Source organism: Mangifera indica, chromosome 3 (assembly GCF_011075055.1).
Source record: "Mangifera indica cultivar Alphonso chromosome 3, CATAS_Mindica_2.1, whole genome shotgun sequence".
In the NCBI taxonomy this organism is placed as follows: domain Eukaryota; kingdom Viridiplantae; phylum Streptophyta; class Magnoliopsida; order Sapindales; family Anacardiaceae; genus Mangifera; species Mangifera indica.
This window is the reverse complement of record NC_058139.1, coordinates 19,802,309-19,935,565: the sequence shown is the minus strand read 5'-3', so window position 1 is coordinate 19,935,565 and position 133,257 is coordinate 19,802,309. Positions and strand designations below refer to the sequence as shown.

The 133,257-nt window shown below is 31.4% G+C and overlaps 11 protein-coding genes and 2 pseudogenes across 14 annotated transcripts; 7 read left to right on the top strand and 6 right to left on the bottom strand.

Annotated features, from left to right (window-relative positions):
* Positions 1-11,689: 11,689 nt before the first annotated feature.
* LOC123211618 (deacetoxyvindoline 4-hydroxylase-like) lies at positions 11,690-12,159 on the top strand. The gene is made up of 2 exons (XM_044630414.1): positions 11,690-11,842; positions 11,908-12,159. The coding sequence occupies exons 1-2, from the start codon at positions 11,690-11,692 to the stop codon at positions 12,157-12,159; spliced, it is 405 nt and encodes a 134-aa protein (XP_044486349.1).
* An 8,978-nt stretch (positions 12,160-21,137) lies between these two features.
* On the top strand, positions 21,138-22,856 carry LOC123209951 (1-aminocyclopropane-1-carboxylate oxidase homolog 1-like). Its single transcript, XM_044628063.1, has 2 exons — positions 21,138-21,777; positions 22,191-22,856. Exons 1-2 carry the CDS (start codon positions 21,251-21,253, stop codon positions 22,762-22,764), a joined length of 1,101 nt encoding a protein of 366 aa, XP_044483998.1. The 5' UTR covers positions 21,138-21,250; the 3' UTR covers positions 22,765-22,856.
* Positions 22,857-24,870: 2,014 nt separating this feature from the next.
* LOC123211617 lies at positions 24,871-25,734 on the top strand (annotated as a pseudogene).
* A 10,974-nt stretch (positions 25,735-36,708) lies between these two features.
* Positions 36,709-38,670, top strand: LOC123212280 (1-aminocyclopropane-1-carboxylate oxidase homolog 1-like). Its single transcript, XM_044631373.1, has 2 exons — positions 36,709-37,307; positions 38,008-38,670. The coding sequence occupies exons 1-2, from the start codon at positions 36,769-36,771 to the stop codon at positions 38,579-38,581; spliced, it is 1,113 nt and encodes a 370-aa protein (XP_044487308.1). The 5' UTR covers positions 36,709-36,768; the 3' UTR covers positions 38,582-38,670.
* A 4,053-nt stretch (positions 38,671-42,723) lies between these two features.
* Positions 42,724-45,502, top strand: LOC123212052 (CASP-like protein 5B3). 2 transcript variants are annotated; one of them, XM_044631079.1, is made up of 4 exons: positions 42,724-42,942; positions 43,112-43,249; positions 44,912-45,044; positions 45,150-45,502. In XM_044631079.1, the coding sequence occupies exons 2-4, from the start codon at positions 43,119-43,121 to the stop codon at positions 45,342-45,344; spliced, it is 459 nt and encodes a 152-aa protein (XP_044487014.1). In that variant the 5' UTR covers positions 42,724-42,942; positions 43,112-43,118; the 3' UTR covers positions 45,345-45,502. The 2 variants fall into 2 exon arrangements, with proteins under 2 accessions (XP_044487014.1, XP_044487015.1); XM_044631080.1 differs by lacking the exon at positions 42,724-42,942 and having other exon boundaries at positions 42,949-43,249.
* A 296-nt stretch (positions 45,503-45,798) lies between these two features.
* LOC123212051 (electron transfer flavoprotein subunit beta, mitochondrial-like) lies at positions 45,799-49,525 on the bottom strand. Its single transcript, XM_044631078.1, has 5 exons — positions 49,353-49,525; positions 48,997-49,281; positions 48,820-48,900; positions 48,272-48,366; positions 45,799-46,124 (listed from the first exon to the last, which is right to left on the bottom strand). Exons 1-5 carry the CDS (start codon positions 49,419-49,421, stop codon positions 45,899-45,901), a joined length of 756 nt encoding a protein of 251 aa, XP_044487013.1. The 5' UTR covers positions 49,422-49,525; the 3' UTR covers positions 45,799-45,898.
* A 12,928-nt stretch (positions 49,526-62,453) lies between these two features.
* LOC123212053 (electron transfer flavoprotein subunit beta, mitochondrial-like) lies at positions 62,454-64,097 on the bottom strand. 3 transcript variants are annotated; one of them, XR_006501495.1, is made up of 3 exons: positions 63,534-64,097; positions 63,357-63,449; positions 62,454-62,900 (listed from the first exon to the last, which is right to left on the bottom strand). XR_006501495.1 is itself a non-coding variant. In XM_044631082.1 (2 exons), the coding sequence occupies exons 1-2, from the start codon at positions 63,789-63,791 to the stop codon at positions 63,395-63,397; spliced, it is 273 nt and encodes a 90-aa protein (XP_044487017.1). In that variant the 5' UTR covers positions 63,792-64,092; the 3' UTR covers positions 62,966-63,394. The 3 variants fall into 3 exon arrangements, 2 of the variants coding, with proteins under 2 accessions (XP_044487017.1, XP_044487018.1); XM_044631082.1 differs by lacking the exon at positions 62,454-62,900 and having other exon boundaries at positions 62,966-63,409; positions 63,534-64,092; XM_044631083.1 differs by lacking the exon at positions 62,454-62,900 and having other exon boundaries at positions 62,969-63,449; positions 63,534-64,073.
* A 4,123-nt stretch (positions 64,098-68,220) lies between these two features.
* On the bottom strand, positions 68,221-74,347 carry LOC123210448 (annotated as a pseudogene).
* A 1,523-nt stretch (positions 74,348-75,870) lies between these two features.
* Positions 75,871-78,801, bottom strand: LOC123211616 (disease resistance protein RGA2-like). Its single transcript, XM_044630412.1, has one exon. It carries the CDS (start codon positions 78,799-78,801, stop codon positions 75,871-75,873), a length of 2,931 nt encoding a protein of 976 aa, XP_044486347.1.
* Positions 78,802-88,389: 9,588 nt separating this feature from the next.
* LOC123212560 (RING-H2 finger protein ATL16-like) lies at positions 88,390-89,839 on the bottom strand. The gene has a single exon (XM_044631739.1). The coding sequence runs from the start codon at positions 89,633-89,635 to the stop codon at positions 88,616-88,618; it is 1,020 nt and encodes a 339-aa protein (XP_044487674.1). The 5' UTR covers positions 89,636-89,839; the 3' UTR covers positions 88,390-88,615.
* Positions 89,840-101,038: 11,199 nt separating this feature from the next.
* On the top strand, positions 101,039-101,793 carry LOC123212311 (ethylene-responsive transcription factor ERF096-like). Its single transcript, XM_044631399.1, has one exon. It carries the CDS (start codon positions 101,056-101,058, stop codon positions 101,500-101,502), a length of 447 nt encoding a protein of 148 aa, XP_044487334.1. The 5' UTR covers positions 101,039-101,055; the 3' UTR covers positions 101,503-101,793.
* A 5,996-nt stretch (positions 101,794-107,789) lies between these two features.
* LOC123212310 (ethylene-responsive transcription factor ERF098-like) lies at positions 107,790-108,441 on the bottom strand. The gene has a single exon (XM_044631398.1). It carries the CDS (start codon positions 108,439-108,441, stop codon positions 107,968-107,970), a length of 474 nt encoding a protein of 157 aa, XP_044487333.1. The 3' UTR covers positions 107,790-107,967.
* A 13,520-nt stretch (positions 108,442-121,961) lies between these two features.
* On the top strand, positions 121,962-122,877 carry LOC123210933 (ethylene-responsive transcription factor 1B-like). Its single transcript, XM_044629432.1, has one exon. It carries the CDS (start codon positions 122,031-122,033, stop codon positions 122,691-122,693), a length of 663 nt encoding a protein of 220 aa, XP_044485367.1. The 5' UTR covers positions 121,962-122,030; the 3' UTR covers positions 122,694-122,877.
* The last annotated feature ends 10,380 nt before the right edge of the window (positions 122,878-133,257 follow it).

Sequence of the window (133,257 nt, the reverse complement as noted above, 5' to 3'; positions counted from 1 at the left end):
ATTTTTTTTTTCTTTATTTTGAATGAGTTTTTTTTTTATCTTAGCAAAGCTTTATTTTAAATGCCATATAACTAATGCAGATTATTATAATTTCTATTTAAAACATTTATAGGGGATATTAATTAAAATAGGCAGCCGCTTTCCCGCGTAAACCTTTTTCGACAATAAATTTTACATTTTATCTTTTTAATCAAATTGTATTTTTCAATCCGAAAATACCCTCATTTAATTTCTCAACCTTAACGTAGCATTTCGCCCATTAATTGTATGCCTTCCGCAAAAAACATTAAAATTAAATTATCTGCATGAATAAAATTTATACATTGAAAAACAAAATAATTTTTTATAAAATAACTGATTGTTATATATCCAAAATAATAGATATATATAGGTTTTTTTTTTAAACGGTGCGTTTTCTTCTCAAACAAGTTGTCGGAATTTGGAAAGGGGTGCGGGAAGGGATTGGTGCGTTAAGAGATGCGAAAATTTGAAAAAGGGTACAAAAATGGTGCGAAAATTTGGAAAGGGGTGCGGGAATAGGGGTGTGAGAATTTGGTAAGGGGTGCGAGAAGGGATTGGTGCATTAAGAGATGCAAAAATTTGAAAAAGGGTGCAAAAATTTGGAAAGGGGTGCGAAAATCTTGCAAAGGGTATGGAAGCGGGTGCGGGAATAGGGGTGCGACACTTTGATAAGGGGTGCAGGAAGGGATTGGTGCGTTAAGAGATGCGAAAATGGTGCGAAAATTTGGAAAGGGGCACAAAAATCTTGCAAAGGGGTGCAGAAGCGAGTGCGGGAATAGGGGTGCTGGAATTTGGTAAGGGGTGCAGGTGCGGGCGCTCACGCTCTAGTGCATGCGCGCTGGTGCGTGCGTGCAGGCGCCCTTGCGCTAGTGCGTGGGTGTGAGCGCCTGCGCATTAGGACTGCGGCGCACGTACCCGCACCCTTTCACGCACTCTTTAAGCAATTCCCGCACCCGTTCAGCAATTCCCGTACCCCTAGCTAATTGTCACACCCTTTCGACAATTCCCACACCCTTACCTAATTGTCGCACCCTTTTGGCAATTCCCGTACCCGTTTAGCAATTCCTGCACCCTTTACCCAATTGTTGCACCCTTTCAACAATTCCTGCACCCTTTAGCCAATTGTCACACCCTTTCAGCAATTCCCGTACCCTTTAGCCAATTGTCGCACCCTTTCAGCAATTCCCGCACCCTTCCACGCACTTTTTCAGTAATTGGATGGAAGGGTGCGGGAATTGTCAAAAGGGTGCGGCAAGGGTGCGGGACACGTGGCGTAGTACAACAATTGTCGAACGGGTGTGGCAACGGGTGCGGCGGTGCGTGGATGGGTGCATTGCATTATAATCTAACGGGTGCGTGAAAACCCTAATGTTCAGACGTGTGCATGCATGCACAACTTATCATCTTTAATGAAAACCCTTTATTAAGAAAATTTAAAAGAAGTTAATAATTATTTTTAATAAGAAGAGAATTCAATTCTTCATTAATATTTAGTTAGGGTAGATTTGTGACAGATGAAAGTATTTACTGCAATATTAATAAAACTACAATTATTTACTTCCTCCAGAAAGAAATTATTGTTATTTCACAAAGATCTCTTTGTTTCTTCACTTAGTTTTAATATTCCAAATCTGCATTATAACTTCAATCTCACCTTTTTGTTCTTGAATCCATCCATTAGAAAGAATGGTAAGAGTGATGTTTATGTTTGGATTTGGAGGAGAATGGCGCAACGATGAAGGTAATAACCTCAAATATATCAATGGATTTCAGAAATTATTTTTGGCCAATAGAAGAATCAATTACGAAGGATTTAAGGAAGGAGTATGTTCTCGTTTAGGTATCAATCAAAGTTTTAATGAAATTAAAATTTATATGCCAAATCCAACAAAGTTTAGCAATTCACCTTATTTATTGAAAGATGATTATGATATCTGAATGATGATGCAGTTATGTAAGTCTCGCAAAAAGTTTCCTTTTTTTCTTGAAGTGGTTTTACAGCAAAATGAATTTCAAGATAATTATCAGCAATATTCACAACCAAATCGAGAGATTCATCAAGGGATTCAACAAAATTCATCAACCAAAGTTCATTCCATGGATAACATATATACACAACCGAAAAATGTACCAAGAAGTAGTAGGATAAATATAGATGGTATTGAGAATGATATTGGTTGGAATCCTTTTTCTCAAGACTTGGCATATGGTAAACGAGACCCAGAACCAATATGGGGTACATCTGAAGGTTGTTATCAAACAGATGATTTACCAAGAAATGATATTAACCTTTAAGAAGAAGATGAATATTGTGGTTATGATAATGAGAGCGATAGAGATTATAATGGTATGGAAATGTGTAATGATGTAGGGGTTGATACATCAGTGACAACACCTAAAAGTTTAGTTGGTTGCAATCCATTTTTTAGTGGTTCAGAACCCTATAGAGATTTTGAAAATAAAGGAATTGCAGTTCATACTATTGCACCATCAGACGGCAAATTCAAAGTGACAGACCAATTTGCATCTAAATAAGTTTTAAAAGATACATTATATAGAGATATAATAGAAAATAGTTATCAATTCAAGGTCTCGAGCTCAAATAAGAAGAGATGGGATATAAAGTGTTTATATCAACAATGCAAATGGAAAGCGGAAGGGGTCAAGTTAAGTAGTAGCAATATATTTGTGTTATATAAATTAGAAACATATACTTGTCCTCACGATATCATAAGGTCTCGCCACAAGCAAGTAGGTAAAAGGGCACTTAGAAAAATCTTGCAAACCTTATTTACTAATGGGGATTGTGTGTATAGGCCGAAAGAAATTATAACAGATATGGCAAATAGGTTTCAAATTGATATATCTTATGCATAAGCTTGGCATGCAAAGAATTGGGCATTGAACGAAATTAGAGGTTCACCGGAAGAGTCATTTAGATTATTATCAATATTTTGTTATAACCTTCAACAACGAAACCCTGGTACTATTACACAAATTCAAACTGATTCGGATAATCGATTTCAATTTATTTTTATATCTTTAAGATGCTCTATTAGAGCATTCCGTGAGTATTGTTATCCTGTTATTTGTATTGATAGAGCATTCCTAAAAGGTCAATATTGGGGTACACTTTTTATTGTTGTGGGCAAGGACCGAAACAATCAAATTTATCCAATTGCTTTCGGAGTTGGTGGAAGGAAGGAACTGATGACTTGGACCTTGTTTCTCTTAGTGTTATACAGATGTATCGGCGATCTCACAAATCTAGAAATCATCTCAGACAGGCACCATGCCATCGCTCGTTCTGTGAGAGAGGTGTTTCTGAATGCACATTATAGCTGGTGTAACCATCATATAAAAGGAAATATGCGTGCTCGGTACAAGCAAACAAAACATATAGAGGGATGATTTTGGAGAACGACGAAGGCTTATCGAACAGAGGATTTTGAGGAGGCTTTGCATATGATTAAAGCTAAAAACCCTATTGTAGCTGCTTATTTGGAAGGAATCGACTATGTACAGTGGGCTCGTGCTCACTTTTTCGGTATCCGATATAACATTATGACCACAAATATTGTTGAATCGTTTAATGCTTTGGCACGACATGCATGTAAATTGCCAGTGGTTATGCTCATTGAATTCCTACATTCAACCTTACAAAAATGGTTTTATACTCGTCACAATATGGCAGGTACAAACCACCATACATTTGTTACTTTTCACAATATGACAAGTACAAACCATCAATGTCTGTATTTTCTAATTTTTCAAATGTTATAATATCTTTCAGATACTTGCACTCATCCTCTGACTCCATGGGCTGAAGAAAAGTTAGCCAATCATATTCACAAATCAGCTAATATGATTGTCAAATCAATAACCATTGATAGATATGAAGTGCATAGTTCTGGTAGATTTGTCGCAATAGTTAATCTTGCAACAAAAGAATACAGTTGTAAAAAATTTCAACTATCACAAATAGCATGCACACATGTTGCAGCAATTGCCAGATTTCAAAACCTCTCAAATTGTTATCCTTGGGTAAATAAATATTACTCAATTGAATACTGGAAAGCTGTTTACCGGGAGGCTGTTAAACCTTTGGGTGATCCTTCCGAATGGGTGTAACCTGAAGATATCCGTATAGTTAATCCACCACAAATACAACAGTGACATTCTGGTCATCCCTCAGAACATAATAGAAGACCGTCAGAAGGAGAAGAAATACGTCAAGTTTAATGTAGCAGATGTCATCAAAAAGGGCACACACGTTTAGTTTGTACAAATCCCTTATCTGAGGCTACAACATCTTCAGCAGGTATGGGTTTGTTAGAAAGAATATAAATTCATATAATGTTGAATGGGTATATTAAATTGCTTTTGCGCATATGATATATATGTTTTTGTGAGAATAATTGCAAATTCTATTTCTTCAGTGGAAAATAAACCGCATTGTGTGGCCTGTTATTTTTTTCCCTTTTGTTATTCTCATCCTGGAAATAATTCATTATGTTGTCATTTAGAATAGGAATACAAATTAACAGAATCATTTAGGCAATCATTTACAGTATTACATAAAAATTTTGGCAGCATCCCCTCTATAATTTCAACAATTCCTAAGATATATCCAAATCTAAAGAAACTACACTCCAATATATATATCCGTCAACCCAAACTCCAGCCACATCAACATATCAATCAAAATATGCAATATCAAATACCTGAAATGCAATTAATCAATCCATGCATACGACTAAAACTTAATACATCTTAACCAATCAATAGAAAATAAATATATTAAATTTACATACTATACAAAAAAAATAAATATTTATAAGTTAATATTTAATATGAAAAATCAGGAAAAGAGTGAATTCCCGCCATGCTTCCATATTTTGGATGCAAGAACGCAACGCATATAGGAAGCATTTTTTGCCCTAAAAGATAATCTCTTGCTAATGGCGAGATACTCTAAAATATATAATGAGAATATCCCGCAATCACTGGAGGCAATGCCTTGTTGTGGTACATCCACGCAACTCGTAATGGTCAATGGTTCTAACTTTGGCTCAAGACCCCGTGACTCCCAATAGTTGGTCGTACTAATAATAGCCGAAAGATAAGAATAACATTTCATAGCCTCCAGGAATCTTTCTGTAGAGTCAAAAAATGCCTTCAATGAGTCATACACCGTCAAAGTCCACACATTTAGGTCCAATTCACCACATGCCCAGTGTTGACATTCATAATTAATCGGAATATAAACCTGTAATGCAATAAATTCATTCCCATCAGTAAAATTTTTTCTTTCTAATATACTTATCAAAATAATATATTTGGAAAAATTTAAATGATACAAACCCGATCAACGTTAGCCCATGAGATATAACCTCTATATAAGTCTGGATCATTTATCCCTTCGATCGAATTTAATAATAATCGTGGCCATTGATAATTATCTAATCCATAATCTTCTCATTCTTTTATTATATGCGGTAACCACCTATCAAAAGAAGTTTCCACACAAATCCATTTAGCTGACGAAAATGTATGTCATAATACCACTAAATAACTATCAATATGCTGAAAAGTAAAATAATATTACAAGTGAGCAAACATTATAAAATAAAAATATAATGTAAAAATAATCTAACTTTTGCTTTTAAAGATTGATATACCTGATCCAATAGCCATTGGTTATCTTCATATAATAGCTTCCACCACTTAATTTTATCACATGGTCTATATAAATAAGTGTTGCCCAAACCCGGTTCTGGAGGGTCCCCGTACCATTGCAAATATTCATACATATTATTTTCTACTTCCTCCAAACATGATGGTTGATACACCTCTCGTGCACGACGATGTTTGAAAGGATTAGTGTATGGGTTCTGAAGTGTTTTACCTTTCTTCATTATCCTTCTGCATAATGTCCTCCGAGTAATGGAACGGTGCTCTGATGGAGTTTCATTCGTGACATCCATTGTTTACTAGATAGTCGTATCAAATTAGTCAATATACTCAAACAATACTTCGGTTGGTTCATCCTGAAAATAACAAACAAAACACTTGTCAATTTTCAAAATAATAAGTGCATTGCATTATTCAAAAATATATTACGTCAGAATATAGTTTAAAGACATACCACTTCTGTTGGGCTTATTGGGTTTGGATGGTACGTATGTTGAAACTCTGTTAACTTAGCTTCCATGGAGGCTTGACGTGTTTCAAGTAATGTTTGCCACTCGTCGATGTTTCCAAGTCGTTTATCAACTTTTTGCATGAACTCTTGTAGAAGCTCTTGAAGTCTATCAAATTTATCATCATCTATCCCGGTAGATTCACCCATTGGCATGCAAGTATATGTTTCTTTGGGCGACTGAGGCGATGATATAAAAGCACTACGCTTAGGTGGTTGCATAGCTGATGTCACAGGACTACTAACAAATGAACTCCGTCGCTTACGAACAAGAGTATTCCAACTTACAGGTGTAGGTAGGATATCTGGAGAGAATGCTACACCAGGTCAGATGTCTAGAGGGGATGTTATAATGACAGGAGTAGTATCGGATTCTTTCGGATCATCAATGTAATCCATAACATCTTCGTAATATGGTGATTGCCTCTCAACTCTGGATGTAATCATACGAGAGGTGACAACATCCTAAAGATATTCAAATTAGGTTTATTAAGAGAGAGTTATGATAAACTACCAATAAATACTATTGAAAAACATAATATCTTACTTCAGAAGAGTTCAAAATACGATCCATTTCCTCCTAGCTTAGACCATTTAAACTTCCCCACCTCAACATTTGAGGAATTCTCTTCACCAATTTACAAATCACAAAACTTTCTAAATTATTAAGTGTCTTGTATATCCAAACCTGTCATTTAAAAATGCATATAATGTAAATAAACAAAATGATAAAAAGTATATACTTATGAAATATTAAAAAAAAGTTAATATTACCTAAAATGCTAAAGTACATCCTTTTATCCCGTAAGTTAATGTTAGGATATCTTCTGAGTACAGTGGATATAATTTAGAAACTTCATTATACTGTTTTAGTAAAGCCTCACCTAAAGATTTAACAGTCATCCTCCAAACAAGAGTACCCCAAGGATACGAGTTAAAAGTATCACAATCATCCACAATACATAAAATATGCTCTGAAATAGTTTTTCTATTGTCTGATCCCAATAATGCAAAATGAAGCAGATAGAGGTCAGATATTTTAATGGCATCCTCATCATTGTTTACTCATGCTCTTTCTTTAAATACTGCTACTAGATCACCATATGTAACAGCTTTTTTACCTGCAAAATACTTAGATTTCAATTGTGATTGTCCGATAACCTTGTTCTTTCCTATTTCTCTACTGAATTTTAATCCTGTAACTAGAGCAAATTCAATAGGGCCAAATCTGTAGTCCACCCTATTAAGCCGAAACCATAATTCCTTTCCTACCATTCCTTTGTTGATTTGTCGAAATAACACATAATGCAATAAACTGGAGCTATGCTTCAAAGTCTCCATATTTAAAAATCGTCCGAAACAACATGTTTTGAACATTCTTTTCTGGGCATGAGTAAGAGAATTTATGATTGTTTGGACAGTATCCACATGACCTCTAACTTTTAACTTCATGGAAAAATAATGACCGTCGTTATACCTCCTTTCACTAGGACGTTCGTTAACTCCAGTTTCCTAAAAAACCATAAACATATTTGAAAAATCAAAAAAATGTTAAAAAGGTTTTATACTAGTCAAATTACAATAATCAATATTATCGATCAAACTACAAACAGGTCAGATAAAATGTGAAAAGCGTGGGGAAAGTGTTAAGGGGTGCGTGGAATTGCAAAGGGGTATGGGACAATGCTAAAGGGTGCGGCAAAATGTAAAAAGGTTCGTGGAAGTATAAAGGGGTGCGACAAAATGTTAAGACGTGTGTGGAAGTGCAAATGGGTGCGACAAAATGTTAAGGGGTGCATGAAAGTGCAAAAGGGTACGACAAAATGTTAAGTGGTACGGGAAAATGTGAAACGGGTGTGTGGAAATGCAAAGGGGTGCGACAAAGTGTTAAAGGGTGCGGGAAATTGTGAAAGGGTGCGGGAAAGTGTGAAAGGGTACGACAAAGTGTGAAAGGGTACGACAAAGTGTTAAGGGGTGCATGGACATGTGAAAGGGCGCAGCAAAGTGTGAAGGGGTGCGGCAAAATGCTTAAAGGGTGCATGGATACATTGAGGGTACGTACAAGTGTAAGGGGTGCGTGGATATGTGAAAGGGTGCCGAAAAGTGTAAACGGGTGTGGGAGAAGGGGAGTGGTCGGGAAGGTGTTAACGGTGGTCTGTAGGCGTGAATGTGTGTGTTAATGGTGTGAAAAATGAAAATCGACACCGGGAAGGTGTCAATGGTGGTCTGTAGGTGTGAATGTGTGTGTTAACGGTGTGAACATGCAAATTGACACTGGGAAGGTGTTAATGGTGGTCTATAAGTGTGAATGTGTGTGTTAACAGTGTGAACATGCAAATCGGCACTCCAAAATAACATCTCCTCCTCCCATAACTACGAACCAACACAATCAATCGGCAAAATCGCATATTTTAAACCAACACAGTCAAACCGGCAAAATCAATCGCATAATCAAAACTGTAATCAACTAACTAATCGACATCCATGCATCAAACGAAAGACGAAATGAAAACCTAAATCTCATCCAATGTCTCAAAGTCGAATCAATGTTAGCAGTAAATATATACCTGAGACAACTCAGATGACTCGGACGACAATAACGTGATGTTTTTCCACGACAATTTCCTGACGGTGAATGGTGTGTGGGTAAATTTTGGTTTTGGCGAGAATGTCGATCTTCCTGGCTTGGTTGACGTTTTGAATTGCATGTCTGACATTTCTTAATAATTTTATAATTTCATCACTCAGCGTACCACGCCATGCACACCATACCCTTTCAACAATTCTTGCACCTTTTTACGTAATTGCTGAAAAAGTGCGTGAAAGAGTGCGAGAATTGTTGAACGGGTGTGGGAATTGTTGAAAGGGTGTGGCAATTGGCTAAAAGGTGCAACAATTATTGAACGGGTACGGGAATTGTTGAAAGGGTGCGGTAATTAGCTAAAGGGTGCGGGAATTGCTAAACGGGTGCAAGAATTGCTGAAAGGGTGCGGCAATTGGCTAAGGGTGTAGGAATTGTTGAACGGGTGCGGGAATTGCCAAAATGGTGCGGCAATTGGCTAAGGGTGTGGGAATTGCTTAAAGGGTGTGTGGAAAGGTGCAGGTGCCCGCACGCACGCACGTACCAGCACGCGCACGCCCGAATGCACGCACCAACGTGCTTGCGCTCGCACCTACACCTGCACCCCTTTCCAAATTTCCACAACTCTTAACGCACCAATCCCTTCCCGCACCCTTTACCAAATTCCCGCACCCCTATTGCCACACCCGCTTCTGCACCCTTTTTCAAATTTTCGCATCTGTTAACGCACCAATCCCTTCTCGCACCCCTTTCCAAATTCCGACAACCTGTTTGAGAAAAAAACGTACTGTTTCAAAAAAAAACCTATATATATCCATTATTTTGGATATATAACAATTAATTATTTTATAAAAAATTATTTTGTTTTTCAATTTATAAAATTTATTCATGCAGATAATTTAATTTTAATGTTTTTTGCGGAAGGCATACAATTAATCAACGAAATGCTACGGTAAGGTTGAGAAATTAAATGAGGGTATTTTCGAATTGAAAAATACAATTTGCTTAAAAAGGTAAAATGTAAAATTTGTTACCAAAAAAGGTTTATGCGGGAAAACGATTGCTTATTTTAATTAATATCCCCATTTATAGCATTATTGTCTAAATAATTAATTAGAAAAAAGTTATTGTTTCAAGATAAAACTTTCCTTTTCATTTATGCATTAACACCTAACCCATTTTTGAACCGATATGGAATAACCCAAAAATCTCTCATTGGTTTGACAATTCTCACAACCATTCATCTAGAAGAGCAACGAGCTTTACTTGGACATTTACATCAATTGATCATTACTGTTTCTAAAGAATGAAACTTTTCTTCACACTTATATACTAATACCTATTCTTTTTTCCAATCGATATGAGACAATCCAACAATCTCTCTTTCCCTCACACATTGAACCATTAGTTAAACACATTTTACAATTAGCCATTCGGAGTGGCAATGTGTTACTAGTTAGTTGACTTTGATATTAACTAGAGATGACAATTTGGGCCCGACTTTAGAGGCCCCAACCCTCCCCGACCCTAATGGGGAGGGGATTCCCCTATAAAAACGGGGAAAGGGGCGGGGATGGGAATGAAAATAATCCCCGTAATCGGGGACGGGGAGGGGACGGGGATACATATGTCCCCGCCCCGCCCCGTCCCTCCCCTCCCCTCCCCTCCCCTCCCCGCCCCGCCCCGCCCCGCCCCTCCCCTCCCCACCCCACCCCACCCCACCCCCTAAATCTAATATATTAATATAATAATTTATAAACTATTAAGTTATAGAAATTTTTACATTATGATTTATTAAAACTATAATTTTAATTTTACTAATTTTTGAATTATCAATTATTAGCTTTTACTAATTTCTAAACTATTAATCTAATATATTAAAAAAACCCCAGAATCTCATTATCATAAAATACAAATGTACAAAATTAATTCTATTTCAACTTCAGTTAGTCAATCCACCAGGTTTTACACAAAAAAAAAAAACAAATTATAACTTGATAAAATCAATTAAAGTGAATAAAAAGTATTAAATTTAATGTTATTATAAAATTACCCTAAATCACATACATGAAGAGCTACTAATGAAGAGATTGATTATTGCATATTGTTAGATTTTATGAAAACTTTGTATTTGAACTAAAATAACAATGAATATTTTGTAGCTCTTGTAACAAGTGATATTTTTGGAGAATATAATTTATTTTATTTATTGAAATACATAACGGAATTAAAATTTATATTTACGGGTATGGGGAGGGGATTTTTCCCCGCGGGGACGGGACGGGGATGGGGAGGGGATTTTTCCCAACGGGGACGGGGCGGGGATGGGGAGGGGATTTTTCCCCGCGGGGACGGGGAGGGGATGGGGAGGGGATGGGGATTTTTTTTTATCCCCGTAGCGGGGACGGGGCGGGGACGGGGATTGAAATCCCCTACGGGGACGGGGACGGGGATTGACATCCCCTCCCCGCCCCTCCCCATTGCCATCCCTAATATTAACTAGTTACTCCCGTGGACTCTTGGGCTGATTGTTGTAACCGGCTCTTTCACCACTGGTAGCTACAATTGGGCATCTCTCACCCCAAAAGCTAGCTCAACGGTGAAGTTTTTCTCCATGCTTATACACTAGCTGCTATCCCTTATCCCAACCAATAAATGTCAACCCAACAAGTTGCAAGAAATTTACCAAAGTTAATTTATTAACTGTTGTGCTTTTAGCGAGTAGATACAATAGAAGTAAAATGAAAAATGATTTTTTCTTTTTAATTGAGCAAGTATGGTTGTTTTTCCTTTCAACATGTATGAAATTGTTTTGCAGAGACAGTTCAATGGTGTACATAGAAAATGTTTCCAGGCTGAGGAAAACTCTATTTGAACTGTTATCGATGGCTTTAGCGCTGAAACCTGAACATTTAAAAGAGATGGGATGCACTGAAGGATTTAGCATCGCTTGCCACTACTATGCATCGTGCCCCCAGGCAGAGCTCACCTTGGGAGCTACCAAACACTCTGATCCTTCTTTCATGACCAAATCGTTGGTCTTCAAGTTGATGTTGAAGCCGTTGCTGGAGGTTTGGTGGTAAATATAGGGGACTTTCTCCAGGTTATATCGAACAACAAGTTTAAAAGTTTTGACCACAGAATCGTCGCCAATGGATTTGTTCCGAGGATTTTTGTGGCATGCTTTTTCACTGGACATGCTACTGGAACCCCAAAGCTCTATGGACCAATTAAAGAGTTGACATCAGAAGAAAAACCACCTGTTTACAGGGATTTTCTTATTTATGAATATTTGAACTCATATTTTGCTAGGAAAGTTGGTGATAAGTCTCAGCTTTATCAGTTCAAGCTGTGAGGACGGAGAATACTTGAATAAAGTTTGCAACTTTTATACAAACCATTAATATATTGAGGACTGCTATTCTCAAGTGTTTCCAAATAGAGTTAAATATTTCAACAATTTGTAAGTTCTTCACTTCTTCCTGCAGCAGCCCTTTTGTTAACAACAGAAGTATTGGGTACTCTTGATCTTGGTTCCTCTTGATGCTTCCAAATACAAATTCAGATTTGATATCCTTCCTGCAACTATTTTCTATCAGAAAACACATTCAATTCATTTTATCTCCTCAATGAGATACAGAAAAGAGAAAGTTTTGGTTGAGACAATACATCTACTTGACACTTAATTCTTAACTTGGAACCAATAGAGGTACATATGATTTAAAAAGGCATTTGCAATAAATCATATAGTAAAAAATGTATCATATATAGTAAAATATTAAAGTAGTTTTGGCTAGGGATATGGTTAGATGCAGCAGTGGGTCAAGCCAGGCTCAAAGCCCACACAATTGAGAGCTTTTTGGTTGGGTCGACTCAAGAAAATTATTTTCAAAAGATGTAAAATTATTTTTTATTATTAATTGTCTTATCTAATTAAAAAAAATTCTTTATTTTATCGATAGTGTTGTAATAGATTTAATTTCTCTAACTGCGTCTTTCTTGACTTACCCAATATTTGAGCCAAGACAATTATTTTTCATGTGCTTAACCACTAAAAAGAACTTAATAACTTGTGCAAGTGGTCATCCGACATTATCTCTCGCATTTTTTCTATATCTGTTATTACCACCATTCTGTTAATGTTTATTAACAATTTAGTTTCTATTTTGCTTTTAAAATTTTGTTAATTATTAATTATTTAAATTTTTTTAATATGTTATAAACATAAAATGTGTTTAAATAATTAGAACGACATTACTTTTGTAGAATCAATTAATTAAGAATGAGTGTAATGTAAACATTGTAACAAATATCGTGTATGATTTATGTTACAGTATTTACATTACACCAATTATTGATCAATTAAATCTACAAACGTTAAGTCATTCCAATCACTTGCACATCTTATTTGCTTAGAATATATTAAGTTTTTTCATTGCAAAAATATTTTAAAGAAAAATAATAATAAATAAAATTATAAAAACAGGAAAGAAATTATGTTGTTAATAGATATTAAAGGAATTGTGGGAGTAACAAACATAACAAAAATTACAAGTGACACTGTTTGAAGGTTAAACGTGTGAGTTAGCCAGTTCTTTTTGTTGGCAGAACATATAAAATATAGTTGTTTCGGCTTAAGAGTAAAGTAAGCCACAAAGACGTAGTTACAAAAAATAAGTCTGTTATGACGACATTGATAAATTAAAAAGTTTTCTTTAATTGGATACGATAATTAGTAATATAAAATAATTTTATATCATTTAAAATTATATAAGATCTGATTTAGGGGATTGACTTATAATTTACGCTCCTCGATTTTATTTATTTTGAAAGAAATTTATATTAACAAATTTAAATAATTATTTTATTAAAAAAATTTTAAACCAAAGAAAAAAAATAATATAAAAATTGAATGAAGACTGTATAGAGAGAAATTGAAATATTAAAATTGAATAAAAAAATGTTAAATGTGAAAGGGATTAAAAGAAGAGAATGTAAAAAGAGAATGAGATAGTAAGAAATTAGTTTAGATGTGTGTGCCTGCTACTGGCTACAGCCTTAAAAACAAAGGAAAAAAGTTTATTTAATTTGTTCCTCGGCCTAGCTCGCTGGCCTGATGCCCAAGCTAAAGGGCCGGCTCTAAAGGCCTACAGGTCTGGTATGGGCTACTATAGTACCAACCATACCCTTTCAAACCGGACCATTTTTTTGTACTTCAAGTTGGGCCTATGTCTGGATACAGCTTAGAATATGGCGATGAGGACGCATGACAGCAAACTCACAATTAAATATTGCAACTTGTCACGTTAAACTATATATAATGGCCGATATTTTACCTTTTTTATGACTTTTTTTTTTTGGCTTAAACTTATCAGTGAGTTGGTTGAAAATATGATTGGATTCGAATTGACTCTGTTCAAGTTTGAGTTCGAGCTTGATTCAAACAAGCATGAAACAAGCTAGTCTTAGATGAGTTTGAGCTCAAGCTTGCTCATCAAAGTTTGTAAATTAAAAATTTTGATACAAAATAACGTCGTTTTAACCAATATGTATTAAAATGATATCATTTTAATAATAAATTAATTAAAAGCTTGAACTCAAAACGAGCCGAGTCAAACTCGAGTCGAGTTCGAGTTCAAGCATAACGAGCTCAACAAGCTCGAGTTCGAGCTCTGTTATATGTAAGTCGAGTCGAGCTCGAGTTCAGTTCGATTCGAATCCAACCCTAGCTGAAAGAGATATTAAACTAAATTATTACTAAAATATAATATTAACAAGAGAAATCACCATGTCATAACAATAAATGTATTATTAACTATTATTATAGCACATTATTAAATATTATAATGAGACATAAATTTAAATAATTGTGTTACCTATCCCTCAGCTAAAGATGACAATGAGCTAGATAAGATTGTGTTGGGTTGAGTCATGTTGGACTGAGTAGTATTGAGTCGTCTTATAAGACCTGGATTGTGTTGGTCATAGATAAAGCTACATTTATGATTTGGTTTATAGAATAATAGATTACTGAAGATGACAATGTTATAAGATATGTTAGTGAAGACTTAAGAATGATTTGCATTAACACAAGAGCTAATTTTGAAGGATTCGTTGTGAAAATCTATTATCGTTTTAAAATCAATCAAAGTTGATCATATGTCCACATGTTTATGCCCAATGAAGCATTGTTGAGTGAAATGCCCTATGAGATTCAAGATAATGATGATATTGAGTTTATAATGATGGTAACAAGAAGAAAAAAGAAGACTAACATAACTTTATATTATGGAAAGTCGTATCTAAGTAAGAGACAATCTTAAAGAAAAATAGATTAATGAAGAACAAAAGAATGATTATTCAGCATATGATGACGTGAATGATGATAATCACACAGTTTTAAGAAGATGACGTGAATGATGATAATGATGATGATGATACTGAAGATTATTTTGATGATGATCAATTCACTGAGGATTTAGGGGATAATTTGTTTTTACATATATACTTTTTTGTAGTTTACTTACAAGTTAGGAGTTATCAGAAACTTGGGTAAGAAGATATCTTTTCTCATGTCAATGCTTGTGTTGTTTGAGAATAAGCTCGTGTTTATGTTGGATTTGTGGATGTTGGAAACCTATGTTTTCGGAACCATATGGAACGTCAACCTGGCGGAGGGGGTTTGAGAATAAGCTATATTTTCTTATTTTGAGAAACCTATGCGGAAATACTGTAGTCCACTAAACTAGTCCTGATTTTCTCACCATCCTACTTCAGGTAGCTTGGTGGCTCTAGTAATAAACATTGGAGATCTTTTACAGGCAAGTCAAATGGAAGTTTCCCAACAATTAATTTGCCTCTAATTAATCTGTCATGGATTGATCTGAAATTCTCTAGCCACTCCCATTTCAATAAAAGATCATAAGGGATTTGCATCATTGGCGGAAGTAGGGAGATCAAGGGGGGTACCCCTTTGACTTAAAAAAAAAAGGGAGAAGGACTATTTCCCACCCATTTTTTAGCCCTATCTCTAACGTATACCCACACTTGATGAAAAACCCAAACACCTATCTAAAGTTTAATTTGTTTGGACCTACCCACATATTTTCTGTTAGGGTTAAGGGGCAAATTCGTTATTTTATCAATAATATTAAATAATAAAAATTTTATCTCATTTTTTCCCCTTTAATTTGAAAAATTAATATTTGTCCCCTAAATTATATTTTAAAAAATTCACTTTTTCCGACGATGACAGAGAAGTTTTCGTCCAGAGGTTAACCACCTCTGGACGATGATGACCTCTGGATAACAATCATCCTCCAAGAAGGACAAGCGTCGTCCAGATCTAAACGACACTTGGTCGTCCAGATTTTTGGACGACGAAGCGTCATCTAGTCTAGATGACGTTTTGTCGTCCATTCTGGATTACAAGCGTCATCCAGAGAATGGATGACGTTCCGTCATCCAATGAAGCTCAACGAGTGTCATCCAGATCTAGATCACGCTCGTCACTCTTTCTCCAGCCACGTTGTCATCGATGGCCAGAGGGAAAGTGAAAAAAAAATTAGGGATTTGGGGCGGGGGGGGGGGGGGGGGAAGTCACTTTTCAAAGTTCAGGGATGGGGGAAAAGTTAATTTTTAAAATCGGAGGGGAAAAATTCGATAAAATTATATAATTGGAATATAAACAGTAAAATAACGATTTTACCCCTCTATTTAACGGAGAATTTAATGACAGTTTAAAGATGGATGGGTGTTTAAGTTTTTCATCAAGTGTAGGTATACTTTTGAGATAGCGCTTAATATGGGTGGGACATAGTCCTTTTCCCTTAAAAAAATCTTAAAGTGTATCCAATATTTCCATTGTGTAATATTAGTTGCAATTGTATTAGTTTCAAGTTCCAAAAAAGTTAAAATTTACTCTTACCATTAGTTTTAAGCATAGAAAAGTTAAATTTACCCCTTATATTAGTTTCAATTTTCAATTGTATCACATAACATGTCCTCTTTCCATTTTGAAAAAAGGTACTCTACTCTCACTCCCTCCGTTCAAAATGAAAGTGTTAAAAATTTCAATATATCTCTATAAAAAATTCTAATAGAACAACTTTTATAATATACCATAAAAATAAAATCACATTGAGGTTATTTTTAGGGATGTGCACAAATGAGTTTAGTAAATTTTAAGAGTTTTTTTAAACCAAACTGAAAAAATATATTTTAGTTCAATTTGGATTAAGATTTGAACGTATTAAAATCATTTATTTCTAAATAAATTTAAATCGAACCGACTTTTGAGATCGAATCAAGTTTATTCGAGTTCAACCGTAATTGATTATATAAAGAATGATATATTGATAGTACTTGATAATGAAGTTATTTTACAATACTTTAAAAAAATGAAATTATATTGATTGACAATTATAAATATATTAGTTAATGAATTTTTATTAAAACAAATATCTGTATTTATTTTTATTTAAAATTTATTTATACCTCTCTAAATTTTATTTCTGTGTCTACCACTGTTTTGCATATCAATGGTTTTCTATGAAAGCCTTGTTTATAAGATGGAATAAGGGCTAAAATTGCATGTCTTCTGTAGTTAGTTGAACTGACTTGGGTTTTGAGCATTAGCTTTCTGCATTAAGAAGTTTTATAATCTTGATGCATGAAGAAAAATTAATTTCTTTATTCAAAATGCTATTGCTTTTCCACAGCAACAGCTGACTAGTTCCTGCTGTGACCCACGGTTCTATATTACAATCCCAATGAATTTAAAAACCATTGAATTATCTCATTTTCTGGATTTTGTCATCTGAATTTATCCCAAATGTTTCCAAGGTTTCTTAAAAATAGATTCAGGTTATATGAAACAGGAAGTTTTCAAGTGTGGACGACAAAGTCGTGGCAAGAACCAAGAGGTGCTGGCAAGGTTTCTGCGGCATGCTACCGCAAAAAGCCAAAGCTCTATAGAGCCTTCAAAGAATTGAAATCACATGAAATCCGCCTATTTACTGAGATTTTCTCGTAAATTTATATATAAACATTATGTGTTATTATATAAATAAATATTATTTTATTTTTAATTATTTAATTATATAATAATAAATTATTATTTATACATTAAATTTTATATATAATATTACTTATAAATATTATAACCCATATTTTTTCAAAGGTATTCAATGATAAGTCTGCACTTTGTCAATTCAAGCTGTCAAGATTGAGTAATTGAATGAAATTTTGTTTTATTAGAAGGAAGAAAATCAGCACATTAAACGTGGGATTAATTTCTTAATCAAACCTTTTATAAACTTATGAATCGTGAAATTAATTTATTTTTTCCATCAATCTCTCAATCAAAACATGAATCATGAGACTAATTACTCTATTTCCCTTATGGTACCGGAGCAGAGATCTTTTTGAAATTTAGAATAGAAAATCCAGAACCGATTGAATTTCATGGTGGAATAAACCGAAATAGTGGAACACCCCAAGAATAGTGAAAAATCCACTGTTGATTGTCCTAGAAGACCAGATAACAGGTATTGATAGAAAATTTATATACTAGGATAAAAATATTTAATTGAATACTCTAATAATAGTTTATAAATAGACTTAAGTCACCTATAAATATAAATTGAATACATTTAAAAATTATGATATAAATAGATAATATTTGTACGAATCTTAAAGTTTATTAGGTTATTTATAAGATTCACTCTATGAACCTTAGGTTTTTTGATAGGAAGACTTGTCGTTCCTATACAGGTAATTTCAAAAAATCTACATATACATATTACATGATGTTTTGAGTATTGTTATAACCTTCAATTTTTCAATTTAGTATTTTATAGTCTTTACAATGATATTGCAAATTAGGTATGACTCAATTTCTAGTCAAAATCAGACACAAACCCAGAACCCATCGACCAACTATGATAATCATACTGCACACATTGGTATGAAACTCATCAGTACCAACTACGGTCTGTTGCCTCACGAATCAGGTTGTCCAAATATTTATCCTTAGGAAGGACAAGTTGGGATAGTGGAGAATCCAGAATGCAGTAGTAAAAAGGTGGCTGATAAATTTCATGGACTCGTCACTGATTGGAAATACACTTCCCAAACGTGTCTTCTAAGTTGATGAAGACATATGGGACACAATTCTGGGTATTTGCCCATCAATTACTACGAATGTGACATAATTCTGAAACGAACTTTACTAGATTTTTCTTTATTAATAACATGTGATAAATATTCGAATAATAGCCTTGTCCCTATTAATAGCATGTGATAAATATGCTTTAATTATTTGTTCATTCCATGACTTTAGAAGATAACGTGAAGTAACAAACAATGTCCATATACAATTATTTTCTATTATTAATGGTCCTATTTAGAGCTTATTAAGTTTTTTTCATTGTTTATGTAAAAAAAAGTTTTTTCAGTGTGAAAATATTTTAAAGAAAAATAATAATTGATAAAATTATGAAAATAAAAAAGAAATTATGTTGTTAACAAATATTAAGGGAATTGTGGTAGTAAAAAGTATAACAAAAATTACAAGTAACACTGTTTAAAGGTCAAATGTGTGAGTTAATCGATTTTTCTTGTTGACAGAACGTATGAAGTATATTTGTCTGAACTCAAGTGTAAGGTAAACTATAAAGATGTAGTTATAAAAAGCAAATCTATCGTGGTGACATCGATAAATTAAAGAGATTTTTTTATTAGATACGACAATTAATAATATAAAATTATTTAACATCATTTGAAAATATATATAAAATATCATTTGAATGATTGATTTATAATTTACGATTTTCGGTTATATTAATTTTAAATAAAATTTATATCAACAAATTTAAATAATTATTTTATTTAATAAATTTTTAATCAAAGATAAAAAAAATTTATACAAAAATTGAATGTAAAAAAAATTGAAATATTAAAATTTAATAAAAAAATGTTAAACCTGAAAGGAATTGAAAGAAGATAATGTCAAAAGAGAAGGGTATAGTGAGAAATTAGATTATATATGTGTGATTTAAAAAGTGAGAGAGGGCGGGTTCCATAAAAATATTAAAAATTCACAGCTTAACAGCTATTGGTCAACTGTTGAGGCCTGGCCTTAAGCTTGAAGCTACAGCCTACATGGTTGCCTGCTACAGGCTGCAGCCTTGAAAACAAAAAAATTATTTAATTTGTGCACCGGCCTAGGTTGCTGGCCTAATGCCCCGGCTCAAGGCCTGACCCTAAAGGCCCACAGGTCTGGTATGGGTTGCTATAGTACTGGACCATACCCTTTCGAACTGGATCATTTTCTTGTGCCTCAAGTCAGGCCTATGTCTAGATGTAGCTTAAAATCTTGCGGTGAGGACGCGTGGCAGCAAACTCTCAATTAAATATTGCAACTTGTCATGTTAAAGTGTATATGATTGCCGATATTTTACGTTTTTTATGACATTTTATTTTTTTGGCATAAACTTATCAATGAGTTGGCTGAAAGAGATGTTAAACTAAATCTTTACTAAAATATAATATTAACTAGAGAAATCACTATATCATAAGAAAAAATATATTATTAAATATTATTATAGTATATTATTAAATATTATAATGAGACATAAACTCAAATAATTACGTTATCTATTCCTGAGCTAAAGATGGCAAGGACTTAGATTATATTGTGTTGGGTTGAATCATATTAGATTGAACAGTATTGGATCATTTCATAAGATCTGGATAGTATTAGTTATTAATAAAACTATATTTATGATTTGGTTTATAAAACAATATATTATGAAGATGATAATTTTATGAGATATGTTGATGGAAACTTAAGAATAATTTACATTGACGCAAGGGTTAATTTTAAAGGATGTCCAAATATAACAAACTATGATAATCATGCTGCACACATTGTTAAAAAATTCATCAGCACCAACTACGGTCTGTTGCCTTACGAATCAGGTTGTCCAAATATTTATCCTTAGGAAGGACAAGTTGGGATAGTGGAGAATCCAGAATGCAGTGGTAAATGGGTGGCTGATAAATTCCGTGGACTCGTCGCTGATTGGAAATACATTACCCAAGCGTGCCTTCTAAGTTGATGAAGACGTATGGGACACAATTGTCGGTATTTGCCCATAAATTAATACGAGTGTGACATAATTCTGAATAATCAAAAAATTTTACTGGACTTTTCTCTATTAATAGCATGTGATAAATATTCCAATAATAGACTTGTCACTATTAATAGCATGTGATAAATATGCAAACAATTTAAATCTCTTTTAAATTATTTGTTCATTACTTGACTTTGGAAGATAAAGTGAAGTAACAAACAGTGTCGGCATAAATCTCAACGATTGTCAATAAACTTCACCATTATTATCTTCCTTCTTATCATTTTTCTTGTACCAGTGAACCAGAATATGGACATTTCAAATGCCAGTAAAGCGTCAGATTATGACAGAGCCGAAGAGCTTAAGATCTTTGATGCCACAAAAGCTGGAGTTAAAGGATTAGTAGACTCTGGGATTGTGAAAATTCCCAGGATATTCATTCGACCAGCGGATGAACTAGCCCAGGAGAAGTTGACCAGTCATCAACACAACTTTCAAGTACCGGTCGTAGATCTTGATGGCATCAAAGACGACAGGCTCAAGGAGATTGTTGATGAGGTCCGGGTTGCATCCGAGACATGGGGATTCTTTCAAGTTGTGAATCATGGGATCCCCTTAACTGTGTTAGAAGAAGTGCTTCATGGGGCACGAAAATTCCATGAACAAGACCTTGAGTTGAAGAAAGAGTTATATTCTCGTGATCCAAAGAGAGGCGTCATATTCTTCAGCAATCCAGATCTGTATCGATCTCCAACTGCTAATTGGAGGGATACTTTGGTTATTTCTACTTTAGCTTCGAAGCAATTTGATCCAAGTAAGATACCAGAAGTCTGCAGGTATAGCATCTATTTCCAAACGAATTTTAATACAACAAATTGTTGACTGCACTATAATCCGGTAAGGAAAGAAGACAGAAAAATTCAGAGGATATAAGGGTTTTATTTATTTATTTAATTTTTTTTTTTTGAGTGAGTATTTTTTGGCATCACATCTTAGAAAAATTCTATTTCAACAGCCATATAACTGATGCATATTATTATAATTTCTATTTTAATCATTTATGACACCTAGCCAGTTTCCTAAACTATATGTGTCAACCCACCAAGTTAGAAGATGTTTATTAAAGTTAATTTATTAATTGTTCTGCTTTTAGCGAGTAGAAATAATAGAAGTAAAATGAATGAAAAATGTTATTTTTTTTTTTAATTGAGCAAGTATGGTTTTTTTCATGTATGAAAATGTTTTGCAGAGACAGTTTAATGGCGTATATAAGAACTATTTCAAAGCTGGGGAACACTCTATTTGAACTGTTATCGATGGCTTTAGCGCTGAAACCTGAACATTTAAAAGAGATGGGATGCACTGAAGGATTTAATATATCTTGCCTCTACTATCCATCGTGCCCCCAGCCAGATCTCACCTTGGGAGCTACCAAACACACTGATCCTTCATTCTTTACTATAGTTTTGCAAGACCAAATCGGTGGTCTTCAAGTCTTCCATGAAAATCAGTGGGTTAATGTTGAACCCATTGCTGGAAGCTTGGTGGTAAATATAGGGGACTTTCTCCAGGTTATATCGAACAACAAGTTTAAAAGTGTTGACCACAGAGTCCTCGCCAGTGGATTTGTTCCAAGGATTTCTGTAGCATGCTTTTTTACTGGACATGCTACTGGAACCCCAAAGCTCTATGGACCAATTAAAGAGTTAACATCAGATGAAAATCCACCTGTTTACAGGGAATTTCTTGTTTCTGAATATTTCAACTTATATTTTGCTAAGGTAGTTGGTGATAAGTCTGTTCTTTGTCAATTCAAGCTGTGAAGAGGGAGAATACTTGAATAAAGTTTGTAAATCTTGTACGAATTATTAATAGGATCATATTTGAATAATGTTTGCAACTTTAATACAAACAATTAATATATTGAGGACTGCTATTCTCAAGTGTTTCCAAATAAAGCTAAATATTTCAACAATTTGTGAGTCCTTAATTTCTTCCTGCAGTAGCCCTTCTGTTAACAGGAGTACTGGGTACCCTTGATCATGGTTCTTCTTGATGCTTCCAAATACAAATTAAGATTTGACATCCTTCTTGCAACAATCTTCTATCAGAAAACATATTAAATTCATTTTATCTTTTCAATAACGTACAGGAAAGAGAAAGTTTTGGTTGAGACAATACATCTACTGGTCAATTAATCTTCGCTTGGAACCAATGGAGGTGCATATGGCTTAAAAAAACACTTGCAATAATGGTATCAAATACATTTACTTGCTCCCATCATTACAACATAATCATTCAATTGTTTAGTTATATACTTTTAAAGAGATTGGCCCAGATATATTAAATATATTTATTAAATAACATTCAGCAAAAAAGATTTCATTTTTAATCTAGTAGTATTTCCACATGGTTACAATCTCAAAACTTAAATTTGATTTCCATTTTTGTAAATATGAATACAAAAATAAGATTTTTCAGATAATCTGTTAGTGTGTGAAATTTCATATTTTTCAGCATTTAATTTTCTTGATTTGTGATATTTAATTCGTTAATTATTTGATTAATTGCTTGTTTTAGGAAATTGGGCGTTAATTGCATTATTCTGAGAAAAGATACAAAATAAAACGAATTTAGAGTTGTCACGTATCAAGACAAAATGACAGCAAAATATATAGGAGATGACTGATTGTGGAAAGGAGAGAATCGCGCTATTTACTGAAAAATTCACAGTTGAAGACTTAATTAACAATTGGAGGAAGTTCAGGTCCTTTGGATGATATTTGGCACAAAAATATCTTTCAATGACTGAAGCAGACTTGACACTATAAAAAGGACAATTGCTTTCTGTTTTAGGGTTTTTTAGTTTTTGAGCATCCTTTTCTTTCAGAAAGAAACAGAGCCGCAACCCTTCGCTGGTTCTTCTTCAATTAGTATAGGATTTTTATTTTAATTTTCTATGAAGCCATGAACATAAACATGAGTGGCTAACTCTTTTCTTTAGTCAAGTAATCAGGATCATGGTTCTACGACGATTGTGAGATCTTCTTTACCCGTTCTTTTCTTTTAAATATTTAATTTATTCCTAATTTTATTTATTGTTGTCTTGTTCAATTAAATAGGAGACGTCTTATTTATTTTGGATTAAAAACAACTTTGTTAGATTAAATTATTGAATCCGTATTTGTTTGATGGTTTAATCATAAGTGGCTGACTAGCATGCTTGATGAAGTAGAATAATTATTGTATGTTAGTGGAATAGGTTAATCTAATTTAAACAAAAACAGCGTCTGTGTTTTGTTGATTAGAATCGGTGGCTTTTCTAATTTTTAATTTTGTTTTCAATTTAAATTCTAAGATCGTATCTAGAACTGATTGAAAAACAAGAGAAGTAATTAAAGAACGTTTCTTAATTACCAACACCTAAGGAAAAGCAGAACAACGAGCGTCTCGATGTTTCATAACTGGTTTATTTAAAAGGAAAAATTAATCTTTTTATCGATGATCAATTGAATTGAACCATACCTGAATTACTTGGCTAGAACTCGTTTTTTTATTGTTTCAATCTAGTTTTCTGATTACTTTGATTATTTAATTCTGAATTAATTTATTTTTGTTTATCCGTACGATTCGAAACAACAAAATCCCTCTTGCTTTATTTTGTTATATTTCAGATAAATAACCCAATCTCTGTGGATACGACTCTACTTGCCCTATCTACAAGTTTTCATTGAGAGAGTAGAAAATTTTATTTTTGGTGGATTCGACACCCACCATAATCAATTAATTTTAAATTAATTACAATAATCAAAGAATATTAATAAACTATGATAATCAAACAATATTAATTGTCCAATAGCTAGCATAATGGTTACTATTGATACAAAATACAATCTAATAACATATAGCACTTATTATTAATTATTGAAATGGGAAGCCCTTACGAATGCGATGTCAGTGAACTGAAAGCTTCTGATGACTACAAAGCTGGAGTAAAGGGACTTGTAGATGCTGGGGTGGCAAAAATCCCCAGGATATTCATAACGGTTTTCTCTTCTGTATTAAGAATATTGTAACAATCATATATTAACTAAAAGGGAGTTACAAAACACGGTCTATAACTCCACACATTGCCGTTATATTCTTGATGGGAGAATGCTTATTTAAGTTTGTAAAAAGGATCCCTGGGTGAGCTTTTTCTGAAAAAACACATACATCATTCTGTGTAAAAAAGAAATCACTTGAAAGACGAAAGCTTACAAATAATTTTCAGAGGATTATTCTACATCTAATCGTCAAGCAATGGCCGGAGGTTAATGTTTAATATTCCTCAAATTTTAATTTTGGTTTATATCTTGCATACTCAGTATATATATGTTTAGATAGAGACCACATACATGTCTTACAATTCATTCATGAGATACAAAAGCTCGGTACTGAGACACGTTCCTCTGATTCAAACATCAATATTCCAGTCATAAATCTTCAACTTCAAGGAGTTAAAGCTGATGAAAGTTCACACGATGAGATAGTTGAGAAAGTTAAAAACGCTTGCCAGAAGTTTTGTTTCTTCCAGGTGGTCAATCACGGAATTCCATTTAGCCTCTTGGATCAAGTGATTGATGGGATCCGTAAATTTCATGCAAGAGGTTGATATCAAGAAAGATTACTACTCACGCGATTACTCCAATAAAAGGTTACTCTATAATTCCAATTTTAATCTGTTTGAAGCCCCTACTGCTTGCTGGAGGGACACTTTAGTTATGGCGGCAGATTTTTCCAATCCTCTATGAAAATCGATGGATTGAAGTTGTCCCAACTCCCTGAGCTCTAGTCGTCAACATAGGAGATTTAGTTCAGGCAAGTCCATCTCATTATATTTAAACTAGTTTGGCTGAAAAATCAAAGGAAAAAGTTATTAATTTTAAGTTCTTTTGTCATAATTTTTAAAAATAACTATCTTTTGATATTAGTACAATATTTAAATTTAATTCAACTAAAAATTCAATTATTTAAAAAAAAATAGATGCTAATCTACTTGAAAATAATTAAATTTTAATGGCATCAATTATAATTTATCTAATTGAATATTATTAAATTAAAAATCTTATTATCTTTAAATAATATTTAAAATTGAGTTTTGAGTGCCACTCTAAATTTATAAAATTGGGCAATTGGGTTTTATAGAGTCCAAATCGAATGGTTCATTTGGTTGAAGTTACTATCCCTTACTAAACCCATTAAAAGACATGAAAAGTTGGTTAGAACTCGAATTACAACAAAATTAGCTCATTTACTTGTTTCCTTAGCATAACGGTGTGTAAAAACCCAGGTGGAACTGGAACCACCAGTAATCGGCTTCAAAATTACCTCATTTGGGGTTGTTAGGAACTAGAGTTTGAAGATGTCTTTGCTTATGCGTATGCTTGTGTGGTTTGAGAATATAAGCCCGCCTTTTTGTTGGATTTGCGAATGTCAGAAACCTATGTTTCATAACTAAATCGAATGTCAAACCTTATTATGAAATGAGAACTGTATATTTTATTTGTATATGTAATAGTACAAAGGAGTGTCTATTTTTGCAATACAACTAAACTATAAAAAAAGGAAAATCTATACAAATTACTAGTTGTGATTAAGGTCAACCACTTTAATTAGAGTGTCAATCACTAGCTATGATTAAGGGTCAACCATTATAGTAAAATCAATCACCATAGTTAAGGTATTAATCACTATAATTTGGATGCTAATTTCTATGATTTAGAGTCAACCACCATTATAAAATCAATCATCATTATTAAAGTGTTAATCACTATGATTAATGTATCAATCACTACGATTGACGGTCGACTATTATGATCAGATTAATCACCATAATTAAGGTATCAATCACTATGATTAGGGTGTCAATTACTATCAATCATGCAATACTCAAGAATTCCAACAATTACGTTATTACCCGTCCCCCCTTTCAAACTCAAGGGAATATAGTTAATACTAGTTTGAATTTGGTGACTAATTCTTGAAAGCGATCAGGGAGATGAGATTTGTCAAGACATTTGTTGTTTGATTTGCCAAAGGTATTGAATTAAGATTGATAGTACCTTAAAAGACATGATGATGCACAACATGGCAATCAAATTCTAAATATTTAGTGTGTTCATGAAAGATATCGTAGTGAGAAATTTGAATAACGCTCCAATTATCACAATAAAGAATAGTGGTAGAACGATGTTTGACACCTATATCTTCTAATAGCCAACAGAGCCAAAGTAATTCTGATGTAGCATCTGCAAGGGCATGATACTCTGATTTTGTAGTAGAATAGGCTACCACAGTTTGTTTTTTACTTCGTTAAGAAATGAGAAAATCTCCCAAAAAGAAAGAATAACTAGTGGTGGATCAACGATCATTTGAATTACCTACCCAATCAACATCTGAATACCTATACAACACAAAAGAAGAGTGACCAAAAAATATGAAGACCATGACAAAAAATTCCTTTGACATAATGAAGAATTCAGAGAACAACCAAGAAGTGAGATGACCATGTTGTAGCCATACATTGGCTAACTAAGTGAACTAAATATGCATTATCAAGGCAAGTCACTGTGTGATACACTAAACTACCAACAAGTTGTCGATACAATATAGGATCATAAAAAAAAGTGTCATCAATTGGAGCAAGTTTGACATTGAGCTTCAAAGAAGTATATACAATTTTGCTATTAGTGGTACTTTCTCGAGATAAAATATTTGAAGCATATTTGGCCTGTGAAAGACAATATCCATCAAAATTAGAAGATACCTCAAGTCCTAAGAAATAACTGAGGAAACCAAGGTCTTTCATCTCAAAGTATTAACTGAGATACTGTTGTACTTTGGAAATACAAGTTACACCATCTGCAGTGATAATCATGTCATCAACATATAATAAAAGAAGAACAATGCCTTGATTAGTATGACGAATGAACAAAGCTGAATCATAAGTACTATAGACAAAACCAAATTAGGCAATAGTGGAACTAAACTTTGCAAACCAAGCCCTTGCTGCTTTTTTTAATCCATATAAAGCTCGCTAAAGTCGACAAACCTTTCGAGGAGGATTGAAATAACCAGATAGAGGATGCACATAAATCTTTTCCTGTAGGTCTCCATTAAGAAATGCATTTTTCATATTCATTTGAAAAAGGTGCCAATGTTTAATAGTAGTAATGGCTAATATACTTCGGATAGAGGTCAAACAAGCCACAAGAATAAAAGTCTCTTCATATTCAATGCCATATTCTTGAGTATATCCTTTGACTACTAAGTGTGCCTCGTATCACTTGATAAACCCATTTGAACGAGTTTTAATTTTATAAACTCATTTACACCCAATTAGGGTTTTACTGGGGGAGATCAACCAAATCCTAAGTACAAGTTTTCTCTAAAAAATAAAATTATTTTGTCATAGCTTGCTTTAAAATAAAGTCAGTACTAGCTTCACTATGAGAGCGAGGTTCATTTAAAGTGGCAATACCAAAATAAGAATGATAGTAATTAAAGAAAATTAGAGTTTTTCTTACCCGATTAGAGTGACAAAGGGTTGAATCAAGTACAGTATCAATAACTGGAATAGTCTCTTCAGTAATAAATGTAGAAGTAGGAGTATTATTAAGCTCTTTAGAAACAGTTATATCAAAACTAGGAAATAATTCAACAAATGAATCAGTAAAGAATAAGAAAGGTGAAGTGTCAACCTAATGAAATTTTAACAAAGAGGAAAACAATATATATTCCCAAAAAGTGACATATCAAAAGATATATAATATATTAGAAATTGGATCCCAACAATAATAACCTTTGTGTTCTATGTCATAGCCAAGAAAACAACATAATTGAGTTCATGGCTCTAATTTTGTATGTTTATGAGGTTGTAATAAAACAAAACATGCACACCCAAAAGGTTTAAGAATAGAGTAATCTAGAGGCTTACCAAATAATTGCTCAAAAGGAGAAAAACTATTGAGGACATAAGTAGGAATAAGGTTAATTGCATAAACTGTAGTTAGAGTTGTTTCTCCCCAAAATTTTTCAAGATAGGAGGCAGAAAGAAGGATGGCATGAATAGAATAAAAAGGGTGACGATGTTTACGTTAAACCCTTTTGTTGATTTTTAATCATACTAGCAAAGTTAATATAGATTTGTGATATTTTAGACCTTTGTTTTAGGATATAAATCCAAGTAAAACACAAATAATCATCAATGAATAAAATAAAATATTGATAACCATTGATAGATGAAACAAGGGAAGAACCCTATATGTTAGAGTGAACAAACCTAAAAGGAACATCTAAAATAGAATTATTATTATTAAAAGACAAAGTTGGTTGTTTTGCAAGTTGACAATTTAAACAATTAAACTACTTATATTTTATAAATCCTAACAAACTACAAGATACTAAAGGTCGAAGTTTACCAATTGAAGCATGACCTAAATAAAGATGCCATTGGTGTAGAGGAGAGATAGTTGTTGTAATAATAGACACAAGTTTTTGAGAAAGACAAAAAGAGTTAAGCTCAAATAATCTTGCCACTTTGTGACCTATCCTAATAGCTTGGCTTGTTTTTGGATCTTGTAACTAACAACTAGAAGAAGAGAAACTTATAGTGAGGCTTAATTCACATAATCTTAGATAAGATTCAAAGCTAGATTGGGAACAAACTATGTATCGGGTAAATCAATATTAGAAGCGGATGCATGCCTAATATGAGTGGTAGGCATTTTTGTTCCATTTGTAATGTGTATGGGTGGAAGAGAATAGATGGATCTCTTAGTTGTCATAATAAAGAGGTTAGAGGTCATATAATTGCAGCAAGCTGAGTCAAAAAGCCAAAAAGATTTACATGGAATGACAAAGCAAAGGAAGGAGAATTGGAAGGGGCAACCTATTTGCGAAGAGTCTTAAAACCACTCATGGTGATAAAAGTAGATCCCTCAAAGGTAACATCAACAATTTTAGAAGATTTTGACTTAAAGGAATTTTTGGGTTCAGAAGATCCCTTTTTGATTTTGGTGACCGATTAGGATAATTTTCTAGAATATGTCCAATTTCATGACAATATTTGCATTCAACGGTAGGACAACCAGAAAAAAATATGACCAGGTTGGTGACAATTCTTATAATATTTTGCTCTTGATTTTTGGTAAGATAGCTTGGAATGTGTAGTTGCAATGACAACATAATTTTGTGGAGATTTATCAGAGCCAAGACATGTCTCTTCAAAGATAATTTCCTAAGCAGTAATATCTAGAGTTGGAAAAGGATGTCAATCCAATAGAGAAGCCTTAACTACCTCATATTTTAGGACGTAAAGCCATGAGAACCTGAATAAGCTGGAGATGATCCTTACTAATATTAGCTTACGCCAATTGATTCCAAATAGGTTGTACTTGCACAAGAAATTCATTCATTGACTATCTTGGTTCTTATTTGAGATTATGCACAGTGGCCTACAATTGATAATAGTGAGCAAGCCTAGTAGCTCTGAATCAATTAGCTAAAAAATCTCAAATCTCTTTAGTAGTGTCAAAATTAGCAAATTGAATACGAATAGAAGGAATAGAAGTGTTACAAAACCATGTGATAATCTAGTGATTTTTGCTATCTCAATCATCAAGTCGTTTTGTAAACTTAATGTCATTTTTATCTCTCTCACATAGGTTTAATAATATTCCTAGTAATAACATGTTAGAGTTTCCACCCAATTAGAAAACTTATCACACTATGTACCCTTAGGTTGTAATTTGCTCTAGTCAAAATAGTGATAATTGGCTTGGAAACATCAATTCTCTCTATGTTATGGAAGATTTTGTAGAAACAAATATGATGCATAATGATCACGAAAAGTATTGTATTTGAATTGTTATAGGGACAAGTTTGGTATACCAGTAGAAACAGACAAAACAAAGAGAGTTTTAGTAAGCCGATGGAAACAGAAAAGCAAAGGTATTGTGTAACACCCCTCTCTAGAAATACTGCTCTTCAGAAAAAAAAAATGTCACCATATTGGTTATTTGAGCATACATTTATTTCAAAAACATGTAATAAATCTTATAAAACCTTTAAAGAAAAATTTAGTCATTAAAGTTTAAAAAATTATAAAATTGCCCTTTTTTAAATGTGTAACAAAAATGTACAAAAAGGTCTCAAATTGAAACATAAATTGAAAAGTCTTAAATATGTGTAGTCAAATACATAAAAATCAATGGTAATATAAACAACTGATAAAATATGAAATGACGAAATGATGAAAATGCCCTCATAACTCCATGCCCATTAGCCGTCATTCATCCTACAGTTGTCTGGATCACCTACACCTGCACACATAAAAGTAGAGGAGTGAGTGAGAAAACATTTAGTAAGTATGAGACTCTACTGTAACTTTTACATAATCCTTAAACTGCCATTGGTCTCGAACCATACTACTTATGTCATTCTAAGACGACATAAAACTTCCATTAGGATAATGGTAAGTCTTATCAATCATCTCTATGTTCATACTAAACTCTAGGAAATTTCTAAGTTACACATCTTAACTCTCGGGTCAAATTGTGTTACGCTCAATCATTAAAGAACTACTCTTTGGATTCCTATTTGATGTGATCATAACTCTGCTCGATAGAAGTGGCATCATCTGGATGTTATAACTAAAACTATGTATTAGAGTGATTGGATCAGATCGAATACAGAGATTTAACACCTTAGTCATATGAATTATCTCTCGGTTCCATTACACTAACTATGTCTCAATTGGGTTCTCTTATGAGCAAGTACCCTACTGAGGTACACTATCTTATTACAGATAGCGTCTTACTATAAATGGTGTAAAGAATGTGCACTCATGATGCCCCCTTGTAACGATCCTATGATGTCTAGCATGTATGCATTTCAATTCTTAACTCAACTCGACTTACTCTTGCTTCCACTAAAGGCTTATCTTATGCCTTCTCATAAGACATGTTATTGCAAAGCGGAAGCTTTATGGGCCCTTTAAAGAATTGACATCAAACAAAAATCCACCAATATTATCGATCATATTTTTCAAGAGCGTTTAGTGAAAATTAAGTTTGTGTTTCAAGATTGACTAATTGAATTAAGTTTTTAAATGTTGTACATACAAATTACAACTTATTGTCGAAGGGTTGTTGATTAATTCCATGGACTTGTCACTTGTTGGAAGTACCCTTCCCAAACATGAAACAAGTGTGGGATTCAATTGCTACAACCTATTGTTGATAAAACAAACACTTTCCAGATGTATGATATGAACAAGAATAAAATTATGTATACACACTGCATAATTGAGTACAATATACTATTGAATTAACAAAAAAATTTGACAAGGATGGGTAAGTATAGAAGAGCAAGTGTACAAAGATAGGTTGCATGGAAGAGCAAGTATTTTGGTAATTTGGCGACATGGCTTCTAAGTTGATGAAGGGATATAGGACACAATTTTCTGTATCTGCCAATAAATTTATATGAATTTGACATAACACTGAATAGGCCAAATGACTATTTCACCTTTGAGATGAAATTTTGTATTTTCACCTTTCAATTTTAAAAATATTAATTTTTCACCATTTTATCAAATTTTTTTAATACAATTTATTAATTTATTTTATAAATTACTAAAAAAATTAAAAAAACACTTAAACTAAATAATAATTTGTCTTAAATTTTTTTAAAATAATTTTTGTATCCTAATTTTATTATTTGCAATTAAAAAAATAAAAACTTTATAATTTAAATATAGAGAGGGATTTCAATGGGGTATAATTGTATATTTGGTGGAAAATTAAAATATTCAAAAATTTTATGTCTAGTGATTAAACTTTTTAGAGGGTTTTTTGAACTTTAAAAAAGTTAAAGGTGTTTTTAAATTTTTAAAACTTCAATATGTCTCTCTATTGTTCGAAAAATGATAGTTGTACCTCAAAAGAACTAAAAAAAATACAATAAATTAGGAGTGTAAATATTGTATTGTAAACTATTTGGGTTATAGTTATACTTTAAAAAAATATGTGATGAATGTAATATTTTTTTTAAGCAAGATAAAAGGAAATATTCATTTGACTTTAACAAGTTTTTAAATATAATATTTATGTTCTTAAAATATTATTCATAACTCATTCTAGCAAGGGTGCTAATATAATAATTTAATGCTCGAAAATAAAAAATATTTTATTATAATATTTGAATAAAATAATATAAACACCATTTGATGTTATTAGACCTGGCCACAAGCCGGTTTGGCCCGTGAATCGGATCGAAATCAACCCGGATAAAATCGAAACCGAAACCGACAGACCCAGAATCGGAACCGAAACCGTGGTTCTACGGTTCGGTTCCGGTTCACATAAATTGGAATCGTGAAACCGCCGATTCACACCAGTTTATGAACCGGCGGTTTACTGTGCTGAACCGAAAAAAATTTGAATTTTTTTTTAATTTTATTTAAAAAGCCAACGGTTCCTTGCGCAGGGAACCGTTGGCTTTGAAGGAAAAATTGCAGGGGACCAATGGTCCCCTGCAATTTTCAGAGAAATTGCAGGGGATTGTTGGTCCCCTGTAATTTTCAGAGAAGTTGTAGGGGACTGTTGGTCCCTTGCAATTTTTAGAATTTCAATTCACCCCCCTATTTTTAATTTTTTTCAAAAAAGTTTTTTTTCTATATATACCCCTTCAAATTCTATTCTCTCAAATCTCAATCTCTCTACTCTCTCACTCAATCCTTCAAACTCTCATTCTCATTCTTTAAACTCTTAATATTCTCTCAATCTTTCAATTCAATCAAATTTTCTTAAATTTAATTAAATTCTTTCTTAATTTTTTATTAATTTCAATTTCAATTTTTTTTATACAATTCATAATTAATTATAGAATTTATTTCTATAATTAATTTTATTTATTATTTTTTTATTATCTTTTATAATTAATCATATAATTTATTTATATAATTAATTTTATTTATTATCAAAAAATGACAAGTAGTGGAAATTTTTCCGGTAATAGGAGATTTGGTCAATATTCACATATATCAAATGTGAATAAAAATCAATTTATAGATAATTTTCATTCACAAAAAAGTGAAAACCAATATGAAGAGGTGGAGCAACAACAACAACATCAACAATAGATGGAGATGGAACAACAATTTCAAAAAATTCCTACATCCGATATTTTCAAAATTCATTTCAAGAAAATACAAAAGGAAGATGGTAATTTTGATATTGCTTACAATTATTGTAGACAAATTTACAAATTCAAACAAGGAGGTGGATACGGGACATTCAAAAGGCACTTGGAGTCAAAGCATCAGGAAAAAATGGGGGCAAAGCTGAGGCCAAACACAAATAACCGGGTATGGTTCTACACACAAATCTTTATTTATGTATAGTGATAATAAAAGTAAAGAAGAATTTGCAAAAATGGTAGCAATAGATCATTTAGCATTTAGTTTTGGTGAAAATTTAGGTTTTAATAATTATTGTAAAACTATATTAAATCTTGTACATAAAACTATTCCAAGAAATACATTAAAAAGAATATTATTTAGTTTATATAAAAAACAAAAAAAAAGAGTTAATTCAATTTTTTACAAATTTTAGTGGACGTGTATCTCTATGTAGTGACATTTGGAGTGACCATTGGCAAGTTCACTCTTATATGGTTATAACTTGTCATTGGATAGATGACGATTTTCTATTACAAAAAAGAATTATATCATTTAGGGCGTTTGATGAACGACATACGGCTGATAATATTTATAGAATAATTCAAGAAATATTAGAAGAATATAAATTACTTTACAAAATTTTTTCAATTTCATTTGATAATGCACGTTCAAATACTGCCTCAATAAATGATTTAATTGATATTTGTAAACCTAATTTAGGTGGTAGATTTTTTCATATTAGATGTGCATGTCATGTATTAAATTTATGTGTACAAGATGGTTTACATTATCTTAATAATTTTATTAGTCCAATAAAAATTACAATTTCATATTTATAGATACATCCCCAAACTATGAAAGAATGAGATAAATTTTGTAAACAATATAATAAAAGACCAAAAAGATTTCCTAAAGACGTGTCGACTCGTTGGAATTCAACATATGAATTACTCAACGAGTCATTTGATTATAGGGATTTATTATGCTCATTTATTTCACAAAATGTGTCACAAATTATATTATATCCCCAACATTGGGATATTTGTAAAAAAATTTTAAATGTGTTAAGAAATTTTAATAATGCAACATATACTTTAAGTGGGGTTTATTATCCCACTTCTCATTTGTTTTTAAATGAAGCTGTTAATATTATTGGAGCTTTACAAGAAGCCGAACAAGATATTATTTTACAAGAAGTTGTTTATTTAATGAAAACAAAATGGTTAAATTACTATAAAATAATTCCATATTGCATATTTTTTTTATCCTAGATTTAAATTAGATGGTGTCATAGATTATTTGACATTATATTATGAATGTTTGCAATTAGATAAAGTTAATATTTCATTAACTATAACTAATATTATGAATTTAATTAAAGAAATTTATGCTGCATATGCATTAATTTATGGTGGTTCTTCTTTCTCTCTACCACCTATTGCCCCATCATCAACCCAAAATATGAGTTATGGTGATCGTATTATGATGCAAAGGGGCAAAAGACCAAGAGGAACATTAGGCTCCACCTCGGAGTTTGATATTTATTTAACTACTATTTTTGAGTTTGGTGACAGCAACATAGGTAAAGACTTTCTAGTTTTAGAATGGTGGAGTCAACACGCATCAACTTTTCTAATATTAGCAGCTATTGCTAAACAAGTTCTAGCAACACCAGTATCAATTGTCGCAGTAGAACAAGCTTTTAGTCAAGGGGGTAATATATTGGATGAGAGACGATCAAGTTTGGCTCCCGAATCTATTGAAGCTCAAGTATGCGTGGACGATTGGACAAGAGCCGAATTACGCTAACAAGAAATGAAAGTGGACTTCAATGAAGAATCGCTTAATTTAACTACGGATAGTTCGATGACGACGGGAAATAATACTCAAGAAAGTGGAGGTGAATGATAAGGTAAGAGGGTAATACCAGCTATTAGATATGTAAAGGTAAGAGAACTACGTAGACTTTGATTATTCTAAACCCTAAGAAGATACGTAGGAAGCTTAATTGAAAAATTAAGTCCAAGTCTTTCTTTTAATTTTCAATTATTATAATTAATAATTTAAAAATTAAATCAAGATCATGTATTAGAATTGACGGTTCAATATCAGTTTAGAACCGAAACCATCGGTTCCGAACCGGGGCCATGAATCGGAACCGACGATTCCGAACTGTTGACGAACCATCCTGTTACGATTTCGGTTCAAGATCTTTATATTTTTAAATCATGAACTGACGGTTCTGAACCGAAACTGACAGTTCATGAACCGTGGCCAGGTCTAGATCTTATCGTTAAAATTAATTGTTAACATTGCAACATGAATGAAAAATCCGCTTTTTCAAACTTTAAGGGTGGCATCATCAAAAGTTGCGTGGGACATAGTCATTTGGCCTTCTGAAAAGTCAAACAAACCTTACAAGACTTGTCTCTATTAATAACATGCGATAAATACGGAACAATTTAAATTTCCTTTTAATTATTTATTCATTACTTGACTTTAGAAGATAACAAGAAGTAACAATGTCAATATAAATCTCAGTGACGGTCCATAAACTTCACCATTATTAATTATCTTCATTCTCACCATCTTTGTTGTATGAATGAACCAGAATATGGACATGTCAAATGCCAGTAAACCATCAGATTATGAAAGAGCTAAAGAGCTTAAGAGTTTTGATGACACAAAAGCTGGAGTTAAAGGATTGGTAGACTCCGGGATTGTGAAAATTCCCAGGATATTCATTCGACCAGCGGATGAACTAGCCGAGGAGGAGTTGACCAGTCATCAACACAACTTTCAAGTACCAGTCGTAGATCTTGATGGCATCAAAGACGATAGGCTCCAGGATATTGTTGACGAGATCCGGGTTGCGTCCGAGACATGGGGATTTTTCCAAGTTGTGAATCATGGGATCCCCTTAACTGTGTTAGAAGAAATGCTTCATGGGGCACGAAGATTCCACGAACAAGACCTTGGGGTGAAGAAAGAGCTATATTCTCGTGATCCAAAGAGAGACGTCAGATTCTATAGCAATTTAGATCTTCTTCAATCTCCAACAGCTAATTGGAGGGATACTTTGGCTATTTCTACTTTAGCTTCCAAACAATTCAATCTAAGTGAAATACCAGAAGTTTGCAGGTATAGCTTCTATTTCCAAATGAATTTTAATACAACAAATTGTTAACTACACTGTAATATTGTAAGGAAAGAATATAAAAATCATGTCCTTTCGCACCGATGTGGGAAAACCAATAACCTTTCCTCATACATCAAGTCATCAGTTCAATAATTCTCATAAACAGTCATCCTAAGAAGTGATGAGCTTTCGGTGGACATTCACGTCAACTGATCATTAGCATGCTCAAGGGGCAAGACTTTCCCTCACATTTAAACACTAATATTTACTCTCTTTCCCAACCAATGTGAGATAATCTAACAATCTCTCCCTCCACATCGAACCATTAGTTCGACACTTCTTACAAATAGTTATTAGAAAGAGCAACGGGTTATTTATTGAAGCTTCATATCAATTGGTGACTCCTATAAACTTTTGTATGATTGTTGTAATCAGCTCTGATACATTTGTTAACCACTATTGGGTCTCTCTCACCCCAAAAGCTAGCTCAGGGTGAAGTTTTTGCCGGTGTTTATACACTAACACCTATCCCTTTTCCTAAGAGACGTGCCAACCCGCCAAGTCACAAGCTGTTAAGTTAATTTATTAATTGTTGTGCTTTTAGCCAGTAGATATAACAGATGTAAAATAAAAAATGGTATTGTTTTTCATTGAGCAAGTATGGTTGTTTTTCCTTTCAACAAGTATGAAATTGTTTTGCAGAGACAGTTCAATGGCGTATATAAAAAGTGTTTCAAAGCTGGAAAACACCCTGTTTGAACTTTTATCGATGGCTTTAGCACTGAAACCTGAACATTTAAAAGAGATGGGATGCACTGAAGGATTTAGTATAGCTTGCCACTACTATGCATCGTGCCCCCAGCCAGATCTCACCTTGGGAGCCACCAAACACTCTGATCCTTCTTTCCTTACTATAGTTTTGCAAGACCAAATCGGTGGTCTTCAAGTCTTCCATGAAAATCAGTGGGTTGATGTTGAACCCGTTGCTGGAGGCTTGGTGGTAAATATAGGGGACTTTCTCCAGGTTATATCGAACAACAAGTTTAAAAGTGTTGACCACAGAGTCGTCGCCAATGGATCTGTTCCAAGTATTTCTGCGGCATGCTTTTTCACTGGACATGCTACTGGAACCCCAAAGCTCTATGGACCAATTAAAGAGTTGACATCAGAAGAAAATCCACCTGTTTACAGGGACTTCCTTATTTCTGAACATTTGAGCTTATATTTTGCTAGAGCTGTTGGTGATAAGTCTGTGCTTTATCAGTTCAAGCTATGAAATCGAAGAATACTTGAATAAAGTATGCAAATGTTGTACGAACTATTAGTAATAAGACCTTATCTGAATAAAGATTAATGTATTGAGCAGTGTTATTCTCTTGTGTTTCCAAATAGAGTTAAATATTTCAACAATTAGTGGCTTCTGCAGTTGAGAAAATTACTTTAATTTCTTTCTGCAGCAGCCCTATTGTTAACAACAGGAGTACTGGGTAGTCTTTATCTTGGTACATTCCTCTTGATGCTTCCAAATGCAAATTAAGATTTGGTATCCTCCCTGCTACTATCTTCTATCAGAAAACATATTTAATTCTTTTTATCTTTTCAATAAGATACAGAAAACAGAGTTTTGGCTGAGGCAATAGAAATGACAATTTCGGCCAATCCTAAAAAGGAGAGGATTCTCTGAAAGAGACGGACAAAGAGACATGGATAGGGATGGCCACTAAGGAGATGAAATGCTAACATATTTTATATTAATTTCAAGGTAAGGACAGGAATACATCATCCTTTTATATTAATATATTATTTAAAATATTAACATATTTTTATAGTTTTAGATTATTTATATTTTTTAAATTTATTTAGGTTTTTGTTATGTATATTAAAGTATTTAATATATAATATTTATGATATTTGAGATATTAGATTGATTTTAATTTTAGTTAATTTTATTATTTAATATATTTAATTATTTTAAAAGAGTATAAAAAAAGCATTTTTTTTTTAAGTACAGAGAGAAGATTTTATTCTATGAGCACGGAAAGAGAATTCTCTTTTAACGTAAAGAAAACAAAAAATTTTTGTCATCGTTATAAGATGGGATTGAAATGCCCCTGCCTGTTGCCATCCCTACGAGGCAATACATCTACAGCTACTGGTTAGTTAATTATCTTCGCGTGGAAGCAACGGAGGTCCCCGCCCATGGCCTACACAGAAGGACTTACGCGCAATAAATTGCGCCTCTTCTGGTAGCTTTCCACGAGAAAACGTGCCGAAACCATCACCATTACTCTCACAAGGGATTAAGCTGTGTTTGTATTTACAAAAGTACTTCTCACCGTTAACACCCATTTCTTAAAATTCATATTATTGAAATTTAAAAATCAGATTTTTAAAAAAATATATTTTTATGATTCTAATTAAAAGTTCATAAAACTTCATCGAATAAAAAATACAATGTTAAATAAATATATGGAACAAAATTCTACATATAAAAATGGCTTATTGGCAACTGTATAAAAAAATGTGAACATAAAAGAAAATAATTTGACAAATACTCATAAACAAAATTGAATAAAACACGATGACATAATTATCCGAAGATATTATATGAGAAGTGCGGTTGGGTTGTTAGAGTAATGTGTGTGGGAAACATATAGCAATAAAAAAAATTTTTAACCGATTCAGTTGTTTAAACCAAATATATGTTCATTATATTGTTATTACTTTTTTTTACATGGAAAAATTAAAAGGAGTGTTCTTACTTTCAATGATTAAATGAATATCAAATGTTATTAGATGAATGCTCGAGAGGATTCAAAAATGTTACTTGAGCTTTGATTTGATTGGATTGGATTGGACTGATAGGTAAATTGTATATCCTCTCTAGCTAGAATGGTTGTGAAAACGATGAGCTCCTCCGCCCCCTCCCCCCCTCTCTCATTCTGTAGCGGAAATCGGCTCAACTAGTGTCATTAAGCAACTCTCCATTGGTAGAGTATAGAGCGAAGGGCATTGTTGGTAGGAATGACACATGTCTTACCAAAATTGTTTAGAAAAAATGTTATTATTATGCGTTTAATGTGATATAAATCATCGTATCATTATGATGATTATTTTTTTCCCGATAGATGTATGAGCTTAACTGAAGAATTTTTACAACACATAACCAAGTCTTCATTCTATTTGAGATAGATTTGTTTTGCTCGATACTCATTGATTCGTATCCGTTAATTTGTGTTTTGAGGAAAGTGGTTAGATGTTGAAAATGACACCATTCTCAAAGAGTAAACTTACCCGGACAATATGATGGAGGAGCAAATTCTTAAGTTCAACTTTGTTGATCCCAAAGGACAGGTGAAGTGAACAAACCCTTCATATGAAATCTCAGCCCAGATGTGAGAAGAAGTAGAAAATGACATGGTTGGTCGGTCCAATTTAACCATGCTAGCTTATTTAAATCAGAATATTAATAATTATAAATTATATATACTTTTATTTATTCATCTATTTCATAGTTAGTCATGGAATGAGTACACATAACTTATGTTAATTTTACTAAATATGATTGATTGGGTTTTTAAACTACAATTTAGAAAATTCAATACATTTTTTTTTTATTTTTCATAATTGAAAAAAGAAATGTCCTTCCTGGGTCAATAAGTCATTGAAATAGACATCCTCCACCTTTAACATTAAAAAATTAATGAACTACTAAACAAATAATACAAGGAAATAAATATGATAAGTTTGCATCGTTGAAAATTTTACCCACTCTAAATGAAGACAAACCCGCTTCAAGATTCCAATATAATAATATTAAAGACCGAAAGACTATTTCCCACCCGAACATTGATGGAATCATTTTTCTCATCCTTCAAGTTTAAAATATCTATTTGTTCATCCGAATCCACTTTTGTTGATGAAAACGGTGAATAGGAGAGGTTCCAACAGTCGATTGCAGTTCACCTTAGTTAGACATGATTTATGTATTGTTTTAGGTCGGATTCTATGTCACTCAAGCCATGAGTTGTGTCGTGCTAAGAATTGTCAAATAGTAGGCTCCCATGACATGGCCATGTCCTGGGCACGCTCAATTCCTAGAAGTCGTGCCTCAGTGGGCTTTTAGTAGAGTGCTTTGAATTCGTTAACAGGTTAATTTGTCATATTATATATTAGTTTATTTTATTTTTTTATAGATTGTGTCAGCTCAACATGTGGATTGCACTCTAAGAGCCTCAATATAGTTTGCACAATCCACAAATCTAGTATAATCCAATAGGTCGGGTCGTATTGCAAGTTGATTTAACCCCTGGACATGTCTAACTTTAGTTTTGGGGCAAGTCCAGCTAGGCCTGACAATTCGTATAATCAGATCATATTTATATCGTATCAATCTGAGTTCGTGTTAGAGACCTTCAACTCTAACCCTATTCGAATTAAATACGTATCGAAAATTTTTATCTCTATCTCAACTCTTTAATATTCAAATTAACTCAATCTGACCTAAATTGAGTAGAAATTATTTATTATTTTTACTTTCCAAAATATTTTTACTATTTTAATTTGTTTACCAAATTATCCTAACCTACTATTAATAAAACACATAATATAATATTTTATTTTTTTACAAATGCACTAAAAATTATATACTAAGACATTTAAAATGCATCAATAATCTAACTAACTACTTAATGATAAAATAAAATTTTTAAATAAAAAAATGAGTAATTATAATTATATAAAGATACAACTATATAGAATCTATAAAGATTTTAATTGCTATTAATATTATCTTTTAATATTTATATAATTTATTAATAAAACTATACGTGCACACTTTTAGTATATAATTTAGGTACACAAATGATGTGTTATCATATGATTGGATGATTTTAAATTATAAACAAAGTAACACCCAATCACATGATGAAACATCATTTATGTACTCAAATTATGTCCCTAAAGTGTGTACAGATAACATTGTTTATAATTTATCATTAATGAATTCTATTAAAGTGACACTTCTCTAAAATATTTGAGTTAATTCGTATCATATCAGGTTACTTTCGTATAAACCTTAATATTATTTAATTTAATTTCAACTTATATCATATTGATCTAAAATAAATTTTGTGTAAGAAAGATTTAACCTTGACCTGATATTTTTCATATCGGGTTAACATATAATGTTGAAAATTATCTAAGTCCAACCAGCTAGTTCATTCTAGATTTTAAATCATTGTCTGGATGAACAAATTCCAGTTACTTTTAGGGGGAAGAAATGCCCGTAAAAGAAAGAAGAAAAAAGGAATCTAGTTACTAGTAGGGGAACAAAAGAAATGCCAATGAGAAAAAGAAGACTAAGAAAAGGACAAATGACTTTTCTGTCTTTCCACATTACAATTTTTATTAACAAAAGTGGATGACGGATGAAAAAACGAATTTTCCAACCTGAAAGGCAGGAAAAGTTTCATCGAAGTTTGGGTGGGCGGCCTGATGGAAAACAGCTTAGAAACACTTGTCAGAGAGGCGCGTGGAGTGGTTGTTGGTTTAACTGTAAAGTACGGCTTAAACTAGGAAGCAGTTAGATCATCTGCAGACAGTAAACGGCTTTAATGTTGTATTCAACAGTTTGGGGTAACTACTTTTATGAAACGTAGCTACCACTTTTTCAGATAGTTTAGTTATGTCCTTTCCTCTTCCCTCCTCGTCGATTTTCTGAACATTTATTTCTTGTTACCGATTTAACTTTCCAGTTCCAACAGCTGTTACAGATTTCTTGTTTTTCTTTTTTGGGAATTTGAAGGTAAAAGATGAAGGATTTTGCTGGGACACCGGGGACTTTGACTGGGCTATTTCTAAGGATTGCACAGTGTGTTTTTGCAGCTGGATCAATTGCTTCCATGGCTACCACTACCACTTTCGTCAATTTTACAGCTTTCTGGTATTTTCTTTTGACTTTTCCCATGCTTTTTTTTTTTTTTTAATATGATAGAGTTTATGTTTCTTTTGATTATAGAAGTTATTGGAGATTCTAGCTTATTGTATTTTCTCATGAACCAGAGAGTATTTGCAATCAAACTAATATAAATAATAATCACTAAAGAAAAAGAAGCATAATTTATCCTTGTCCACCAAAAAACATGATTACTTTTAGTCTAAACAATATTATTTCAGTATCTTTTCATCTCTTATGTTACTAAGATTATTTTTCCTAAAAGAAACTTTAGGATTCTCACTCCAGAGAGAAATTTTATTAAAATTCTTATTACTAAAAAAAATCCTAGAACTACTTTTTATGGGTTAAGCTCAAATCACTTATGGGTATGGGGTGCTGCATCCTACACCCTTCATCCGGGAGGGCGGGCCAGAACCTGTTCACTGACTAGACAGCAGGACTGCATGAGTCACCCCTTATAGAGGAAGTGCTCGCTAATTCTAACAATTTTATCCATAAAAAATGTGTTTCATTGATTGGTGGTGGCATTTATGGTTTCAAATTGGAAAGTACTAGTAAAGTAATTTGTCTGGTCAGATTCCTTGCTGGCTTGTAATCAGATTCATATGTATTGTTAAGCCTGATAAATTATTCTTAAATGGTTAATTTTTGTCTTCATGATGCTTTAATAATTGCGTCAAAGTCATCATATTTTACTGAATAGTGAGCAGTAATCATTCAACTCTCTTCTTGTGCTACAGCTGTTTACTGTAATATTGGCAGTCTCTCAGTTGTAATAGAACCTTATCGTTTGTGTGGTTACAAAATCCATCTAAAATAAAATCACTAAATTGGTTGAGGCAAAAGCAGTGAATATTTTTCTAGATTATCTGGTTTCAAGTTATGTAATTTCCTTGACATTCCAAGGTTTCATCTCTGTCCAAGAAGGTCTCCACATTTACCTAGCCCTCTAATTGAATCATAATTTGTGGTGCTTGAGAGATTGACTGGTTGATGATTTAAGCATATTTCCTTGCAATTGATTTATGATGTGCAAAATAGAGGAAAGGATGTCCTGTTTAATACTTGACTTTCCTCTGATCATGGTATGAAGAAATTACTCGTTCTGCCGCTTTTATGTTTCTCTTTAGTTTGATACTCAGAAAAGTAAATAGGAAAATATGGGTTGCTTTTTCTGTGCTGTACAAGAGTAGACTGTCCTATTTAGTTGTTCTAATATATGGAGCAGTCTCAAAAGTGATTTTGATGTTGAGGCTGTGTGGCACATACATGCTGCGAATTTGAGTTGAATTTGTGATTCTGCTTCTCTATCTTCCACACTTGGAAACCTGTTGTGCTAGAATTTTTTGGGCACACACTGTTTCTATATGCATTATGTTATGTTCATAGCCGTGATCATAAACTACTGATACAGAACTTCTCTACTGATATTAGCCTTCTAAAATACTATCAAAATTTAATGGCTCTCCTTGTTCTTCTTCCCAGGAATTTGATTATTTCTTTTTAACTGTCGTGTGGCCCTGCAACCTTAAACTTTTTTTTGTTATGGTCACCTACAGATGTCTATCCTAATCCTGTACTATTGATTTGCTTTGAAAATATTCTTACTTAGGATACCTGATTGCTAAAGATCTTGCTTTTCTGCAGCTACCTGATTGCTTCAATGGGTTTGCAAATTATCTGGAGCTTTGGGCTTGCCTTCATAGATGCATATGCCTTAATGCGAAATAAGGTCCTTCACAATCCTGTTTTGGTCAGCCTATTTGTATTAGGAGACTGGGTTAGTCCCTATTACCCTAAAATTGTTCTTAGCTATTTATGAAATCCAATATAGTTTTGTATTTATGATGGTTAAAAAGTTCCATGTGATTTGGAGTTGTAACAGGTGACAGCTACATTATCTCTTGCTGCTGCTTCTGCAGCAGGCGGCATCACAGTGCTATTTTTTCATGATTTGGGACATTGCGATATTGCAGAGGAATGTCAAAAATATCAAATGTCAGTTGCCTTGGCCTTCCTCAGCTGGATTTCAATTGCAATATCATCTCTGATTATGCTTTGGCTATTAGCGGCAGGTTAGACCTCTCAACATACAGCTGGTCGAGATCTTGAATCTCTTTGAAACTCGTCAGTCTTACAGAAACTCTGATTTGTTCATTGTGTTAATAGAAAGAAAAAAAGAATATAGCAATACTACACTCAAAGTTATGGATTGCTTTCACTTTCTCATTCATGATATCCAATTTGTTTTGTTGTCTTCTTCTTGGTGGCTCCAAATGCGACATGAACTTTATCAAGTGAAAATGACAGAAGCCTCCTTTCTGGGCAACTGGGTAGATAATTGGCAGATAAAGATTTGCTAACTGTGATCAAACATATCATATTGTAATCAGATTCAAAGTGTCGGAGCACGATCTAAAATCATAATAATTTTACTTTCTGCAAAAATTCTTTTACTGACTGTAGTCCTGATTTCATTTATAACCATCTACAATCTATGACTTTATCTACTCACAGGAAAATTTACTGCCAAATTGGATTAAAGGACCAGGCATTTTATTGAAATAAATGCTAGTTTGCTGCATATTTGCATTTCCTTGGTAGAAAGTTACTTGAGAAATTTAAAAAAGAAAATCAAATAACATGAGCTTCATTTTTGAGCTTGTCAATCAACTCATCAACAGAAGAAACAATGACCCCAGCCTTTCTCTTGGGAGGTTCAGTCACTTGAATAACCTCAAAATTAGACTTGATGTCCACATTCAGCTCCTGTGGAGTATATTTTGTAATGACTTTCGATTTTGCCTTCATTATGTTGGGAAGTGTTGCATACCTTGGTTGGTTTAGTCTCAAATCAGTCCTGCATAACAAGTCATTAATGTCAAAAATGCATTATGATAAAACGAACTCATTCAGACAAGTGCACTTTAAAAAGATAATTACTATAAATTCTAGCAGGCATTTTCAACGTTTCTTCCCCTCTTGCATAAGGATAAACATCATGAACCTTATCAGTTGAACAAACTTCATAGGAAAGGAAAAAAGAATGTTATATCCATGAAAAACAGTTATGTTAAACCAACGACGAATCTCATAATCAGCAAAGTAATGAAAAAATATAGAATTTTAATAAAAAACTGTCTAAAGTACTTCTAACATATGTGCATGCAAAAAATATATTATTGAACCTGCAATGATATTTGTCATTCAAATAATAGCCTCATTCAATAATTCAATGATAGTTTTATAGTCCACCTTACATTGTCCCAAAAAAAAAAAAAAAAAAGCTAAAAAGAATTTATGACAGTAAGCTTACTATGCTTTAATTAGAATTCAATATTTTTCATATACTAGTCCTTGACACGCTTGAAAAAGTTGCACTTCTCATCTAATCTTATTACCCAACTCAAAAACATCATGATGAAGGCTTGCAGACAGAATATCACAAAGTACCATTTTCCTCTTTCTGGCCATTGAACTGCTTTTGAAAACTTTAAGTTAAAGCATTCAACCACAAGAATAACTAAAAGAACTGAAGATGGTCTGTTTTTCTGAACTTGTGTTCTTCAGTAAACTGTTTTTGGTTATCTAAATTGATTTGTTATTCAAAATGTTAATGCTATTAAGTTTTAATTCTGAGTTTCCCTCCAGATTAAGTCATGTAGCAACAACATAACACATCAACACCAGAACCTCTGTAAAACAAGACTTCCTATAGATGATCCACATGCAGGCCACCTCCTCAAGGTCAAAACACATCAGCGTACCAGGCAAAACCTCCCCAAAACTCAACTCTAATCATTCATGATTGTTTATCTTAACAAATACATTGGATACAGGATCTGATTCCACAGAGATATTCATCCATTAGATAAGACAGATTTTTAGGCAAGCTAGCTACATATTCTTTCAACAGTTCCATATTGTCCAGCCAGTCTCTCTGCACAATGATTTGGGTTCTCTAACAATCCTCCTCATCCATAGAACGACTCACACATATGAGTACAATACCAAGTGAAAAGTATGAGACTTCAATCCTACATCGGAAAGTATGGGTTTGTGGTGTAAGGTTTACATGATTTTGAACTCTCGAATCTTAATAGCTAGCGTTTGGGGTGTGATTTTTCAAAGGTTCATATCAAAGTACTAATCATTTTTCTTAATAAGTAGCAAATAAAAACCCAGTTTCTATTTAAAAACTTCCGCAAGTATGACTTTAGAAAGAATATACCACGACATGTGGGCAATACAACCAGTACCCAATTGACACTTTCAACATCGAATAGTTTACTAGAAACAGGTTAAACCTATCATATTACCACAAAGCTCTTGTCAAATATTAATATCACTTAAAATGATTATATTGCATACACTAATTTATTGATACACGCACTTCAACCAATGTTCTAAGATTTTAATAATTACTTGTTTAATTTATGCTCCCAAATTATAAAAGAATTTCAAAATTATGCTCTGCAAAGGATTTCTTAAGCTAAAATATACTAGTATAAATAATATATATATATATATATATATAAATATAAAATAGTCTTCAAATCAAACAGTAAGACATAATTAACAATAATAATGATATGAAAAAATCTTCTACTACCATATCATCTAGTATGAATCAAATATGAGAAATCTATTTAGAGGGTGACAACATAAAATGGACCTCTGAGAAGCATATCTGAAGCCTCAACATATAATTCCAATGCATATGTAATTTAACAAGCCTTTGGTACAGCTGCCTTGTCAGTTCCCTCCAGAATAATTTTCTAGTCTCAGAAGACAGGGTTTAGAAACTTAACTATTCTAACATTTCCCTATCCTTGATAGGTTTCCAATGTTTCCAAAAACTGAATTCTGGTGAGTGTATATATACAATTCTCATTCTTAAAACAATGGTTTTGAGAGGAAACTAAAAAGGAAGATTTTTGGAAACAGCATGCTCAAGGAATCTCAAATGTTTTGAATATTAGAAGTCACAAATTGCACAATACTTACGTGATTATTGCAGGTAAGTCTAATGATAGTGTCTCAAGACCACCATCTACTTCTCTATCTACAGTTGCTTCTTGTTTCTCCTTGTCCAAAACAACCTACTAAATAGCAGCAGTAAATCATAGGATAAAATATCTTAAGTATCAAATAAACATTAGCTGGAGAGAAAGCCTACTAAAGTTAACCTAACAAATGAAGAAACCAATAACCAATACAATCTCAAAACTCTTAAACTCAAATGTACATTCAAGTACTTCTTTAAGCATCTCAATCAATATTAACACGGCAGAAGGATTGAACACTGGTATAATCCTGTAGTTGCAGTTTGAACATGGCAATATTCTTTAATAACAATACGGTAAATTTTCTAAACCAAGCATACATACTCATCAACCAACCAAAGGCAACAGCAGTACCGAACCAAAATTATATTCAAGAAATATACAACTGCTATTAAGTTCCAACAATGTTTAGGCTATCCTGAACGTATTAAATTTCTTTACCAAAAATAATAATAATAATAAATATAGTGTTTTGACAATTGGACCAACCTTAGAAGCAAAGGTAGCTTGTGGCCAGCTGAGCAACCCTGCAACCATTTGCCCCGTTTGATTGCAATCATCATCAATTGCCTACACAACAATCTGTATAATAAGAAAACCCCTCTTACAAATGCATTTCTTTGATCAGCAAGATCCAAACCATAACAAATTTAAGGAAACACAAACCTGCTTTCCCAGAATAAGCAAACCGGGCTTCTCAACCTCTACAAGACTCTTCAAGATCTTGGCGACGGTCAATGGATACAGCACAGAGATGGTCTCAACATGAATCCCTCTATCAGCTCCCATAGCTAGACCCGTCCGCAGAGTATCCACGCACTGTGAGGGGCCCATACTGACCGCGACAACCTCGGAGGCTAACCCTGATTCCTTGATCCTGAGAGCTTCCTCCAACGCTATCTCGCAAAATGGGTTCATTGACATCTTGACGTTACTGGTCTCAACTCCGGTCTGCATTGCAAACCCAACCCAGATTAAAAAAATAAATTTTTGAATAAATTATCTAAGTTATTGAGAAATACCTTATCGGGTTTCACCCTAATCTTCACGGCGTAGTCGACAACTCGTTTTATAGCCACCATTATCTTCATTTTTGACGCTTAATTATGATATCCGGCTCTCTGCTTGCTTCTGTTAGACTCAGATGACAAACGAATGGAGTTTGGTTTTGGTCGGGGACTGGAACTGGAAGTTTGTTTTGGATTATTATTAGATAAATACAAAATTACGTATTTACCCTTATTCAAATGGTTAAACTACAAATATTACCCAAATTGCAATTTCTTTAAAAAATAAATAAATGATTGGGTACTTTGGACTTTTCAGCTTTCCAAAAACCTGACTTTTTCCTTTTTCTTTCTTTTCGTGAATCATCGTCCCCTTCAGTACCACACGCTCATTTCGAATCATTTACTAGCTATTGCGAACGACGTCGTCTGGAGAGTGGTGGTTCAAACCTTCGGCTTCCTTGTCCTCAAGGGAGAAATGGGAAAAGCGCCACCCCATCTCCTCCGCGAACTCCCAGGTCGCTGCTGGAGTGAAGCCCTGCTGTTGCAGCAAAACTTGAGCAGCTGCTGCATTCTGTCGCTTCACCATACGTCTGTTAAGAATAGCTTGTGGAACTTGACCAGTAATGGTAATCATCAGTGGCAAGGTGCTTGAAGCTTCAACAGCGTCGTTAACTGTTGAAGGAATTGCTTATCAGTAGTTCCAACAGAGGCCCAGCCATATGTTAGTTTGCCACTTCCATCTCCTGGGATGTGAGAGATCTTGGAGAGACTATTCATTTCTAACCTCAGGGCTGTCCTTGTAAATTGGCTAGAGATGCCAAGACATCAACATGCCTTGCAGTGGGGCATGGCCCGGGCGCTAGAGTAGGTGCTCACGCACCGTATACAAGGCTGGTTGGACCAACGGGTGGGCTAACATAAAAGATACAAGCAACGCACATTTTATACAGACCCTGTCATTCTGATGTGCAAAATTGTTTGGTTAAATGAAACGAAAAAAAATAATCACACAAATTGATCTTTGAACTGAACTTAATCATTTTTTAGATAAAGATTGTTAACAAGGCATTACATGGTCAACAAAGGTGATTCTGCATATGACAGAGCTATTTCAAGTAAGTTACGTTGAATCCTCAAGAGATTCATCACATATTAAACTTGATTTACTGCATCAACTGTGAGATATAAAAAAAAGTTTAACTAAAAAAATCTAATTGAATATATTAATAACCAGATTTTGAGACTAAAAAGGACCTAATGGATGAGCTAGCTAACATAATCTCATTTCTTGCTTTTTTTTGTGGGTTTCATATCCCATAACACATGATAGACAAGTACTTAAAAAATTTGCCCTGCAACTTAAATTACCAGAACTCTAAGGAATCTCCTAATCTTATGTAGCTGTTGAAAGGGCAGGCCGCTCTGGTTGGTACCAGAAGATTCTTAGACAACTCATCGATGGCATTGATAAGAAGGATGAATTAATTATAGGGAAATTTTAAAAAATGGCCAAAATGCCCTCCCCTTAAGCAAAAATACCCAAAATCACTATTTTCAAGCCAAAATGTCCAAAATCACTGTTCCAAAAAAAAAAATGCCTATGACTTTTTTTAATACCAAAACTACCCTTCCCCTCATATTTATATAACTCTCCCACTTACTATAGGGTTTTAAATAATTTTAGATAAATATGAGGGGTTTTTGGATATTTTACATTATAAAGGCATTTTGATATTTATTTATTTATTTCAAACTTTTTCTAAAATGTCAAAATTACCCTTCCCTTCATTTATATAACTCCCCTCACTCATTATGGGGGTTAAAATAATTTTAGATAAATATGAGGGGTTTTTGGATATTTTACATTGTAAAGGCATTTTCATTTTTCAACTTTTAGAATTCGAATTTCAGTTCCGTTTTTTCGAATTTCACCGTTTTACGATATATCGACTCGTATTTTTCAGATTTCTGAAGGATTTTCCGTTTGTTGCCATTCTAGGGTTTTTCAACTTTTACAATTCGAATTTCAGTTCCGTTTTTTCGGATTTCATCGTTTTACGAGATATCGACTCATATTTTTCAGATTTTCGAAGAATTTTTCGTTTGTTGCCATTCTAGGGTTTTTCAACTTTTAGAATTCGAATTTCAGTTTCGTTTTTTCGGATTTCACCGTTTTACGAGATATCGACTCGTATTTTTCAGATTTCTGAAGGATTTTTTGATTGTTGCCATTCTAGGGTTTTTCAACTTTTAGAATTCGAATTTTAGTTCAGTTTTTTCGAATTTCACTGTTTGACGAGATATCGACTCGTATTTTTCAGATTTCCGAAGGATTTTCCGTTTGTTGCTATTCTAAGGTTTTTCAACTTTTAGAATTCGAATTTCAGTTTCATTTTTTCGGATTTCACCGTTTTACGAGATATCGACTCGTATTTTTCAGATTTCTGAAGGATTTTTCGATTGTTGCCATTCTAGGGTTTTTCAACTTTTAGAATTCGAATTTTAGTTCAGTTTTTTCGAATTTCACCGTTTGACGAGATATCGACTCGTATTTTTCAAATTTCCGAAGGATTTTCCGTTTGTTGCCATTCTAGGGTTTTTCAACTTTTAAAATTTGAATTTCAGTTCCTTTTTTTCGGATTTCACCGTTTTACGAGATATCGACTCGTATTTTTTAGATTTCTGAAGAATTTTTCGATTGTTTCCATTATAGGGTTTTTCAATTTTTAGAATTAGAATTTCAGTTCCGTTTTTTTGAATTTCACCGTTTGACGAGATATCGACTCGTATTTTCAGATTTCTGAAGGATTTTTCGATTGTTGCCATTCTAGGGTTTTTCAACTTTTAGAATTTGAATTTCAGTTCCGTTTTTTCAGATTTCACCGTTTTACGAGATATCGACTCGTATTTTTCAAATTTCTGAAGAATTTTTCGATTGTTTCCATTCTAGGGTTTTTCAACATTTAGAATTTGAATTTCAGTTCCGTTTTTTCAGATTTCACCGTTTTACGAGATATCGACTCGTATTTTTCAGATTTCTGAAGAATTTTTCGATTGTTGCCATTCTAGGGTTTTTCAACATTTAGAATTTGAATTTCAGTTCCATTTTTTCGGATTTCACCGTTTTACGAGATATCGACTCGTATTTTTCAGATTTTTGAAGAATTTTTCGATTGTTTCCATTCTAGGGTTTTTCAACTTTTAGAATTCAAATTTCAGTTTCGTTTTTTCAGATTTCACCGTTTTATAAGATATCGACTCGTATTTTTCAGATTTTTGAAGAATTTTTTGATTGTTTCCATTCTAGGGTTTTTCAACTTTTAGAATTCAAATTTCAGTTCCGTTTTTTCGAATTTTACCGTTTTACGATATATCGACTCGTATTTTTCAGATTTCTGAAGGATTTTTCGATTGTTGCCATTCTAGGGTTTTTCAACTTTTACAATTCGAATTTCAATTTTATTTTTTTGAATTTCATCATTTTACGAGATATGGACTTGTATTTTCCAGATTTTCGAAGGATTGTTGGATTTGGTGTTAATTTATTTCATTATTACTATATTTTCTCTAATTGTTTCAAGTGTGTAAATGTTTGAGTAATTATACGTTTTTATTGTTTTTTCATGACAAGATTATTTAAAAAATGAACTCAAATACGATACACATTCATATATAACCACAAATAAAGTATATCATACACATATGAACATACAATAAATATATACATCTAAACATAGGAATAACGATAAATATACATCCGTGAGCTACTCGATACAATGAAAATACAACTGCGTCACTAATCGTCGACGCATAGAGGTAGACGACTCTCGGGGAAAAACGTAGCTCCGTGCCAACGCCAAACACTCAAAAAATCGTAACATAAAGACGCCACAGTCACCAGAGCCCAACCCCTGCTGAGGGACATCCGACGCTCGATGTGAAGTGAGGGGATCACGTCGTGGAGTCCTCCTAGAAGCTGTCCAAAAAGTCGTCGCCTCTAATAACGTGGGAATAAAGGTCATGTACGGTCGCGTGCGTTGCTCCAGAGTCCCTATATTCCCTGAATATGAAACATCTGAATCGTACACCGTAATCGACCACTCACGGAAATCTATAACTCCGGCGACCCAATGTGCGTTCTCGAAGTTTATAGGGATGAAAACCTATAAACAATGAGACATTTTAGTTACTTATCGTTGTCGTTAACCAATTGAATATAATAGAAATATATATAAACTCTACCTGATCGACCATCCCCCATGGTTTGTACAACAATCCCGGGGTGTACGATGCATCAACCATCCTCGTGAAGAGCCCCGAAAACTCAAACTCTCCAATCGGTGTGGTCTGCCAACTCTTCCAGGCCATCTCAATATGGCCTCCAAAGAATGTGTGGGCAGTCGTCCAACGCTGTGAGATAGTCGACTGGTGATCGGCCTGTTGTCGACGTAATAAAGCCAAAAAGGAGTCCACATGCTAAAATGGTTTAAACAAGTTCACGTGTTAGTTAGTAATAAATATATCTAGCTTTTTATGAAATTATAGACAACTCACATCGTCGGTCAACCACTCGCGCAACTCTACAACAAGCCTCCAGAAGCTGGCCTTCGACTTCGACCCGATGAAGTAGACATCATGTGAGTCAGAAGCTGCAGCGCTGGTGTACCACGTGAGGAAAGATTCATCACGCTCAGAGACAGAGGATGGAATGGTCGTAGGTTGCCGTTTCGCCCTCCCTTTGAGTGGATTCGTATACGGGGTGCGACCATTTTAGAAATTCGAGTTCTATACGTTCAACTTCTTTAGAATGTTAACAATCGAAAAAGTTATCCTTAAATGACGGAAAATAGAAAAAACGAAACTGAAATTCATACTTTATAGGTTGAAATACCTTGAAGTGACGATAATCAGAAAATTGTTCGAAAATTTTGAAAATACGAATCGATATATCCTAAAATGGTCAAATTTAAAAAACGGATGTGAAATTTAAATTCTATACGTTGAAGTACCTTAAAGTGACGATAATAAAAAATTCGTTCAGAGATCGTGAAAATACGAATCGATATATCCTAAAATGGTTAAATTCGAAAAAACAGAAATGAAATTCGAATTCTATACGTTGAAATACCTTAAAGTGACGATAATTGAAAAATCATTCGGAGATCATGAAAATACGACTCGATATATTTCAAATTGATGAAATTCGAAAAAACGGAGTTACAATTCGAATTCGATACGTTGAAATACCTCAAAGTGACGATACTCGAAAATTCATTCGAAAATCGTGAAAATACGAATCGATATATCCTAAAATGGTTAACTTCAAAAAAACGGAAATGAAATTCGAATTCTATACGTTGAAATACCTTAAAGTGACGATACTCAGAAAATCATTCAGATATCGTGAAAATACGAATCGATATAACCTAAAATGGTGAAATCCGAAAAAACGAAAATGAAATTCGAATTATATACGTTGAAATACCTTAAAGTGACGATAATTGAAAAATCGTTCGAAGATCATGAAAATACGATTCGATATATCTTGAAATGATGAAATTCAAAAAAACGGAGTTGTAATTCGAATTCGATACGTTGAAATACCTCAAAGTGACGATACTCGAAAATTCATTCGAAAATCGTGAAAATATGAATCGATATATCCTAAAATGGTTAAATTCGAAAAAATGGAAATGAAATTCGAATTCTATACGTTGAAATACCTTAAAGTGACGATACTCAGAAAATCATTCAGATATCGTGAAAATACGAATCGATATAACCTAAAATGGTGAAATCTGAAAAAACGGAACTGAAATTCGAATTCTATACGTTGAAATACCTTAAAGTGACGATAATTGAAAAATCGTTCGGAGATCATGAAAATACGATTCGATATATCCTGAAATTGTGAAATTCGAAAAAATGGAGTTGCAATTCGAATTCGATACGTTGAAATACCTTAAAGTGACGATACTCAGAAATTCATTCGAAAATCGTGAAAATACGAATCGATATATCCTAAAATGGTTAAATTCGAAAAAACGGAAATGAAATTCGAATTATATACGTTGAAATACCTTAAAGTGACGATAATTAAAAAATCGTTCGGAGATCATGAAAATACGATTCGATATATCCTGAAATGATGAAATTCGAAAAAACGGAGTTGCAATTCGAATTCGATACGTTGAAATACCTCAAAGTGACGATACTCGAAAATTCATTCGGAAATCGTGAAATACGAATCGATATAACCTAAAATGGTGAAATCCGAAAAAACGGAACTGAAATTCGAATTCTATACGTTGAAATACTTTAAAGTGATGATACTTGGAAAATCATTCGAATATCGTGAAAATACGAATCGATATAACCTAAAATGATGAAATCCAAAAAAACGGAACTGAAATTCGAATTCGGGAAAAAGAAATTGAAATGACGTCGTTACATCGTAAGTTGTGTCAAAAAACACCAAAATTTGAAAACTCGAATTTGAAATTTGAAAAATACATATAAAAAAACCTAAAACAGAAAAAACGGATATAAATTTCGAAAACTACACGATCAGAAACCGTGGATGAGAAAATTTTCAATTTAACCCCAAATGAAAATTCTTTAATTAAAAAGGTCCAATGTTATATCCAAAATTCCCATAAAACCCCCTTTGTTGTAATGAATCTCATCAAGCTCTCCAAGATTTTAAAAAACCCAATTTACCCCCCAACTAAGCAGGAAAAGCACGCTGCCGTGGGAAATTCCGTTCTGCCGTGGGAAATTCCGTTCCCACGGCAGACTGCCGATCCACATTTCAGCCAATTTCGGCCAATTTTTGGTCGTTTTGACCTCCGATTTTTGCATAAATCAAATCTACACATTCTATAACATAAAACCCCTCAATCAATTCAACAAAAACAACCAAAAATCCAAACATTTTAAGCAATATTCAAAGCGTAAACCCTAGAATTTCAAACCCAAAATTCTCATTCAAATCTCAATTATATCAACAATAAATTGATCCAAACAAGATTACGGGAGATATACTAACCTTCTTTGCCATTTTCGGTTGCCGGGAAGCTCCAAAATCGACGGAAATGACCTTCGCCGTGGGATTGACGTGGGAGGAGGAAATTTTTGCGATTTTTCGTGGAAAAGAACAGTGAAATCAGAGCTGCCGTGGGAAATTTTGCTTTGTATATAAAAGGGGGCAGGTTCGTAATTTCGCTTTTCCCACGACAACGTGCGAAATTTCAAAAAAACCCGACGTGGGCTAAGGATTTCCCCGACACCCCAATGTTTTAAAAAAGCCAGTTTACCCCCCCACAACCCATTGTTCATTAAACTGCCGTGGGAGAATTCGTCCTGCCGTGGGAAATTCCGTTCCCACGGCAGACTGCCGTTCCATTCGGCAGCCAATTTCGGCCAATTTTTGGTCGTTTTGACCTCCGATTTTCACATAAATCAAATCTACATATTGTATAACATAAAACCCCTCAATCAATTCAACAAAAACAACCAAAAATTGAAACATTTTAAGCATTATTCAAACCGTAAACCCTAAAATTTCAAACCCAAAATTCTCAATCAAATCGCAATAATATGAGCAATAACTTGATCCAAACAAGATTACGGGAGATGTAATAACATTATTTTCCATTTTCGGTTGCCGAAAAGCAAGAAAATTGGCAGAAATGACGTTCGCCGTGGGATTGCCGTGGGATGTGGAAAAAATTCGAATTTTCTTTGAATTGCACAGTGAAAATTTGATGTGTTTATATATGGGGGCAGTTTCGTCATTTCACAAAACATGGGCATTTTTCTTAAACCTGAATTTTTTGGGCAATTTCGCTTAGACCCCTTTAATTTTGCCTAGTTTTTAAAATTTCCCTTAATTATATATTCAGTCAAAAATTACCAAGGATCATGGTAAAATATGAAAATATTAAAAAGTTGTTGCTAATTTCAAACAATTAAACAAGATTGAAGTTCTTTATGAATCAAAGATTACTACTAACTAAATTTGCGAAGACATGAAATAAAAATAAATACCTTAGAGAGAATTCTTCAACCATATCAATTTCAAAGCCTTTACCTAATTGTGATCTCTGGGATGTGAGAGATCTTGCTCCTTCCATCTCCTGTCCCATAACTTGCACTCAGAAAAGGGGACAAAGAGATTTCTAAATGCTGTAGTGTTGGCACTTGAGAATGTAATTGGGCAGCGCCTTTAATTTAGTACAGCCATCCATTGACAAGAAATGGAGACAAGGCATGATTGTAACATCTTCATCTTTATAATTTGTAGTCTCAAAATGCCACTTTCTCCATTCCTTTAGCCAGGCAAAGCGAAGGAAATTCAATTTGGGAAAGGCGATAATCGATGATGATGATGCAACGCCACTTTCTATTCCCAAAAATTCATTACCCACTCTCTTCAAACGATCCATCCCCATCAACATAAGTGATTCAAGGGACGGTAATTTTCCCAAAGGTGGCAAATACTCACATTCATAGAACCTATGAAGCTTCAACTCCCTTAATTTGGATAATGAGACCTTCCAATCAAAAGGCATACTTCCTCCCCTATAGTATATTATTTCTAGTTTCAATAAATTAGAAGGAACTTGTAAGGTTCCAAGAATCAGTTCATATGTTCTCTTACTTGTAGCCAATTAAATGTTAATCTCAGATCAAGTAGATTTTTCATACTCCCTAAACGTGCAAGTTTAAGTGCATTAATATCCCTCACATTTCCCAATTCTAACTCTAAAGACGGTTGATTCAATTTCAAGTTCTTCAAACTATCAAGACTAGTGCCCGCTTTGTTATGGTAACCATCACCGACAATAATAAATTTGTTTACTGTCCTTAGACAACTTAATCTTACTACCCCTTTTGGAATGTACCTTAATGATTCTGTGCTAGCAATTAACAGATTCCTCAAATTTACCTACTTTCCTATTCCTTAGGGTAGCTTTCTGAGATCCCAACAACCAGTGACATCCAAGGTTTGTAAATTATATAAATCACACAATACCTAAGGCAATCCTTCATTAAAACTTTCTAACTTAAAGTGCCTCAAATGTATCAAATATTTTATTCCTTTTAAATTAGATTTTTTTGCTGTCAAATTCAAAACTAATGATCTAAGAATGTCAACTTCTTAAACAATGATGTGTTTAATGTTAAAGTAGTCCAACCACTCTTAACAACAAGGCTACGCAGTTTAAGATTAAGAATATATGGAGGAATTGAGGGCAATTTTATATTTACATTTCGAATACTTCTAGTACAAATCTCAAATTAAGGGATTGTAAGATTCTCAAATTCTATATAAGAATACTCATTCTTACAACGGATAATATTACCATTATATTCACTTCTTTCAAAATCTTGAAAGAATGAACACATTACCAATTTTTTAAAACACTCTTCACCAACTAATTCCATTTTTTCATATCCTAGATAACCTTGACCCATCCATAATTTGATCAATGTGTCCTTCTCTATTACATAGTCTTTTGGAAATAAAGCACAATGTGAAATCCATTTTTTAAGCTTAGAGGACAAATCATAATAGCTCAAGAGTAGAGGGGGGGAAGAGCTCAGCTTCTATCTCTTCTAATTCCTATAAATCACTATCTAAAACAAGTTGTCATTCTTCAACATGTGCTTTTAAGCTCAAAAGACTTCCTAAAGTCTTTAGAGCAGGAGGCAAACCTTTGCACTAATCTATTATCTTTCTACCAGTATCTATAAAATTTTCACACTCTCCCTCGGTCTTTCCAAAGAAAGCAATTCGAGTAAATAACAACCAAGATTCATTATCATATAACTTTCCTAAAGTGATAATGTTCATGGTTCCTATTATTTTTGCATTGCCCTCTTTACGTGTAATCACAATAATTCTACTATCTTTAGAACCACATTTAAGATAATCCTTTAATTGTTCCCAATTGTTGGGAGTTTCAGTCCACACATCATCTAAGACAAGAAGAAATTTTTTCCCCTTTAAAAACTCACGTATTTTTTTAGTATAGTTTCTAATTCACCTAGGTTTGGTGCATTATTTGTGAGAGATTCAAGAATTGCTTGGCAATCTTGCTCTCATCAAAAGGAATAGACACACATACCCATATTTTCTTATCGAAATGAGTTTTCACTTTATCTTCATTAAAAATTATTCGAGCAAAAGTTGTCTTACCAATCCCTCCCATTCCTACTATAGAAACAATAGGAAGGATTGGAACTTTACAACTCTCACTCACCAATAATTTTATCAAGGTATTCTTATAATCCTTTCTTCCATGAACCTCTAATAAATCAATAAAAATAGTAATTTTGTGTTCTGGTGAACTAGTACTACTCATGGTCAAGCTAAAATTGATACTATTCTTTTCTATGGCAATTACACCAAGCGTTTCATTCAAATTTTTTATACTGAAAGCAATTTCGTGATGCAAGGAAACTTTCTTGCAACAAAAGTAATCAGACAAAATGCATGAGCATACCTTTTTCCAAAGCTTGGAAGCATTTTTAGCTTTCTTCATTTGGATTTTTCCACTTGTTATGGTCCACTTATCCAACACATCATCAATGTCATATCACATGTCTTTGAGCTTATCCAACCAATCTCGCACAACCCTCTCTTTCACCTGTCTGGTCTCTACATCTTCAATCACAGCTTGAATAGCACGAAAATTGCTAGTGAGATTTCTAACTTCATTGTCAACACCCCCCATTAATTTTACGTCTTGAGTTGTTAATGAGGCTAATTGCCTCAGGATGGTGGAGACAGCCAGAGTTGTCGAAGATGCTAATTGATTAAAGATATTGAAATTTTTGGTGTTTAATTTTGTTGTAACAGTGTTATCTTCCCTTGAAAATTTATAGCCCAAAAAAAGAGAGCAAAGATTCTTTCACCAAATGACTATTACTCAATCAACAAGTTACTTTGATGCTAGTTAAGGAAGCAATTTTTTTCTCCAAATAAAGCAATTATCATATTCTTCTCTTCCTTAGATCCAAGGATGCTTAGCTTTGATGCTAGTTAAGGCTAGTTAAGGTAGTTTAGTTTCTACAAGCAACACCACAATTTATGGTTTAAATATGTTTTTCATTTAATCTATGTATGATTAATCCTATTCCCAATCTCATCCTAACAATCTTTTATATATAAAATAGAGAGACTGAACTCATTTATCCATTTAACATTTTACAAGCAAGTTGGGCATTATCTCCTACTTGTGGAATGAATAAACAGAGTCATGCCATTTGTATCTAGTTTTGAGTATTCAATTGAGCACATTAACAAGATACAAATAATTTTATTGGAATAAATAAGAGTTTCATCTTTAATTGCTTATTTGGGTAATCGGATATGAATATACCCAACTCATTTACCCATTTAAAATTAAAAGAAAAATCATAATGTTTATATGCTTTGATTATAAATTGGAAAGAATACATATAAATTATTAAATTCGTATTAGCATATTTAATGTAGATATATGTTTATGGTAAGTTTCTAAAGAACTTTAAATAAATTATTAATACTCTTGATAATTTTCGAAATTCTCACTGCAGTGGTAAGTAAAGAAAATAATAAAATCATGGAAGCTAATTAGATTCAATGAAAAGATTATGATATTAAATTGACCAAATCATTATAATTTTCCTAGTTATTTCATTTATAATTGTCTTTCTTCATTAATTTTCAAATATTCTGATTATAACTATACATTTCTTAATTACTTCCACCTCAATTATATATTTTCTTTGTATGGGTAAATTAACATACTGATATATTTAGTGTGTTTAATTATGTCATAATAATGCTACTTTCAATTCGATTTTCATAGCCCAAAAGAAGAGACAAAGAATCTGTCATCACCATGTTGCTTTGATGCTAGTTAAGGTAGCAACTTTTTATCCAACTAAAACAATTCTCTTTTTCTTTTCTTCCTTAGATCCAAGGATGCTTAAAGCCACAATTACCAGTTTAAACATATTTTCGTTTAACCTAGATTTATATATATTATGATTCAAGTCAAATCATACTCAAGACTGATTTATATATTCCGATATTGGTTAATTTTGCTATTAAAACAATATTAATAGAAAAAGTATGAATGATTAGACAAATATTTTCACCTAGAATTGAAATGTTAACTAACGTTTTATATATAAATTATGGATTCAATAAAACTATACATACAAATAGTAATCACAAACGAAAACACATTACTATGTCAATGGGTGATTTTGAATGAGAATTAAACCAGTACATAATCACATAGTAATATATCATTGTTTATATACAAGTGCATAATCATTATTTGTGTATATAATATTACTCTTAAAATTTTTGGTGAACTACGACTATAGAAGTCTAATTAATTAGTATGAAATTTATATATCAAAGTGAAATACTAGAACGATTTGTAATTGTATTTATTGAGTTTTTAAGAAAAAGAAAAAATATAATCCAAATTTCATATTTTAGTTCGATTGTAATAAATTAGGTTTGAAATCAAAATGCAAGTATTTACAAAAGCTATAACTTGAAATTCAAAATCTAATCAGAAAATACTAAAAAAAAAAGGTTTAAAAATACTAAAATAAGTTTAAATATGCATTAAATTTTGGATTGGGTAACCCATAATCTGTAAAACCTAATCCGAGAAAACCCTTTCTAAAATGTAGAAGAATGGCCTGGGTAGACTCCATGCTGGTATAGGTTGGGTAAAACCTAAGCTAACACAACCTATTATACCAATATTTTCAAATCTCTGTCGAACATCAATCTGATGAGAGTGTAGGTTCAGATCAATCAGAGATCAAACTGATTTACTGTATAAGTCAAATTAAAAATTATTATTTAAAACAATTTTGCATACTTAATCATTAAATATAAAATTCAAACTGCATTTAATCAAAATCTAAATTGGCTGGATGGCAGCCCAACAATTGCAATTTTTTTTTTTCAAAAATAAAAAATTTCATGAAGACAAATTAAATAAAATCATACCAATATATAATCAAATACAGGTATTGGCCTGGTGGTATAGCTTACGCCTTCCCAACTGTTGGGTCTTAAATTAGTTGTAAAATATTACAATAACATTAGCATGACATCATACTAACATTATCAAATAGTTTGGCTGCTTTGAACTAGCCGGTTGAATCACAAATTAAGACGATTTAGGTTGTTCAATTGTGGGTCAAAGTGATATAACCGCAAAAACAAAAATTGGTCTTTCCTAAATCAAGTAAGACCACGGATATTGGTTGGATTGGTTGAACCAACCAATCTAATCCGGGTCTAAGAACATGAACCATACTATCGTTTTTGCCATCTTGATTTCTCAGTATTCTATATTCAATTTCTCTACATGTTGAGGTGCTTTTAAGACTTCAAGAACTTCATAGTATTGAATATTAGAAGTCTCAAATTGCACAACACTTACCTGTAGGTAAGTCTAATGATAGTGTCTCAAGACCACCATCTACTTCTCTATCCACAGTTGCTTCTTGTTTCTCCTTGTCCACAACAACCTACTAAATTGCAGCAGTAAATCATAGGAAAAAATTTCCATAAGTATCACATAGACATCAGCTGGAGAGGAAGCATACTAAAGTTAACCTAATAATGAAGAAACCAATAACCAATACAATCTCAAAACATTTAAACTGAAATGTACATTCAGGCACTTCTTTAAGCATCTCAAGCAACTGTATATTAACATGAAACCGAAAGCGGCAAAAGGATTTAACACTAGTATAATACTGTAGTTGGAGTTTGAACATGGCAATATTCTTTGAAAAAAAGGGGTAAATTTTCATAACCTAGCATACATATTCATCAATCAATCAAAGACCTCAGTAGTATCTACCCAATATTATTTTCAAGAAATATACAACTGATATTAAGTTCCAACACTGTTTTAGGCCATCCTGAAAGTATTAAATTTCATTACAATATCTATATCAAAGTGTTTTGACAATTGGGCAAACCTTAGAAGCAAAGGTAGCCTGTGGCCAGCCGAGCAACCCTACAACCATTTGTCCTGTTTGATAGCAATCATCATCAATTGGCTACACAACAATCTGTATAGTAAGAAAACCCATCTTGCAAATGAATTTCTTTGATCATCAAGACCCAAACTATAACAAATTTAACGAAACACAAACCTGCTTTCCCAGAAAAAGCAAACCGAGCTTCTCAACCTCAACAAGAATCTTCAGGATCTTGGCGACGGTCAATGGATACAGCACAGAGGTGGCCTCAACATGAATCCCTCTATCAGCTCCCATGGCTAGACCCGTCCGCAGAGTATCCACGCACTCTGAAGGACGCATACTGACAGCGACAACCTCGGAGGCTAACCCTGATTCCTTGATCCTGAAAGCTTCCTCCAACGCTATCTCGCAAAATGGGTTCATTGACATCTTGACGTTGTTGCTCTCAACTCCGGTGTGTATTGCAAACCCAACCCAAATTTAAAAAAAAATAATAATTTTTGAATAAATTATTTAATTTATTGATAAATACGTCATCGGGTTTCACCCAGATCTTCACGGCGTAGTCGACAACTCGTTTTATAGCCACCATTATCTTCATTTTAGAGGCTTGATTGTGATGTCTGGCTCCCTGCTTGCTTCTGTTAGATGACAATGAATCGAGTTTGGCTTTGTTTAAGGACTGGTTGAATTATTTTAGTAAAAGAGTAAGTTACCATTTCTTTTTACCACCCAAGGTATACTGAAATTACTTTATCACCCTTTTTAAATGGTTGAACTACATTACCCAAATAGCAATCTGTATAAAAAATAAATAAATTATTGGGTACTTTGGACTTTTTGACTTTCATAACTCATTCAAAAACTGAGAGAGTTATCTTGAACATATATTTCTTTTATCCAAATCTTGCTAAGCTTGGCGTGGCCTTGCACTTGGAAACACTTTTACACTTGTCACCTGAAAGTTTGCTTGTTTTTCTTGCTCTCATTTTGATTCGGCCGAGTATGATCCTAGGTTGAATTTATGTTGAACCGAAACTTGAATTTGTGACTTCTTGTGGAAATGAACTTGATTGTAAAGACTCTTTCTAGAACGAATATTATAATTGTATTGTCGATAGAGTTGTTAAGATTTTTTATAACCACTTTAAATACCAAAATATATTTCGTGTTTTGTTAATATAAGATTTACCTAAAATATTACATTATTGTTGCATTTGACAACCATAAAACCTTAGTGTTGTTTATTTGTTATGTAACTCACTCTAACAAAGTCAAACCGTTATAAAGCCCATCTCACTCTCTACATCTTAACATGTTTTTTCTTCAAGTATGTTTTCTTTTCCATTTAACATGATCTTAGATTGACTCTAAAGGTTAGCTTAAGTGTAGGGTCCTCCTGTATTTTGATGGAAGTTTGCAATACCTTGATTTTGTTAGTTTGTAAATTGTAGTAAACTGAAACTTTTTAAGTCCTCTTTTTGTAAAGCTTAGCATTGAATTATATCTTGGATACATCAACCCTTTTTTCATATAGTATCTTGGCACTAAGTTTTCTTTAAAAGGTTTTCTTTCTTATTTTGTTTTCAATAAAAAAAAAAATGTTCTGCTGTGTGCTTCATGGTATGTACTGGGATTAGAAAGAGTTTATAAGTTTGGAATCATGTTTTAGATATGTCAATGTGTTTTATTTTTATTTTTATTTTTAGTTCAACAAAGTATGTTGTATTAAGAATACCAGGAATGAAATAATATCATCCAAACCAAAAATATCATAGAACAAAAAATTAAAAAAAATAAACACAAAAATTTACGTGGTTCGCCAATACGGCTACATCCACAGGTGGAGATGATTGGTTTCACTATGATGAAAGAAGAGAGTTACAAAATATTGCTATATATTTCAAAATAAGTTTATAATCACAAAAAACCAACCTCAAGCCACCATAAATCCTGAGAGGCTATTTATATCTAACACAAGCCCCACCACACCATCCCCCTCCCCCTTTGTTATGAAACAAATAACCTCCAGGCTAACATAAGTTTACCTCTCAGCAACATGTCCAGGCCTATGCTCCCTTGTGAGCATGTCACCAAAATGTTCATACCAAGATGTCTTAGTTTCTCATCAACATCAATATTCTTTCTTGTCTTCAGCTCTCATCAAACTTTTTGGAGAGAACATTGATATACTCATATAGACTAGTTAACTTTCAAGAACATCCTATGCATACCTTGTCATTCTGATGTACAAGATTGTTTGGTTAATTCAAAAATAAATAAATAAATAATCACACAAATGGAGGAGCTAGCTAACATAACCTCATTTCTTGCTATTTTTGTAGCTTTCCTATCTTAGAAAACTTGGTAAGAAGTTAAATTACCTGAACGCAAGGATCATATGTAGCTATTGAAACAGCAGGTTTCTCTCGTTGGTACTGGAAAATTCTTAGACAACTCATCGATGGCATTGATAAGAAGGATGAAGTGATTATATATATTCAGTCAAAAACTTCCAAGGATCATTGTAAAAATTTGAAAATATCAAAAAGTTGTTGTTAATTTCAAACAATAAGACAAGATGGAAGTTCTTTATGAATCAAAGATTACTAGTAACTAAATTTGAGATGAGATGAAATAAAATAAATACCTTAGAGAAAAATTTTCAACCTTTTTAATTTTAGAGCCTTCAATCAATTAAGATCTTTGGGATGTGAGAGATTTTGCTCCTTCCATCTTCTTTCTCATACCTTTTTCTCAGAAAACGGCATCGGAAGATTTGTAAATGCTGCAGTGTTGGTGTTCGAAGAATTTGGTCGGGAAGTGCCTTTAATTTATCACAGTTATCCACTGACAAGAAATGAAGACAAGGCATGATTGCAATATCTTCATCTCTATATTTTGATGCCTCAAAATGCCACTTTTTCCATTCGCATAGAAACACGAAACGAAGTAATTTCAATTTGGGAAAGGCAACGATCGTCGATGACGATGATGTGATGCCATTTTCTATTCCCAAAAATTCATTACCCACTCTTATCACTCTAAACATGTGACTTATCTCAAGTGATTCAAAGGATGGTAATTTCCCCAAAGGAGGTAAATATTCACATTCACTACAGTTATGAAGCTTCAACTCCCTTAATTTGGATAATGATACCTTCCAATCAAAACACATACTTCTTCCTTTATAGCCTGTTATTTCTAATTTCAATAAATTAGAAGGTAGTTGTAAGGCTCCAAGGATCAGTTCACATGTTGTCTCTTCATCTTGCCCCATAAATGTTAATACCAGATCAAGTAGATTTTTCATACTCCCTAAATATGCAAGTGCATTAATATCCCTCACATATTGCAATTCTAACTCTAAAGACCTTTGGTTCAGTTTCAAGTTCTTCAAACTATCAAGACTTGTACATGCTTCGTTATTGTAGTCATCACCATTAATAATAAATTTGTTTAATGTCCTTAGACAACTCAATCTCTCTACTCCTTTTGGAATGTACTCTAAAAAGTGAGTCCTAGCAATTAACAAATGCCTCAAATTTACCAACTTTCCTATTCCTTGGGGTAGCTGTTGGAGATCCAAACAATCAGTGAGATCCAAGGTTTGTAAATTATATAAATCACATAATGCCTCAAACAATATTATTATACTATTAGTTTGCAACTTAAAATGCCTCAAATGTATCAGATTTTTTATTCCTTCCAAATTAGCTATCCCCTATCCTAAATTCAAAACTAACGTTCTAAGACACATCAACTTCTTAGATAATAATGTGTTTAATGTAAAATCATTCCATTCAATTTCAAAAACAAGGCTATGGAGTTTAACATTAAGAATATAAGGAGGAATTAAGGGCAAATTCGTCATTACATGTCGAATATTTCTAGTAGAAATCTCAAATTGAGGCATTGCAAGACTCTCAAATTCTATATAAGAACATTCATTCTTTGTAAGAGATTTAACACAATCATGCACTATATCATACATCTTACATTGGATAATACTACCATCGTATTTAATTATTTCAAAATCATATAAGAGCAAAATTATGCATAGTTTTATTGTTCATAAAATTTTAAACAATGGGGATATATTATTTAAGCTAATAAATGAGTCATTTTAATTAAGAACTCTTTTAATAATTAAAATTTGTCAATTAAATTTTTATAAAATATAAACATACACATAATCAGATTATGCGTAAATTATGATATAGAAATGGGAGTAATTGTCATTGGTTTTCAGGATTAAGAGAAATTGGAACTCAGAAATATGTCTACCAAAATTATGGATTGTAATAATATTTTTTGGGATTAATATTTGGAAGGACATATTTTCTACACTATATTACCTTTCTTGTTTTTAGTTTGATTGAAATTTGAATTTTTGAATAAGCTATCTTTGATAGTCATGAACATGGAAGTCGAATTACGTATTTTATTTTATATCAAAAATTTAATTTTTTATATTGTGTATTATATCATATTACAAATATATCTTTTAAAATTAATAAAAAATTTCAATCAACACGTGATAATTTTAAAAAATAACATAAACACTTTTAAAAATTTAAATTTCTTCTTTACACCTTTATTACATTTTCATTTTCTTTTAAAATGTGTATTGATCTGTATAAGTAATATGTATCATATTATATGATATGTTTATTATATCGTATTAATTCGATACACCTTAAGATATACATCACTTTTTACCTGTATCATATATGGTAAGATAATAATAACCATAGTCATAAGGTTTCAAATCATAGGACCCCTTTTTGTTCCCAAAATCAATAGAATTAGAGACCGACAATGTGACAATAACTAGATTCAATCAGAGAACACAAAGTAATTCAATCCTTTTTATATATGAAGAAAATAAAAATTCTTGTTTCTGCAATGATATTCACAATAATGGCTGCAAGTCATCGAGAGTACACTGGACCAGCCTCTAAACCATTCAAATTAAAAACAGTTGCTTCTAAAATTTTCAATTGAATATAATTATATCACCATTTCTATTGCTTCCTAACGGAGCTAAAATCTCTATTTTAACTGGTAGAACTGCTTTTTTGGATCCCCTGCCATGACCAAAAGTGAAAAAGGATCTTCTACCTCTGTTACTGCAACCTTCAATGGGGCTAACTCCACTCACTTGCCTGTTTTGTTGCAAAGCTTCTTGAATTGCTTAATACAACCTGAGATCAGTTGATGAACCATTGAAAATGGTGTTCTAATGGGTTCTATTGCAAACTGCTCATCTTTGTCTCTTATATCAATACATTCATCTCCCATACTGCTCACTTTATGAAACTTCCTCACCTTCTTATGAACTATGAATTCATCTCCTGAAGCCAATCTGTCTTGTGTTGCAAGCAATGTCTGATTCACTGCGTGATGAGTATTGTGTTCAGTCACAACACAATCCTCATCCCTGCCTGCCACGTTTTCAGTGGAAGAATTTGGATCTTGGGATGGGAAATCCTGTTCTGGATGAAATATTTGTTCTGCAAAGTGGGCAATTTCCATTGTTTTGAAACCAAACGTCAATGCAATCAATGTGAAAAACATGGCTGCAATTTCGTATTAGCCTTAGCTTCCCATCTTCTTGAAACTCTTTGGCAAATTTTTACTACAATGGTAACTACAGAAAAAAAAAAAGAATCATGAGAACTGACTAGGTTTAATGAAAGGATATGATATTAAATTGATCAAATCATTATTAATTTTTTTAATTATTTCCTTTCTAATGATCTTTCTTAATTAATTTTCAAATCTTCTGATTATAACCATATGGTACTTAATTATTTTTACTTTTCAATGATTCTTTCATAATCATTTTGCTTTGATGCCACATAAGGTAGCAAATTTTAATCCAAATAAAAAATTTATCTTATCATTGTCTACCTTTGATCCAAGGATGCTTAACATTTCTGCTAGCAATACTACAGTTTCTAGATTAAGCATATTTCCATTTAATATACATATGATTAACCCGACTTCGATTCTTATCCGGATAATTTTTTATATTAAGTAACACTAACTGCATAAAAAATGCACCATAGACGGTAACATATCACTATATAATTGATAGTTATTTTATTTATAATTTAAAATTGTTTAATTATATGATGATTTATCATCATTTATATACAAATTTATGCATATTATTTGTGTACATAATTTTATTGTTTTGTATTTAGCTTAGAGAGACTGAATTGTTTCCCACTCAATATTTGTCTTAACGATACTTTTGTATCCTTAAAAATTAATAAATCACTCACACCACTAAAATACCAAAAAAGAAAACAAAAACAGCAACAGAAAATTCATCACAGAGACAATGGCTTCAGCCATAGTTGTCAAAGGATGGAAATTGATTTAAGATATTGTAGTTGTTGGTGTGTTTAAGTGAGTTGTAACAATGCTACCTTGCCTTCAATATTTAACAAATGTATCAGATTCTTTCACCAAATGACTGACTCAATCAACATATTGCTTTGATACTAGTCAAGGAAGCAAGTTTTTCTCCCTGTAAAGCAATTCTCTTATTCTTCTCTTCCTTGGATCCAAGGATGCTCAACTTTGATGCTAATTAAGGTATTTAATTTCTACAAGCAATGCCACAATTTCTAGTTTAAATATATTTCCATTCAATCTATGTATGTCTAATCCTATTCCCAGTCTAATCTTAAACATTTTTTTTTTATTTAAAAGTGAGAGAACGAACTCATTTACCTATTTAAAATTAAAAAAAATCATATAAAATTAAAAGAATAAATGTAAATGGTTAAACTCATATCAACATATTTAGTGTAGATATATGTATATGTTTATGGTAAGTTTCTAAATATTTTGTACTCACTATTAAGGGTGTGCATAATTCAATTCAAACCGTTAAACTGAATTAAATCACTTAAAATTACAATTTGATTTGTAAAATACTCTAGTTTGGGTTGAAAACTTTTCAAAACGTTTTTTTTCAGTTTGGGTTATAGTTGGGCAATTGTCAAACCAACCAAGACAGTAAATCGTATTTTTTTAAAATACATATATATTACTATGTTTAACATAATTTTTCAGTAAGAAATTAGGTGTACAGTTTGTTTTTTCATATTTATTTTGTCATTTATTTATATATATATTGTATATATATTTGATATTTATTTTACACATTTATATTATATTTTAAAAAACTATAATTCAATTACTTTTTTTAAATAATGTATATATTTATTTATTTTTTTATATTTATATTTTTTTATACTATTTTTTTAATTTAGTTTAAAAAAATTTTAAATCGGACCATGCATACCTCTGCTCACTACAATGGTAAAAAAAGAATATAATATAATCATGGAAACTAATTAGGTTTAATGATATTAAATTTCTTAATTATTTTCTTTTTAATTGTCTTCCTTCATTAATTCTCAAATATTCTGATTATAACTATATATTTCTTAATTATTTCCAACTCAATTATATTTTTTTCTTTGTATGGATGAAATAAGATATTGATATTTTTGGTGTGTTTAATTAAGGTAGCAACATTTTATCCAAGGATGTTTAACTTTTCTAATAGCAGTACCACAGTTATTTGGTTTAAGCATATTTCTGTTTAATCTACATTAGATTAATTATTTTATCACATAAATACTATTATACACAATGCACCACAAACGATGACATATTATCGTGTCATTGATAGTTATTTTATTTATAACTTAAAATTACTTAATCATATGATGATATGTTAACGTGTGTGTACAAGTTTATACACACTATTTATGTATATAGTTTTATTATTTTATATTTAAATTAATAAATCACTCACACCCCAAAAAGAGAAAACCACCAACTAAAGATTCATGACTTATACCATTGTCCTCAACAATAAAAATCATAGTTCTGGCCAACACTATTCCAAATGGTCTAAATAGTGTTTTCAAGTGCAATCTCCACCAAATTATACCTGAGATGAAGTGATCTAGCAGGAATCACAACTTGTATGGATCAATTTGGCCAAATCTGACTTATATTGCATTGTTACAGTGCGATTCAGGTCTAATCACATCATGTTCTTAACCAAAATCACACTCGAGGGGATGCAATTCAAGCCAAATCAGATCAATCACAAATATATATTTTGATATTAGTTTATCATGGAATTAAAACAATATTGCTAAAAAATGTTTGAATGATTAGACAAATATTTTCAGGTAGAAATAATTTATGCTTGTTTAAAATTAATTAATTGAAAATTCAATTAACATTTTAAATATAAACAAGGGTTGGTGAAGTGCAGCTATAGAATTCTAATTAATTAGGATGAAATTTATATTACAGTTAAATACTATAACGGTTTGGAATTTCATTTATAGAGTTTTCGATAAAAAACAAAAAACATATTTAAATTTCATATTTTAGTTTTATTGTGATAAGTTAGGTTTGAAATCAAAATATGAGTATGTGCCATAGCCATAACTTGAAATTCAAACTATTTAGTGTTAAATCAATTTGAAATATTATTATCTAAACTTGAAATGTTAAATCTCTGAGGAAAGACTGTAGCTTGGAGAGTTTTCGCATATCCGCTTTCTCTTAGGCAGGGGAAAGACTAGTCTAGGCTTGCCTGATATCTAGGAACAACAAAAATGGAGGTATCTGTGCCAAAGATACTGTCTAGTTCTTGGTTTTGTGTGGAACCAATTGGCCTGATTCACGACCATCAGCAGTCCCATATACAGCTGGATCGATTACTAATAGTAAGAGGATTGGCGTACTTGATAGAGGGATTACTGGCAGGAAGGTATACTGGTTTAGAACCTGAACAACAACTTTCCTATTCCATGAGACTTACTGACTCTAGCTCTTTATGATATTGAACTTATTTCAAAAAACTAGAATATTGTAGAATCAATAATCAGGATACTGGAATATTGTAGAATCAATAATCAGGATTGGCACCTTTCTCAAGGAAACTTCCCATTCTAACTCCGATATATATTCAAATACAGGTGTTTGCCTGGCGGTGTGGCTCGCACCTTTCCAACCGTTGGGTCTTAATAAGTACTGAAAAAAATGACCCAGTTTCCATTTAGCAATTTCCAAAAGTATGGCCCAGGTAAGGATGTTCCAGGACATGTGGTCAATGCAACCAGTTCCCAATTGACAATTAATATAAGAATTTCAAAATTATGCTCTGCAAAGGACTTATACTCTGTTTCTTAAACAAAAGTCTACTAGTATAGCTCAAAAAATAATTTAAAATGAACTTCAGTCTTCAATTCAAATGGCAATTAAGACATAATTCACATTAATAATGATGTGAAAAAGATCTTCTACTACTATATCATCTAGTATGAATCAAATCTGAGCCATTCAGAGGGTGACAACATAAAATGAACCTCTGTGAAACATATCTGAAGCTCAACATATAATTCTAATTCATATATAATATAACAAGCCTTTGGTACAGCTGCCTTGTCACTCTTAAATGTCCCTATTATATTCTAAAAAATCCCTAAATATTATAATTCCCTCCAGAACAATTTTCTAGTCTCAGAAGATTTGTTTTAGAAACTATTATATTCTAAAATATCCCTAAATAGATTTCCACTGTTTCCAAAAGCTGCTTTCTGGTGAGTGTATGTATACAATTCTCACTCTAAAAATGATGGTTTTGATAGGAAATAATAAAGAAATATTAAAGGAAAACAGCATGCTCATGGAATCTCAAATGTTTTCAATATCAAAACTCACAAATTGCACAATACTTACGTGGTTACTGCAGGTAAGTCTAACGATAGTGTCTCAAGACGACCATCTACTTCTCTATCCACAGTGGCTTCTCGTCTCTCCTTGTCTAAAACAACCTACCAAATAGCAACAATAAATCATAGGAAACAATTATCTTAAGTATAAAATAGACATCAGCTGGAGAGGAAGCATACTAAAGTTAACCTAATAAAAGAAAAAATCAATAACCAATACAATCTCAAAACATTTAAACTTATATGTAAATTAAGCTGTTTCTTTAAGCATCTCAAGCAATTATTCATTAACAAAGCACCAAAGGCGGCAAAATGATGGAACACTAGTATAATCCCGTAGTTGCAGTTTGAACATGGCGATATTCTATAAAAAAAAAAAGGGTAAATTTTATAAACTAAGCATACATACTCATCAATTAATCAAAGGCAACAGCAGTACCTACCCAAAATTATTTTCACGAAATATACAACTGCTATAAAATTCCAACACTGTTTTAGGCTATCCTGAATGTATCAGATTTATTCACAAAAAAATAAAATAACTAAAGTTCTTCGAAAGTTGGACCAACCTTAGAAGCAAAGGTAGCTCGTGGCCGGTAGAGCAACCCTGCAACCATTTGCCCTGTGTGATTGCAATCGTCATCAGTTGCCTACACAACAATCTGTTTAATAAGGAAACCCCTCTTACACATGAATTTCTTTGATCAGCAAGACCCAAACCATAACAAATTTAACGAAACACAAACCTCTTCTCGAAGAAAAAGCAAACCGGGCTTCACAACCTCAACAAGACTCTTCAAGATCTTGGAGACAGCCAATGGATACAGCACAGAGGCAGCCTTAACATGAATCCCTCTATCAGCTCCCATAGGTACACCCGCCCGCAGCGTATCCACGCACTGTGAGGGGCTCATACTGACAGCCAGGCTAACCCTGATTCCTTGATCCTGAGAGCTTCCTCTAATGCTATCTCGCAAAATGGGTTCATTGACATCTTGACGTTGTTGGTCTCAACTCCGGTCTGTACCCATCCCAGATTAAAAATAATAATAATAATTTTTAATGAATTATTTTAAGATATTGATCAATACCTTATTGGGTTTCACTCTGATCTTCACGGCGTAGTCGACAACTCGTTTTATAGTCATCATTATCTTCATTTTTCTATTCTTGATTATGATGTCTGGCTCCCCTCTTGCTTTTGGTTTGGATGAGGACTGGAACTGGAAGTTTGTTTTGAATTATTATAAGGAAAAGGTTAAATTACGTTATTACCCTTCTTCAAATAGTTCAACTTCAAATCTTACTCTCTCTATATATTTGTTAATTTCTTGTTCCTGAAAATTAAGGTCTCACTCTTTGCATCTTTACATGATCTTGGATTTTGATGGAAGTTTGAAATACCTTGATTTAATCCAGTTTTTAATTTGCATATTGTGTGGAATGTAGATTGTAGTAAGTTTTTTTCAAAAGGTTTTTTCTTTAATTTTTGGTTCCAATGAAGGTATAATACATTCGAACTAGAAAGAGTTTATAAGTTTAGAATCATATTTTGGGCACATCAATGCGTTTTATTTATTTATTTTTAATTCAATACAGTATGTTGCATAAGCGTAGAAAAGTAGTGTTAAGAATACCAAATATGAAATAATATCGTTCAAACAAAAACTATCATCAAACATAAAGTTAAAATAAATTAACACAAGAATTTACGTGGTTCGCCAATTTGGCTACGTCCACGGGTGGAGATGATTGGTTTCACTATGATAAAAAAAAAGAGTTACAAAATATTGTTACATCTTTCACAACAAGTTTATAATCACGAAAAACCAACCTCAAGCCACCATAAATTCTGAGAGGCTATTTATTTCTAACACAAGCCCCACCACACCATTCCCCTCCCCTCGCCCTTTGTTATGAAACAAATAGCCTCCAAGCTAACATAAGTTTACCTCTCAGCAACATGCCAAGGCCTATGCTCCCTTTTGAGCATGTCACCAAAATATTCATACCAAGATGTCTTAGTTTCTCATCAACATCAATATTTTTTCTTGTCTTCAGCTCTCATCAAACTTTTTGGAGAGAACATTGATATAATTATATTAACTAGTTAACTTTCAAGAACATCCTATGCATACCCTGTCATTCTGATGTACAAAATTGCTTGGTTAATTCAAAAATAAATAAATAATCACACAAATTGATTCACATATTTCTCCCAGCTAAACTTAATCATTCTCCAGATAAAGGTTTGTTAATAAGGTATTACCAATCAACAATGGTGATTCTGCAAATGAAATTCATTTCGACTAAGTTACATTGAATCATCAAGAAATTCATTTCAACAGAGAGATTTATAAGTATTATTAAAAAATGCAATTGGATATATTGATAAGCAAATTTTAAGACCAAAACAAACCTAAGGGATATGTACTTAAAAAAATTAACTTACAAATTAAATTACCTGAACTCAAGGATCATATGTAGTTGTTGAAAGGGCGGGCTTCCCTTGTTGGTACTGGAAAATTCTTAGATAACTCATTGATGGTATTGATAATATGAATTGATTATATATTCAGTCAAAAACTACCAAGGATCATTATAAAAATTTGAAAATATTAAAAAGTTGTTGCTAATTTCAAACAATTAAACAAGATGGAAGTTCCTTTTGAATCAAAGATTACTACTAACTAAATTTGAGAAGAGATAAAATAAAAATAAATACCTCAGAGAATATTCTTCAACCTTTTTAATTTCAGAGCCTTCAATAAATTGTTGTCTTTGCGATGTGAGAGATTTTGCTCCTTCCATCTTCTTTCTTGTAACTTTCTCTTATAATATCCCGGAAAGATATTTCTAAATGTTGTCTTTGGGATGTGAGAGATTTTGCTCCTTCCATCTTCTGTCTCGTAACTTTCTCTTAGAATATTGCAGTAAGAGATTTCTAAATGTTGCAGTGTTGGCGTTCGAAGAATTTGATCGGGAATTGCCTTTAATTCAGGACAAAACATCATTGACAAGAAACGAAGACAAGGCATGATTGTAATATCTTCAACTGTATATTCTGATGTCTCAAAAATTGTACTATCTTCATCTGTATATTCTGATGTCTCAAAATGCCACTCTTTCCATTTCGCTAGTTCGAGGAAACGAAGGAATTTCAATTTGGGAAAGGCAATGATTGATGTGACACCATTTTCTATTCCCAAAAATTCATTACCCACTCTTACCACTTCATGCATCGAATATATCGTAAGTGATTCAAGGGATGGTAATTTTCCCAAAGGTGGTAAATACTCACATGCACTAAATACACAAAGCTGCAACTCCCTTAATTTGGATAATGATACCTTCCAATCAAAAGGCATACTTCTTCCTCCATAGCCAAGTATTTGTAATTTCAATAAATTAGAAGGTAGTTTTAAGACTCCAAGAATCAGTTCAGATGTTCTCTTGTCTCCTAACATATCAAACCTTAATACCAGATCAAGTAGATTTTTCATACTCCCTAAATTTGCAAGTTTAATTGCATTAATATCCCTCACATATCGCAATACTAACTGTAAAGACCTTTGATTCAGTTTCAAGTTCTTCAAACTATCAAGACTTGTACATGCTTTGTTATTGTAGCCATCACCACCAATAATAAATTTGTTTAATGTCCTTAGACAACTCAATCTCTCTACCCCTTTTGGAATGTACTCTAAATCTAAAGTCCCAACAATTAACAGATGCCTCAAATTTACCAACTTTCCTATTCCTTGGGGTAGCTTTTTGAGATTCAAACAATCAGTGAGATCCAAGGTTTGTAAATTATATAAATCACATAGTGCCTCAGACAATATTATTGTATCAAAACTATGCAACTCAAAGTACCTCAAATGTATCAGATTTTTTATTCCTTCCAAATTAGCTTTCCTACATCCTAAATTCAAAGCTAACGTTCTCAAACATGTCAACTTCTTAGATAATGATGTATTTAATGTAAAATCATCAAATTCAGTTTCAACAACAAGGCTACGGAGTTTAAGATTAAGAATGTAGGGAGGAATTGAGGGCAATTTTATTGTTGCATGTCGAATACTTCTCATCGACATCTCAAATTGAGGCATTGTAGGACTCTCAAATTCTATATAAGAACACTTATTTTTTGCAATAGATTGAATACAATCATACACTATATCATGCATCTTGCATTGGATAATATTATCATCGTATTCACTTTTTTGAAAATCTTGAAAGAAAGAGCGCATTACCAATGTATTAAAATAGTTTTCACCATCTAATTCCATTTTTTCATTTCCTAGATACCCTTGAGCCATCCATAATTTGATAAGTGCACCTTTTTCTATTACATAGTCTTTTGGGAACAAGGCACAATATGAAATGCATTTTTTTAATTTAGAGGGCAAATCATAATAGCTCAAGAGTATTGGGGGGGAGAGTTTTGCTTCTATCACTTCTTTTTCCCATAAATTACTATCTAAAACACGTTGCCACTGTTCAACATGTGTTTTTAACCTCAAGAGACTTCCTAAAGTCTTTAGAGCAAGAGGCATGCCTTTGCACTTAGCTACTATCTTTCTACCAATATCTATAAAATTTTCGCACTCTTCCTTAGCCTTTCCAAAAAATGCAATTCGAGTAAATAACAACCAAGATTCATCATCAACTAACTCTCCTAATTGGATCATGTTCGTGGTTCCCATTATTTCTACAGTACTTTTCTTACGTGTGGTCACAATAATTCTACTACCATGAGAACCATATTTAAGAGAATCTTTTAATTGTTCCCAACTGTTGGGAGTTTCAGTCCACACATTATCTAGGACGAGAAGAAATTTCTTTTCCCTTAAAGACTCACGTATTTTTTGTAGCATGGTTTCTAATTCACTTAGGTTTGGTGCAACTCCTATAAGAGATTCAAGAATTGCTTTTGCAATCTTACTCTCATCAAAAGGAACAGAAACACACACCCATATTTTCTTATCAAAATAGGTGTTCACTTTATCATCATTAAAAACTATTCGAGCAAGAGTTGTCTTACCAATCCCTCCCATTCCTACGATAGAAACAACGGAAAGGATTGGAGCTTCACTACTCTCAGTCAACAGTAATTTCATCAAGTCATTCTTACTGTTATTTCTTCCAAAAACCTCTGATAAATCGATTAAAAAGTTAGTAATTTGGTGTTCCAGTTGGCTAGTACTGCTTATGGTCAAACTAAAACTAAATCTATCCTTTTCCTTGGCAATGACACCAAGTGTTTCATTTAGATTTTTTATACTGAAAGCAATATCATGACGCAAGGAAATTTTCTTGCAACAAAAGCAATCAAACAAGATGCATGAGCATACCTTTTTCCAAAGCTTGGAAGCATTTTCAACTTTCTTCGTTTGGAATTTTCTTCTTGTTGTAATCCACTTATCCAACACATCATCAATGTCATACGACACCTCCTTGAGCTTATCCAACCAATCTTGCCCAGCCAGCTCTTTTACTTGTCTGTTCTCCGCATCTTCAATCATAGCTTGAATGGCCTGGAAAATGCTGATGAGTTTTTCAACTTCTTTATCAACACAACAAAGTAGTTTTAGCTCTTGAGTTGTTAGCAATGCCAATTGCTTTAGGATGGTGGAGACAAGGGCTTCAGCCATAGTTTTCAAAGATGGTAATTGATTTAAGATATTGAAATTTTGGTGTGTTTAAGTTTGTTGTAACAATGCTACCTTGCCTTCAATATTTATAGCCCAAAAAAAGAGAGCAAAGATTCTTTCACCAAATGACTATGGCTCAATCAACATGTTGCTTTGATGCTAGCTAAGGAATCATTTTTTATCCAAATAAAGCAATCCTCTTATCCTTGGCTTCCTTGTCTCTAAGAATGCTTAGCTTTGATGCTAGTTAAGGTACTTTAGTCTCTACAAGCAATGTAACAATTTTAGGTTTAAGTCTTTTTTCATTTAATCTATGTGTGTTTAATCCTATTCCCAATCTCATCTGAACAATTTTTAAAAATGAGAGAAAGAACTCATTTACCTGTTTAAAAATTAAAAAAAAAAAATTATATATGCTTTGGATATAAAATTAAAAGAACAAATATAATGTAGATATATATCTATATATGTTTATGGTTTGTAAGATCTTTGAATAAATTATTAATACTCACTACAATGATAAATAAAAGATATAATATAATCAAGGAAACTAATTAGGTTTAATGAAAAGATATGATATTAAATTGACTAAATCACTATTTTTTTTAATTATTACCTTTATAATTGTCTTTCTTAATTAATTTTCAAATGTTCTGATTATAACAAAACAATTCTCTTATTCTTTTCTTATATCCAAGGATGCTTAACTTTTCTATTAGAATGCCACAATTACTAGTTTAAGCATACTTCTGTTTAATCTATGTTTTATGCAACTTTATGGGAAATTAATTCAATTGACCATATCTCATGCACCAAACCAAAATTGATCACATTTTTTTGGAGTTGAAAAAAATGACAAAATACCCAATTAAATGCCAAAATTATCTTTCATATATTCTATATAAATTCTATCCTTATATAAGAAAAATAATAACTATATATATCTATTTTAAATACATAAATTAATATATATTTAATATATGACATTACGTGAAGATAAAATAATATTCAATCACATGATAATACACATAAGTATATATTTATTTGTATATTAAAAATGGGTACACATAGATTGCTGTAAGAAAAAATGTATTCTCATGTACAATCTCACTCAATATCTAACATTTTGATTTTGATATGAAGGAAAGAAGAATATGATATTGAGATATTTTTACGAATATTAACTCAAAATTTTATTTATTTGTTGAGTATACAACAATTTATGTTGTGTTAAATGCTAGTTTAGAATTCTCTTATTCTTTTCTTCCTTACATCCAAGGATGCCTAACTTTTCTACTAGAAATGCCACAATTACAAGTTTTAGCATATTTCTATTTAATCTATGTTATGTTAATCCTATTTCAATTCGCATCATGACAATTTTTATATTTAAATTAGAAATACTGAATTTAAATTTTATATTTAAATTAAAATACAAACATAAAATAAAGAAAGAAAACACAGAAATTTAAAATTTTATCACTTAAACCCCAACACTATTCCAAATGATTTTAATAGTGCTTTCAAGTGCAGTCTCCACTAAATTACACCCAGGATGATGTGATCTAATAGGAATGACAATTAGTCTGGATTAATTTGGTCAGATTTGACTTAAATAGCATTGTTACAGTGCAATTCAAGTTAAATCACATCGTGTGATTCATCAAATTTGCACTCTAGACGCTGCAATTCAAGCCAAATTAAATATGCAATTGATGTATATTTTGATATTAGTTTATTATGATATTAAAATAATATTACTAGAAAAAATTATGAATGATTGGACAATTATTTTCATGTAGAAATAATTTATGCTTGTTTATAATTAATTTTTTTGAAAATTTTATTAACATTTTAAATATAAATTAGGGATATATAGTAGGTTGGGATTAAAAAAAAATACAAAACTTGAAGTAAAAACACATTAAAATTTTTGGTGAAGTGCAGCTATAGAAGTCCAATTAATTAGTATCAAATTTATGTTACATGAAATATTAGAACAATTTGTAATTGCATTATGCAATAAAATTTGCAGATTAGGTAAACCTCTTAGACATGGCAAATGGGTGGGTGAGTTGGATGCAGGTTGTGTAAATCGAGTGTGTTAATTTAAATGAATAATAATTTATAAAACTCATATCCGACTTTATAAGTACGGGTAAATCTGTTGTTACCTAGTAATATTAATTTCTTATTGCTTCTCTTTTATTTTTATTATTTTAATATATTTATTTTGTAATTTTTAATATTCCTCTTTTCAAATACATAAGTATTTTGTGCAAGAAAGAAAATTTAGCTTAAATAATAAAAATGTTTTCTATAGTTTTAAAGAATTTTAGCAATAAACACAGATTTAATATTTATAACAATGTATTCATATTCTTTATATTTGTTTTTAACACAATAAATTGTTAACTTTATGATGGATCTGAGTTCATTTCATGTCAAGAGAAGATAAAATATGTGAAATTTGTGTTGAGTGTGTTGTAAATTTGATTTTGAAAAGGAAAAAGAAAATGAGTAAGAAAAAATCATGGGTGATCCATGAGTTCCCATGAGCATACCTAACCAGTTTGTAAAAATTTATTATTTGTGAGTACAAGTCCAAACAAGTACAGAACTAAAAATCTAAAACTTATACTTATTTTTAGGCGGGTTATTATAGCTTATCTGCTTGTTTTGTTGGTCTACAACACGTAATAACTAACCCAACAAAACCCATTTTAAAATGTTGACAAATGTGGTTGGGTAAAACTTAACATAACACAACCTATATCCATGTTTTAAAAGCTAGATTGAACGTTGATTTAATGATAAGGTAGGTTAGATCAATCAACAATTAGACTAATTTACTATTTGAATTAATACTAAAAATAATATTTACTAACTTAATCATTAAAAATAAAATCTAACCTACAATTAATCAAAATCTAATTTAGATTGGCGGAAATCTCAACAATTACAATTTTTTTTAAAATAAAAAATCCATAAAAACAAAATAAATAAAATTTATATCAATATATAATCAAATAAGTGCTGGCTTGGTGGTGTAGCTTGAGCCTTCGCAACTATTGGGTCTTAAATTGGTTGTGAAATTGTATAATGACATTATCACAATATTATACTTACATCATTGTATAATTTGACCACTTTGACTAGCAAGTTAATCTAACCCTATAAATAAAAGGGTTATTAATTAAAATCGACAAAATTTTTTCCGCGTAAACGTTTTAGGCAAACGTATAGTAGTTTTACTTTTATAAGCAAATTTTTTTGTAACTCCAAAAATACCCTCTGACTTATTACACGTCATTTTCAACCATTATGTGTGTGAGATGTTAAAGCTCTTACAGGGTGCGTCAGTGTATGCAGATTGCGTGGGTGTGTGTAGGGTGCATGTGTGTGTGTAGGTGCGTACAGAGTATGTGGGTGCGTGCAAAGTGCATACAGAGTGTGTGGGTGCGTGCGAGATGCCCGAGTGTGTGCAGGTACATACGCACCCTCATATATATAGTGTGTGGTGCGTGCGGAGTGCACGGTGCGTGAACTGTATAACTAAAAAATTGATTATTTCTAATCAACTACAAACATATTTAAAAATAAAAATTGATTCTAATATAATATATTTAATATTTAATATAATATTTATTCATTCTAAGACTTAAACTTCATATTTATTCATTCTATTACTAAATATACCAAACTACGTAAAACAATGAGTCAAACAATTCCCTGTATCAAGTTTAGACATAGGCTATTAGGCCTATGCCTAAGGCCCTAAGAAAAAAGGGGCCCAAAAATATTTTGTTCAATATGTATGTTTTTATTCAATAAATTATTGATTTGATGGATTTTTAACTTTCATAAAATTTTAAACAACTTCAATATATTATTCAAGCTAATAAATAAGTCATTTAATTAAGAACTCCTTTAATAATTAAAATTTGTCCATTAAATTTTAAAAAATATAAACATACACATAATCAGGTTTTGTTTATATATACACATTTTTGGTATACAATTCGGTATATAAATAATATGTTATTATGTTATTAAATGTTATTTTATCTTTAATTCAAAATCATCTAATCATATCATAACACATTATTTGTATACTTAAATTATATATCAAATCTGTATACAAATAATTTTATTGATGCCTAAATTATGATGTAGATATAAGAGTACTTATCATTGGTTTTTGGGATTAAGAGATATTGGAACTTAGAGACCGTGTCTACCAAAAGGATGGAATTAGAATAAAATTTTCAAGTAGACATGGTAGTGGCCCATGTAGGGCTAGGCTAGCCTTAGCGTGGCCTACCAAGCCTATAGGTCATATCGAGCCCTAAACTCACATAGTAGCAAATTTTCATAACGAGTCAACCCAAAAAAATTACTAAGCCCACAACAAGACCTTATATATATAGGGTCATGTTGTGTCGGACCCTTATTGGGCTAGCCTGCAAGCCTTTACTATGTCGACCCATTAATTTTAATAAAAAACATTTTTTTGTCAAATAATTTTTTAACAATATTTTCTAATAAAACAAAACATATTAAGAAATTGATTTGTGATTAGATGAAGACAAACTTATTAATAATAAATTAGTTGAGTTATTATGATCAATCTTACCAATATGGGTTCCAAAACTTGAGTTTAGTTAAAACTTACACTTTGTTTAATTTTTATTTATAGTGGTTGAAGAAAGGTAATAATTGTATTCTTTTTTATGTGAGATTTAATGATTGTATTATTTTATATGTGGGATACTTTTGTATTTTGCATTCTTACAAATGTGAGAATTTAAAAGAATACAAACACTCACTTTTTTCACTCACTATAAATAAAGATTTAATATCATCCTTCAACCAAATTTAAATTTTGTTTGTTTCACATATGTGAGATTAATCCAAAGAACTCAACTCATTTTTTTAAGTTTAAAATTTTCATTTCTTATAAAAATTTATAATTTTTTACATTGTTATTATTATTTTATTTATTTATTTTTTAAAATTTTGGACACAGTTCCATGGCGAGCCGAGCTAAAATGAATGGGCCTAGGTCGTGCCTCAAGTCAACCCGATCCCTTTGACACTTCTATTTCTAGGGATTAACTATTTGAAAGGAGCAAAAAGACATATTAACACCTAAAGTTTAGTTCATTCTCAAACTTTTACCACCAAAATTTTAAAAGCTCAAATATTAATCTATTATCCAACTTCTATTAAGATTCTTTATTAAGGTTAAAAGTAAAAATATCATTAATCAGTAATATTAAAAAATATATAAAGGTTCATATTATTTCCTCTTTTGGTTAGAAAAATTAACAATTTTTTTTCAAAATTAAGTTTTAAACTAGGGTTTCAAAATCATCATTCCATTCTTTAGCAACTAGCTTTGGCAAAGCCATCTTCTCTCTCCACCACCAACAATGGATGATAGCACATTTCTTTATCCCCCTGACAACAAAGGCTTTCTCTCTGATGAAGATGAATCCTCTTCACCTAAACAATTTGTCATTGTCCAGACGATTCGTCTTCGTCTGGATGACGAATCCTTCAAATGAAGGATGGATGAGCTTTCCTTCTCCATTCAATGATGATGATGACTCAAAGATGACAAAGACCAAGAAGAGAAGACAATCAAAGACGGATTGCATTAGTCATGGGAAAAGAAGGCAATCAAATGAAGATGAAAGATCTTTGGAAAATGTTAACACTAGGGAAAATGTAACTTTTCAAAATTTAATTATAAGGGAAAATTGTTAGTTTTTTAAATTAAAAAGAGAAAATGATTTAAACTTTTATATTTTTTAATATTATTGATTGAATAACATTTTTACATTTAATCCTAACAAAGAATCTTAACAGAAGTTTGATGACTGATAGGTATTTAATTTTTTAAAATTTTGCTAGTGAGAGTTATGGAATGGACTAAACCTTAGGTAGGAAGAAGGCTTTAGGCCTTTGAAAGAACATAATTTCTATATTATATTACCTTTCTTGCTTTTATTTTTATTGAAATTTAAAACCTTAAAGAAACTATCCTTGTTTGTCATGAACATAGTAGTCAAATAGCGTATCTTATCTTGTATCAAAAATCTAATTTTTTATATCATGTATCATGTATTATATCGTATTGTAAAAATATCTTTTAAAAATAAAATAATAAAAAAATAAAAAAAATCTATTTAACACGTCATAATTTTGAAAAATAACACAAAATTCATGAAAATTTAAAATTTCTTATTTACACCCTTATCATATCTTCATTTTCTCTAAAAAGATATATCAATTCGTATTAGTAATATGTACCGTATCGTATTATTATATCTTATTAATTTGATATATTTTAAGATGCATATTGTTTTTTACATGTATTATATCATAAAATAAGTATCATACATTATAAGATAGTGAGAACCATAGTCATAAGGTTTTGAATCATGAAACAGTGCAGTTACAACTTATCTCTTGTTGAAGCATCTCGAGAGGTGCAGTAGGACCATTTAGGATTTGAAAACAAAAGGGGTTGACTCTAGGAAATTAATTAGTAACACTAACACTAACATTTTTTACTTGGGGCTTGGTGAGGATGCCAAAGTGAAGTGCATTATTAGAGATGGCCATTGGATTTGGCCTAGAGCTAACTCTTGGGAGCTCATTCAAGTGAGAAACATGTTTGAGATTCCTAAATGGGGTGAAGAATTAATAAATTGGCGCATACCTTTCTCTCTGAGTATAAAATTGGGACCTTATCAGATCAAAAAGCCTTGCAATCCTTGGTATAAAATTGTTGGATCAAGAATCTCATTCTGAGACATGCCTTGATCCTTTGGTTCCCTATAAAAAGAAAACTCCAAACTAAGGACAAGGCCATTAATTATGGAATCAATGATAATACCACCTATTGTTTTTGCAAGAGGCCTGAGGAAAATATTCCCCACCTTCTCTTTGCTTGTTATATAACTAGAAGCGTTTGGGGGGAGGTGTTGCATTGTAGTATGGAGTATAATGTTATGCCTTGGAATGACTACATAAACTTGGTAATTACTAATTGGGGGTTAGGAGTCTTAAGCGCTCTATGGCTAAACTCAATCTGGAAGCTACTGTGTACTACTTACGGATGGAGAGAAACAAAAGAGTATCTCTATTGAAACTAGGGACAGAAGTAGCATTTTGAAAATGATAAAGAATAATGTTAGGGAGAGAGCCTGCAACTTCAAGAAAATCACCTGTGCGAGAGGAGATGATACCATCATTCGAAAGTGGGGTCTTCTTAGGAGATTATTCGACAAGAGGGAGTGATGTTGAGGAGAGATTGTTGGGGCTGCCTAATGTTGTGTTTTCTCTAACTGTTTTTATTTTTTTGCAGATTTTCCTAGAACCTCCAAAACTTGGTTGGACATGAATTATTTTGCATGTTCACCGTCAACAGAACCTTGTTTTTGGAAATGTACAAGAGGTATTCTTGTCAGGCCCAATGTTGCAGCTTCTCCTCCTTACTGCAGAAATGTCCTTTGCTGTTTCAGAATTTTGACAGCAACACAGCTCTGCATCGCCTTATTTTGTCCAGCTTTTGGTTCCAGGTTTTCTGCTCCAGAATAGATTGTGGATCCTCTGACGCCTTGTTTCCCTGATTTGCCCTGTCTTTCTAGAACCAATCTCTGCAAGTGGCCTGATGTGCTTGTCCTGGGATCAAGTTTGCTGCAGGATCCTTTTCCTAATTTTCTCTGCTTCTGTGTCCCGAATTCCTGCCCAGATTTTCTGTCCTGGTCTCCTGCTTGTTCTGGTCGATTGCAGCAGCTCAACTTTTCTGCTTCCTGATTTTCACTGCAACAGAATCCTGCATTCCTACTGCTGCAATCTGCACCAGATTTTTTTCTTTTCCAGTGCTCCAGTCTGCATGGCAAGCTTCCTGGAATTAGTCTTCTGCTTTTGCAGCCTCTCTCAAGATCTTTTTGTTCCCAGGTTCTGCCCATAAAAGTGTTGTTCTGAAGCTGGTCTCTTCTCTGCATTTTGGCCAATTCCAGAACCAGGAGCTGCTGTTCCCATTGCCTCTGCTGTATCCTGCCCCTTTTGCTGCTTTGCATCCAGACTCCTTTCTTTGTTTTGAGGGCTGATGTTGAGGGCTCTAAGTTTCATAAAACAGGTTTTTGCACTGCCACGCTCTGGAGTTTTGTTTTCAATATGTTACTCAGTTTAATCAATCCCTTTGGTTGGCTTCTCGTATTGAAGATTTATCCTTGCAGAGTCTGGTTGGAGCTGTGGTTTTCTTTCCTCTATTCTGCCACTTCTGCGTTTGTTTTGGGTTTTTGGTGCAGTGGCGGTTTTTGCTACTGCCCACAGGCCTTTTCTGCACTTCCCAGTTTTCTTCTGCTTCTGGATCCTGGTTGGGTGCTGCTGCAGACAAATCCAGGAGCTGCTCCTTCCCATGAATCCTCTCTACATCTTGACAGCTTTTGTCTTCAAATTCTCCATATCTCCCAGAAATTTTGCAGGGTTGAAATTCTGCATTATCCTGTCTGCTGCAATTGTTTAGATTTCAAGTATGTCGTCTGCTTGGATGTCCTCCTGCCCAGCTGCTCTCTCCAGTGTCCTCTGCAGATATCCAGATGCACTCTGCTTCAAATGCTCTCTCATGTGGAACTATCTCCGAGCTGTATTCCCGGTGGTTTGCTTGCTGCCCAGTTTTCTGGACAACAAATTCGAGAAGCGTGGATAATTGTTGTCTTTGCTGTCCGCTCACCTGGGTTATCCATTGCCTTTCTCTTGCATGTAATCTGCTGCAGCGTTCAGCCTCTCGATCCTGGTTTAAGCGCACTTTGGTTTCTGGTGTAAATCTTTTAAATTTTCAGATTGGTTACTCAGCAAGACCTGAATTAGGACACAAGGCTGCTGCTCCCCGTTAAGAATTTAGTTAAAACTAATGGTGAAACTGCCACAGTAATTTCAGATTTAATGAAGCACTATGGTTGGTTTTTGTTGAGCCCAGTTGAGAATATTTTATGTATAAAAAGTAAAATTTGGTGCCTTCTCTTAACTCCTTTCTTTGCAGGAACTTTTTCAAGAGAGGGTGACTTTTTCTTTCTGGTTACTTCGGCTTGATCGTAACCCAAGGAGCAATTGGTTTTATTTTCCTTTGTTTTGGCCTGCATGCGTTTTTTGTACAGTGTTTTGCTACGGTTGCCGGGTGGGCAATGGTTAGCCTAGGTTGTTAAGCAGTGTCACTTAGGCTCCCTTTTTGTTTTTCTCCTTTAATACATACTTACCAAAAAAAGAAAAACATTCTACTTGGTTAACAGTTTATTAGTAAAAAGAGTTGCTTAATAATTATATGAATATAGTTTATTATAGAATATAATTTGATTGCTAACAGGCTGGAAATAGTGTAGTTTAGCTTCATAGAACAACGACCATTACCAACCATCACCAAACATACCTTATCTACCGTACCCAGTATTATTAATTTGGCATTAGAAGTTGGTGTAACTATGATTGTTGCAATTGAAAAGGACCCCCCTTTGCTCCCAAAATCGATGGAATTAGAGACCTAAAATGAGACAATGATTAGATTCAATCAGAGAAAACGAAGTAATTCAATCCTTTTTATACATAAAGAGAATAGAAGTTCTTGTTTCTGAAATGATGTTCACAATCATGGCTGCAAGTCATTGAGAATACACTGGACCAGCCTCTAAACAATTCAAATTAAAACAATTAAAAAAATTATAAAATTTTCAATTGAATATAACTGTATCACCAATTCTACTTCTTCCTAGCAGAGCTAAAATCTGTATGTTAAATGGCTTCATGACTCCAAATTAACTGGTAGAACTGCATTTTTGGATCCCCTGCCATGACCAAAAGTGAAAAAGGATCTTCTAACTCTGTTACTGCAACCTTCAATGGGGCTAACTTCACTGACTTTCCTGTTTTGTTGCAAAGCTTCTTGAATTGCTGAATAGAATTTGGGATCAGTTGATGAATCCATTGAAAATGATCTTCTAATGGGCTCTATTGCAAACTGCTCATCTTTGTCTCTGATATCAATACATTCATCTCCCATACTGCTCACCGTACGAAACTTCCTCACCTTCTTATGAACAATACATTCATCTCCTGAAGCCAATCTTTCTTGTGTTGCAAGCAATGTCTGATCCACAGAATGATGATTAGTGAGTTCAATCACAACGTAATCCTCATCATTGCTTACCACATGTTCAGTGGAGGGATTTGGATCTTGTGGCGTGGAGCTGGGTGCTATAATTCGTTCAAAGGGAAATCTTGTTGCGGATGAAATACTTGTTCTGCAAAGTGGGCAATTTGCATTATTTTGAAGCCAAACGTCAATGCAATCAATGTGAAAAACATGGCTACAATTCGGTATTATCCTTAGTTTCTCATCTTCATGAAACTCGTTCAAGCAAACTGCACATTCAGAAAAGTTTTGTTCTCCAAATTCCTTTTTGTTGACTCCTTGACCGAATTGAAATACGGGTATTGACCTTATAACAGACTCGTCTAGTCCTCGAGCTTCCACGGCTGGAGAGTACGCCATTACAAGGTCTTCAGGTCCTCCTCCTGGCGACAAAGAGGATCGCCTTAAGAGATCAATACGGTGCCAACTGAGGCAGCGTCTGATAACAAAGATATGGTAACTCACCAGCAAGAAAGCTGTGGCTAAAATCCCCATAATGGCAATGGCTATGATGGGAAAATTTGTACCTGAGGAATGTAAATGGGTGCCAAAGATCGAGCTACTTGGAGTTGTTATAGGAGAAGGAGCTTGTGCTTCATGGATCATGTAGTTTTTACTTGCAAGATCCATTGGATTTATTAGATCTTGGATACTCAAAAATTGCACAACAAATATTGATCATTAACAAGAAAAGGCTTAGCAATAAAGAAGGAAAGGAGAGATGAAGACGGAAATGAACAGAGAGAGAATAGAGAAGAATAAGAGACAAAACCCAGAAAGACTTAAATGAGGGAGACAATAAGAGAGCTTGAAAATGGAGAGAAAATGTTGTTGAGTGGAATTATTTAATGTACATACGTACTTGGTGCAAATTTTTTTCTCAGTTTCCCACTTAATTGTTGAAATTGAAGTGTCTCGATACGTATGGATTATTTATTTATTACTATAAGAAAGCAATGGGGAAATTTATAGAATGGACGGCTATCTACCATGAATGATTGGAGCTTAAAGACTTAGGAGTCATGCTGGTAGGAAACCAAAATTAATCATCTTCTTGATTTGAAGTTTGAACTAATTTTTATCCTAAGTTGTAACTACTATCAATAAAATTGTATACATATTTTTGAATAAACAATTAAGTATATTGATACTATGTTATAATGTAATTGAATAAATTTGAATTAAAAATAAAATAATATATAATTATAAGATAATATGTTATCTGTTAGTTAACTTGAAAGTTCAACGTGGCTTATTTTACATGATTCTCTGTTTTATTTGTACTATGAATAAATCTACAAAACCTTAAACAGGTAAATTATTATCAACATGCAACTTGTTTAAAATACTAAAATTTGAAATATATTTTTTTTTTTTAATTTTAATGTTGGAGGCAATTTTTTAAATAAAAAACAACGGGGAAGGAAGGTCGCTGAAGACGCTTAAAATACTATGTATTATAATATATGATTTTTTTTTCTTTTGTAAAAAAAAAAAAAAAAAATTATTTTCAATATGAATAAAAAAGGATTGATTGCTTTTGGTCCAACATAACTAGGGGTGGATTTGGGTGGGGTTGAGCGTAAATACCCTTTGGCTTGAGTTTGGTTCACATAAAAAATAGTTTGATTTGAATTTAATTCGAGTTTATCATGCCAAAATTAAATCTAATTCAAGTTCAGTTTAGATGAAAAATGACTCAATTCAATTTAATTTGAGTTTCAAATTCAAAGCTTGATTCGGTTCGAATTAATAATTTGAATTGATAGCTTGAATCTATGATTCAGATTTATGGCTCGAATTAATAGTTCATTAATAAAACGACATCGTTTTATCCAAATAATATTCAAAATTTTTTATTCAAGCCGAATCGAGCCATGAATTCAAATTGCTAATTCGAACTACTAAATTTAGCTTATTCGAATCATGAATTCGAACTGAATCAATCTACCAATTTGAACTACTAATTTAAGCTACTAATTTAAGCTATGAATTTGAACTGGATTTGAACTTAACCAAGTTGAACATCATTTGGTTTGAGTTCGGTTCAAATTAAAAAATGAACTGAATCAACTTTTGAGAAAGAGCCAATTTGGATCATATCCATGCCTAAATATAACAATCCGAATTAGATAAGATTTCTAGTTAAAAAAAAAAAAATCTCTAAAAACAAGCAATATGATTTACATAACATTTGTATATTCCCATCATATCATTCTCATTGCTTATATAATTGATGTATTATAAACACGTTAGCCAATGAGTAGACAGCTTGCATAGTTTTGAAGCTTAATTTTGTAATGGGATTCAAATTAAAAAAATAATAATAATAAAGCTTGACTTTCCATGCACTCGTTCCTTCCCACTGGTCATCAATCAGAAAGCAAAAAGTCTCCATGACACATGCATCCCACCGTCTATTTGAGTTTGTATTCACATATATTAATTATATAAAAACTTGCACATTTTCTTCAAGTCAACCCATGTTTTAATTCCTATTAGATTTTGATTTAAATTAAATTTATTTGAGCTTAAGAGAAAACTTGGTTTACGTAAATTCAAATATGGGAGTTAAATATTTTTTAACTCAAACTCTTTAGAGATATTCAACTGACTAAGTTTACAAATTTAAAAATTTTTTATATAGATCGATTAAAACAATATTGTTTTCATTAATAAGTATCAAAATAATATTATTTTAATCATTTTTTATTCGACTACAGTACTGAACTAAACTCAATTTTTAGTTTAGACTTGACTTTTTTTCAAACAAGTCAAACTCAAATAATTTTGAGATAAATTCAACAAGTTCACGGTTGGCTCTATTCAAATCCAGTCCTAACTCTTATAATAAATGGATTAGAACGTTGAATACGTGTAAGTCTTAAATTGAAATGAACATATTCCGTGGGCTGTTCTGGGGCCTTAAGGATTAAAGAGAAATGTATAAAGATGGTAGATAATATTGTCAAAGCGATGGGACACTATCTGATGGCAAAGGAAGTCGTGTCCAACACTTACAGAGAGCACATTAAAATAAATTAAATTAGACCCCAGCACAAAAATACATACAGAATCTTCATTGTTCAAAAAGCACTAATCTCCCTGTTCCCTAAGTCAAAGGTTGAGCCCTTTGTTGAAGAAAGAAAGAAGAAATTTCCCTCTACATTTCGGCCATTGTTTTCAACTTCTTCGTTCACATCACCTCTCAGCTTTCTATCAATTTTTTTTTTCTTTTATAAATTTAAATATAAGATTAAATCTGAGTGTGTTTGATGATTGATCAAACTTGTTACCTTGGGATTGGATACAGCTTCATGAAAATAATACAAACAAAATGTTATTAATTTTCCAAAAAAATTAAAAATGTTTAATCTTTCTTACATTTTAGAAATTATGGTTCGCCATGTAAAAGTATAAACAGACTTTCGTATGGGTTTTTTCTTTATATTCTTTTCAAAATTAATTCAAAAAACCATGTCTAACATGATCATCAAGTTATTAGAGTGAATTTGACGTTTACAGAAATATAGAAAATGAATAAACGAAAAATGGAATTAAATAAGGAATTCGAGGTGGCACATGGTAGGAAGCAGAAACTGTTGTAGTTGAATATCTTTGGAAGAAAATCAGAATATTTTAGAGAAGAAACTGACTTTGTACCTGTTTGAATTAATAAAATTAGGTATTGGTCAGTTGACTGTGTTTATTTCTATTAAAATTTGACCGTGAAAATGTATTGGGAAGATACATAAATGTAGGTTTAGTTAATTAATCACTTTTTTAAAGAATCACTCACACATGGGAATGATAACTCGGTTTATGAAATCAAGTTTTTTGTTTATCTCTCTCTAAATGAGGTGAAGATTCCCTGTAAAAATAGAAACAGAGATGACTAAAATATTTATAATTTGAGATATAGATAAATATATCTTTGACTTGTTTTTTTCTTAATTTGAAATATTTATGATTTGTCTCCTCTTTGATTTGTTCTGTCTCTTACATATTGAATTATTTTAAAAATTTTGAATTATTATAAATATGTCTTAATAGATAATAAATATTTTATCAATTTTCTAAATGGAGATAGAGAAGAAAAAGTGTAAGAAATTTTCTTCACAAGAAAGGAAAAGAGAAATGGGAGAGAAATTTTTTCTACGAAAAGAAAATGAGGATTTTTCATCATCCTTGCATCAAAGAGAAGGCGAAAAAGGAAAACAAAAATCTATTGGAAGGAGTTTACATATTAAAATTTTAAGATATTTGACCCCTTTTGTCTTGATGTCATCTTTACTCACACATTGCTAAGGTTGCATAGACATGTGAGTTCAGGAGTTTACATGGAGCATTTTAAGATATTGGAGATAAGGACAATGAAGTGTCATACGCCGTCTCTTTTTGTTAATCTGAATGACATTTCGTCATCTAGATCTAGATGAAGAATGATCGTCTTTCGTCAGAGAAGACATTCTCTTTTTTCTGATTGTCGGCTTATTTCCTAAGTCATCAAAGATGAAACTTGAAAAGAGAGAAAGTAAATTTTTTAAAATTTAATCATGAGGGATAAATGTGAGTTTTCTAAACTAAGAGAATAAATGATATAAATTTTTTAGATTTTAAGGTTTATAGATAAAATAACGATTTTACCTTTATTTCTAACTAAAAATTTGGATGACAGTTAGTCTATAGATGGGTATTTAGGTTTCTCATCTACTGTATAGATATGATTTTGAATTTCGATTAAAACTTGAATGGAAAATTGTCCTTTTCCCTTAATTACACTGCAAAAAAATATCAAAGCTTAGTCTTTTGTTTCAACAATTATTTTTTCATAGAATCTGTTACAACTTATCTATAGCCAACCAGTAGAAAACTGTTATACGGTACTTCTACTTGAGGCCTATGCCTTAATAAGTTCAAAATACCAATTTATAATTAGATAATTTCTATCAGGTCCTCATCAAAAGAAAGGAAAGACTCTTCAGGCTGAGATAAGCAGCAAACTTCTGCTAAAAGACAAATCTTTACATATATTCTCCTATCTTATCTTAATAATAACCAACAAGAAAATATTTTCACATTCTTAACTGAGATATTTCTTATATTAATTTAATTGAAATAGAAATACATGAGTGAAATTTCCAAAGGATTAAGGATCCTATATTATTCTAATTTGAATAATGACTTTCTATTAATAGTTTTATAATTATGAAAGATTATTAGAGAAAAAGACAGAGAAAAAAGAATAACTGCTAAACTATTTAAGAAATTTCTTTATAATACATAACAGTAAATAGTTATATCGTAGATGTATGTATTCAGATTATCGAATTGAATCACGTAAAAAATTATGCATCCTATTTCATTTCTTTATCTTTTCACTTTATTTGATTCTCATCATATCATAGTAAACACATCATAATCAATTTAGATGTTTCTTATCCAAGCCTATTTTGAATAAGGTTTGAAATTTAATGCATAAGTTGGTGATACGAAATTGTATCAATAATTTGGCGCCAGAGAAAGGTCCCCCACCACCCCACCCCACATTTCATCCTTAACAACATTTAAAACTCAAAACATTGGCAAGGGTAGATTACACAGAAAAACTTTGGACAATCAATCATCAGAAAATTTAGAAAATAGCTTGGAACCATTCCATTATGTGACAATCGGTCGACCTGCCCTTAAGTTTGGCTTACATAACTTTTAATTGAAAATTTTTAGTAGATTCAATTTTGGAAAAATCGTTCTTCAGTTTACAATTGATTATATAAATAAATATTGGTTAGCTTGATCTTGAAGATTTGGAGGGACTGCTTTATTAAAAAGTTATGGAGAATAAATAAATAAACATATATATATATATATATATATATATATATATATATATATATATATATATATATATATATATATATATATATATATATATATATATATATATATATATATATATATATAGAATGAGGGAAATTTCCTGACATCTATTTTCTTTTATTCACACATAACGTGTAAAGTATATAATAATGCTGTTTCTACTTAACATAATCATCTTTGACTAGGTGTGAAATTTGGGAGTGGAAACCGGGAACGGCTTGAACTCCATGTGGCACGCCTGACTCATAAAGAAAATTAAGCCGGACGACAAACTGTGCCAAATCCATGCACCACCCATGCCGCCTTCTGGAATATGTGCTGCGTCCTGCCGAGCCATTCTCGTGCCACCTGTGCAGTTGCAAAGCCCAGCCGTGCACGACTAAGTAACCCGGTATCGAGCAATATCCTCTTGTCCAGCCGAATGGTTTTGAACACCTAAGCACTGAGTGACCCCTTCTAAACAGACATCATCCTAAAACTCTAAAGTAAAGATTTCCAACAGTTTTGAATGATATCCCTACCCGCGTGAAGAGAAAAGTAAGGAATGTGAATGCTGCACGAGCGAATTTTCATGAAGTAATCTGGTCAACAGACTGAAGAAATGGTGGACAGTGTCTTGTTTAAAATAGAATGTGTTCACAAGGGAGATTCATCATAAGATACTTTCTAAAGCAATATATCTTCTGAGTATTATACCGCAAGTCATTTCTTTCTCATTATTTGACTCTTTACAAAGTTAAACAGTGGACATTTAACTTTATGATTATTGAGGAGGTTTGTGATTTAAATGTGTTTTGAAGATGTCTTTCATCAAGGACAAAAATTCTCTATTTGAATTATAATGAGATGTGTTAAAATTGCGTATTAGCTCAAAAGTTCAAAATTAGCTTGGGAAAAACACTTAACTTATTAGCAATTAATGTTACAACACTTAAAAAGCTATCAGATGTAAAGCTCACAAAAGGATATGACCCATCTCCATTAACGCAATTTCATTTGAAATTCTTCTCTTAACTCATCCTATTATCAATATGGGGTTCTTATATTTGCCTTCCACTTACTTTCTTCTCCTGGATTAATTCCATTTAAGTTCTTTTATTATTATTTCAAAATTGAAAAGATTTGTAAGTATTCTTACGTTCAACTGAAAAATCGTCATTGGAAAGAAATTTGAAAGGAATAAGGATAGATCTAAAGTACATTTGAAACAAATTCTAAAAAAGTTAATAAACTAAATTTAAACAAAAAATTTTATACTCGAATAAACAAGTTCAAAACCTGAATAAAAAAAATATATATATATATTTAAGAGGCTCGATTTAGCCTTACCTTGTCAGCATTGGGCTGATTGTACAGAAAGAGAACAAACAAAGAACAGCCACTCATGAATTGGACCATTCTGAAAAAAGCCTTCTCAAACCCTTATGCTATTATATTGTTGTAAGAAAAACCTATTCAAGTCAGAAGAATAATTTCCATGAAGATGAAAATGTTTTTGGAACTGACTGAGCCAAGTGAAGATTAAGAAGAAGAAATATATTTTAATTTCAATCAAAATCCAATCTTAATGTTTGCCTCCACACCTATGCAACTTGCTGACTTTACAAAGAAAAGGAAAAAAGATAATCCAATAATGTATTATGGGGTTGAAATTGACACGAGATCTAAAGGAATTGCCATCCTAATCTTCATCCTGATCCACAAGATGGGAACCATCCGCTTCTGAATCACAAACTTCAGGTAAGGTGATTGAATTGTTATCCAACTGATATCAATCATTTGCCGTTATAAATTTTGTTTCACTTTATTTTCTTTTTTAAAGAAAACCTTATTTGAATTAAGTCATTTTTTAAAAACTAAACTGATCACACTAATCAAGTGAAACTTCGAATTTAAATTTAATTTTGAAATATTGTCAAAGAGGGTTTAGATCTTTGTTCTCATGCTTGGAACCCTAATTTTTTTGTCACTTAAACTACATTTTGAGAGCTTGTTTCACTTTCATTAATGGTAATAGAAATTCAGTCTTTTGTAAATAGGACGATTCCTGTTACCATGACTGCATGCTTCTGTGTTTTTGTCAAGCATTGAGGTCCTGAGGTCTACCTGTATGGAAGAAAATAGCAGACGGACCTAAGTCATGCCTGCTGACACCTTAAGTAACGTTTTTATGATATCATGTCTCCGTCACTACTTCAAATAATAAATTTAAAAACTATTCTCTTCTTTCTATTTGTAACTTGTGCACTTTATAAAATCGGCTTTATTGCTTCTCTATATACAAATGGAACTATAATTTTTAATTGCTTTCATTATAGGTCTTTGGAGCAAGTCAAGAAAGAATGAAGAAGAAGAATAATATAAAGAGGCAGAACTCGCCCATATTTATGAAAAGGGAAAATACTTAACCCCCACTTCCTTCAGGTGGGAGCTAAAGAAGAAAACTAAATGTAGCTAGAATCCTAATGTTGACTTTTTTAAAATTTCTGCTGCTCAAGTAAAAATGATAATCAAATTCATCAATGGAAGGAAGTAGGCATTGGACGTGAAAATCAACTAATGCAAGGAAGAAGTGATTTTATAGAAAATTATTTATATCGAATTGGATCTTCTAATAATTAAAAAGCATAAGAAATATTTTATAATCTGAAAAAAAAAAAAGTTTTTACCCTGATCGAAAAATTCTATAAATTAAAATACACAGATAATTTTGGTTATTGAAATGGCGTTTAATGTTTGTCGATTCTCTAAAATCAACTGTCCTAGGAAGTATAGTGTTTATGTGAGTCATCCCAAGTGATTCTGTATAATACTTTGGTATCCTTTTTCGGAAATTAAATTGACTTTTTTTTTACTATTAATGGTTATATATGCATAAAGATAAAATTACATGATGTAAAAGTAAAAAAATTCCAAACGTTGGTTAATAATAATTATGTATAAAGTGAGTAAATGATTATCCAATGATAATTTAAGAATGAACGTGACAGGATCAATAACAATAGCCCAACATATTTTATAGATCCTCTCTTTTCATAATCTTAATTAACACAAAAACGATATCACTTTATTTATTAAAAATTATCATTTAAAAAAGTTTCAAAAGAGAAAGATCAATAATTACATCCAGTAAAATTCAATAGTTCCGTTGATTCAAAAAGCATAACACAATATGTATTTCCATAATCCTAAAAGATTTTAATTCAAATTCTATGATTTGTGCATTATCCTAGGATTTATTTTCATGTAAATTAATCTTAAATGTCATACGAGAGCTTAAGTGTATTAGCTTATAGAATATGAAATTTTGAAAACGTAATTAGAATTTTTATTGAAATTAGAGTTTGATTTAATTTTGATTTTAGTGTTTTTTTTCTTGATAAATTAAACCTCGTAATTACTGAACAAAAATTCCTAATTTTGGTGTTTTAAGATTAAAATTCAGTCTACACAATAATTTTCAAAGTTGATCGAGCCTTTAGTTGTCGTAGTCTATGACTTTTCCCATTCAACTGTGATTTTGCTACATGAATTTAGGCAGTAACATCTCCTCGGTTGCTACTAGTATGAGTCGTGTGATCACTCCCATTTTATCAGCCACAACCATCATGTAGGTTTACAATTCTTTCATGATTTACTATAAATCCAAACGGTGACATCAGTAGAGTAGCTGCCGACATGAGGTGTCTGGTGACTCCCTTCATTCCCTCCTCGCCTGAGGCCAATCAAATAAAGGAAAATGGGAAAATGATGTCGTCGAATCTGTGATTAGGATTTGAAGATTGCTGGTCAAAATCTAGTATTAAGAAAATATGACACAAGATATTCTTATAACCATAGAAGATTTTGGTTTAGTATTTTATAATCTATGTGATAATTCTTGAAATTTATTTTGTTCATATAAAGTAATCTTAAATGTAAATTCTTTTATTCCAACTTTGTTTTTTTAATTTATATTTTTAATATTATTTCTCCCTTACTTTATAATTGCGGCTATGTTACCTTCCCAAATCGAAACAACCATAAGTTGACCTAATATAATCAAGCATGAGTAGATGAATGAAAAGTCAATTGTCATGTGTATATAAATGTTCATTCAAATTGCCAGCTCGATGGCATTTATACATCATCATGATAAAATTTGTTGCAGAAAAACATTATGCCTATGTTATGGATCACATTTTAGAGTAAAGGTTGCATGCTTACACATTTTTACACGCAGAAAGACAACTCGATTATGGGTTTTTTCCATTAATGCTAACTGGTTTTTATTAAATAAACGTTTTAATAAGATTAAAAATGGAGATCATTCCATTTTCTAAACTAGAAGAGTCTGTTGAACTACCAACAGACAGATACCATTAATAGATCTAATGTAATCAGAATTTAGCGCCGCTATTTATATGTACTGTTTTAATTCATGATTTTAATTATTTACACATGCATGTGACTTAATCATATATATATATATGTATCCTTTGTTTTAAGAGATAAAGAAGATTAACTAAAGTCAATCGATTTGTTACGTGGGCAAATAATTGACAGAGTTGACACCATATCAACTCCGCTCTTCTGAAAAGTCTAAACGTGCCAGAAAAAAAAATCGTTTGTTGGCAATAGAAAATATTGCATTTCATATGGAAGGGTATGCACAAAAGAGTAGTTACATACAAATATCAAAATATATACAAGGTACGAATGTCAATTAATTGTTGAAATTATGATTCGATTAATTGCTAGAATTATGATTTGATCGATTTGAGGTTATTATACTATTATCGCTCATCTTTTATTTTTTTTAATTTCTTATTATATTTTATATAAATTTCAACATAAATTAGACAAAGTTTCCATTTTATAATATTGTCCGTAATAATTAAATATTTAAACCTAGATTCAATGTTTGAAATAATTTCTACGCGGTAGTATTATGAGTATTTTGACAGATACGAGCATCAGCTTTGATAAAGCAAGGTTATTGATGAGTCATCCAGTAAGTTGGTTGGTTTTTCATCATATTCAGCTAGCTAATCATCTACTGGAAACAGAAGTTAAGATATATAGACCTCAATCATATAGAATTTGAAATTTCACTGCTTAAAGTCAAGAAACAAGCACATAAATCAAATTTTGGGACCCCTGGATCATTAGCAAATTAGGGTTTTTTTAGCATTTTTTTTATCAGCAAGAAAGTTAGACTGCCAAATTGAGAAATCTAATCAGATACCTGCGTGGAGCATCACCAAATACATTCATCTTGTGCTCTCAGTTTTTGGTTATTGATTTATATATTAAGATGCTTAATTTCCCTATAACCCAAGTTACGTCCCCCCCTTACACTATGTATAGGCCTTAAATTGGCAAAATATTCTGGTTCTTACTTACAGTAAAACCCGAATCAAATCTATTTTATCAAAGCCAAAAAGAAGCCGACAAATCCAATAACCTAAGCATGGAATCAATAGACTTCAATTTGAATTTGACCATTTTCTATATTATATGTTACGTAATGGGTTGTGGTTTCTTATAAAAATAAAAATAAAACTTTATGCTTATGTTTATATTGCTGCCTGTACACTTCATTAAGAGGAAATAATTAAACAAAAGAACACCAACTAGAGAAGAAAGATTGCCTTTTAGGATTATTTTTATATTAAATATTCAAATAAATTATAAAATTTTATTTATATAATCAAATATAGTAATATTTGATTGGAAAATTTTGAAGTGAAAAAAAATAATAATTACATCACTCAATCATAAATTATTATTATAGTTTATATAAATAAACTTTCGTAATTTATTCGTACATGTAATTTTTTATTCACAAAGCCTCCAGCGGGTAAATGAAGCAAGTGAGATAATAACTTCATAAATTATTGGCTCTTGTATTGTCTCTTTTGCCTTAATTAAATAAAAAATTTGTCGTAAAAGTGACATAATAGAAGACTACTTCTAAACTCGAAAGCCATCGTCCATTTTGACTTTGCCAGATACATTGGACTCGAACAAACTTCAGTCATTATAGAAACTTCTTATAAGCACGTGAGAACACTTGTCGCCCACAATTCTGCCACGTGGACCAATCCTGGATCGACGTATTGGACTTTTCCATACATATAATTGCTATTTCCAAATACACGAGCCATGCAACAGAGAGACAAATTAACATGGATCCGGAGGAGTCTAGAGGAAAGGCTGAGGAGAGTGGTGGAGAGGTGAAATACAGAGGCGTCAGGCGGAGGCCATGGGGGAAGTTTGCGGCGGAGATACGAGACTCTAACCGCCACAGCCAGCGCAGATGGCTTGGAACTTTTAACACGGCTGAGGAAGCGGCTCGAGCTTATGATAGAGCTGCTTATGCTATGAGGGGTCATTTAGCCATTCTTAATTTTCCTCATGAGTACCCTATGACAGCCGCTGGATCCAGTTCTACTCAATCTTCAACTTCATCTTCGTCTTCAACAGGTTCTTCTTCATCATCGTCAATGCGGGAACATAATGTGCCGGAGAGAGGAACAACTGAGCAAGGAAAGCAGGTTTTCGAGTTTGAATACTTTGATGATAAGTTGCTGGAGGAACTTCTAGAGCAGGGAGAGAAAAATAACAAGAAATGATGACCATCTCTGGGCCATGGAGATGGCGGCCTTGCTAGCTGAAGTTCATTTTTCCAATTTTGATTGTGTATAAAAGTTGCAGTGAAAGCTGGGTGGGTCGCATTATCTCATGGAGACCTTATTTTTACTTCATATTAATGCTGCGTAGCTCTCGCCACAGCTAGAAATGGAGATTGAATAAAGTGCTTTATAATACACATATATAATATTCAAGAGACAGGGGAGGGCTAACCCCAGTTGTGTAGCCCGACAAATGAATCAGACATTTATAAATAACTGAACTTTTTTTTTTTTGGGGGGGATAAGTTAAACAACTGAACTTGATGATTGGCTGGCTAAACGACATTGAGAAGAAGCTCTAGACTTTTCCAGTAGCTTGTCATTACTTGTGGTTCTGGGCAATGCAGTTTCAAGTAAATATTTTAACTTTTAACAAGCTTTGAGCCACCAATTGTCTTTGTCTGGTACTTTAGAGGCAACTGACTCTGGCTCTGGCTCTGCCTCCTGGTTCTAAGGTATATACTATGAAACTGTCAAATCAAGATTCTTCAGAATCACGGCAAAGCTGGTTAGATGAATAGCAAATTGATGGCTCTGTTTTGGAATATTTCAAGAATGGTTATGGGCATTTTTGACAATGATTCATCCTACCTGTCTTTCATTACTGTCTGATCTGACTGATTTTTCATTTGATTTGATTCATTTGAAGCTTAAGCCAACGGCTAAAATACTGAAAGAAAACCAGCTTCGGCTATTAGCCTGATGATAGAGGTAGTGTGATTTAGGGAAGCAGGTGGTGGCAGCTGCTTCAGGCGGTTGTCAGGCTTACAAAATTAAGGACAGAAATAATAGATTAGAAAAATAGAGTAAAACAGGAAGATCTGAGGGGAAGAAGTGCTTGTCTAACCTAATGACTTTGTGTTCAGATATTAAATCCAAAATTTTATCGGTTCAATATAATTAATTTGATTTTAATAAAACAATTCATTCAAATAAGATTTCTCTCTGAAAAAAAAAATAACCAAGTTAATAGAAATTAACAATTAAATTTATAAAAAAAACCCTAAATAAATATTAATTTATATAAATAATTAATGTAACAATAGAAAAATTGTGCCACGTTAATTTGTATATGTATTAACTCATTTTTTAGTTCAAGGCATATTTCCCTCGTCATCACACATGTATTATTCCATTTGTTGGGGGGCATAATTTGAGAAAAATGGCTAGGCTGAGCTAAATGAGATCAATTGGGTAAACTTACAAAGAATTGTAAAGGTTGAAGTAGTTTTAAGTATGGAGAAATGAGGTTTAGACGTGTGACCAGAAAAGTCCAACTAAAAAGAGATTAGGGCTTAAAAAACATGTTTATAAGCAAAGTGTGTATATATGACAAATTATTTTTTGAAGTTTTCCTTCAATGTCTAAGGAGGCATACCATCGTAAAATTAATGTAATACAATCTCTTATTCACGTGTAGGTTATCACAAAGACAGATTATTTAAAAAATTACTATAATTATAAAAAAAAAATATATTATTACGTTTATTAAAACTTTGTTGAATTTAGTGTGATGTAATCAAAGAATGTTAAGATATTATTTTATTAAAATATATTTGATATAATTATTTTAAAATATTTTTTATGATACTTGTTATATTAATTGAAAATAAGAATATTTTTGTCTAAAAAATTAATAAATAAGAGTAGAATTATAATAAAATCAAGATTATTTTATTAATCTCTTAATAAATAAGGTGAACATGATAATCATATTATCTCTTATATTATCTATCATATTATCACTAATAATAGAGATTATCGAAATTTTTTATTACTTAAGAAAACAAACAAAATAATTTCAATAATAAAATATGGATTTGCAATTTTTATAATTAATAAGAAAGAAAAGAAAAATTCAGTATATCTTTTATTTTATAGAAAGGAAAATTTCCCATTTTCTCAATAATGTCAAATTTGTTTATTGTCACTATTCTTTTTTGAAAACTTTCCCACAAACTGTCTGATAAGTTTGTTTCATCTACCCTAATTAATAAACGAGTTTTTTCAAGAAAATAATTTTAATATTTGTATATGTATACAAGTATGAAAAATGTTTTGCTATACTGTTGAATTCTTTGCTATAGTATTTTACTATATACTATTTTCATTTATAAATTGAACCAGGATTAGAGAGCGTAAAAAAAATTATTCAAAATTAAATTGAACTATAAAAAATGATAGTTTGGTTTGAATAAAAAAATTAAAAGAAAAAAATTATAATTTAGCTTCCGATGTAATTAATTTTAAATTGAATCAAACCGTTAAAATAATTATTTAGTTTACTCTTTTCCACTATTTATAAAATATTCCATTTTTATTTCTAATAAAAAGTATAAGCATATTTGAAATTCATATATCTATCAAAGAATTTATTGATATTACAGCTCGAAATACACTTTCCTTTTGCAAAATCTTCAATCATAGATATTCGAGCCCATCATAATTTTTATTCGTCTCTCATTAAAATAGTTAGATTGCTTACCATGGTGGTTTTTTAAATGTTCCAATAATATAAAAGAAAATTAATTATAATAATAAGATGCTATTTTAGAAAAAAGTTACTTAATAATTTTTTTCTTTTCATGATTTAAAATCAAATTTCTCCTTATTTTTTAAACATGAATAACCTATCAAATATTTACAATACCAAAGTAAAAATTATGTTTGGACCATCAATTCGATGATTAATTAAATTATGTTAAAGCATAACATATTATATTAATACTTAGATAACTAAATGATATAACAACCTCTCATTATTTATTATCGTCATCTTCCTTACTAACATTTTGTTGTCTAAATAAAATCTAATTTATAACCATATACTTTATTTATCATATTTTTATAAATTTTACTTATGTTAAAAATCATTTTCAATTAATGTTGAATTACTTAGTCTTATATATACAAATTTATGCATGAATGATAATATATTATTATATAATTAAATATTATTTTCAAATTTAATAATATTTTGATTTTTCAAATATTATAGTTTATGTACCATATCTATGTTTTTTTATACATCCAAACTCAATTAAATCATAAATTTTCAAATCGGTTTGGTTTGAAACTCAAAATAATCTGATTACTATGCCTAATCACTTGTTTAGTTTGGCTTGAATTTTTATTTTAACCCTATCAAATCGTACTGTATGTACCTCAAATCAAATTAGAAGTATATAAGTTTACAGTCTCATTCGTTATATAAAACTAAAATGGCATATTTTATATATATATTTATTTATATCGACACATCCCGCTATTATATTATTACAAGTATTATTGACACAATTCCATATTGTGATATTCATTAAGCCGTCGTTTATTTCATTTAAACCTTTTTTGCATGGTTAACCATTATGTGTTTTCACAAAAGTTATTATCAAATTATATTGAATTTATCAAAGAAATTAAGTACACATGGATGATATCAAAGAAACTAAGTACACATTGTTGCTTAGATGATATGATTAAAACATTTTAGCTCATGTTGTCCATGTTTGATAATAATAATAAAAATGATATGTGATGTACGATCGCATTTAAATATCATGTACCTTATTTCAGATGATGTGATTGCCGGGCTATTAAGCGTACTATAAAGATAAATAATATTACTACGTACAAAAAGTTAGAGATTAAATATCGCATTTCATATATGACAATTGATCTACCAATGTAATTTTTTTTTTAACAACTAATAAGGTATTATTAAATTACCCTTAAATGATGGCTTAATGGATTAAAAAAAAGAGATTTTATATATAAGTAATATAGTTCAAATTTTTTCTGATAATATTTTAATATCAAATTTTTTATTAACATAATTCAATGATTGTAAGGTTAATTATTAAACCTAAGATTTAACCTTTTCAATGTAATTAGTTTTGTTTTGAAAGAATAATTCGATTTAGATAAAGTTTCTTGTTTAAAAAAAGATATTCTTAAATTAACACATAAACTAAGTTACAAATTTAATTCTACTTTGAAAGAATAGTTCGATTTAGATAAAGTTTCTTGTTAAAAAAAAGATATTGTTAAATTAACACATAGACTAAGTTACAAATTTAACGTCTCTACTATATATATTGTTAAAAAAATTATGACTTTCGACTTATTGTAACAAGCATCTATTACATGTTATTAACACTAGATCAAATAGATTGGCTTGACCGATTCAATCAAACTTGTCCACGGACCTGTCCAATTACATATAAAAATGAGTTTAGTTGTCTTGTGTATATGCATTTATAAAGAAACGAAAAGAAAAGTGCTGGTGGTGGATAGCATTAAAATATCAAGGCTAGCTAATTGGTTGAGAGTTAGATAGTTGTCATTGAGAGGGTATTTGATTTAGATAATATTTTATTATCAAAATTAAAATATTATTTTAATATTATTTAGAAAATTATTAGATATAAATAGTTATTATATTTGATAAAATGATTACTATATTTGATAAAATTTGATAGATATAAATAATTATTGTGTTTGATTTGAGATAATAAAATAATATCAATATATTATTTTACTTAAATATCTTTGGGTATAATCATTCTTAAATATTGTTTATATTACTTATTACATTTAGGGTTAGATTCGAGCTGAACCGAGCTTGAGTTTTTAACTATTTCGTTATCAAAACGACGTCGTTTTAATACATATTAGTCAAAATGATGTCGTTTTATATCAAAATTTTTAATTGAAAAATTTGGCAAGTAGCTCGAGCTTGATCGAGCTTATATAGGGCCGGCTCATTTCGAGCTTGTTCAAACTGAGCTTGAGCTCAGCTCAAATAGATTTGGCTAGAATCCAACCCTAATTATATTAATTAAAAATGAGGTTATTTTTGTTATAAAAAATTAATTAATAATAATATAATTATAATCAAAATCAAAATATCTTAGTAATATTTTAATATCTAGGATAAAAGTGATAATCAGATTACCATTTACATTACCTACTACATCACCATTGTTAATAAAATATTATTATAATTTTTTATTATTAATAAACCAAACAAGATCATATAAATAATAAAATATAGGTTACCAAAATAATCTTTATTTACTAAGAACTAAATGGCCTTTGAAGGTAAACAAATATTAATGAGAGAGAAGAGTTGTTTTTTAAAGTAAACAAATATTAATTAAAGAGAGAAGAGTTGAATTGAATTGGTTTTGGTGGGGTAAAACAAGTGAATTACCTATACAAGTATTTCTAATAGGAGAAAGTACATCAAATATTTTTTGTTTAAATATATGTTTAAAAAATTTGATAATATTTAGAAAACACAAAATAATTTAATAATTAAACTGATTGACCCAAAAACTAATAAGATAATCTATTTAATTACCGATCCAATTTTAAAAATATTGATCTATTATACTCATCTTAATGCCCATTTGTTGTGCTTCCTTTTTGCAATTTGCAGCGGAATACTAGGAGAGGAGATTTGAAAGATAATACTTTGATGCCATTATAATCAAGAATCCTCTTCTTTTACACCTTTTTCATAAAGAGTTACTGGACATGCAATCTTGAAAGTATATGTGGGAATAGTTACAATTTCTATATTAGGGTAAACATATATTCAAACCAAATCAATGAAAATTCCAATCTTTATTCTTATCAAAGGATTTATCCAAATGAGCATTTTGGACAGTTATCAGCTTAATTAAACTAAATTATTAGATATAAGAACATGGTTTTACCTCTAAGCAGGAAGGTTGATTTAATCATCAATTTTGTGATATGCCTGAATTCCCATGATTCCCTTTGATTTTCTTCCTACGAAAAGAGCTGAAACGCAATTTGAAAGCAGTTTAAGCCCTCGTAGATTACTTCTCTCAAACCTCAGTCTTCCATTTTCGCTTCAGAAAGGCCATGCCAGCATTCCCTGCTGATGCATTCAGATTACTACACAACTTTGTTCCATTTTGTGCAACAACCACACACATTCTGTATCACATGGTTTAATCAAGAGTTTTACTTTCTGCTTCAAAGTTACAAATGTCATCTTTAATGGGAAATTTAGTTGTACGTTCATGTTCTTATATATCTTGATGTATATATAACATGGAGTTAGATAACACAGAATACAAGAATTTGATTGTATTAAACACATAGAAACCTAGCTACTCGATGGGCGCATCGTTTTGATGCTTTTATTCAACTGATATATGTATACCTTTAGAGCATATTTTTAGAGCACTTTATATGAAATTGAAAGCTTTTATTATAAAAATGCCAACAAACTCACCTTAGGTTACTCTTTAGAGCATTATATTTCTTAATTCACCTCTCCCATTATACATTGTTTAGTTAAGTACTTTGTGTTGAGGAATTACAAGAAACTCCAGTATTTAAGCAAATGTATCAGTACCAAGCCAACAAAATTCAATCTCTATTTCGCTTCTTCTTTTCTTCTTCTGACTCAAGCATCTCCTCCAACACCTTATCGTCCAAATACTCGAACTCAAAAACTGTTTTTTGTTGCCCAATTGAAGAAGTTCCCCTCTCAAAACCCTCACTAGGTCGAAAACTAGAGGATGAAGAAGCAGAAGATGATGATGATGATGGAAATATAACAGATGATAAAGGACGAAGAGGACCAAAACCCATTACTTGAGAATAATAATCATTAGGGAAGTTGAGAATAGCAAGATGACCTCTGAGATTAAACGCTGCACGATCATAAGCACGAGCAGCCTCCTCGGCCGTGTCGAATGTCCCCAGCCACAACCGTGCACCTTGCCTCGAAGGGTCTCTAATCTCTGCAGCAAACTTTCCCCAAGGCCTTCTTCGAACTCCTCGATATCGAACTTCTTTATTTCTTCTCTCTTCTTTGCCTTTGTCTCCTAGGTGCTCCATAGACAAATTTTAAGCTTAACCTAGCTTAGGGTTTTTTTTCGATTTTATAGTTATAGTTTCAAACTTGGTTGCTTTAGCAATTCTAATCGATGAAAAGTTTAGTCAGATCTGACGGTGGATATTACTTCTTCAATGAAGGTTCTTAGTAGCAGTATAAGATTTGGATTGTTCGACCTTTCCTATGACATAATTGATCAAAAACGACGAATGGATATCTTTTTCTTGATAAGAATTTTCTTTTTTTCAATATTCATGATAAGAATTCTTTTTTCTGGTTCGGATTCTTTTTAATTTTGGTACAAATGGGAGAATAAAATGGATTTTGTTGCTAGTATTTTTTGTCAACAGTTACATGATTTGGTCTTAGAGATAGTCAAGTAAAGGAGCATCCATGGATACCCAAATCATCTGGGGGCCAGGGAAGAATTCCTTTGCTGGAAAATCAATTCAATGGGAATCTCACTATTATTTTCTATGGATTTGAAAAACAAACATTATTATTGAGAAAATTATGCAATGAAGATAACTAGAATGCTGTGCAATAAAATCTTAACATAGCATTATTTGGTCGTTAATAGGAAAGATATTAATTGGTTTAAGTTTTAATTGACTATAAATTTTTAAGTTACCAATAAGATACTTATTTTGATCTTTTATCATATTTATTATTTCAAAAAAAAAAAAAAAAAGCCCTTAAAACATATTCGACAATGAACATTAAAAAACATATAAAAATGTTAAATCTTTTTGAAAAAAATGTCTAAAATAATTGAAAATTACACTTTGGCAAAGTCTACTTATTTTTCAAAACTAAAGTATAGCATTTTGATGATAATAAGCCTACCAACGTGTTAGCGAATTGGCACATGGCTTGAAGAGTCCAAATGTCCAATTAATCTGAAAATAAATTTTGCAATCTTCCAAGCATGCCAATAATGGAGGCTCAATTTGTTCCCATGTTAAAACCCCAAAGTGCGTTTTAATGTTCGAGGGAAAATACAATAGATTGGATAAAAGCCCTCTTTTTGTTTTTTTAGTAATATTGTAGGTTTTTCTTTGAAGTTAACAAATAAATATATATTTACGTGTGTTAATACGTAAGTGATATTATTTTATTTTTAATTTAAAATTATCTAATCATATGATGATACACATTAAATATGTATTTATATGCGCACTCAAAACGAATATACACAATTTTATTAATTTTTTTAACATTTGATTTATGAAAAAATGCAAAACTATTGTGATTTTATGATTTTTCACAAAAAATAACAACTAAAAGAATATATTATATTATCCGCAAATCACAATAAAATTATTAGAGAAATCAAGTAGTTGTATTTGTGAAATCTTGCATCTGATTTTTATTCTTTGAAGGGAAAAATTATAACGAGAATACCATAAGGAATATAATCCCTTATTGAGAAATGAAGTTTATCCATAAAAATTATTAATTGAAACTAATTCCCGCAAGGTGTGTTAATCTTGTATTAATCTTCTTAATTACATAATATTTTAATTTAAAATCATTCAATTAATCTAAAACAAATCAATTTTGTATGAATTCTTACCATTAAGATGAGATGAATTACTATTTATCATATATTGTTTTAGGTTAAAATATCACATTTTAAGAGATTTAGTAATATTTTAACAATAAAAAAGAATTATGTAATTATATAATATTTACTATATTATTTAAAATTAAAAATGAATTTGAGTTAAACTAAACGTATGATAGGTTTGAGATTAGCTCAAACCCATAATACCAAGTTTGAATTCAAGCATATAATATTATTGGTACGCTATTGACGAGATTATTAAAATAATAAATAATACTACTATAAAGATAAATAAATTGAACTCAAAGTAAATTATTAAATTAAAACTCTAACTCAAATTCAGTCTATATGAGTTGTGCCTAAAATCACCCCTACTTGATATGAGAAATTTAGGATGAATTGATATTAGTAATTTAGTTGATACTAAATTCATAAAATAAAATGGCCTTCCTATGCAAAGATTGATATAAGGGGATGAATTAGGTAGATTCGGGCAGGAAAAAAAAGCTGATGATGAAATTGAAAGGATGCTTTTTGACCAAGGTCAAACACTTTTTTGCTTCTAGACCACTTTTGGAACCTCCCTTTGACCTACATTTTCAAAAGGTGATGAACATCTCCAATTATTTCATCACAATTCCAAGGTCCTAGCTTGTTCAAAGTTGGGCCGGTTTTTACTTTTATTTGCAGTTGTCATCCAAAAGATTCAGGTTTTTGCCAGCCCAGCCCAGTATGCCATTATATCTGTTTGGAAGTAATGATATTTCCAAATCAATATTCATTACCTTTAGAGCAATGTTACGACCATAGTTTTAAAAATTGGATCAGATTAAACGGATATAATCATTAGTTGGATCGGATCATCTTTTGCACCGAGTTAATATCTCATTCAGTTATAAAAACATTAGTGATGCGCATTTAGTTTAAAATTTCAAATTGAGTATGATTAAGTATATCGTTTTAATATTTAATTAAATATTCAAAACTTGGGTATCGTTATCTTTTTACCCTAAATCTGTAAACCAAAACAACTACCGCTGTGCCCAGAATTATTTAAATATGATGCACTTACTAGGGGCAGCCAACCCATCAAATTCCATTAATTATCATTGTGAATGATACCAATTCCAATTAAATCTTCGTTTTAACTTAATTTATTGATTAGAGCCCTAGAGTAGGTTAATAATTATCACTCCAATGTCAATTCCACTATCATTTTAACTGTTAAAAGCAGATTTATAATGTAAATTGAGAAGGGGGTTTAAGACTGAAAGCCAAATGCCCATTGTAGATTAACTTAAAGACATGATAAGATTTGCTTGACTTTCATTTCAAATGTACAAGTTCATGTACCCATTACATCAAATCAACAGTTCATCTACTTTTAGTTTGTTCTTTATATATTTCCATATTTGATTCAATTTCTATCAGAATTTCATTTCATTTTCTTTTCATATATAAACACATTTTGATAAAAAGAGAAGTTAGTAAAATTAATAAAGTATTAAATTTTATAAAAAAATAAATCTGAATTTGAATTTTTGTCTTATTTTTAAAACCCTTTAAGTAATTTCTTATCCTAAGAAAAATAACCATTTTTTTATATATATAAAATAATCATATATTTCAGTTAAATTTTGATACCTAATTTCTATGATTGATTTGTTTTTGGTCTTCTTTGAAAACAATTTCAACACATGCTAAAATTATAAAACAACCAAAAAAAAAAAATTCTGGTGAAGTAAGAATTTTCTAAATTAATTTTTTAATAGAAAATTCATAATATAAATTAAAATTTTAATTTAAAAATATTATTAAAAAAAAATTTAAACTCATACCCTATCTATTCTATGATCACTCAAACTAGCTTGGGAAGCTCTCTAAATTAATTTTGAAGGAGGAAGGGAGGAAAGGAAGATCCGTCGGGCGGCTTGAAATGCGGGGGAGTAAGTCTGGTTTGGTGGAAAGGGCAGGGGAGGAAGGAGGTGGGTCCTTGTCTCATTATCCCAAGCTACATCTGACCCCAATCTACTTAAAAACAGACCATGTTCCATGAATCTCATTCTGCATGCATCATCCTAATCAATCATTTCCAAATTACAGTAAAAAACCACTCAACTCGACCAACTGTACTCCAATTTTGTTTGGGTAAGCCTAAATTAAGAGTTTTAATCATAAAATATCATTAAAAAATATTTAAATTTATCATATTTTACGTATAGGATCTCCTCTATTAGCATTCTAATTACCTTTTAAGCCCAAGTACAGTTTGATATTCTCGCTGAGACTTGCTTCTTATTAACAGGCACAGGCTTATCTGGGGAAGCAAAGAAAATTATCCTGAAATGGGGTTTCCTAGAAACTTCAAAGGAATTATAATACCTAATGACTAGTCGCAATCAAGATTTTCCACTAGAAAAAAAGAGTAAAATACAAATACTATCCAGTCTTTGTGGAGGCCTTTCTAAGAGTTTTGTTTTGGAGCCTGAAATAGTTGTTTGGGAATCAAGGGAGCTGTATCTAGACCATAATGTTCAAGCCTTCAAATTCAATTTATGAATGTTAGGCTATAGGTCTAGGATAGCAACTTGTTTTATAATCCATAGAATAAGATTAAAAGATTCTTCAAGACAAATTTGGCTGCTCAGGGTTCTTCAATGAATACTGACAAAAGTCATTGTCAATTGAAAGAGGGAACAGAGATTTGGTGAACAACAGAACAAGTGTTACGTGGAGTCGGGCAGCAATTTACGATTGCTGCTCTGTCGTTTCAAATGAATCCCAGTCTGTAGAGATGAGAGACGTGAAGCGAATGCATTACATGTGTAACACAGACCATGGATTTCTTCAGAAATTTACAGATAATGCTTGTGCTTCTGTTCTAACATGTGTGCAATTTGGCAGGCTTTTTATGGCCAAATGTCAATGGAGAAGTAGCTCTTTTCTTTATACTTCATCAGTTTTACAACCGACGTTTGGTTGCATTGTATAAAATTAAAAAAAGAAAAAAATTGGTTGTGTGTTATGAAGCTTGAACCACAAGACTTTTAGGTCCAGGGGCTGCGACCAGACCAATTTCGCTTTCCGTGCACAACATATTTTTATTATATCGTTCTTATGAAGAATGTTAATCAAAATATATCTTTTGCAAACTAGTCTTGCCAAAAATTGAACCCGTGCCATTGCTGTTTGCCTTTAGACCAGAAAACTACCAGACCAATTTAAGTTTTCACTGTCTCTGGTATGCGGCCTCCCCTTAATTATTTTTTTGCCGAACTGAGTTTTACAAAATTTTTGCATTTATTGAATTCGAAATTTTCATATCTACAGAATTATTATAACATACAATTGCTACTTATATTTGTTTTAAAATTGGATTACTTCAGTTTTTAACCCAATTGATAGTGTTAATTATTCATATGGATTAATTTTATGCATAATTAAGGTTTAGATGAAATTATTTTTAATAATTACTTGAGGAATGTATATATAAAATTAAATATTATGTGATTGATATAATTTTGATTGATCATAGAGTAGTCACAGTATCAATTATAATTAATCATTGTAAATATGATAAATTTTATCTCATAAAATTTTTTATTATATTTACGTGATTAATTATGATGACATAACAAATTTCGTTTTTTTTGTCTGCCCACGAGAATTAGTAAAAGCATAATTTGATAGTTTCATTATAAGATTATATATATATAAACCTATATAAATTAAAAGCATAGCTAGCAGACAGTTTTTATGTTATGTGATTTATATATTTGCAACATATTTATATATTGATAGAAGGGTAATTAATTAAAATAAGCAAAATTTTAAGCATTTATACGTTTTTAGGCCACTCTAGAAAAGTTTTATCAAAATAAGTAAACCGTATTTTTTTTACCCTTTTTACTCTTATGTTGAAAAACCAAGTAAAAATATTTTTTCTGAGAATGTGCGTTGGTTTATGGTGGTTACGATGGTAGCTAGGGATTTTACAGTGAAACCCTAAATATGTCGAATTATGTATGTGGATATTTTTGAATGTTTCGAACGCTTAAAATGATGTAGTTTCAATGTTAATGGATGTCTGGAAGTGTAGCTGTTAAGAGACAAAAGCGCGAAAAGTGAACAGTGTCACGCAAAAAGTGAACAGTATCATGCAAACTGCGCAAATCGCATAAACACTGTTCACACCACGCAAATACTGTTCACATCGCGTAAACCGCTTGCAAAATCGCGCAAAAATACTGTTCACAGACTATGATATCTACTTTTGCGTGATGTGAACAGTGTTTGCGCGACACTGTAAATTTACGCAGTTTACGTGACACTGTAAATTTACGCGCTTTTGTCTCTCAACGGCTACACTTTCAGACATTCATTAACATCGAAACTACATCATTTTAAACGTTCGAAACATTAAAAAACATCCATATACATAATTCGACATATTTAGGGTTTCAGTGTAAAATCCTTAGCCACCATCGTAACCACCATAAACCGACGCACATTCTCAGAAAAAATATTTTTACTTGGTTTTTCAACATAAGGGTAAAAAGGGTAAAAAAAATACGGTTTGCTTATTTTGGTAAAACTTTTCTAGGGTAGCCTAAAAACGTATAAACGCTTAAAATTTTGCTTATTTTAATTAATTTCCCTTGATAGAATATGATATATGTTTTTGCATGTCTCAATTTTGTAATATTATTATGTAGGTTTATATTTATTTGTAGTTATACGGTCTGTGAGTTTCTCTAATAATGTATGTGATCTTTTTTATTTAAGTTGTGATAACTATAAAATTTGGAATGAGAGAATTCTTCTTCAGTTAAGGTGTATAGACATTAATTATGTCATTAGGAATGATGAATTACCTACACCTATAGAAACTAACACTCAGGCTAAAGTTGTCCTGTAAGAATAATAGGAGCGATCTAATCGTTTAAGTATAATGTTCATCAAGACATATATATCTACTAGTATTCATGATTCAATCCTAAGTACAACAATGTCAGGCTATTGATGAACAATTTCGGTCTTCAAATAAAGCTCTTACCAACACTCTTATGACAAATTTATTATCAATGAAGCTTACCAGTGTTAGAGGTGTGTGTGAACACATTACAAATGAGGGATATAGTGGTTCAACTTAAGTCTATTGAGATTGAGATATCAGAATCTTTTCATGTGCACTTTATACTTAATTTGTTTCCATAACAATATGAGTTTTTCAATGAATTTTTTATCATGTGTGTACAAGAGGAAGAAAGGTTGTTGATGAAAATAGATGAAATTGCACATGTGGTTACGCAAGGGAAGAAAAGTAATCCAATCTCACTTGTGTGTTATAACTCTAATATGGTTAACGTTTGTCATAATACTTGGTGGATTGATTCGGGTTCTACAATCCATGAATCAAATATCTTGCAAGGCTTTTTAAACCAAAGGAAGTCAAATGGCTAATGAACAACGCATCTATTCAGGAAATAAGATGCGTTAACATGTGGAAACGGTCAAAACATGCAAATTAATTTTTGATACTAGTTTTCTATTAGGTTTGGAAGGAACATTTAATATTCCAAGTTTCTTTAAAAACTTGGTTTTAGTTTTAAAAACTTGATATTCCTTTACATTTTATGATACTACATTTAATTTGTTTTATGAATTTGTAATTGTGAAAAATGGTACATTGTCTGATGGTTTGTTCTAAATTTAGTTAAAAACAATGTCTCATTTAATTTAATATATGTTCAAAATAATGTTAATAGTAAAAGGAGTATTATGAATGAAAATTCATCTATGTTATAGCACCAGAGATTGGGATATATCTCCATAAAAATAATTAAAATATTAGTGAATGATATGGTACTAGATATTCTATATTTTACTAACTTTGATACTTGTGTAGATTACATAAAAGAAAATCAATCAAGTCGTCAAAGAAAGGTGTCAAGAAGAGTTCAAACATATTAGAGATTATCCATACAAATATTTGTTGTCCCAATATGAACATTTATGATCAGAAATACTTCATCTAATTTATTGATGATTATTCACAATATGTGTATCTCTACATGCTTTATAACAAGAACGAAGCATTAGATGTCTTTAAGACTTTGAAGGCAAAAGTAAAAAAACAATGTGGAAAATAAATTAAGATCATGAGATCAAATAGAGGTAGAGAATATTATAATAGATACATTCAGGATGGACAAACATCTAGTCCACTTGTAAGGTTTCTTAAAGATAATGATATTGTTGCGCAATACATTATATATGGTTCTCTAGACTAAAATAGTGTAGCATAAAAAAGAAACCAAACTTTATTAGACATGGTATAGAGTATGTTTAACACCTCCAAACTTTTTAAATTATTGGGATTGAAGCTCTTAAAACAACAATGTATATATTAAACCAAGTTTTACCAAGATTGTTTCTAAAATACCATTTGAGTTATTTAAAGGTTGGAAACTGAGTTTACGACATATATGCATTTGGGAATGCTTGTTTGAAATAAAAGTATATAATCCACATAAAAAGCAATTGAACCCAAGGACCATAAGTGAGTATTTCATTGGATATATTGAAAATGTCTAAGAGTTATAGATTTTATTATCCATTATATAACACTAGAGTTATGGAATCTTGAAATGCAAAATTTTTTGAAAATGACTTGATTAGTGGAAACGATCAATCTCAGGACTTAGTATCTAAGAAAGATCATTCAAATGCTCAATCACTTATTTTAAGTAATAAATTGGTTGTTAATTGTAACATCCTTCAAGTTCAAATGGATATTGAACAACCAATTATTGAAATTTCATAAGTATTTGATAATAGTTTAGTAGATTCAGTTGTTCAACAATTTTCAGACACTATTGAACAACCAACTGTATAATGTACTCTATAAGAAGATGTTAATACAACATTAAGAAAATCAATTAGAATAAGGAAATCGACTATTTCTAGTGATTACATAGTGTGTCTAAAAGAAGTTGACCATAATTTTTGAGCCAAAAATGATCTAATGACGTTTTTACAAGTAATGGATTGTAGTAAATTTGTTTTATAGTACAATACCATGAAAAATAAGATTAACTCTATGAAGAGTAATGGAGTCTAGGATCTTATTGAGTTACCTAATAAGGCAAAGGTCATTGGGTGTAAATAGGTTTTTAAAACAAAAAAAGTATAATTAGAAACCATTGAGAGATATAAAACAAGACTCATTGTTAAGTGTTTCACTCAAAATAAGGGAATTGATTATACGAAAACTTTTTCTTCTGTATCTAAGAAGGATTTTTTCATATAATTATGATATTAATTGTCCATTTTGAATTAGAACTATATCAAATAGATATAAAAATGACATTTCTCAATGAGGATCTAGAGTAACAGGTATATATTAAATAACCTAAAAGATTCTCTTATAATGATGGTAAGCATTTAGTATGAAAGCTTAAAAAATCTATACATGGATTGAAACAAACCTTCTGTCAATGGTATTTGAAATTTCATGAGATTATCTCTTTATTCGATTTTGTAGAGAACATCATAGATCAATACATATAACAAAAGGTTAGTTGAAGTAAAATTTGTTTCTTTATTTTATATTTAAATGGTATTTTTCTTGTGACTAATGAAAAATGGTTGTTTTATAAGGTGAAACAATTTTTCTTTAAAAATTTTGATAGAAAGGATATGAATGAGATGTGTTATGTCATTAGTATTAAGATCTATAAAAATAGACCTTTTGGTATTTTATATTTGTCTTAATAAACCTATATTAATAAAGTTTTAGAGAGATTTTAGATAAAGGATTGTTTACCTAGTATAACACCTGTTGTGAAGGGTGATAAGTTCAGTTTGAATTAATGCCCTAAAAATAAACTTAAAAAGGAATAAATGCAGAACATTACCTATATTTCAGATGTTGGAAGCCTAATGTATGCTCAGCTCTATAAAAGGCATGACATTACATTTGTTGTTTGGATGTTAGAGAGATATCAGAGTAACACAGATATAGACCATTGGAGAGCTACAAAAAAAGTGATATGGTACCTTCAAGGGACCAAAGAGTACATGTTTATATATAGATGAACTAATAATTTAGAGGTAGTTGATTACTCTGAATCGAATTTTGTTGGCTATGTTGATTAAAAAAAATCAACATCTGTATACATTTTCATGTTTACTAGCGGAACCATATCTTGAAAGAATGTCAAACAATTATTGATTGTTACATCTACCATAGAAGTCGAGTACGTTTCTTGTTTTAAGAGAACATTACATGGTGCATGATTAAAGAGTTTTATATATGGATTTAGGATAGTGGATTCTATTTTCAAGCTAATAAATATTTATTATGACAATTCAATTGATATTTTCCTAACTAAAAATAATAAAAATAGTAGTTGAAATAAGCATATCAATATTAACTATTTAACCATCTAAGAATGTGTAAAAGAGAATAAAGTGGTTATTAAAAACGTCAGCACTTAATTAATGATTGCTAATTCTTTGACAAAAGACATGTCGTTGAAGAGTTTTAAGAATCAAGTAGAACGAATAAGGGTTTGTCCTAAGTTGTAATTATGATAGGAGATGGTTTCATCATGTTATTTGATGTATATATACATATTTCTATAATGAAATTATTTAGTTTTCAAATCATTTGTTTTTCTTATTTTTATGTACATTTTTTTTTGGTTGAAAATAACAATCATTTTTGGACTTAGAATAAACATAAGGTTTATTCATTAAGTTATAAAGAAATGAACATATCATGATACATGGAAAATAATACTTGTTTTAGAGAATTTATTATCATGATTCATGTATTTTATTTCTTTACTTCAGTATGTGGATTCATGGATTATAGACCAAGTGAGAAAATATCAATTTTTTTCTCCACATAACTGTTATAATTAGTTGATGTAGTGGTTATAGAAATTGATATAGTTTGCAACTCCTTTACTAACTATTGATTTCATCCTTAATGGTGGGATGCATTAAGCTATTAAAATAAAAGGTCCTCGGGTGATTGATTTTGAAGTGAGACATACACTATTTGTGTTGAAATTTATATCAACTAGAAGACTCTACATTCAAAGGACATTCAAGTGGTTTCTACAACGAATTCAATGATTGCAATGGCAGGAGGTTAGTTTTATATTCCACAAATTTTATATATATACATACATATATATATAGTTTTATGATATACAATTTTATTTATGTACATAGATAAAGACTTTATTTTGTCTGACATTATATACTTATATTTATAAGATAAAGAAAGATAAAAGATAAAGCTATAACCTTATCTGTTGCATTAGAATTTAAATTTAATCTCCTATTCCCTTACATATGACAATAGGATAATTATATGATCTTGTTTTGGTAAAAGTTATTTATTGTAGACATAAGATACTAAAAACATGATCTGATAGGTCTTTGCCTTTAGGTGAATGATTTTTATTTGCATATCTAGTTAAGTTGAGGATATGTCTAGTTGTCATCCTTGTAGCTTGTCGTTTTAGAATGACTTGTCACCTTTTTTAGTGTTATTATGTGACTTTGCCAATAAGAAGTTTTACCATATAACAATTGCTCCCCTAATATTTGGAGTGCAAGTAAAACTTTTAAAACTCTTCGCTTTTTGATGTGAATGGACAACACATGGATACTTAGGGTCTTTTTCTGCATGTCATGAAAATGACGTTTCCATTCATGCATTTATTAAGTCGTATGCTTCACGTCATGTGTGTTTTTTTTTTTTTTTGTCATTTCACTTATATGAATGATCCTACACTCTTCTGCATGAGTGTTCATCATGTATTGGTTTATATATCATAAATAATCGTACAGGTCATTTATACAATCATTTGTCAATTATAACATCTCTACCCTTATTAATGAATACGCATGGATGTGTTATGCCAGGTTGTTCATGAGTGCATAACACTATATGTACGACTGTTCATGACCTTGAAATAGATGTATATGATGCTTTGGAATTACATTTCATAGCATTTTGGTCATGCTTGCCTAAACTTTCAATATTGTTTGAACATAAGATACATTTAACGTAACATAAACATCATTTCCATCCCATAAAACATTAGAATAAATCTCGTATAACATCACAAATCTAAAGATCATAATTCTATATCAAATTCACAACATAATCATTTCAAAATGTTCAACAATCATGATTTCATCAATCAATAATGTAGACAGTTCATTCCTTATTCTATCACTGACATATCATGCATTCATGAAAATCCATAATATAAAGATAGAACTAAATTTCCAACTTTCTCTGTCCCACTTAATGAATTTATTTTGCTTACCTCTATCCCAATTAATGAATTTTGTTGTTAAAACCTTCTTTTTGTTGCTAGAAATTCACCCTCAAATGGTTAGAATCCTCTACTCACCGAAGGAGAAGAACAAAGTTAAAAAAACTACTAAAGATGTGATAATGAGATAAGGCCACAATCTATGGAGTGTGATCCTTTTTACATAATTAGACCATAACTACTGGAATGGTCATGCGTTCTCGATTTACGGTCGTTCACTTGATTAAATTTTCTAATGTGATAAGATATTTACATCATCTATGTGACACACTTATGAATAGATATGCATGACTATTCAACAAGTCAAAAACCACATTTTCAATACTTTATCATTTTATCTATCATTCAAAACATCAGCCAAAAGCAATATGACTAAAATATCCCTAATATAGTGATAAATACATATAGGTGTTATATATTTGGTAAGAAGTTCTTACTTTCCTTTACACAGTGATATGAATGGAATGTAATTTGATATGTCACTATCTTTGAGTGAGGGACTTCTACCCACATATCAGGCTAAAGGCAACCAAGGCCATCCCATGTTGTGCCAAATGAAAATGGCAAGGCTTAGCATGCCACAAGTTATGCTAGCCTACCAAACCTTGTGGCTTATAGCACAACAAGTTGTGCTTTCGTGGGGCCTTTTTGTGAGACAACCAGTAAAAATATAAATTTTTTTATTTTTAAATTTTTACTTTTGGGGGTTCTATTTTGTTAGTCGCAGACTTTCTTATGAGGCTCTTGACATAGCCTACAAATTTCTCAAGTTTAGACTATGTATAAAATTCGTAGGTCGTGCCAACCTTTATACTAAATTAAATTGATAATGTGTCTAGTTATCATTCTTTTAAGTTATCGTTTCATAATAACTGATTTCTTTTTAGATTTCATTTAATAAGTTTAGTGGAGAAATAGTTTTATCATACAACATGAAAAAAAATTATTTTAATTATAAAATGTTTTAATAATATTTTCATAAAAAAATATACATTTTAAAAGAAAAACAAAGACAAATCACATAGTTCATAGAAAGAAGGAACAGGAGATTGAGTTTTGAAAGGAACAAAAGGTGATGAATCCAATGTTGTTTGTATTTTATTTAGTCATCTCTCAAAGCCTCAATGATGCATATTCCTTCTCCAAAATCAATGAAATTTTCTCATGAGTTAATTGACCTTTTCTTTTTTTATTCTTCGTCAGTATTAAAATCAAATAATTATTTTTCCTAAGACAATTATATGATCAGTCTAAAATTTTCCCTTTTTTTCCTTTTGTCTTCTCAATTTTGAATGGCAAAATATAACAGAAAATGGGAAAAAGTTTGCTGTTGCTCAACTTAACGGCGATTTAACGGTCACAGGGAGAAAAATCAATATCGTTACTCTGGATAAACAAAGCCGTAACGTCCATCCTGGCAGCTCCACAAACTTCATTGCTGACCTGTCCGCCATGTCTCAATTTACCCACGTGTTCATTTAACCAACTGATTGTGCCATTTGGTAATTTCACTCTTATGGACTATTTTAGCCTTTTTTTATTATTTCCCAGGGTATAAGAAGGCTTCTGTGCTTAATTTTGGCACACTGAAAAACATGCACTACTGAAGAAAACAGAGTGTAGAAACAGAGAAAGTCCCAAAATTCTCCATCAAATTTCGATGGATTCATTCTCCTTTTACTCCCCAAATTCAATTTCATCGCCGGAATCCTCTTTCGGCTCACCGGAATCTCTCTCTCAAAGCTTTTCCGTCAATAACAGCTCTCTTCCTTTCAATGAAAACGACTCAGAAGAAATGCTTCTGTACGGATTAATAGCCGAGGCAACACAAGAAGCCACATCTGTCAACAGAGTGAAGGAAGAAGAGATGAGTTGGGGGATTGAAGAGAATCGGAGTAAAGAAAAATCTTACAGAGGAGTTAGGCGGAGGCCATGGGGCAAGTTTGCTGCAGAAATAAGGGATTCAACTAGACATGGTACAAGGGTTTGGCTAGGCACATTCGATAGCGCAGAAGCAGCTGCTTTGGCTTACGATCAAGCCGCTTTTTCAATGAGGGGTTCATCGGCGATACTCAATTTTCCGGTGGAAAGGGTTGAGGAATCTCTAAGAGAGATGAAGTGCAGTTTGGAGGACGGGTGTTCACCGGTGGTGGCACTCAAGAGGAAACACTCTATGAGGAAGAAAATGATAAACAAAAAGAAGAAAGAGAGAGAAGTGAGGATTGAAAATGTGGTGGTGTTGGAAGATTTAGGAACTGATTATTTGGAAGAGCTGCTAACTTCATCGGATCAAAACACAGAACTGCCAGTTTCAAAGACATAATTTATCCTTTTTTTTTTTTTTAATCTTTTTTCTGTTTCATATATGTTTCTTATTTTGTTTTTTTAGGAGATTTAGAATTTTGTAATATTGAATCCCAAAACCTTCCCTTTTTCGGAGGCATCGGGGTAACTGTGTATCTAAATAATGTCTGTTCTATACATTTATGTGGTGGGCTGGATTACAACTTCTTTTCTCACGATTCTTTGAAGAAGCTCTCGTTGATGACGATCAATCATTTGAATAACATTTTTAAATTAGTTTGGTGGTATCAGCTGAGGTGACAGCTAATATTTCTTCTACTGATTTGACAGGATTCATGCGCAAGAGATATTTTTGTTTACGCAACTTCTTTATGCGTGCATATCGAGTAGTCGCTTTCACCGGTATCATGAATATAATTTTATAAAGAAATGATAATATATTATTATATAATTAATTATTATTTTATTTTTAATTTTTAATTATATAATAATATATTATTATTTATATATAAAAATTACAAACTTATCTTTATTCAATCGCTATTGATATTGATGGACTTTATTTATTGAAGATTCGAAGATAACAACTATTTCATCCGATGATTAGGGCAAGTAACTTTTAATCTTATAGATTTTTCTACTAACATTTTGGTCCCTATAATATGGTAAGGATGAAATGTTTTAATTTTTAGATAGAGAATTCTGTCTTATTCCATAGGGAAAATTTCTCACGTCTTCAGCTTGCGAACCGAATTATTCCTGTCTTCAGCTTGCTTACTGACGCGATAAGTCTGAAATCTGCTAGTCACCAAGTTGCATGAATTAAATAATAGGTTATCCACATGTCTACCTTTCTGCTTTTAATTTTCCTATAGGCTTAAGGCGGTTCCTTTGAAGGCGGTAGCCACAGTCAATATTGTTAGCTGTGTCTCCATAAACAATTAATGTAGTCTTTGGATGAGTTTGAAAATTCCATTCAAACAAGTGAGGGTAGTCAAAGTATAAAACAGTCAATTCAAAGTTACTAATTAAGTGTTCGTTAGTCATGAATTAAGCTTTGGAATTTCATTAAATCAATTTGGTCACGTTTTAACAAAACATACTTATTTAATTGAATAAAAATATATATATTTTATATATAATTTATATATACAGATAATATATTATTATATAATTAAATAATTTAAAATTAAATATAAAATATTATTTAATCACATAATGATATAAAGAATTAGAATTTTAAACAAAAATTTATTTATTTTCATTCTTTTTCTTTTAAAAGTGAATGATTAGTTTATTATTATTATTTTTTAATCATATACTAAAAATCTATTATTTTATACAATAAAATTATGTATACTTATTTTTGGTATATAATTTGTGTACACAGATGATGTGTTATCATATGATTGGATGTTTCTTTATCATATGTGACATGTTTTAAAATCACTTAATTATATGATAACACATCACTGTGTGCATAAATTATATATCAAAAATAGGTACACATAATATTACTCTTATAATTTCCTCTCAATTATAGTATATTATAAAAAGAAAGTTAAAGATTCAATTTCCCAAGGGCGTAAGAATCCATTGCTTATGTGTCTCCTACAATTATATAAACAAGCCTTCCTCTCATATCAACTTTGGGGACATAGGTTTATTATTTGAATAAAACTATACATATAAATAAATTTTATTAACTTATTTATATAAATAAAAATAACAATTTATAATTGAGTGGTCTGATTTTTTTATTTTTTATTTTAAAATCATTCAATTAAATATTACTGTATCAAGTTATATAAATAATTAAATTTTTACAATTTATTTGTATATATGATAATAATAATATTACGTATACAAATAATATATAAATAATGATATATCTTCATAGATTAAATATTATTTAATTATATAATAATATATAATTATTTATATAAAAAATTATGTATATTATTTACACATATAATTCTACTCATGCATAAAAGAAGGATGGATTCAACAACATTAACTAAAACGAGCAACTTTCTCTTATTAAATGATAAAGAAAAATAGGATGACCTAGAAGTTGAAGCGCAGAATTTTAGGTGAAGAATTGTATGACTTGTTGACTAGTAAGAAAAGCAAGGGTGGCTGAGATCGTTATTAGGTGGAGTATTTGATTTACTTTATAATATAAGGCTTGTTTTATGTGCATATATAAGAGCTTTTGAATCAAATTACATAGTTGAAAAATCCAACTAAGATTTTGACAGGAGAGGGTGGTTGAAAAATTCAATTTGGATTTTGCGATGTATCTTATGAGGTTTAATATAAAGACTAAAAATAATAATTTTAATATAAATTTAGAGACTCTTACCATCTTTGACCCTAATGAAAGGGAATTCTTTAATATAAATGAGAACAAAAAAATCTTTGTAATCAGAAATGAAGATATATTTGTCCTTGTCTTGCCTCATTTCTATCTTCATCCTCATCTTCTTTTTTTTATACTAATATATTTATTTAAAATATTAATATATTTTTATAGTTTTATATTATTTATGTTTTTTTAATTTATTTAGATTTTTATTTACATATTAAAGTAATTAATATATGATATTTATAATATTTGAAATAGTAAATTAATTTTAATTTTATTATTTAATATATTTATGTTATGTTTAGTGGGTATAAAAAATAGATTTTATGTAAGCCCCAGGTTGGATATATTTATGTTGTGGAGGAGAGGACCGGAGTCGTTATCATCCTTGTAACAAGGTTGCCATCCCTAATAAAGACAAAATAAAAATAAAAAGAAAAAAGTTTCAATTAAAATTATTTTTAAAAAATAATTCATGTAGTTCATATAAAAACGTAAGAGCTTTGTGATAGTTACATATCCAAGCCCAAGATTGGTTTTCCAATTATTCATAGCAAAGATCAAGGTATGGGCCAGGACTCATAGACCTTGATGAAACTATCTTTTCATGGATTAGTAAGAAACTCTCTAAAGAGTAAACCTTTATGACACAAAGATTATAATTTAATGAAAATACCCTTGCATATAAATCAAATTTTGGCAAAAAAAAAAAAAAAAAAAGAAATTCAATCAATGTTTTTGACTTCCCCCGCTATGAAATTTTTTTCAACGAAAATTCAATCAATTTCTAATAAAAAATTGTGTCCAACTTTTCTTTTTTAAAAGATTGACTGAAATTTTGAAAATTTAGTTACACGACTTTTCATCATAAATTTAGTTGATTAATAAAAAGAAGGGAAAAAGACTATTTTTCACTCAACTTTTAAGTCATTCTCAAATCTACACTCTCAGGAGATAAAAAAACTCCTATTTTCACCTATAGGTAAACTTCTATTAATTTTTTATGTTAAAAAGAGAGGTAAAATAGTTATTTTATTGTTTATATTAAAAAATTATAAAGTTTATTACTCTCCGCCACCCCAGGTTTTAGAAACTAATATTTCACTTTTACATAAAGTTTTTAAACTTTGAAAAGTAATATTTTCACCCCCAAACCTAGGGTTTCCATATTTTTTAAAAATTAGTCGCCCCCTATATCTTTCAAAAATAGCAATTTCACCCCTAATCTTCAATTTCATCTTTCGACGTCATCTCCAGCCTCTTCCTTCTCTTGGTGCGACGACGGTGGTGTGATGAAGAGATTTCATCTCCTTCGCACCACCGTGCGACGAAGAGGTCTCTCTTCGTCTGTTCTTCCAGATCTGGACGACTCTTCGTTGTCTAGATCTGAGCTACGAAGGGGCCTCCTTCGTCGTCCTTTGTAGTCGAAGACAGGAGATCGGTGGAATGCGTCAGCCGTCGGTGATGGCCGGAGAAGGAAGCAAACCTTAGAGGTGAAATATAAACTTTTCAAACTTTGAGGATAGGTTGAGGTGTTAGTTTTTAAAACATGAAGGGGGGAAATGATGAAATTTTAAAGTTTATAGATAAAATGACGATTTTATCCTTATCCCTAATTGAAAATTTGAACAACAGTTTGGTCATGGGTGGGAGTTTGGGTTTTTCATCTCCTGTGGGTGTGAGTTTGAAATTAGGCTAAAAATTGGGTGGGAAATAGTTCTTTTCCCATAAAAAGAAACCACCACCATCAAGAGTGGCCTTTGCCTCTCTTAATTTCCCCCACTTCCGACTTCTCTTTTACAGAAGAAATGAGTTATTGCTTCTTTCCAAAAAATTTGTTGATAAATGATAATATGGTTAGGCCATGATTGAAATGAAAATGAATTGACAAACCCTCACAAGCCCTTCGACTCCTTTAACATGAAATATCGGTGTTTTCCCACTCCTAGTTTACACCGTATAAACCCATAGAGCCACAACACCTCTCATAGTTCCTTTGATTTTTTCATGCATCCTTCGATTTTTGGCCTTGAGAAGAACTTTAGCATAAAGTCTGGAGTTTCAAGACAAGAGGTAGCTTAGCTTATATAAATAGAAGGTAAAGGGCCAAATTTACAATCTACGAGGCCAATTTTATTAGGAATCCCCTGGGTAGTGCTAGAAAGGTTAATTGAGCTGTGTATGTGAAAAATTTAGCTCTACCAACGAAGATTACTTAAAAAAAAAAAAAACTTCATAACTTATATAATTATTAGTTATTTCTCGGATTTAAAGTTTGATGTTGGGGTGTATATACAAAATTCAAAAGCTAAGAGGGCTATATAAAATTTGACACACTAAGATAAATTTCATGTAATAACATGAAATCTCGATTGTTTTCTTAGAAAATTTTAGTGCTGGGGTATCTAAAGATTTTGGGGGTGTATAATATGAGATTTTAAACATTCGGTGGTTTATATATTATCTATATTAGTGTAAATTTATTGATAATAGAGTGAAATTGAGAGATTTATTATTTTGCTTTCTATTTAGTAATTTTTCATTAGTATTTGGATAAATAGAAAGCTTATTAGCATTGAATTTACGCTAAAATATATCATGGATTCTCGGAAATTTCATCATCATACTATTTTTTGAATAAATAATAAGCCAAATGAATGTATCCCACTTAAGGTTTGATAAAATGATAAATTCTCACTCATTAAATTTAAAAAAAACCATTTCTACACCTATTTGTCAAAGTTAATCATTAGTTTAGACATTGAAAAAATATTTATATTATATTATTTTGTTCAAATATTATAATAAGATTATAATTAACTACCACTTTTTTCTTGAAGATTAATACATTATAATAAAATCCCCACTGCACTTAACTATGGACAATATGATGGGGTGTAAATGTTATTTTTTGAAACTTGCTAGGCAAAATGGATATTCTCTTTATCTTGTTTTGGTTATTATCATATTTATCTCATACATTTTGAAATATAATTATAGTGTCAATACTTTGTAATATAATATCTACACTCTTAATTTTTTCCATTTTGTTTAACACTTTAGGAGTGTAATTACCATTTTTTAAACTACTAAGAGGTAAATTGAAATTTAAAAATTTTAAAATTATCTCCAAATTTTTTTTGAATTTTCAAAACCCACTTAAAATTTAATTAACACTTTAATATTTTAAAAATTATAATTCGTCAAATTTTTAATGGAATTTTAAAGGTAAAGTGTTTATAGTTTGATAACGAGCTATTATATTATAAGATAATGACTCAATGAAAAGGGTTGATTAGACATCATTATTTGAGTGAATAATGTTGAATCCACATAGATAAATTTTTAAAGTAGTAACAGATTTTTACTGAAATCGAAAAGGTAAAAGTTACGAATTACATTGATATTTATAAGATAATAATCTTAGGTGATTCTTAATATTTTAATAATTAACTTACTTAAAAAAAAGTCCTTATAATGGGATATTAATTAAAATAATCACTTTTTAATATTTATATATATATATATATATATATATATATATATATATATATATATATATATATATATATAAAATTACTTTTTTTCTATTATATAAATATAATCACTTTTTAATTTGATTTTGTATTTTAAAAAAGAAAATTCTAAGATTTGGGGTTGGCTGACTTATCAAGTACCCGGCCAACCAATTTTTAAAAATAAATTAGTTAGTTAGGTGTTTGACCGTTTAACTAACCACCCGACCAATTAATTTTTAAAAAATAAATTGATTGATTAGATGTTTGTCAGTCGGCCAACCATCCAGCCAACCTTCCCATCGACAAAGTCGTTAAAAAATTTCATATTTTCATCTTATATTTTAGTCTTGGCTAGGTGAGACGGTGAATTTTATGTTTTGACCGGATAAGTTTATGTTTGGTTGGATGAATTTTGGTTGAGTGAGTACAAAGTCTAAAGATATTTTAAATATTTTATATTTAAGACTATATATGTATAATAAAAAAGAATGACTATATATATGCAAGGGAAAAAAAAACTATTTTAATTAATATCTCCCTTATAATCCTAAAAATGATTGTCTTTATTATCTTAAAAGGCCAAATAAAATATAAAGAAAATAATATGAAATAAGAAATCAAGTCCTAATTAGGAAGAGAACATTCCTACCTTAGATAATCAAGATTGCGATGGATCCTTTAAACCTACACATCTTCACTACAAAATATATTACTCAATTAAAGACTGCCAAAATGGATCAATCTCCATATATAGTTTGGCCAATGCATCTTGCATATTTCATATGGGTTGTTAATATGAACGAAAGAATTGAATAATATTACAGATATTAATTATTATTAATCAAAACATGCGCAATTTCAGAATTTAAGGTATTATTTAATATTCTTATACTCTATAACAAGATGCATAGACATAAGCTTCATATTCAAAGAAAAGTTGAAGCTTTGAAAATAATATATAATATTTCAGTATATTTATTGATTCAACGATAAAGTGCATTTATATTATTACCATTGAATTAACAAAGATCAACCATTCATAACCTATGTATAGTTTCTATGGGTATATTTTGACCTATCATTATTTTTCTCTCAGGAATAGAGAGAAGATTTTTCTTTGTTGTAGAGAGGACGCTAATAAAGGCAAAATAAAAAGAAAAAAGTTTCAATTAAAATTATTTTTAAAAAATAATTCATGCAGTTCATATAAAAACGTAAGAGCTTTGTGCTAGTTACATATCCAGGCCCAAGATTGGTTTTCCAATTATTCATAGTAAAGATCAAGGTATGGGACAGGACTCATAGACCTTGATGAAACTATCTTATCATGGATTAGCCCGCCCAATTTTTAATAAGGGTTATTAATTAAAATGATCATATTTTGAGGGACCCGTTAAAAAATAACAAACTCTCTAAAGAGTAAACCTTTATGACACAAAGATTATAATTTAATGAAAATACCCTTGTATATAAATCAAATTTTGGCCCAAAAAAAAAAAATTCAATCAATTTTTTTTACTTCCCCCGCTAGGAATTTTTTTTTTCAACGAAAATTCAATCAATTTCCAATAAAAAATTGTGTCCAACTTTTCTTTTATAAAAGATTGACTGAAATTTTGAAAATTTAGTTATACATGACTTTTCATCATAAATTTAGTTGATTAATAAAAAGAAGGGAAAAGGACTATTTTCCACCCAACTTTTAGGCCGTTCTCAAATCTATACCCACAGGAGATAAAAAACTCCTATTCCCACCCATAGGTAAATTTCTGTTAATTTTTTTTGTTAAAAGGAGAGGTAAAATAGTCATTTTACTGTTTATATTAAAAAATTATAAAATTTATTACTCTCCGCCTCTCTCCCCCGGGTTTTAGAAATTAACATTTTACTTTTACTTAAAGTTTTTAAACTTTGAAAAGTAACATTTCACCCCCAAACCTAGGGTTTCCACATTTTTTAAAACTTAGTCGCCCCCTATATCTTTCAAAAATAGCAATTTCACCCCCATTCTTGAACTTCATCTTTCAACGTTGTTTCCGGCCTCCTTCTCTTGGTGCGACGACGGTGTTGTGATGAAAAGATTTTCATCTCCTCGTCTCACGGTGCGATGAAGAGACAGAGATCTCTTCGTCGCACCATCGTGCAATGAAGAGGTCTCTCTTCGTTGCTCCACCCAGACAATGAAGGATGACGACAAAGCGTCATCCTTCGTTTGTTCTTTCAGATCTGGTGACGCTTCGTTGTCCAGATCTAGGCGACGAAGGGTCGTCCTTCGTCATCCTTTGTAGTTGAAGACGAGAGATCGGTGGAATGTGTCAGCCGCCAGTGATGGCCAGAGAAGAAAGCAAACCCTAAGGGTGAAATCTAAACTTTTCAAACTTTGAGGATGGGTTGAGGTGTTAGTTTTTAAAACCTGAAGGGGGGAAATGGTGAAATTTTAAAGTTTTAAAGTTTATAGGTAAAATAACGATTTTACCCCTGTCCCTAATTGAAAATTTGAATGGCAGTTTGATCATGGATGGGAGTTTGGGCTTTTCATCTCCTTGTGGTTATGAGTTTGAAATTAGGCTAAAAATTGGGTGGAAAATAGTCCTTTTCCCATAAAAAGAAACCACCACCATCAAGAGTGGCCTTTGCCTCTCTTAATTTCCCCCACTTCCGACTTCTCTTTTACAGAAGAAATGAGTTATCGCTTCTTTCCAAAAAATTTGTTGATAAATGATAATATGGTTAGGCCATGATTGAAATGAAAATGAATTGACAAACCCTCACAAGCCCTTCGACTCCTTTAACATGAAATATCGGTGTTTTCCCACTCCTAGTTTACACCGTATAAACCCATAGAGCCACAACTCCTCTCATAGTTCCTTTGATTTTTTCATGCATCCTTCGATTTTTGGCCTTGAGAAGAACTTTAGCATAAAGGCTGGAGTTTCAAGACAAGAGGTAGCTTAGCTTATATAAATAGAAGCTAAAGGGCCAAATTTACAATCTACGAGGCCAATTTTATTATAATTCCCCTGGGTAGTGCTAGAAAGGTTAATTGAGCTGTGTATGTGCACAATTTAAAAACTAATGGACCAAAATTAGCTCTACCAAGGGAGATTACTTAAAAAAAAAAAAACTTCATAACTTATATAATTATTAGTTATTTCTCGTATTTAAAGTTTGATGTTGGGGTGTATATACGAAATTCAAAAGTTAAGAGTGCTATATAAAATTTGACACACTAAGATATATTTCATGTAATAGCATGAAATCTCGATTGTTTTCTTAGAAAATTTTAGTGCGGAGGTATATATAAGATTTTGGGGGTGTATAATATGAGATTTTAAACATTTGGTGGTTTACATATTATCTATATTGGTGTAAATCTATTGATAATAGAGTGAAATTGAGAGATTTATTATTTTGCTTTCTATTAAGTAATTTTTCATTAGTATTTGGATAAATAGAAAGCTTATTAGCATTGAATTTACGCTAAAATATATCTTGGATTCTCGGAAATTTCTTCATCATACTATTTTTTTGAATAAATAATAAGCCAAATGAATGTTTCCCACTTAAGGTTTGATAAAATGATAAATTCTCACACATTAAATTTTAAAAAACCATTTCTATACCTATTTGTCAAAGTTAATCATTAGTTTAGACATTGAAAAAATATCTATATTATATTATTTTGTTCAAATATTATAATAAGATTATAATTAACTATCACTTTTTTCTTGAAGATTAATATATTATAATAAAATCCCCACCGCACTTAACTTGGACAATATGATGGGGGTGTAAATGTTATTTTTTGAAACTTGCTAGGAAAAATGGATATTCTCCTTATCTTGTTGTGGTTATTATCATATTTATCTCATACATTTTGAAATATAATTATAGTGTCAATACTTTGTAATATAATATCTACACTCTTAATTTTTTACATTTTGTTTAACACTTTAGGAGTGTAATGACCATTTTTTAAACTATTAAGAGGTAAATTGAGATTTTAAAAATTTAAAACTATCTCCAATTTTTTTTTGAATTTTCAAAACCCACTTAAAATTTAATTAACACTTTAATATTTTAAAAATTATAATTCATCAATTTTTTAATAAAATTTTAAGGGTAAAGTGTTTTTAGTTTGATAACGAGCTATTATATTATAAGATAATGACTCAATGAAAATGGTTGATTAAACATCATTATTTGAGTGAGTAATGTTGAACCCATATAGATAAATTTTCAAAGTAGTAACATATTTTTACAGAAATCGAAAAAATAAAAGTTACGAATTACGTTGATATTTATAAGATAATAATATTAGGTGATTCTTAATATTTTAATAATTAACTTAAAAAAATGTCCCTGCAATGGGATATTAATTAAAATAACCACTTTTTTAGATTTTTTTTATATATAGTTATCTTTTTTTCTATTATATAAATATAATCACCTTTTAATTCAATTTTGTTTTTAAAAAAAAAAAATTCTAAAATTTGGGGTTGGCTTGCCTATTAAGTACTCAACTAACTAATTTTTAAAAATAAATTAGTTAGTTGGGTGTTTGACCGTTAGACTAACCACCTGATCAGTTAATTTTTAAAAAATAAATTAGTTGGTTAGATGTTTGACCGTTAGACTAACCACCTAACCAGTTAGTTTTTAAAAAATAAATTGGTTGGTTAAATGTTTGGTCAGTC

Excerpts from the sequence above, each read along its gene's own strand:
- LOC123211618 (XM_044630414.1), top strand. The coding sequence starts at position 11,690 with ATGGCTTTAGCGCTGAAACCTGAACATTTAAAAGAGATGGGATGCACT. Across the intron at positions 11,843-11,907 it reads CTTTCATGACCAAATCGTTG|GTTATATCGAACAACAAGTT; the intron begins GTCTTCAAGTTG and ends GACTTTCTCCAG.
- LOC123209951 (XM_044628063.1), top strand. The coding sequence starts at position 21,251 with ATGGACATTTCAAATGCCAGTAAAGCGTCAGATTATGACAGAGCCGAA. Across the intron at positions 21,778-22,190 it reads AAGATACCAGAAGTCTGCAG|AGACAGTTTAATGGCGTATA; the intron begins GTATAGCATCTA and ends AATGTTTTGCAG.
- LOC123212280 (XM_044631373.1), top strand. The coding sequence starts at position 36,769 with ATGAACCAGAATATGGACATGTCAAATGCCAGTAAACCATCAGATTAT. Across the intron at positions 37,308-38,007 it reads GAAATACCAGAAGTTTGCAG|AGACAGTTCAATGGCGTATA; the intron begins GTATAGCTTCTA and ends ATTGTTTTGCAG.
- LOC123212052 (XM_044631079.1), top strand. The coding sequence starts at position 43,119 with ATGAAGGATTTTGCTGGGACACCGGGGACTTTGACTGGGCTATTTCTA. Across the intron at positions 43,250-44,911 it reads GTCAATTTTACAGCTTTCTG|CTACCTGATTGCTTCAATGG; the intron begins GTATTTTCTTTT and ends GCTTTTCTGCAG. Across the intron at positions 45,045-45,149 it reads TATTTGTATTAGGAGACTGG|GTGACAGCTACATTATCTCT; the intron begins GTTAGTCCCTAT and ends GAGTTGTAACAG.
- LOC123212051 (XM_044631078.1), bottom strand. The coding sequence starts at position 49,421 with ATGAAGATAATGGTGGCTATAAAACGAGTTGTCGACTACGCCGTGAAG. Across the intron at positions 49,282-49,352 it reads TTAGGGTGAAACCCGATAAG|ACCGGAGTTGAGACCAGTAA; the intron begins GTATTTCTCAAT and ends TTTGCAATGCAG. Across the intron at positions 46,125-48,271 it reads GACTTACCTGCAATAATCAC|GACTGATTTGAGACTAAACC; the intron begins GTAAGTATTGTG and ends CTTGTTATGCAG.
- LOC123212053 (XM_044631082.1), bottom strand. The coding sequence starts at position 63,791 with ATGTCAATGAACCCATTTTGCGAGATAGCGTTGGAGGAAGCTTTCAGG.
- LOC123211616 (XM_044630412.1), bottom strand. The coding sequence starts at position 78,801 with ATGGCTGAAGCCCTTGTCTCCACCATCCTAAAGCAATTGGCATTGCTA.
- LOC123212560 (XM_044631739.1), bottom strand. The coding sequence starts at position 89,635 with ATGGATCTTGCAAGTAAAAACTACATGATCCATGAAGCACAAGCTCCT.
- LOC123212311 (XM_044631399.1), top strand. The coding sequence starts at position 101,056 with ATGGATCCGGAGGAGTCTAGAGGAAAGGCTGAGGAGAGTGGTGGAGAG.
- LOC123212310 (XM_044631398.1), bottom strand. The coding sequence starts at position 108,441 with ATGGAGCACCTAGGAGACAAAGGCAAAGAAGAGAGAAGAAATAAAGAA.
- LOC123210933 (XM_044629432.1), top strand. The coding sequence starts at position 122,031 with ATGGATTCATTCTCCTTTTACTCCCCAAATTCAATTTCATCGCCGGAA.